The 115,214-nt window shown below is 49.0% G+C and overlaps 2 protein-coding genes across 2 annotated transcripts; one reads left to right on the plus strand and one right to left on the minus strand.

Moving 5' to 3' along the window:
* Positions 1-461: 461 nt before the first annotated feature.
* CIMIP2C (ciliary microtubule inner protein 2C) lies at positions 462-15,471 on the plus strand. The gene is made up of 4 exons (XM_061168563.1): positions 462-575; positions 11,562-11,835; positions 13,085-13,197; positions 15,279-15,471. Exons 1-4 carry the CDS (start codon positions 502-504, stop codon positions 15,421-15,423), a joined length of 606 nt encoding a protein of 201 aa, XP_061024546.1. The 5' UTR covers positions 462-501; the 3' UTR covers positions 15,424-15,471.
* A 1,842-nt stretch (positions 15,472-17,313) lies between these two features.
* Positions 17,314-65,484, minus strand: CIB4 (calcium and integrin binding family member 4). The gene is made up of 7 exons (XM_061211224.1): positions 65,431-65,484; positions 64,967-65,001; positions 57,919-58,015; positions 29,335-29,476; positions 19,708-19,817; positions 18,792-18,880; positions 17,314-17,344 (listed from the first exon to the last, which is right to left on the minus strand). The coding sequence occupies exons 1-7, from the start codon at positions 65,482-65,484 to the stop codon at positions 17,314-17,316; spliced, it is 558 nt and encodes a 185-aa protein (XP_061067207.1).
* Between the last annotated feature and the right edge of the window lie 49,730 nt (positions 65,485-115,214).

Genomic DNA, 115,214 nt, shown 5'->3' on the forward strand with positions numbered 1-115,214 from the left:
TTAAATTACAGTGTCCTGGGCAAACACGCCAAGTGGGACACACGTCTGAAGCCCCCTCCTGGAGGCCCCGCGGAACGGGGGCCCGGTGGAAAACCTTGGGGAGCAATGGCTCTTGAGGTCCCTGTGGCCACTCGGGCCCTGGGGCTGAGCCGAGCTTGGGCTGCTGCTTTGTGCACCGTTTCCACCTCCGACCCGCCTCGGAGCATCACCCATCTGGCCTGGCGGGGAAGCTGAAAGATGCAAGGATGCGAAAACGGAGGTTTGGGTGGGAGCGGCGATTTGCGGGGTCACACAGGAGAGCACGTGGAGATGCGGGAACATTTCGCGGGCGCGCCCCGCCTGGTTGCACCTAGAAGGCGACAGCGAGCGGGGTGCGGGGCCCCGGAACGCGGCGGCGGCGCAGCCCCCCTGGCGTTGCCAGGCGCACGGTTGCCGGGTAACTCGTGCTGTCGACCGTCTGGCCAGAGCGCCCGGGCTCGCTGCGCGCTCGCCTCCCCCATCATGGCCTCCCGCGGCGCGGGCACCCTACTGACCGAGTTCAACGCCGCCTACGTGCCCCCCGGCCTCATGCCCGGGTAAGACCGCCGCACACCAGGCCCCGCCTGAGCCTGGGGGTCAGAGCCCCTGCGGGCGGTCTCTCCCCTCCTCCCTCCACAAAACCCTCCACCGGCCTCGAAACTCCGCCCTTTGGGGGCTGAAGGAACCCGGGGCGCCAAGTTTTCACCTGGCGGGGTGGCCTCCCCAGGGGTTTGCGCTCTCAGAGCAGGCAGTGGCTGGGCGCGGCGGGGGCTCTCCAGGTCCCCTTCGGTAGGAAGTCGGTACCTAGCGAGCGCGGAGCCCGCCGGTCCGGAATAACCGTGGTTGGGGTCCGGGTCAGGGGGAGGAGGGGGAGACGACGTGTGGGGTGGGTGTTTGGAGACGCCGGGCAGGAACAAGAGGGTGAGGAGTCCCCGAGAAGGGGGCGGGCTCTTCGGCCCCCACCACAGTGCGGGCACGCAGGATTCCCGCAACATGAATTACTTGTTGGTTGAAGGAGCGAAGGCGACCGGGTGGGTACCCGGGAGCGGGGCTCGAAGAATCTGACAAGGCAGGACCGGCAGTAATGTTTAGTGGCGTGCGCTACCCACCGGATCGCCTCGTCGGTTCTCCCATTGATCTCACTTAATCCTCACAGAATGCTGCCTTTGAAAGCTTCCCAGCCCCCAGACCTGGCCTGCCTTTAGCATTTTCGGATGCAGGGCAAAACCTACATTTCCTTTCTCTGGATGTTTTCACACTCCAGACAGCTAAGGTGCAAGTCTGACCGCTCCCTTCCATTCTTTGGTCCTTTTCCTCAAAGTGTCTGAGATTTCCACTCCCAACCTCCTCTTCCAGGGTGTGAGATTGTCTTCTCTCTCCTACTAGTCAACATGGGCATTGAGGATGGGGGCTGGATTCTGAGAAGCCGCCTGCACAGCACCTGCACATCTGTATTGAAAGAATGAATGAAATTAATGTCTTGAGAGTTTTGCAGGCAGGATCTCCATGTGGGTGGAAAAACACATGCTCTGTTCTGCAAACTAAACAGACTGCAAAACAAAGAAAAGGTCTCACTGTATATTTTGTGTGACATTTGGGTTGTCTTGAAGCAGAATAAGGCTGACATAGAGGAGCTGTGATATTAAAATAATTTCTGCACGCAGAAGTAGTACAGTAAGTAGGGGCAGGTTCCGTAGCTTTAATCCAGCCCCTTTGTGGACAGGGCCTTTCCTGGGCCTTAGAGGGCTCAAAAGCTGCTTCGGTTCCCATCAGACAAAGCTGATTTACCAGGTCACAGTTGTTTCCTGAAGTCAAGCCAGGTGTGTTAGAGAAGATGACTAAGGATTTTCCTATTAATTCTTTCAATCGTTTAGGCATTCCTTTGATAAAGATGTGTTGAGTGCTTGGGATGGGCCAGGTGTTGGGTTAAGACAAACAAGTGGGGGGATGCCCTGGAGGGGTTCCCAGTCTGGTGTAAATACATAAGGTTGAGCTCAACACCATCTCTGCAGCCTTGGATAGTGGTGTTGACACCACACTCTGGGTGTTTATCATGAAATTTGATTTCATACTTTGCTATATTTTTGTCTTAAGCCCACCGCAGTCTCCTTTGGAACCTAACCCTCCCCCACGGCTCCCCCACTCTGTCCCAGGTTGCGGGGAGGGAAGCTGCATGTTTCAGAAGCAATCCCAGGATACTTCTCTATCCACGCCACTCGTCTGCAGTTCCCTTGAGTGCCCTGTCCTCTGACTGATCTAGAAATTGTGATAACAAGTGAATCATAAATAAGGTTCCAAGCGTGGATGGGCTAGTTTGAGCAGCTGAGCCCTTATGTGTTACTTTCTTGGCTGGATCTTTCTGGGAGGGATGTGCTCTCCCTAAAGATTCTCATCAACAAGGAATGAATTGAGTTGTCTTATGTGTCTAAATGCTACCTTATTGGCAATTTTGTTAACGTAATGAAAGAATCCAAGATTCCCTGCCACGCTTGGGTAATTATTATTTTGTATGTCTTTTCAAAGATGAATCACAGAATTTTAAGTGCAACCAGTCTCTTCTGACACTCAGATCGTCCTCCTTACCAGTTTTATTCATAGAGGCAGAAATACTTGCAGTGGTGAGGACCTCGGAAACTAGGCAGTCCAGCCCCACCACCACCTCCTGTTCCAGACGTGGTCACTGAGGTCTGGGGGATGGGGACTTGCCTGAGCCTCAGGCTGGTGATGGAAGAGCTGGGCTGGAACCAGGTCCCTGATGCCCTGTAGTAGCACTGTGAACCCCCATGTATAAGCACCTATTATATGCCAGGCACTGAGCTGGGCTTTTTACAAACTTAAAAAAAAAAAAACCTTCACAACAACCCAGGTGTCAACCCAGATGCAAAACTGCCCAAGGTTTTTCATCAGGTTGCCCAGCCAGGTCTCTGTGACTTCAACACCCTGCTCTCTCCAACTGCTAGCAATCATCATCAGTTAGATCTCTACAGTGTTCAAGGCCTGATTCTGGGTACTGAGGGGAACAAGATGCTGGTCCTCAGACGAGGATGCTCCACCTGTTCCCTTGCCGCTCTGGGCAGTACCGCCCTCAGACATTTTGCCACTTTCTGGCCCGTGTGCCCTCCCTGCAGTGAGCAGAGAGCTCTCGGGTCAGAGATCCTGGGGTTGTAAGGCTTTTGGAGGGATGAGACTGGCTCAGTGAGACTCTGTGCTTCCTGCCCGCAGGTCAGATCTAGGTGGTACCCATTCCTTTGCTCTCTGCCTCCCACCACACCTCAACAGGCTCCCAGTCCGAGCACTTGACCTGCCCGTGCATCCTGGGGTACAAAACAAAGGCCGTCTGCCCAGGAGGATATAGGAGGCCCAAGTGCCCACACAGCTACCTGATGCCACTCACACAGCCCTGAGGAACTGGGGAGCCTTCCTAAGAACGGGGGATGGGGGGCTCCAGCAACCTGGGCTTTGTAACAGGGACCCTCCTTCTCTGCAGAAGAATCATAAGCCCATAGAGCTGTGCCCCCATTTGTCAGTTCAATTCAGCAAATACTTACAGAGCATCTACTGGGTGCCAGGGATGCAAGTATGAGTAGAACACAGCCCTCTCTCCCCGTGGAGTTGACAGTTCAGAAAGGAAGAATATACTAGGGCCCAGGTAATTACAACACAGCAGAATGTGAACTGAGACATAAGAGAGGCACAAAGATCGAAGACAGTTCAATGGCAGGGACAGGCATGGTCTATGGGTGGGTCGGAAGAGGCTCGATGGAAAGGGTGTGTATGAAATGTACCTTGAAGGATGGAGAAGATCACAATTTGGGGAGAGGAGGAAGCATCTTCTGGACGGAGGGGATGGCATGGGGAAAGGCATGGGGTGGAGGTACCAGCAGAATATGCTTTGAAAACAACAAATGGCCTTTTTGCCTGGAGTGGCAAAGCTGGTGTTACCGAACCAAATTTGGGTCTGCTTGCCTGCACACAGTAAAACCAATCCATTGACCTGGGTTGCTGTGAAGGAAAGTGCCGCGTTTATTGCAGGGCACCAAGAAAGGAGTCCAAGTAGCTAGTGCTCAAAAGCCCCCAACTCCCCAAAGGCTTTCAGGCAAATGTTTTTAAAGATAGGGTGAGGGAGGGGGTTTGTGGGGTGTGTGATCAGCTCGTGGACATTCTTCTGATTGGTTGGTGGTGAGGTAATCAGGAGTTACCATCATCAACCTTCTGGTTCCAACCAGTCTGGGGTCTCTGTCCTTGTGGGCAGCAGGCAATTAACTTCTTCTGCCTGGTGGGGGTGGGGTCAGTATCTGCAAAATGGCTCAAAGGACATGGCTCAGAATATTATCTATAGTCCTTGCGGAGGAACTAGAGGTCCTTGACTTTGTTTAATGGCTGAACTATTACTATTTTGTCTTGCTTGACTGTTTTCCTGTCTTTCTGCATTTCCTCACGTCTCTGATTAAATTTATTCTTTGGAACTCTGGGAAGGCCTAGGAGGCTGAAGTTTTTCTACAGACAAGAGGCAGGCGGAGGACATGGTTGGGGATTCTGTCCCTGGAAAGCCCCATAGGGTCCTGCTCAGTTACACTGGGACACGGAAGTGGATGATAAGACTGGAAAGACCTCTCACGGGGGCCCACATCAAGCAGGACCTTGAGCACCTGGCCCAGTTTGTTCTTAATTTCCCAGGTGCTGGGGAGCTCTTGAAGGTTGTTGCCCAAGGGAGGGACCTGATCAGAACCGTACTGAGCAGGAAGTGTGTGGAGACGAGGGTGCTCTTGGAATTAGAACAGGCTGCACAGTAACAAGTTAATTAGTTAATAAGCTGCTCATGGGATCCCTGATGGCGAACGGTAATTAATCTGAATGTTAGCTGGGGGACCAAGCAGTGCTATTAAGAGGCGGGGAGGGATGGCTCCCTGTGTGCACAGTAACCTCAGGGGACTTTGACGGCGGACCCGGCTGAGCACCTTCTCCAAGCTTGTGTGGTGCGCAGGTGGGTGAGGGGCAGGGATGGATGAAGGGGTCGAGGAGGAGGAGGTGTGAGGGTCCGTAGGGACCATTCGATGCCCCATCGTGAAACATGCCGTTCCCCTCTGTCCTCTCCACCATGGCGTGCCACACGCCCAACAAAAACGGGGCTCTACCATGGAACTGCACTGTCACGCTCACAGCTCGCAAATGCAAGTGCGTGCAGGGACATAGACCTACTAGTCAAGGTGTGCCCGCCGAGGGCTAAATAAATATGACCATGTGCGTGGGCACGCGTGCGCACACACACACACACGCGTGCGCGCACGCACGTGCACGGGCCCCCGCCCACAGCAAGAGGGGCTGAATGGAATCCAGAACCCACGCAGAACCTTAGGAGGATTGCGGAGGAGAGGGCTTCTCTTCTGTTGGGATGCAAATATCTTGGCATTCAGAGAAGGTGGGAAAGCAGGGAGCAGAGGAGTGTGGCAGAGAGCCTGGGGGTGGCAAAGACAAGAATCACGATGACATGTCACTTTTCTACAGCTCCTTTCTTTGAGGTGCGCAGACGCCCCTGTGGGTGGGACGCTCTGGGCCGGTGTGCTCGGCAAACGAGAGCCCAGCGTTCCAGGAAATGGTGCCCCCGGCTTCTGGACTTCGGCCTCCTTCAGTGAACGTTACTGAGCACTTGCCATGTGTCAGGGGCTGTGTAGGTTTTGGGGATAAAAGAGAACACTCATTAGCAGAGGAGCTGAGCTAATGTGGATCTTGGTGTCGATGAAGGATCATAATCCTGCTGTGAGGCAGAGATGCTGGGCCGAGGGTGGGTGGCCAGGGGAGGCGACAGGGAGCCTGGCTCTGTGAGTGAGGGCGAGATGCCCCAGGAGGCAGGAGGAGATGCAGGCGGAGGAAACGTGTGTGAAGGCTTGGAGAGCACGTGGGGCCCGAGGGATGTGAGTAACACTTCTGGGGCATAGGGCGCCCGTGGGGAAGTGAAAAGAGAGGTGAGCCATGGTGATCAGATGATGAAAGGTCACTCTGGCATCAGTGTGGACGACAGGCTGCAGGGGTGACACTTGGTCTAGGGGACTAGCTCGGAGATCTGAGGCTGTCCAGGTGAGCAAGAGGAGGGCTTGTAGCCATGGGATGGAGGGGGGCAGTGGGAAAGTCACTATGGAGGGAGCAAAAGCAGGACTTATGGAGAGGTTGGATGTGACGGTTGGCAGGGTGATGCCCGGTTTCTGGTGGATTCTGGTAGGTGAGGTGGTGTTAGCCAGGACAGGGATGTCCAGGAGGAGCAGCCAGCTGTCTTCAGTCGTGCTGAGTCTGGGGGCCCTGGGCAAGCCCTCGGTGGACAGCCGGGCGTGTGGATCTGTAGCCGGGAGAAGGGTCGGAGCTAGAGACACCGATCTGGGTGTCCTCAGTGTTGGAAGTCTAACGTGGATGAGCTCTCCCAGAGGGAGTGGGTCCCTGAAGAGAGAAGAGGACCCTGGGGCAACACCAGCACCTAGAAGATGAGCAGGGGAAGAGAGCCAGACTCCAGTCCGTCCTCCTCCACGCTGAGGTTTTCCTCAAAGCCTCCCCCGATGGAGACCCCTTCATGGAACTCCACCAGTACTCTCCCCACCCGACCTTCATGGGAATGGGCCTTCCCTCCTCGTGTTTAATAGCATTAGAGCCTTGACTGCTGACACCATTCCTGCACACACACATCAGGACTCAATAAATACTGAATGAGGGGGAGGCGGGAGGAAGGAGGGCTGAGCGATGCAGGCTTTTGTATTCTCGACACCTAGCATCGCACCGGCACACAGTGGGTTCCCAATAAAGTAACTCTTAATGCCATCTGACTCTCTTAAAAAGTATTACCTGTGCAGGTAAAGAAGAACGCAACAAATCACCCCAAATCCAAACACCTAGAATTAACCTAAAAATCATTTAAGATTTCTTTTTATGTGTATATTCAGATAAAAGACTAAATGGATGGGTGGATGGATCGATGGACAGAAAGATAAGAGAGCAATTTTATAAAAATATGATCTTACCATACTTACTATTTTAAAATGAAAAGCATGAAATTTAATGTTACTCAAACTTAACTGAAGAGAAAGATACTGAAGTAAAATGGAAGAACAGATTTTAGATAAGTGCTAATTCATCATAAGAGATCTGCGTTTCTAAAAGTTCCCTCTGACGGAGAGAGGGAGAGAGAATAAGCATCATTAGGGGTTCATTACATTGTGTTATTTTCACCAACATGTTTCAATTTTAGATGCCACAGGTTGACTATGCTTTAGAAATTCTAAGTGCACGCCCATCTCCCCTCCACCCACCCCCCAACTTTTGTTGCTTAAATTATTTTTTCCTTTGACAGGTTTTATAACATTTACATTCTTTTCTGCAGCCAGCCTTCACCTAGTAGCTATTCTTGGTTCTCTGCACTTAAATAGATGTGAAGTAACCACCAGTCATTCTTACAGAGGTTCTACATTCCTGAGTATTTTTTTCTTTTGAATCATCTCTTAGTTGGCAGGATTTCATCATTGAACACTGCTTTCAAGAAGAGCTTTGGGTGCTTTATTTCCTGAGTTCTTTCATGCAGCTGCCTTTATACCTGGATGACTGGCCAGTTCGATATTCTTGGGTCATGCTCTTTTCTCTGCAGAGTGCGGTAGACGGTTGTTTCTTTAGTTTTCATTCTGTTGCTTCATTTTCTCTGTGTTGGAGTTTGGCAACACCTGGTGACCGGCACCTCTTTCATCCCCTGCGTTCTGAACCACTTGAGAAAGAAGATAAAAGAGGGAAAGCTGGCGTTGGAGAATGGGGCTGACGCTGAACCCGGATGAGATGGCCAGGCTGGGCTGGGGCAGACTTTCCTCCTGAAGGGCAGAGTGGGTCCCCCAAAACAGGGCGTGGAGGAGCAGGGTGGGCTTCCTTGCTTCCAAGCAAAAGAGGGAGGGAGAGTGGGCTTCACCCCCACAGGTAGATGTTCCTCCACTTCTAATGTGGAAGAACAAGTGAGGGCTGGAGACGGCTGGTGGACAGTTCCCTCCACACGGAACGACTCATAACGATGAAGGAGGAAGCACCTCCCAACTTCTAGTCTTTGACTTCTTGATGATGGCACTGCTATTTTTATGACGTTTCATACACAGCACAAAGAACTTTCAGGGACTCTGCCTCTTTATCTTAGGTGATGCTTCTTCCAAATGAGTTTCTTCATCAGTGTGAATGTTGCAGAGAGGGAGAGTGGGCCAAGGATGTTGGATTTGGTGACTGGATGATCTTATATGACCGTCATGAAAAAGCACAAGCACACATTCAAGTGACAGGTCAGAAGGAAAGCATAGGAATAGAAGAAATGAAAGCAGAAAGTAGTATAGAGTAATCTGAATAGATTAGTATATAGTATAGTATAGTATAGTATAGTATAGTAATAGTATAGTATAGTATAGTATAGTATAGTTCAGTATAGTATAGTATAGTATAGAGGATTCCTTGGAGAAATTTGGAAATGAAGAGAAAGGTTTGTAGAAAGCAGCAAGGCCAAGTGTGGAATTTTGCAATCTAGGAAAAGCTTTGAATGTTTGTGGGCAGAGAAGACACTAGGGGAGCAGGAGAGATCCCAGATGGGTGGGAGAGGGGACAGAGGCCGAGAGACAGGGAGGGACGGATGGGGGAGTGAGGCCTTGGTGAGGCAGGAGAGGGCGCTGCAGCCCAGGAGGGGGAAGGCCATGGCAAAGAAGAGGATTCCGTCCTGAAAGTGGCCAAGGTGACCCCACAGGCTCACAGGCACTCACCAACCCCACCATCTTTCGAGGACAGGAGACGTGGCCGCCAGCAAGGAACTCAGGAGGGGCCAACAGGAAGGGGCACTGAGGCAGGAGGGAGAGGGTTAGGACCACCAGGGTCATGGCATCCAGGGCAGAAAGAAGCCAAGGGACGAGAGAGGTGAGGCTGGAGAAAGGCCTGAGTCCAGTGGAGGGTCTCTCCCCTCTGCTGCCCACTACGCAGCCCCGTCGCTCACTGCTCTGGCCCCGGGCTAGCCTCGAATGCTGCAGGATCGCAGGAAGGTAGAGCTGCGGAGGGAGGGTAGGCCCAGGAACCGGGGAAGGACTCCTTCTATTCTGCCTACAGTGGAAAGCCATTGGAAGATGCATCAGTAATCACGGTGCTTAACTTTCTCGCCTTTCATCCAAAGATGAAATCATGCATTTCTTTCTAACTCTAGGCCAACACCCATTCTACCTGTGAGGAGCCTGAGGCCCAGGGCAGCCCTCAGAGGTAATACTGAAGCACGACTTCAAAGGCCTCACCGTGCTTTGGCCTCTGGTGCAGGACGAGTTCCTGAAATGGAGAAGCCCTAGACTGGCAGTGGCCTGGCCGGCTCCCTGCACTTTCCGGGGCTTCCCTGGGAATGTTTTCATGTCGGGGAGGGAGCTCAACCGGGGGAGGTAAGACGTCAAGCCTTGCAGTGGGGTGGTCTCAGGAGATGCATTGGAGGGCCCTGGAGCATGGCCACCGGCTTTCAGTGTCTGTGTCTGTAGGTCCCACCGTAACGTCACTGGTACTGTTGGCACACCAGCTACTCACCTTGTCATTTGTTTAATAGACATTTCCTCCCCACAGACCATGTGCCTGACCCGGTTCGGAGAACTGGGGATCAGACATGAGTAAGATGTGATCAAACTCTGCCCTTGAGAAGCTCCCAGTCTAGCAGGGAGACAAGATGTACGCAGACAGTAGCAGGACAGGGTGAGATGCAGCTGGTGGAAGGGGTTTAGGGCACAGAGAGAACAGAGGGCGGGACCCACCTAGACCTAGAAGAGGTGGCAAGGAAAGGTTTCTTCAAAGAAATGACATTTAGGCAAGTCTTAAAGGACCTTTTAGTACTGGGAGGCAAGGGGCAGGGGATGGGGTGGTGGTGGACAGGTTTGTCATTCCTGATGGCAGAAGGCACAGGGCAAGACCCCAGTGGGGAGAGTGAGACGAAAGGCGGGGTGGGGGGCAGGAAGAGCAATTACACACAGGAACTGCAATGGCTGTTTGCAACCGGGCTGTAGGGTAACTGATGAGGCAGAGACAGAGGCAAGGGTCAGGTCACTGACAGCCTTGCCTGCCACGCTAAGGAGCTGACTTCAGAAAGTTCAGTCTGGTTGAAGTGTGGAAAATGGGCTGGAGGTGCGAGTGCAGGCAGGAGAACAGGGAGGAGGCTGCAGCCGCGGTCCAGGTGAAAGGCGACGGAGCTTGAGCTCAGGTGGCGGGGATGCAGCTGCAGGGCTTGGTGGCTGATTGGACGTGAGGGATGAAGCTGGGGGAGATGGATGCCTGTTCTGTCTTGGACATCTCGGAGTGCTCTTCACGGCGGTGGAACTAGACTGTTGGGGAAGGTGGAGGTGGGAGGTGAGGCCTGGGGGACATCCCAGGGAGATGCATAGTGTGCAGCCGTACACAGGAGTCTGAAGCTTGGAGGGAACTTCTGAGCTGGAGCTGGAGACCAGGGGTCCTTCACACACAGGTGAAGGTTAAGGCCACAGCACGGAGGCCATCACCAGGAAGACTGGGTGGGCCCTGGACAGACCCCAGAGGAAGTGGGCAGAGAGGGAACATGATGAGAAGGAGACTGAGAAAGAAAGGACAGAGGTGTTGGTGAAAACCAACAGCGAACAAGAGAGCAGCATAATAGAAACCACGAGTGATATTTCAAGAAGAGAGCGGTCCACAGTGTCCAGCGCTGCAGGAGGGCCACTGGTGACCTCGGCAAGAGTGACCTCAGTGGCAACATGGGGGCAGGGCCAGGTTTCAGAGGGCGGGGAGCCCAGGGGAGGCTGTGCTGACTGGGGAGTTTTGATCTCTTATTTGCCCGAAGTCTGATTCCCATGCTCACTGATGTCACCGACTCGCCCCTCCTCTCCCCTCCCTTTCCCCAAACAAGTCTTGGTTCTCTCTGTGTGAGTCTCACTTAACCAGGGGTCTTGAGCCGTGTCTGCTGTGCTCTCTGTGTCCCCAAGCGTCTCTGCTCGCCCTGCCCTTGTCCCTCCCACTAGCCCCCTTGGTCGCAAAGGGTGATGGAGCTCTGTATAAGGCTCTCAGAGCTCCAGAACCTGGGCGAGCTCTCCAGGCCGGCTGGGTGGCACCCTGTGAGGCTGTGGTGCCGGAAGCGAGGCTACACCAGAGTTGACACTCATCACATGCCCCCTGCCCCTTCATGGGATAACCGCAGAACGTCACAGCTGCAGGAGGCCTCCGCATCTTCAGGCCAACCCCTCCTTCAATGGAGGGCCATCGAGGGAGAGTGATTTGCCTGCAGCCTCGCTGAGGGGGTCAGGACTGGAACCCAGGTGTCCTGGCCCCTGTGTGAGCCTCTGGTCTGGAGAGATGACCTCTGTGGGGAGGCAGAGGGCCAGAGCCTCTTTCACTTGTCCTTCCCCAGAGGCTCGAGCTGGGCCGTGTACCTTAGGAAGCCTCTCAAGGCCCGGAGGTGACCAGCGGGGCCGCTGACCTCGCCCGCAATCTTGCAGGGCCTCTCTCGGAACTGGCCTGCAGCCCTCCACCCATCTCTCCCCCCTCCCCTGCTCTCTCAGGTACCAAGGCCATGTTCCTGGCGTGGCCTTCTCCTTCGGCTCCCCCTACGGCACCACCACGCTCAAGTACTTCCAGGAGCAGTGCAACGCAGCCCTGGAGAAGAGCCACACTCCCTTCCGCAAAGGCGGCCACTTCCCGGCCAGCTTGTCCCCAAACCCCAACCAGGTGCTGAGTGACCGCTCCCGCACCCGGGACCGCTGGCTGCACGCCCCCAGCTGCACCCGCTTCAACCTGGACAGTAGCCGCGCGGCCGAGCTCTCGCGCTTCTACCAGGTGGGCGCCCCGGGCTGGGCTATTGCCACCCCTCTCCCCTCCCCCCGACGTCCCCTCTCCCCACACCGTGGGGAGGGAGTGACTGCTGGGGGCCAGGGGAGACTCTCAGCCTCCAGAGCGCCTCTGTTTGCTTCCTCAGAGCCCCTGAGCCAGCAGGGAACCTGGTGAGTTTGGCCGGGGAGTGGGGAGGGGCTCAGCGCTCTGCTTCCCTGACCTCCCCCTACTCTGGGGGTTCCAGAGTGTTTCTCCCACTGGCGGGAGAGCTGGGAGCCTTTGGGGATGTTCCCGCCCTCACCTCTGCCCAACAGCCTCTCCCACTGGATGCTTGTTTACCTGCTTTCTGAGCAAAAGCCCTAAGATTCACCCCCAGGATGAGTCACACGCACTGAGGGCTGCTGAGCCCCACCCCGGTTCCAGCCCCAAGTCTACTCTCGATTGTACACCCGGATCCGGGTGCCCACCTGACACCACCTCCCTGCTCCACAGGCCCATTGAGGATGAGCTCGAGTCGGCCTCAGCCCCAGAGCAGACCCCAACTGCCCTCAGGGGAACAGAGGCGGATGGAGGGGGCGGCCTGCCCACACCCCCCTCTTGTCCTTATCCTGCTCCTCGGGCTCAGAAAGCCTCCTCTGGATCTGTTCAGACGCATCCCAGCCAGCCACAGGCTCACAGGCGCTCACCCCGCTCAGGGGAGGCCAGGGCTCCCTGTCCGCTGTGGTCCCCCTCAGCTCCCTGGCAAGCATCCCTCCCAGCCTGATTTCAAGGACACAGATGCCTCCAGGCCCCCAGGGTGGAAGACTGCACGAGAAGGCAGCTTCCCGGGAGAGATGACCGGGTCCACGCCGTCGGACTCCGAGTTGCTGTGGAACCGGGCTGTGCGCCTGGGACGTTCTTTACCTCCACCTTGGCTCACAGAGCACACCCTGCCCGGGAGGGAGGGAAAGAGACACACACGCACACACACACACACACACACGCGCGCACACAGCTTACCTGTGCCACCTACTGAGCTGGTCTTCACATCCCCTATCTCTGCTGGTCCCCTGCCTTGTTTACTTGCCCTAGCGAAGCTGGCGTGGCGACAGGAGCTGAGGCTCAGGAGGACACCTAGCTGGGGACTCTTCTCTGAGGGCATTCGGGGAGACGGCCCTCACCCCCCTGCCCAGGTACAGCCAGGCAGGGGCTGCAGGGGCCCGAGGTCACTCCTGCACACGTATGACCTGTCATCTCTTCCTTGGTTGAGCTGTAGATGACACAGCAGCATCGGGAGTACTATCAAGACAAGACGGGCATGGCGCCCCGGGTCCCCTACTTCGTGCTGCCTGTGAGGGAGTGGGAACGGTACCCCACCCCCACCGACCTGTGAGTGCCTGCCCTCCCCTCATCCATACATTCAACACACCGCCATAGGGCACCTGCTTTTGCCAGGCATGCAGGCCCCCAGACTGAGAAATGAGTTAAGACTTTACCCCACAATGCACAGGGTGACAGTTACAGAGCCAGGGGGTCAGGGTTTCAGCAGCCTCAGGAGGGATGCCAGGAACCTGAATGGGCGGAATCAGGAAGAGCATTTTCAGATGCCCTGGGAGTTTGGAAGCAAACCCCATAATCCTTGCTGGCCTGAGTCTGCAGGCTTCTCCCCCTGCAATGGCAGCCTTGCAGCTACACTCGTCCGAACGCCAGCACAGCCCCTCGGTGCAGCGAGGAGCTTCTGCCCTCTGGTGGACCCAGAGGGTACTACACAAAGCAGGGCTGTCTCCCCAGCCCCAGCCCAGACTCAGAAAATGTTCTTTTAGGGACGTGAACATATTTTTCAAAGTCCAACTGTCCCTCTAACAAATGTGAAAGTTCCTCCCTGTCCGCCGTTTGCTGCTTTTATCCGGGAGAGCTTCTTCTGCCCTGTGAGGTAATCGGGGCATGTGGTTTCCTCACTCTCCCTCCTGACACCCAGGCAGGGAGATTAGAAGTCTATGCTGTGAGGTGTCCTGTGGAGTAGGGGGCATTGGGAGGTCAGTGGGCAGATCTTGGGTTTCCAACTCCATGCTGACCCATTGCTTGCCTCAAGAGCCCTGAGCCTTGCCATTGTTGTTATTGATAAAGCAGCAACCCTTTCCATAGAGTTTAATGATTTTTAATTAATTAATTAATTAATTAATTAATTAATTTAATTGGAGTATAGTTGCTTTTTTTTTTTTTTAGTTAATTAATTTATTTTTGGCTGTGTTGGGTCTTCGTTTCTGTGCGAGGGCTTTCTCTAGTTGCGGCGAGCGGGGGCCACTCTTCATCGCGGTGCGCGGGCCTCTCACTGTCGCGGCCTCTCTTGTTGCGGAGCACAGGCTCCAGACGCGCAGGCTCAGTAGTTGTGGCTCACGGGCCTAGTTGCTCCGCGGCATGTGGGATCTTCCCAGACCAGGGCTCGAACCCATGTCCCCTGCATTGGCAGGCAGATTCTCAACCACTGCGCCACCAGGGAAGCCCGAGTTTAATGATTTTTAAAGATACAGTTTAACATCCTCTATAGGTTTTTTTGTGCAGGCAGATGGGCCCATTTCCTAAATACGGAAACTGAGACTCCACAATGGCCTCGGGAACTTGTGCCATGGCGAGTCTGGTTGAAGGCAGAACTGGAGAGAACCCAGATCTCCCAACGCCAACTCTAGGATTCTAGGTTGGCCATCTCCACCCTTGGGGTGGCTCTGAGTCAGTCCATCCCTGGAGACAGTGCAGGGCCTCGTCTGGGGACAAGTCTCCCCTTGAGACCTCTCCAGGCAGGATCTGCATCTCCTACAGCTGTTGGACCCCAGGACGCCCAGCTCTGTCCCTTCTCCAAACTGCCTGGCAACCTGTGCTGTTGCTGACAGCTTCACATCTAACACAGAGGACCAACTAGGTGGTTGGGAGTAAGAGGGTCAGTGTCTGCACTCAGCCTTTACCCTGACCATCTCTGTGGCCCGGGGAAAGTCCCTGTCCTTCCCTGAGGTCCACTGCCATCATTGTCATGATCACCATCACCATCACCATTATCACCATCACCATCAACATCACCATCATCATCAGTAGCAGCAGCACATTTCTTATAACACTTGTTGAGTGTTTGCTTCTTGTTCAGCATTATGTTAAGTGCTTTGTACGCATTACTTCATCTACTCCTCAAAACAGAGCTAGGAGGGAGGTACCGACATTAGTCCATTTTTACATGTGTACACTTCTAGCAGGAATTGGGCCAGAATCCATCCCAGCTTCTTGACACCTATGTCCTTGCTCTTAACCACTGTACTGCTGTGCAAACACAAGTCATTCTGACCTCGAGTGCAGGGTGACTTACCAGATGTCAAGCTGACGAGCAGCCAGCAGGGTCGTCAGCAGCACGGGCTGGGAAATGGGCCTTTTTCACCCTCCCTATCTGGTTCACTGCATAACACTAGCTCCATCCTCACCCCCAGGCCTCCCCTGGGCCCGAAGAAGAAGTGGCACCTTTTAAGAGTATCCCCTGAGAACCTGAGGACCTACCAGACATTCCCATCAGGGAAGAGGGTCTCCGCACAGGAGCGACAGATGCGGGACTGCTACTTTGAGTTCAGAGCCTGATGCCTGAGAGCCGCGGCATCACCAGGTTGGCTTTTTGGAATAAAATCTTTATCCATGACCATCCCACGCTCCTCTCCTCTGAGCCCCAGGAGCACTTGGCCACAACAGGACAGCACTGAGGGTCACACAGCACGGTGTCTGAGGGGCCTGTGGAATGCTCACCCCAGGTGTTAGAGCCAAGAAAAGGCGGTGTCATCACCCTGCTGGGCCCACACACCTCTCCCCTGAGGACTGTAGGGCTCCTGAGTCTTGGTGGCAGGTCACTCAGGCACAGAGATACCTCCCATCTGCTTCCACTGAGATAATCAAGGAAGTCCCATTATGCCATGTCTGAGAATGAGGATGCAGTGGCCCTGGAATGCTTACGCTGGTGTCAGATGCAAAGGGATCCCACTTGAGCCTCGGCTCAGCATCATTTCATTCACACAATAGCCTGTGAGAGAGGGGGTGTTGCCCCCACTTTACTGATAAAGACACCAAGGCTCAGAGGTGGAAAGAATTGTCCAACCTCACGCAGCTGAGGAGTGGCACAGCCAGGATTCGAACCCAGGCCTTTCTGACTCCCAGGCTCTGCTATTTCTACCACACACACTGCTTGTGGCCCATGTGGGGTGGGGATGACGCAGATCCCAGAGGGCCCTGTGGTGCCTGAGAGGTGAAACCACTTTCTGCATTCTGCCCAGACTGGCAGGGACAGTCTGATTTGGGACCTACCCCTGGGACTGTTTCTAGAAGGGGACAGGAGGTAAGGGACCCGAGACTAAGACACTCTTCAAGGCATCGCTGTGCATCAGGGACCTTTACGCCAGAGTGGACACTGGGTTCCTAGGTCACATCTGGAGGTGGCCTGGGAGGGTCAGGGTCTGGAGGCCGCTGCTTCCCACCTCCTGGGAGGCCTCCTGTCTGCGGGACAGGGCACAGGATGTGGGGGACAGCCCCTTTGGAGATGGGATCTAGAATGGGAACCTTGGGTCAGGTGTGTACCCATACCATAGGAATTCTCCAACATTCCAGCACGTCCTGGATTTGATCAAGGGACTCCATCAAGAAAGGGCTCTTATTTCCCCTAAATGGGTGAAATGGGCTCTTATTTCCCCTAAAGGCAAGGCAACCACAGCAGGTTCAAGTACACGGGAGGGTGAAATAGACCTTCTCCTGTGAGCCAGCATTTAGACACCTCCTCCCCTGAGGACAGGGTAAACAAGAAAAAACATGTGCCCATCAGGTAGGCATCTGACAGCTTTCAGAGACCCCCTAATGGGCCTCTCCTGTGTGCCAGACCAGCTGGACCCCAAAGAGCCCCTGTGGTGGCCAAATTCATTCCAGGGCTTGGCTGAGTAGCAAAGCAAATAAACCCTGATCGCTGGTCACACACTGTCGCGTCCCGAGGGTGCAGGGGTGCCGAGTAGGGCCAAGATGTCTTGGGAAGCCAGGCGCCAATTGGAAAGACTGCTCAGCGCGTAGCTCTGTACAGCCTGCACCCGAGAGGCGAGAAGAGAGGCTGGGCAGAGGCTCCAGGGAAGGGAGGGAAGGACGTGTATTTTCCTGGTGAATTTCATCCCATTTGGCCTGGTCCCTGCTGTGACATGTGTTGGCCTCAAAAGGACTGGCCATCCCAGTCTTGGCATCACTGGCGAACTTAAGCCCTGGAATGAGCAGTTCTTAATAAAAAGTACTTCTATATGACCCTGCACTCAAAAAATGATGAACTGATGGAAAAAAGGAAAGGCTTTTCTTTTGCTTTATTGAATAAACAATATTCTAGAAGTGAGGGATGGGTGGGGACAAAGTCATTCTTCTAATCAGATTTCCCCCAGCGCCTGCAGGGGGTTGAATTCCTAGTTCCAGGGGTCCCCCTCAAGGCCACCAGAGCAGGTATTTGGGGCCACATCAGCATCCCCAGGAGTGAATCCGAAAGGAGCTGAAAGAAAGAATTCCATTAGCCACCTCGAGCCTGCAGTTGTAAAGCCTCCTCTAATTTCTGGGTTCACACCTCTTGTGTCCCTTTCTCAGAGTGATGGCCAGTTTGCAGCTCTCCCAAGCCAACTCAAAGCCTCCTTTGAGCAGCTTTAGAATGCAAAGGCTGTCAGAACCTTGTGGTGCTGGAACCAGTGGAAAGAAATGGGAGAGATTCAAAGAAAAAACTCAAGGCAGACAGGATTCCAGCTCCAGTCACGTGCTGGGCTGTTATGGAGGAAGAGGAATTACCTCGGTTGGCGGGGGTGGTCCAAGTGTGGATCCTCTTTTAGAGAGTCTGCCCAGGCTAAGCCCTCTGGCAACCATGTTGGAATGGAGGGCCCTCTGCTCCGGCCAGGTGGTTGGAAGAGGGCTGGACACCTGCCTGGAGCTGGCCAATCAGATTCTCTGAGAATTTGGAGCCAGAGCTGAGAGACATTCACTGAGGGTCATTCAGAGCCAAATAGACATAAACTTGACCGCTGTGGAGGCCACATTTGGCCTCACATCTGACAAAGCAGAGATTGCTGGTGGCACATAAAGCAAAGTCCAGAGTTGCTGAGGACAGAGGCAGAGACTCTGGGCCCCTGACCAGGTGCTCTCTGCGGTCTAGCTGTTTTTGTTCTTTTTTGATTGGTTTGTTAAACCATTTTGAGTGGGCATTCTTCCTTGCTATCAAAATCACCTAGACTGAAGACCAAGGGCAGAATAGGGCCCAGGAGTAGCAGACACAGGCAAACAGATGCAGCTCAGCGCGAGAAGATTGCCCTAAAAGGGCTGTTCCTCATGAAATGGGCTGCCTTCAGCGGTGGTATGTTTCCCACAACTGGGAGGACCCAAATAAGACTGTTAAATACAGCCAGTATGAAGATGGCCAATTGTCTCAAAGGAGTTTGGACAGCTAATGACTATTAAGGCTCCTTTCTGCCTGACGGAAGGTTTGGAAATGCTTGAGCTCTTCTCTGAGCTCCATCACCAGCATCTTCCTCCCCGCCGCTCCCCCCCAAATTTCCATGCCAATCCCCAGCTCCCAGTGACCACTGGAGGTCGTGGCGGGAGGGGAGCAGGACCAACAGGGGCAAGGGCAACTCCCCAGGTCAGTCCTGGAGCCCAGCGGGCTTTGTGTTGGCTGTAGAGGGACGGCACCTGAAGTCTGGACCACCCACATCATTTGCAAAGCCTGGAATGCCATCTCCCCTTTGCCTTTTGAAACCCCACTCCCTGTCTCTTTCCAGGTTACCTCATTTCCCAGAAGCTCCAGTTTTGCTGATTCTGAAAGAATCTGTGATTTGCCCTGGAAACTCAGGACCTCACTGGGAAGACCAAGGTGTCCCATTGGCCGAGGGAGACTGGGGGGGGCCCTCTTGTCCCCCACTATGCTGGGCATCCCCCCCCACTCCAGAACACCTTACTTCAGGAAGTCTGGAGATTTGGCCATCGCGTGTTCAAACTCTGAGAAAGACAGCACGTTGTCATTGTCCAGATCTGACTCATTCAGGACCTGGACGGGGGTGCAGATGGAGCCAGAGAGCAGAGAATCAGAAAGGGAGATGGGGGCGCAGGCGTGGGGGGCAGGCATCACATGCTGAGTGCTACCATAAGCCAAGCTCTCGCTGGGTGCTTAGCATCCCTGGAGTCCCCTGGGAGGCAGGTGCTCTATCCCTGCCCCAGACAAGGACACGGAGGTGCAGAGAGATGAGGTCACGTGCATGGCTGTCTGGGACCTCGTGGGCTGGTCTCATCATGGGAAGAGTCCTCTTGGTGCCTCCAGGACAAACTTGGCAGAGAGAACGGGTGTGGGGTGATGGACAGGGTGACATCTCCCACCCGCTCTTGTCACCCAGTCACAGGCAGGGGCTCTGCACTGCAAGGGGCTCAGTCAGGGTGGGGAGGCAGCGATGAGCCCTCATGGTTTTATCTGCTCCTAGTTCCCATCCAGACCAAAATGCTCTCATGGTCTTAGGACAAATGGGTCCATGGTTGTCTTCATGTCCTGCCATACTTTGGACTGTCACTCTAGGACATCTGGGAGTTGTGCTGGAATAATGTAGGAGAGGGGATGTTGTGACGTGTGCATCTGAGGCTGACCTGCTGTTGGCCCACCTGCCTGCAGTGGCTGCAGTGTTGCTGGGAGGGCCCCTTGGGGTGGGCTACTGATCTGGAGACCCAGGAAGGGAGTCATGATCCTGGAGGAAGGACAGAAAATTGGGAGTCGTTGCTTCCAGTGAGCACCCATCCCTCAGTGCCCCTCACCCTGCCTGCCATCAAGAGGCTTCAGGTGATAGCGGGGCCCACGCCAGCCACCGTCCCGCAGCCCAGGGCACACACGTGGCTGGTGAGGTCGGTCAGGAGGTCCTCTGACACGTCGTCGCTGTTGAGCAGTCGGAGGATGATCCTCTGCAGGTCCTCCTCGTCGATGAAGCCGTTCTCATTAAAATCTGCAAAGAAGAGGCGGGGCCTGAGAGGAAGGGTGAGAGGAAGGGGGCTTCCTCGGCCTCCAAGAGTCCTGGGGCCATGGCACCAGCCAGGACCTACAGACTCCCACCAGCCCCTGGGAGGACCCGCAGAGCCCAACTGTACCAGGTGGGCCTAGAACCTGGGACTCAGAGGGACCTGGGCAGGCCTAAGGGGTGGGGCTCAGCAATGGCAGGGCAGGCTGCAGGCAAAGGTGGTGCTTAATAATAATAATAATAATAATAATAATAATAATAATAATAGGCATTGATTGGGTCTGTACTACCTGCTCAGACTTTTCCTGAGATCTTCACCTGTTTTAACTCACTGAATCTTCCCAATTAACTTTTTATGAGTCTCACTTTACCAAAGGGAAACTGAGGCACAGAGCGTTTTATGGTTTGTCCACACAGCCAGGAATTGGAAGGGCTGGCATTCAGACCTGGCTAGGCTGGTCCCCGGGTCCCACATCTACCATCATGCTGTGGAAATCCCAACCCTGGAACTTACAGGTCAGTATATCTTTTGGTGGCTAGGAGTTGGGCAGCAAGGAGGAGCAGGAAGCAGCTTGGCTTTGGAGCCAGAGGACCTGGGCACAAGTCCCTGCTCCTGTCACCCTGCATCAGGCACAGAGATGCACCAGGCTGGGTCCTGCCGACAAGGAGCTCCCAGGCTGGGTTGGGGTGCAGGGGAGACTGTCAGGTACCCGAGTGGCTTGGCTCCAGGAAGAGAGGAACAGGCATCCCAAGGACCCCAAGCGTTTCCAGATGGGTGTGTTCTTGTCTGGTTGGGGTTGGGGGTGTGAATGAGGAAGACTTCTTGGAAGAAGAGGCATCAGAGAAGGACTAAATGGCTTGGGACTGCAGAGATGGCAATTGGAGGAGGTGTCAGGGTCAGGGTCACTGGGGACAGTGGCAGAGAAGGAGCAATGCCAGGTGATCAGTTAGTTTTGAGGGGAGTGGAGGCTTGGGAGAAGGTCAGGGGTTGTCTGGAAGGTGAGCCAAACTGCAAAGGGCCTTGAATGCCAGGATGAGACAATTGTACTGACATTCTTAACAGCCCTCCCCTGGGACACCCAACACAGTCCCTGAACCACTCATCAGCCGTGTAGTAAATGCAGTCAACTTAGGCAGGTACAATAATTACCACCATGACAAACAGAGGTGCCAGGTTATCGTCTAAGTGCTTTGTATTTCACTGCATTTAATTCTCATAACACAGATGCAGAAACTGAGACACACCGAGATTAAATAACCATGTTTACTTCCTTAATCTCATTTCAGCCTGTCACCTCATCAATATGCTGATGAATCCCAAATTTGTGTCTCCCGCCTGGGCTTCTCCCTGAACTCCAGGCTCATATATCCACCTGCATTCCTGCCCTCTCTACCTGGAGGACTAACAGTTCTCTTAAACTCAACCTGTCCGAACCCAACTCCTGATACGCCCCGCTCTGCCTGCCCCCTAACCTGCAGCACTCAGAGCTGCCCCTTGGCGAATGGGTAACTCTACCTTTCCAGTCTCTTGGCCAATCAGGTTGGAGTCATCCTTGACTGTCTTCTCCCCTCCCAGCTCTAGCTCCAGAGGCAGTAAACCCAGCTTGAGGTCTTCTCCTCACTGCACTGCCTCCACCCTGGTCCAGCCACCGTCACAGCTCTCTAAGACCCCGCAGCAGCCTCCTAACCAGTTTCCCTGTTCTCAGTCTGCCCCCTTCAGTCTCTTCTCCACTCAGCAGCCAGAGTGGTCCTGTTCATCCTTCACAGCCTCCCATCTCAGCCAGAGGACAGCCGGTTCCGACAGTGATCCCCGAGGTCCACCCTGCCCTCACTCTGCCTCTTTGCCACACCTCCATCGGGCAAGGCACGCTCCTGCCTCAGGACCTTTGCACTGTGGTTCCCCCTCCCTGGAACACACTCACTCCAGAGTTCCTTTGGGTCTTTATTCAAATGCCAGCTTCCCCCCAGGGCACTGCTCAGAACCTGTCTAAAATTACACTTCCTGTCCCTTTCCCTGCTTCATTTTCTCCCAACACCGAAGACTACCTAACACACTATATGTTTCACTTGTCAGCTCGTTTATTTCCCTCCACCAGAACATAAATTCCACGAGGGCAGAAAGTTTTATCTTTTGGTCACTACTGTATTCCTGGCTCCTAGAATAGGCCTACAACAGAGCAGGTGCTCAATGAATATTTGTTGAATGAGTGAATGAATGAACCACCCAAGGTCACACATTGGTAAGCGAGGGAAACAAGAGGAAACCCAGGAAGTCTGACTCTATGGTCAGTCTATGCTCTCAATCACTCATAACTCTAAAATATCCAATTTTTAGCTGGGCCTAGAGTAGAGGAGTGCATTTGCTGATGTCGTGGGATACTTCTGTGGTAGAGCCAAGACTTTTGTCTCTGTTTCCCAAGGAAGGGTATGGATGTGGAAGGTACAACTAAGCACCTAACCCCTTAAGCAGGTGGCTCTCCCCTGGCTGAATGTTGATCAGCCACAGGGACCGGAGGCTAAGGCCCAAGATGTTCATCTGAGCTCTCCCTGCACAGTTCTGCTATGACATGCCATGGGTAATGGATCAGATCCGGTGGGGGGCGGTGCAGAGGGGCCAGCACTGGATTGGAGAGAGTGGGTCCCTGCAGTGACATTGCACTGCTGATGAGAAGCTCTGCAGCCTCTCCCTGAGCCCCCGCATTGTCCCCAGGAGTCCTGCTGGCCCAGCTCCCGTATGCAGAGACTGCAGCAAAGCGACATGGCTTTGGTCCCAAGCCATCTGAAAACAGAATAATTTGCTGGAGTAAAATGTAGTCCTGGACAGTTCCCCTTCTTTGGTGGTGCAAGGGCAGAACAGCCTGGGAAAGGGCTGGGGGCAGGGAGCTCTAGGCTACTGGCCAGCCCATGTGGCCTCAGCAGCCTCATGACCTGCGTCCAGCCACTCTGGGGAGAGGGGGGTCTTCTTCTTGCAGTTTCCCAGCAACGAGGGAGGTTAGAGAGCTGGTGGGCTCAGCCTTCATGTCCCCCGAAATGCCTCTGACCATCATCATCCCAATCTCTCTGTCATGTTATTCCTTGCAATTTACAAAGTACTTTCACAAAAATTAGCTCATTTGATTGAGTGAGGCAAGGCAGGCTTTCACCACTATTCCCACGGGAACTGAGGTTGCCTCTTCGCCACTCCCAGCAACTAGCATCCCTGTGTCAGATCCTGGGAAGGTTTGGGAAGATCCGCTGCTGGTGCTCTGGCACCTGCCTGAGAGTAATTCACAACTGGTGGAAGCTGTGCTGACTGGAGCAGGAAAGCAGTGCTGGGATGCTGGTCTCTGACAGGTAGAAAGTCTCCCCAGAGGTGCTGAGAGAGGGGGATCGATCAGTTGGAGGCCAGGAGGGTCCCTCAAAGCAGAAACTGGAGCCCAGTAGGTATGTCCTGGTAGGTGTGCCTGGCCTGCTGGACTTCACTGAGAGCCATTCACCCCTTCCTTCTTCCTAACAGAATTGCAATTCTTGTTCACGATGACACCATGTCCAGCTTAAAATACTCAACCTTCCAGTCTCCTTTGTGGCTATGCGTGACCATGTAACACAGTTCTGGCCAATGAAGTTATGGCCAAAGTTGCTGGGTGGAGCTTCCAAGAAAGTTTGTTAAAGAAGAGTAGACTTCGTCTGTGCCTTTGAACGTCCATTTTGTCCTTATCCCCTTTCGCGTCCCTTTTTCTTCCTGCCTGGAATGATGAGATGCCTGTAGGCATAGAAAATATCTTGTGACTCTGACGACAACAGTCCCATTAAAGATGGGAGATTAGGAGGCTTGAAGGAGCCAGGCCCTTGGTTGCTTCCTGGAGCCATTACCTCAGCTCTGGACTGCCTGAATCCAGGATTTTTTTTTTTTTTTTTTTAATTTTTATTTATTTATTTATTTATTTATTTATGGCTGTGTTGGGTCTTCGTTTCTGTGCAAGGGCTTTCTCTAGTTGCGGCAAGTGGGGGCCACTCTTCATCGCGGTGCGCGGGCCTCTCACTATCGCGGCCTCTCACTATCGCGGCCTCTCTGGCTGCGGAGCACAGGCTCCAGACACGCAGGCTCAGCAATTGTGGCTCACGGGCCCAGCCGCTCCGCGGCATGTGGGATCCTCCCAGACCAGGGCTCGAACCCGTGTCCTCTGCATTGGCAGGCAGACTCTCAACCACTGCGCCACCAGGGAAGCCCTTTTTTTTTTTTTAAAACAGGGATGTTCTTACACAAAACTAAGTGCAATCCTAACTGATACAGTAAGATACAGTCAGAGCAGTAGTTCTCAAACTCTGCTGCACCTTACAATCACCCAGGGAGGACTTCCCTGGTGGTGCAGTGGTTAAGAATCCGCCTGCCAATGCAGGAGACACGGGTTCAAGCCCTGGTCCGGGAAGATCCCACATGCCGCGGACCAATGAAGCCTGTGCGCCACAACTACTGAGCCTGCGCTGTAGAGCCCGCAAGCCACAATTACTGAGCCCATGCGCCTCAACTACTGAAGTCTGTTGCCTAGAGCCCGTGCTCTGCAACAAGAGAAGCCACCACAATGAGAAGCCCGCACACCGCAACGAATAGCAGCCCCCACTCACCGCAACTAGAGAAAGCCTGCATGCAGCAACAAAGACCCAACGCAGCCAGAAGTAAATAAATAAAATAAATAAATTTATATATATAAAAAAAAGAATCACCCAGAGAGTTTTAGAAAAGCCCACCAACCAGGGCATACCCAACACCATTACATCAAATCTCTGCAGCTGGGACCCAAGCAACCATAGGTCTTAAAAACTCCAGGGGTAATCCCAGTGTACAGCCATGTTGGAGAACCAGTGGGTTAGAGCCATGCTTCTGAAACTTTAAGGTGCAGAGGAACCACCTGGGGGTCTTGTTAAAAGGCAGATTCTGATTCAGTAAGTGGAAGGTGAGGCCTGAAATTCTGCATTTCTAACAAGCTCTCTGACAACGTTGATGCTGCTGGTACATAGGCCACACTTGGCATAATGAGGGGTTAGAACACTGAGTTAGGTCTTCAGACTTTGGCTAAGAACGATCATCAAGACCATCACCAACACCATCCTCTCCTTTCTTCCTCCTTCTCCTTACCCTTCTTTTTATTCCTCCTCTTCTTCCTTCACTGCTACCACTACCACCTCAATTTATAGAGCAGCCATCACGGGCCAGGCACCAGGCTCAGAGATTCACACGTCCCATCTCTAATCTTGCTGACGGCTCTGTGAGGTAACAAATCTTCTGAGCCCGAAGAGAATTCAGATTTGCCTGAGTCTAGCTGATGAAACCTTGGAGTTTATGAGTCCCTAGGCAGCTATTTGCACTGCTGATTTGCATGAAGGCTCTGTGCTTTTCGTTTTTGTACTTGAGCTCAAGGAGGAAGGAAACTGCCCGAGGGGGCCCTGGAGAGAGGGCGGGGAGGAAGATGCAAGGACAGTGTGGGGGACAGGGAGTGTCTGCTCCTCTATGTGACCTGAGGACCCTGTCTGACTTCTCAGGAGGAAGGGCATTCTCCCCATCCCTGAGGTGAACCCAACTGAGCTCCTGAGTCTTGAACAGCAAGAGAACCTGCTACTCTTCTAGTTCCCTGAAGGTTTGGGTGTTTTTGTTTGTTTAGCTCTAGAAACCACGGAAAGACAGCTGAGGCAGACATCTTTTGGAACATCTGCCCAGTCTACTCTTTACCATTTCTGAGCAGCATCTCCACCCCCAGTGGTTGGCCTCTGGAGCCATGTTTATTTATGTGACTCTGCTTCTTCTTGGTTGTGGATTATTGGACAAGGTTGGTCCCCTAACCTAGGGGCAGCTGGATCCCTGGTTTGGCTGAGCCAATCAGCATCTCTTGAGAAAACAGAAGTGAGAAACAGAGATGCTTATGGCTGGTCAGTCATAGTGAAGCCCGAAGGCCATGTGGAGGCCAGGGTAGTCATCTTTGGCCCATAGGCACAGAGGCATAAAAATCAGATCGGCAGAAAGAGAAGGCGCACACAGAGAAGCAGAGACGAGAGACCAGGCAGCAATAGAGAGAAAAGGAGAAAGTAGCTACCTCGCTTCTTGACCACTTTCCAGCTGCATCCTAGGCTCTCGGGAGGCCTGCTTCACTTCTACCACGGGTTCCACACTGCTTATAGTGAACAAGCTCTAGTGCCCTCCTCCTCCCATGATCTGCACCTCTTGGCGTTCACGCTTTTGTATAAGCCACATACCCCTCTTGTGTGGGTGGGCACTTACTTCTAAGCAATGGAATTTGGCAACAGAGATGTCATTTCCTGATTACAATATGTTATATTGCCAGCAGACTGGCTCCGGAGACTCCCTAGCTGTCTTTCAAGAAGCAAGTGGCCATGTTGGAAGGCCCATGTGACGAGGAGCACAGGTCACACTCTGGAAACTGAGGGCAGCCTCCAGCCAATAGCCAGAGAGAAGCCAGGGCTCTAAGTTCTGTAGACACAAGGAAATGAATTCTACCAACAACTGGAGTGAGCCTGTAAGTAGATTCATCCCCCGTCAAGCATTCTCTAGGCGAGCATGCAGGCCAGCCAAAGCCTTGACTGCAGCCTTGTGAAACGCTAAGGCGAGGACCCGACTAAGTTGTGTCCAGACTCTTAACCCACAGAAACTGTGAGATTATAAATATGTGTCATCTAAAGCCACTAAGTTTGTGGTAACTTATTACACAGCGATGGAAAACTAATGTACTGCTGCTCTTCATCTGTTGCCTTTAAAAAATTTTATTTTATTTAATTAATTTATTTATTTTTGGCTGTGTTGGGTCTTTGTTGCTGCACACAGGCTTTCTCTAGTTGCGGCGAGCAGGGGCTACTCTTCATTGCGGTGCACGGGCTTCTCATTGCAGTGGCTTCTCTTGTTGCGGAGCACAGGTTCTAGGTGCGTGGGCTTCAGTAGTTGCGGCTTGCAGGTTCTAGAGCGCAGGCTCAGTAGTTGTGGCGCACGGGCTTAGTTGCTCCACAGCATGTGGGATCTTCCCGGACCAGGACTCAAACACGTGTCCCCTGCATTGGCAGGCAGATTCTTATCCACTGTGCCACCAAGGAAGCCCCCATCTGATGCCTTTTACACAGGTAAATTCCTGTTACTTACAACCTGAAGAGAGCACGTAGCCTGGGCCAGCATTTTCCACCCAGAAGAGCTGCTCCATCCAGAAGAGTATGGACAGAAGACAGAAGAGGCTAGAGATAGCGCAGCATGTGCTCTGCGGTGGAAGGCCTGACAGAGGGTAGCACAGCTCGTGAACCAGAACTCCTTGAATACCTTGGAAACTCCCTGGGGACTCCCAGAAATACTTGGGGTAAAGAAGGAGGAAGACTAGTGGATGGGGGTGGGGACTACTAAGCCAACTGAATTTGGGTATGTGATTTCACTTGTACTTACCCTGCTTGATGTTCATTGTAAATGTGTGTCATCAGATTTAGGACATTTGGGGCCATTATTTCTTCAAATATCTTTTCTGCCCTGTTCATTCTCTCCCCTCCTTCTGAGACTCCAGTTAAATATATGTTAGAACTTCCTGTTGTCCAGCATGTCCCTCAGGCTCTGTTCCTTTTTACTCTTCATATTTTTTTCTCTGTGTTCTTCAGATTGGATTATATTTCTATTCATCTCTATCTTCAGGTTTACTGACTCTTTCCTCTGTCATCTTGATTCTCCTGCTAAGCCCATCCAGCGGATTTTTATTTCAGATATTTTATTTTTGAATTCTGTATTTTCCATTTGATTCTTTCTTATAGTTTCTATTTTTCTGCTGAGAATTCCTATCTTTCCATTCATCAGGAGCATATTTTCTCTTACATCATTGGGCATGATTATAATAACTGTTCGAAGATACTTATCAGCTAATTCCAACATCTGGGATGTTGGAATCAGTCCCCATTCTTGAGAATGCATAACTTAAAAAAAATTTAATATATTGAATAATTTTGGATTGTGTCTTAGTCATTATAAATGCTATATGTGGAAACTCTGGATTCTGTTATATTCTTCCAAAGAGTGCTGAATTTTTGATTCTACTGGGTAACTGATTGGACTTAAACTGCAAACCCTGTCACACAGGGACCTTGTTAAAATGCAGTGGCAGCTCAAATCTCCATTCCGTTCTTTTATCCTTACCTGAGTTGCTTTGAGTCTGCCCTGGTATATGTGGTTTAGAGGTCAGAATGAGATTTGTTCATAGCTTTTACACAAAATTTGGCTCTCTTCCTCTGGATTTCTTTCATGGACTCTCCCCTCTTTTCACTTTTGAGGGGAAAAGTGCCCCAAACTCTCTGATTCTTCAAGTCAGAGAGAGATCAGGGTTTCTATCAGTCCATGATGCCACTTACTGAAGCTCACCTTCAGGCTAAAAAAGTAAAAAACTAAAAGGGGGAGAACCATTCAGTACCATTTCCTTTTTTCAAGTGTCAATTCTCTGCTTCTGGTAGCTTTCTAGTGTCATCAGGTAGTTGATATTTATATTTTGTTTAGAGTTTATAGTAGCTATCTGCAGAAGTGACAGTAAGATAGGAGCTTACTCAGCTATTCTCAGCAGGGAAACCTGTGATTTCATTTGAGTTTACTGAATACTAAGCTTGAGAACATATCAGATACAAAAATATCATTAAGCCCTTTTTACAGATGGGAACACTGAGCCCTCATAGGTCCATCTGGTTTAAAAGTCCTCCACCCCATTTTATCCAACTCCACTTGGGTGAGGCAGGAATAAGATGGTGTCCACCATGTGGAGACAGAGGGGGAGCTGACAGAAAAAGAAGGTAGGTGAGATGCCAAGCTATGCAAACCTAAATGTACAAGTCCTTTGGGCCAAGGATTTGTCATGATGAGCTTGAAGCCTTGCATGTGGTCTGTTTGAAGGCTTTGTTTCTTTCCTTTTGGTCCCTTTTGAGAATTGTAGGGATCCCGGATGTGCTAAGTGTTCGTGAGGAAGGGTTCGTGAAACTGCTGAAGAGCAGAACTTTAGCAGAGCCTTGTGGCTCCCAGACAAGATCAGAAACAAAAAATGTCATAGGACCTCAGAGATGATCTCAACCCCCTCATTTTTAAGATGAGGAAACTGAGGCCCTAAAATGTAAAATGATTTGTCCAAGATTTCTTAGCTATTTAGTGGCTGAACTAGTTTCAGTGTTTAAATCTCTTAACTTCTTCAAAATAAACATAACTCCTTCATACCCATATATAGTCCTCTCTTTCTCTCTCTCTCTCTCTGGCCTGCCCACACTACGGTCATGAAATATCAACACCGATGACTCCATTTGCCTCTGATGGCATGGAGGGGAAGTCATCAATCCATGAGAGTAGTACTCCTCAACCATTTAAAAAAATCTACAGCACTTGAGAAGCATAGTACCCATAAATACTCAAGTAAACCCCAACTAACATCATCACACCAATGCATTGACGTCGATGGATTCCAGTTGCGGTATTTATTCTATGGCAATTGTCCCACCACTCAATCCCCACAGCACCCACCGTAAATGCGGAAGGCGTACTCGATCTTCAAGCTGGGGCAGGCCTGCTCGCTAAACACGGATGCCATGCCCAGCACATCCTCGAAGGAGAACACATTGTTGTGGGAGAACACTCTGCAGATTCGGTCTCTGAAAGGGTTGACCTGTGGGTGGGGAGGAGGAGAAAGAGGAAGGAGGCTTATCAATGTCAGGTTCATGCCTCCCTGGGTCTTGTTAATCTATCAGAAGCACAGTGTCCTGGGTTTGAGAAGAAAACAATAACAACAACCTAAATATTGGAGTAGATGTTGGGTCAATAAGCCAGGACCGCGGACACGATGGAGGGTACCTGGGCTGAAGGACCATGCTTAACATCACTCTCCCCACTGTCATCTCCTCCTGCACGTACCTTCCACAGGCTCATTTTTTGGTTGTTATTCTTTTTTATGCTTATTAATTTTGTATGTACAATTTGGGAAATACCCCCCCAAAGTATTAAAAATGGGATAAAAATTGTTTATAATTCACTCTCCAGAGTTACCTACTAGCAACATATTGATGTAGAAGTCAGACAGACCCAGGTTTCAGTCCTGGCTTCACTATTTACTAGTGATTATTTTACATAATCTCCAGAGCCTAAGATTTCTCATCTACACGATAGGGTGGGATAATACTATACCTACTTAATAGGTTTGTTGTGAGGATTAAATAGGATAGGTTTAAAATTGCACAATGACTAATAAATAACACTCAACAGATGGTAGCTGTAAGTTGTTATATAACATCTACAGATATTATAATTTGCACAGCAATTTTCATTTTTAAACCAACTAGTTCTCAAATTCGAGTCCCAAATGAGTAAGGGTCATGTGAGTTTAGAAACTCTAATTCCCCTAAACTGGGCCTGGCCAGGGTCATTCATGAGGGGGCCCTTCTGAGCTGGTACCACAAGGTTCTAAGCAAAAACACCCCAGCCACTTCTCAACCCGTTCAGAGGCAGCTCACTAAGGCCACCTTGCTACTCTCCATCTAGCCCCCAGGAATGGGCAGGTGGGGTGGGCTGTGGGTTAGAAGGGATGGGCAGATCTAATGAGAGTTAAAGTCACAGAACAAGCTTGGAAATATTTAAAAGTAGCAGGTCCGTCTTTGGCATCTTCCTCCTCCTGCTTTCTGTGTCTCTAATCCACCCCCACCTGCTAAGATTCCTTGGCCCACAATTGCTCAGGGGCCCAGCCCGTGCCTGCTCTGAACTCACCCTGCCTGCTGGCAGGCCTTACCAGACCCCAGCTCTGTTCTGGTGTTCCAAAATGACCCCTGATCCCTCCCTTCTCACCAACCAAAATTCCTTTTCCTTAGATGCATCTCAGCTAAGGAAGCTATTTGATTCTACGAATTCACACAGCAGTTCCTCAGAATTCCAAATTTTTAGTTAGTTGAAACAAATCTTTAGTTGATTTTTCTAGTCCCCTTTCACTGACAAGGTATTTCTTCAAGGCTGCAGGCTTCATGCAAAAGGATTAGTTCCACTGCACACACGGCCCTATCATCTCCCTCACTAAACCCCGTCCCCAGCCTCTCTGGGTCCCTGTCCTTGTCTATCACTCCTTAGGGCTGCCCTAGCTTCAGCCAACGCTTCGTTCTCTGGTTTTGATGTCTCCATTTTGGAGTCATGAAAATTTCTCTTTCATTTCTTTTGAACTCAGCTACAATGTTAAAATCTATGGTTTAATTTTATTTGGTATTCCTATATATTTGAGAAGGGAGAGAGGACATTCTGAATCACCTCACGTGGCTGTGTAGTTCTCAAACCTTAGTGAGCATACAAGTTATCTGAGGTCCTTCTTAAAAACATGAATTGTAACTCCCACCCTCAGAGATCCTGATTTAGAAGGTCTGGGGTGTAGCCCAGTTATGGATTGAATTGTGGCTCCCCCCAAATTTATATGTTGAAGTCTTGATCCCCAGTATCTCAGAATGTGACCTCATTTGGAAATAGGGTCGTTGTAGACGTGATTAATTAAGATGAGGGTATATGAAGTAGGGTGGGCCCCGCATCCAATATGAATGGTGTCCTTATAAAAGGGGAAATTTAGATACAGAGACATGCACTCAGGGAGAACACCACGTGAAGATGAAGGCAGAGATCGGGGTGACACCTGTACAAGCCAAGGAATGCCAAAGATTGCCAGAAAACTACCAGAAGCTAGGAGAGAGGCATGGAAAAGATTCTTCCTCACAGCCCTCAGAAAGAACCAACCCTGCAGACACCTTGATCTCAGGCTTCCAGCCTCCAGAACTGTGAGACAGTAAATTTCTGCTGTTTAATCTACATAGCTGTGATACTTTGTTATGGCAGCCTTAGTAAACCAGTACACCTAGGAATCTTCACTGTAGATAAGATTCTCAGGTGACAGGATTAATACCATATATATCTATATCTACACATATATGTTTGAGGAGTGGCCAGGGTCCAGGAGAATCCAGGCTGCCCCGTTAGATCTTCCAGACCATCTCCTATCTCCTCCATCTTTTAACCTCCACCTCCCCTAGAAAAGCTTCATTTGTCTGCTTCAAATGAATCCTGCTAAGGGCAGTCTTCTGTGATGTGTTCCACCTAGCTAAGTGCTTTTACAGATTACTTTGCCAAATTTTAACTAAATTAACGCTCACAAATGGATAGGTGGCTTAACAAGATTCCTGCAAGGAAACCGCAATTGAAGATAACGCTCATAATGCAAATGCAAGTGAACAAGAAAATGTCAGGGCAGATACCTCTCCTACGTAAAGTGTGAGTTCTTCTCTATGAGGTAGAAACAATGAGAATTCAATCAGACATAATGAGAAGTCCCAGCTCCAGTTCTCTTTTCCTGCACTCAGACAGGTGCAAGGCAGGTCAACAAGCTCACTGCCTAAGCATCTATCCAACCACTGAATGAGATACCAATCTTCCCTTCCCTCGGGGCGGCCCCACTACTTGGTTTTGCTGGGAGTGATGGGGGAGGGGAGAATAATTACCAGGAAATCAATTCACTCCCCCTTAGACCCATGTCACGTGACTGTTATCCACCTGCACACACACACACACACACACACACACACACACACACACACACACACACACACACACCCCTTGTTTCCCAGAGATTGGGAAGCCAGCTGTTGGTGTGGAACCTGCTGGTAGCAAGAACAGTACATGAACAGAACATGGTGACCACAGATTCTGTTGGAAAATGCAGAGAAAATCCTGCTGAAGGTGTACAGAAATATGCATTAGAGCAAAATTCACACTGTGGAAAATTTGCTAGATAGTTGAAGAAAAGTACAGCTGTTTCTAACATGGTTTCCCTAGATTCTGTTTCAATAATGAAACACATGAAGAGCCACATTTCTGTGAGTCACTAAAGGAAAGAGGCAATGTGGACTGAACAGTACATTACTTCCTTAATAAAGACACCATTTATGGGAAAATTTGTCTGAGTGTAATCACTGATGGAGTGGCTGCTTCCTGATGAAAATGGATTCTGGGTAAGGGTGCAAGGATGTTGATACATGTGTAACTACTCCCTGCAGCATTTCCTTCAGGCTACTGTAGTCAAGAACTTAGATCCAGAAGTACACGAGTGCTGTAGGATGCATTGATGTGATTGGTTTTTTTTTAAAGAGTTTAAAATATAGTAAAACTTATAAAATGATTTGTAATCAGAAAGAAAGTGACTATGAAAATCTTTCGAACCACACGGAGGTTTGCTGCTTATCTATTGGCAGAGCACTTAAAATAGCCATCAAACATAAAGAGGATTTATTCTTGTACAAAAAGACAAGAGTTCTAAATTTGCTGAGCTTTTTATGATAAGTGACTGTTGACAGTTTGCTACTTCAGAGATATCTACCAAAATATGAATTCAAATTCTTCTGACTCTTCAAGGTAAAGGTGACTTATTTTAACAGTGAATGAGAAAGTATTTGCTTTTCCAAAGAAACTCATGCTTTGGAGAGAATGTTTTGAAAATGAGATTTTTGTTGCTGAAAACATGTGATCTCACCTATAAAGACGCTTCTATCTGCATACCTGAAAAATATTAGAAACAGATTTTTCTAATCTGTTTGAAAATGGTCCAAATGAAGAGTGGATTTTGAGTCCATTTGTTAAAAATATAAAAACGCAATGCTTTCCAATTATCTTGTAAGAGCCGCTGACTAATGTAATGGAAGATGGACATCTGCTAGCTTAACTTCAATCAAAAGCCTTTAATTGGTGGATGGGATTGAAAATAAGTACCATAATTTAATATAGCAAATGATATATCTCTTCTCTCTGGATCAACTACAACAGCCATTGAAAACAAACTCAGCTAGACCAGATCTCTAAACGGCTCTATCTCAAAGCGTTAAAGCAAGATTTCAGAGAAATGAAGCATATCCAATCATATTGCTTTCCCTGACACTGTTGTTATTAATTATAAGCAAACAATAAAATTGTGAAAGGAGGAAATTTTGTTATATAAAATAAAGGAGAATTTATGTAAAAAATTTTTTATGTAATCTTTAATTTTAACTTTTTATTTTGCATGTTTATTTCATAACATATTAGTATTGTAGTAAAGGTATAGAGTTTATAAGTGAATATATGCATATTATGGGTGCATGCTCCATATTTTTTTATTGCTGGGAATGCGTGATCAAAAATGTCTGGAGGTTTCTGATCTAGACTAACCCCCTCATGTCACAGATGTGGAAATGCGGACCTGGGTGGGGGGCTGACTTGCCCAAGGTCATTCAGCAAGCGAGTGGGAGAGCCAGCCCAGGACCCAGGTCTTCTGAACCTGCCTGGTACTGTTCCCACCTCAGTGCCTTGCGCCACGTAACTATCAAAAGGGAAAGGTGGTGATGAGGCCAAGCATATGACCTGAAAAACCTTTTTTGACAAGAAGTGCAAAAATGGAGCCCAGATTGAAGTCAAAGAAGTGGCCCCTGGCCTCTGAGAGCTCTAGGGTGACAGGAACAAATGCGGAAGGAGGGAGAAGCCCAGAGGGGAAGGGGAAGGCAGCATGGGGCCATCAGGCTGCGGAATGGTGGAGGAACCAGAGTGACGAGCAGGGCAGGCATTGGCTGCAGGGCTAGGGCCAGAGCTGTGTCCGGGCCCTGGAGGCTGGGGTGACTGGTATAGTTCTCTGTGAGGCCCGGCGGGCACCTGCCAGGAGAGTGTCCCAAGCCTGTCTCTGGTCCAACAACGGCAAGTTCCCTCCCCCCAGGTTTCCTGCCGCTCGCTTCCCAGAGGGAGATCCCAAGGCGCAGACTGCCCCTGTGACCAGGTGTCCCTGGCACACATGCAGCTCCCTGCAGAGGGCTGCTGATGGTGTTGCAGGGAGAGTTTCTAAGGGCCCAGGGAAGGCTGCCTCTGTGCCTCTCCCATCTCTCCACCCGGAGCCAAGTGCCAGCTCAGCCGGAGTCCTCCGGTCCAGCCCAGCCACCAGCAGACAGAAGAGCAGCTGGAAAGAGGCAGGAACGGGAGCGAGGCTCATTAAAGAGCACAGTTCCAGTTTACAGTGTTCCAGAGTTTTGTTGCTATTACTTTAATCATCTGAAATCTGAACCAATAAAATTTGGGAGCCATCCAGAGAGTTATATAGTCTGCATAAAATTTCACACTCATTTAGAAGTCTTCAATCCTCCAGAGGAGGACGATGACAACTGACAAACGAACGCTTCCATTTCAAGAATAACATATACACCCTAGCGTGAAGGTGTTCTGAACAAGGGAATATAAACATGTCAGTATAGAAATTTATACAGGTAACGGTAGTGCAATCCCCATCTAGGCATGACAAAACTAAAGAAGGCGAAAATAAACCCCGAATGCTGGGGATATTTTTGGAAACACAAACTACAGTTTGTAAATAAAAAGATTTCAGTCCCTGCCAAAAAAACTAAGGTTTTTCAAAAAGGTCTTCTCAAAGTTATTGAACAAGAGATTTGATCTGAAGATGAAAGTCAGAGGGAAAATATTTGGACTTAGCTTAAACACATCTCCTCACCATTTCTCCAGCAAGTGCGTCGTCAGAAAGAGCTCTTTACAGTTGCTGGAAAAAATTCACACAAAAATATGCTAGCGACGTCATTTTTACTTTAATTTTTTAAGTAGTTTAATTTTTAAGATCTCATTTTTTTTTAAAGGGGATCGAACAGTATTTATTATTTCATTTAATATTTCTCACTGCTAATTCAACTTTCTTAATTTTTAGTGTTTGGTGTTTTGAATAATGCTTTACTTTTTGCTCATTTTGTCTGCTACCAACTCTTTTAAAAATATGATTAATGTTCATATTTTTAAAATTTTAAACAGATATAAAGCATCTGTCGAGGAAATGAGTGGACGAAGGTATCTGTACATGAGGCCAGCCCCTCCTAGGTCTTGAGCAGAGCCCTTTAGGTTACTGGAGCAGACTCTCACCGGGAGAAGTCCTGCCTGAAAGAACCCTCATAGTTGTGAAAAATTGGGTGAGCAGACCCCGTGTCCCAGAAGAAGGGTGTAACAAAATCCTTTTAGCGCCTTTAAAAACTTCCCTCAGATACGTCATATTTTTGGATCGGAAGGCTAAACATCATTAAGATGTTGCTTCTTCCCAAATTTACCTGCAGAGTTAATGGGGTTCTAGTTAAAGTCTTCCAGCTGATGTTGTTGTGGAAATTGACAAGCTGATTCTAAACTTTGTATGGAAATACAAAGGGTCGAGAACAGCCAAGACAATCCTAAAGAAGAGGAACAAAGGCTGAAGTACTTATACTACTAGATATCAAGACCTTGCTAAAGCTTTCGTAATCAATACAGTGTGGTACTGGTGCAAAGATAGATAGACCAATGACCTAATAGAAATTCCAGAAACAGACCCATATGTACATGGCTGCCTGATGTATGACAAAGATCACATTGCAGTGGAATAAGGGAAAGGAGAGTTTTTTCAATAAGTGTGGTGTTGGGTTTAGTGTGTATCCATACAGGGAAGAAAGGAATCTTGATTCCTATGTCACACCATACGCAAAAATCAATCCCAAGATTGATCACAGATCCAATGTGGAAAACCAATAATAGAACTTTTAGATGAAAGCATAGGACAATACCTTTATAACCTTGAGGCAAAGATATCTTAACAATACACAAAAAGCCCTAATTATGAGAGAAAAATTTCATAAATTGGAATATATTTAAATTGAGAATTTATGTTGTTCAAAAGACATCATTATGAGAGTCAAAAGGCAAGCCACAACAATCAATATGTACTTCAACAGGTGAAAGGATAACAAACACTGGCACATCCATACAACGGAATACTTCTCAACAGTAAGTAGATTCATGCAACAATGTGGATGATTCTTACATGTATTTTGCCAAGTAAAAGAAGTCAGGTCCAAGACTACCTATTATATGAGCCCATTTGTATCACATTCTGGTAAATGCAAAACTATAAGGATGGAAAGCAGCTGGGTGGTTGCCAACAGCTAGGGGAGGGGGACAGAGTTAATTACAAAGAAGCCTCTCAAGGAAATGTTTAGGGTGATGGAACTGTTCTGTACGGTGGAGCTGTGATGACAGATCAACACCTCTATGAATTTGTTTAAACCCATAGAACCGTACACCACAATGAGTGAAGTTTACTGGATGCAAATTAAAAAATTAAAAATCTAAAAAACCCAGTGAACCCAGGATGAAATGCAGACCATGACAAATAAAAGTAACTATATACAAATATATGACAAAACCTCCCTGAAAGGAATTGGGAAGGAGGAACTGACCAAGTAACACGGTGTTTCGACCGGGTACTGTAAGTCTAAAGACAACAAGAACCATAAACCAACACTGTACTCTAGTTGGCAAATTTGTTTCTCACAGGGGTATGGACTAGCAATTCTGAAGCCACATGGATAGTGAGGTTGAACAAATAGGTAAATAAATAACAGATTATAGGAGCCAAGTTTCTTATTGTCACACTAAAAAAGTTACAAATAAGCAAGAGAGGGAGTGCTAGATTAGTCAGAGACATCAGTAGGAACTCATGGGTATCTAGATAGATGGATAGAAGGATATAGAAATAAATATTGGTGTTTAGCATACATGGGTCACTGTATACACATATATTTTCTAGCTCTGTGCACTAAGTGACTTTACAGTGGTGAAACCTGGAAACATCACCTTAACTAAGTGATGAAAGTTAACGTCACTGGTAATTGATTGTATTGATATTATGTGTCCCCTGATACGATGTGATGAGAAGGGTACTTCACTTCTGTGGTATTGGTTGCATAAATCCATAACCCCAGACTAAGCAAGAGAACACATCTGAAAGACACAAATTGAGGGAGGTTCTACAAAAATACCTGGCCAGTACTCTCCAAAAAATCATGAAAGACAAGATGGAGGAACTGCCACAGATCAGAAGAGACTAAGGAGACAGGAAGACTAAATGTAATGTAGGATGCTGGAGTGGATACTGGAGCAGATAAAAGATAAATGTAAGAAAACTGGTGAAATCCAACTAAAGTTTGTAACTTGGTAGTGTTCCACCAATTTTAATTTATTACGTTTTTTAAAATTAATTAATTTATTTATGTATATATATATATTTTTTTTGGCTGTGTTGGGTCTTCGTTTCTGTGCGAGGGCTTTCTCTAGTTGCGGCAAACGGGGGCCACTCTTCATCGTGGTGTGTGGACCTCTCACTATTGCGGCCTATCTTGTTGCGGAGCACAGGCTCCAGACGCGCAGGCTCAGTAGTTGTGGCTCACAGGCCTAGTTGCTCCGTGGCATGTGGGATCTTCCCAGACCAGGGCTTGAACCCGTGTCCCCTGCATTGGCAGGCAGATTCTCAACCACTACACCACCAGGGAAGCCCCTATTATTAGTTTTGATAGGTGTCCCATGGTTACATAAGAAAGGTATACAGTATTTGCCTTAATAAATCTTGAAAGCAAGCCTTGAAAGAATTAAATTCATTTCAAGTAACAGGACTGCATCCAAGAATAAAACTCGATAACATTTAAATGGATACAACATTAAACACCTAACAATATGAAATTTACAATGTTCAGATTCCAATAAATAATCACCAGTCATGCAAAAAAGTAGAAAAATAAGATCCACAACCTGTAGAAAAATCAATGAATAAAAACAGACCCAGAAATGACACTAATGATAGAATAGGCAGGTGCAAATATTAAAACAACAATCATAAATATGCTACATATATTCCAGAAGGTAGAGGAAAGCATGATGAGGAAAAACGATAAACCCATAGATTCAAGAAGCTCAACAGAACCCAAGCAGAAGAAACTTGAAGAAAACCACACCACAACACAGCGTAATCAAATTGCCAAAAACCGGCAATAAAGAGAAATATATTGGGGGGTGGTGTGGGAGGACACATACATATAGAGGAAGAAAGATAAAAATGACTCGGGCTTCCCTGGTGGCACAGTGGTTAAGAATCCGCCTGTCAATGCAGGGGACACGGGTTCGAGCCCTGGTCCAGGAAGATCCCACATGCCGCGGAGCAACAAAGCCCGTGTACCACAACTACTGGCCTGTGCTCTAGAGCCCACGAGCCACAACTACTGAAGCCCGTTGTGCCACAACTACTGAGCCCACGCGCCTAGAGTCGTGCTCCGCAACAAGAGAAGCCACCACAATGAGAAGCCCGTGCACCACAACAAAGAGTAGCCCCCACTAGCTGCAACTAGAGAAAGCCCCCACGCCGCAACAAAGAGCCAACGCAGCCAAAAAAAAAAAAAAAGACTCTAGATTTGTTGTCAGAAACTAAGCAAGTCAAAAGACATGGAGTGATACTCTCAGAGAGAAAGAAAAAAGGCTCTCATCCAATTATTCTATACCCAGCAAAAATATCTTTCAAACCTAAAGGCAAAGGACTTTCTTCTTCCCCCAGACAAACAAAAGCTTAGAGAATTCATCAGCAGAAGACCAGAGCTACAAAAAATATTAAAAGAAGTCCTTCAGGGAGAAGAAAATACCAGAAGAAACTTGGATCTACACGAAGGAATGAAGAACACCAGAAGTGATAAATATCTAAGTAAATATAAAAGATCTTTTTTCTCATTTTAAACTCTTTTCAAAGAGACAAATCCACTTACATAGCTGGAAGTTTCAACATCCCTCTGTCAGTAATTGATAGAACAATAGACAAAAAAATCATTAAGAATATAAAAGACTAGAAAAGACTATCAACCAACTTGACTTACTTGACATTTGATAGAACACTTCACCCAGCACAGTAGTACACACTTTTTCAAATGCACTTGGAACATTTACCAAGATAGACCATATTCTGGGTCTTACAGCAAGTCTCAATAAAGTTCAGAGGATTTAAATCACACAATATGCTCCGACCTCAACAACATTAAATTAGAAATCAATATCAATAAATTAGAAAATCAATATATCAAAATCAATAAATTAGAAAGATATCTTGGAAACACTCAAAGTCAAAGAGATCACAAGGGAAATTAGAAAATAATTTGAACTAAATAAAAATGAAAACACAACCTATCAAAATTTGTGGTATTCAGTGAAAGCAGTGTGTACAGGAAAATGAACAGCATTAAGTGCTTCTATTAAAAAAGAAAGGACTTAAATGTTTATTTAAAAAAAAAAAAAAGCCCCTTATCCAATGGTGGGAGTTGGTCACTGGAGGAAAAGAGAGAGGGTCAGGAATTCCAGGTCTATCATCTGGTGGATGATGGAGCCCGTTGTAATCCTGGGCTACCTGGGAAGTGGCTGCCCCTTAGGAAATGGATGAGCTTGTCACCTGGAGCAGTGGCTTGGAAGCCACAGGTGGATGGAGCTTCTGGGCTGAACTGGAAGGCTTCTCTTCCTTCAACCCTGTTGCCCAGGAGGAATTCCTAGTTCTGGGTCTGAACCGAGTCACCCTTCAGCACTAGAGTAACTCAACCAGAAGGTGGCAGTATTGAGTTGGAGTCATGCAGTCAGTTCTCAAACCCAACGTGAGTGAGCACCTACTGTGTGCAAGGTGTTGAGTCAGGCTGTGATTATCTCACAGGCAGGTGGCAGGATGGATATTACCATTACGTTTTACAAAGAGAGGACACTAAAGCCCAGAGAAGGAGGACTCACGCTCCTAAGTCAGTGCTTTGTCTACAGTACTACTCTTTTTTTTTTTTTTTTTTAAGTATTTATTATTTTATTTATTTTATGGCTGTGTTGGGTCTTCGTTTCTGTGCGAGGGCTTTCTCTACTTGTGGCAAGTGGGGGTCACTCTTCATCGTGGTGCGCGGGCCTCTCACTATCGCGGCCTCTCTTGTTGCGGAGCACAGGCTCCAGACGCGCAGGCTCAGTAATTGTGGCTCACGGGCCCAGCTGCTCCGCGGCACGTGGGATCTTCCCAGACCAGGGCTCGAACCCGTGTCCCCTGCACTGGCAGGCAGACTCTCAACCACTGTGCCACCAGGGAAGCCCCTACAGTACTACTCTTAACTGCACTGGGTATGCAATTTTTTTCCAAGAAAAGTTCTCAAAATCGCATTCTTGCACATGCAGAGCAGGCAGGGTTTGAGGCATTACCCTGAGTCCCATGCCCATGCCAGTTGGCAGTTGCTCAGAGGACAAACCAGCGGAACTGAAGGATGTGGCTTCTTCAGCTAGGGATGAGACACAGGCTCGTGGCCTGAATTTTAAGCCATTGTAGCAAATGCATAAGTGAGTTACTGTGTGCCAGGTACTGACCCAGGTCCTGGGGCCCCCAAAGTGCTGGAGATGCCACCTCTGTCTTCCACGGGACACAGGCTAGGCACTTAAAGAAGTCTCTGCAGACACAGACAGGGTAGGAGAAAGTCTGAATCAAGTCCAAGCAGAGTGAAAGGACAAGAGCTAGGAGAAGCTAGCGCTGCTGGGCGGTAGGCCCAACAAAGGGCAGGGAGGAGAAACCAGCCAGGAGACAGAGACAGAGCAGGAGCCAAGGCCAGACCAGGTAGGGAGTGATGTGGTGCGACAGTGGGAGATGCTGTGGGCTGGGGGTGGATGGGTGGGTGGGCAGGGAACGAGGCAAGGCAGCAGGGCCTCCCCTTCCTTCTCCACATGCCCCCCCCCCGCTGTCTCTTCCTCTTCCAGGCTGCCCTGGGGTCACCTACTTGGATAAAAATGTTAAGTAGGGGAGGGCAACAGTGGGGCTTAACCTGGACCCTGAATCCTCAAAGACCCAGGTTGGCCTGTGTGATCTTCACCCGGTGGAGAGAAGCCTGGTGTTTTCATTTCAGGGAAGCTGTGGGTAGGGAGCACAGGGCATGAGAAATTCACTTAGGTGAATGTACTCTCTCTGTTGGCCAAGCCCCGGAGGCATCCTTCCCGCTAGTTGTTTATAAGAAAGGGACAGGCTCTATGTTTCAGATGTTCAACCTTCCTGAAGTCTAAAAACAGAGAGGCCTGTAAGGGAGCTGTCTCCTGGTGACAGATGGGTTGGCAGGGACAGGCTGAGGATGTGTCCTGCTGGCAGATGGAGGTGGATCGCTAATGAAACAAATCAGGGGGAAATGCAGTAAAAATGTTAAATATTATTAAACATCCATGGGACCACGTGGCCTGAACTCAGACCCACCACACCTATCTCTCCCCAGATTCTAGGCCCACAGGTACCTGCCACTGCCCCTAGGATCCTTCCAGAAGAGCCACCTGCTAGCTTGGAGGAGCTCAGGGGACTGCAGGCCTGAGTTTTTGGGGGTGGCCCAGGGGCCTGGCATTGTGCTGTAGGAGGCTTGAGGTGGGGAATGGAAGGGGCAGAGGCTCTGGAGTCAGACTGACTCTAAATAAAGTTATAACTTTTTATTTGCCATCTACAAGATTCTGGTATCTTGCAGATTTAGAGGTTAGTATGATCTCAATTTTTCAATAGTGTAACTTGCCCAAGCAAAAACAGAAAAAGGAAAAAGAAGAAAAGAAAAAAAAAAGGGAAACAAAAGACCAATTGTCCCCTCACTTATTTATCAAACCTATTACAGGAGACACAAAACTTACATTACAGAGAAGTGTCTATTCACATTTGTACATTAGCATTTTAACAGCTTGAGATCAACTCTACAGTGTCTTACAACACATTAAACAATATTCAAGTTCCTGGGTAACGAGAATAACAACAAGACAAGCTGTGTGAACTTGGGCAGATCGTTGAGCCTCCCCTTTTCCTCATCTGTAAAATGGGCAGAATCATAACTTTGCTCATGGGGTTTTATGGGGATCAAATGAAATTATATTTGCCAAACACCTTGTGCTGGCAGGCCCCCAATAAACTTTATCATTAGTAATTCTCTCCACCCAACTTCACTGTCCCCCCCTCTGCATCACCAGCATCACCAGCACCCCCAGGGACTGGCAGGGCTATCGATTTAAAGCTCCCAAGTAAAGATGTTACCTGGGCCAGCATGTTGCCAGTTGCTGACCCTGCCTGCCGATGGGCACAGAAATGTTAGTTTTGGCTCCCATGGGTGCCTATAGGGTCAATTGCTGACTACAGCCAGAGGCATCACCTCCAAGTGAAATCTCCAGGGAACTCAAAGAAGAGCAGCTTTGGTGAGAAGAAGGGCAAGAAGGGGGCTAATGTGTTGAGTGCTGACCTCGGCATAACCTCATTTTGCAGTTGACGATAAGGAATCACAGAGAAGCTAACACACCGGCTGTGTGGCTGAGTCCCACAGGGAGCTTTAATCGAAATTCACCTTCCTTAACCCACCAGTGGCTTTGAGTCGGTACCTCTAGGGGCAGGGCCCAAGAATCTGTGCCTTAGTAAGCTACCCACGTACTATACTAAGTGACCTGGTCAAAGTCACAGTGCTAATAGATGGCAGAGACATGACATCAGATGCTGTCTACCCCCCTCCCCTGCCCCGTACTGTCCCTTCCAGGACACAGTTTCCCACCCAGCAAAGACCGGGGTAGGGGTGTACAGCGCGGGCAACCTCTAGCCTCGCTCCAGGGCAAACACCCAGCCTGAAAACATGTGTTTTGCAGAGACACCTCACAAAGCTCCCTTCTGCTCCCTCTAACGTCCCTCCACCGCCCCCCTTCCCCGCGGGCCCTGCAGAGGCAGGCAAGTTACATCACCCCAACCCACGTGGGCCTCCCTCTCCTGCTCTCTCATCGCTCACAGTCAACTCCACCTGTGACAAACTGTCTCTCCTACAAGCACGTCCTTTAACTGTTTTCCCTCTAACTTCCCTCTTCCAGTTTCTGCCAGATTTATTTAGGAAATGTATCCATTTACCACCTTAGCCCTTCTGATGGAAACCACTTCTACCAGAGCACCAAATAAAGTGCTATTGTTGAATGAATGACTCCCTGGTTCAGTCCTCTAGCTTTGCTGTTTTATGGAATTACTAGGATAACAAGAAAAAAATTGCTATTTTTCTGTGGAGAAAGCAAACAAAGTTCCAAACAGCCAATATGAAAACCCGTTAAAACACAATCTGTACCTGTACTTTAAAGGCAGGTTGTGCAAAGCGGGAAACGGTGACTGAGGCGATGATGTCACCCCGGGGCAGACCAGGCAGCAGACCGTTCAGAGAAGAGCCCAGATCGGGAGCCACTCTGCTTCTCATGGGAGCGGGAATGGAGCGGCAGGGCTGCCCTGGCCCCAGCCCTCCTGGTGCCGGCCCGCTGTTTATAAGCTGCCTTCCTGTCTGTAAGCAGGAGGGCTCCTCATATGGTGTCGGGGCTGCTTTGCAGCTGTTTGGGGACACTCACCCCAGGCACCCTGGGCACATGTTCCCCTGTGAACTCTGTAAAATGCGTATCTTTGCGTCAGGACGACAATTTCTCTTTTATTAATACATCTAAGTGACAACAGTTGATCTATTTTGCCCCTCACTTTGAATCAACTGATATAAACTGAAATGGGCTCACACCACAGCCCCTCTTGTCACCCACAGCTGCTACTCTCTCTCCCTGTGATGCCCAGTGACTCTTTAAAAATCCAAACCAAAGCAACTCAAAGGTCCTGTGTTATTTCAGTCCCTGATATTTTGGATTACTGGACTTTTGAAACCCCCAACTTCCTATTCTGCTCTTCCCCCTGTATCCTGGGAACATTGGTCCACCCCCAGCAGCCTGCCTGTGACTGCTAAGGGCCCAGCCAGCCAGCCATGATTCATCATCACCCAGGCATTCATTGAGCACCTACTGTTGGCCAGACCTCTAGGCACTACACCTTATCCATACTTTCCCTTGGGCCCAGGGAGAGAAGCAGGAAGGAGAGAAACTGGTGCTTGCTAGACATTTACTGTATCTCAGGTGCTATGTCAGTCACATGCAGGTAAGTTGTCCCATTTATCCTTTAAATCAACCCGAACAGCAGATATTGTTAAGTTCATTGTATAGTTGAAGAAAACCAAGGAGCAGAAAGCTGATATAACTTCACCAAATGAGAGGAATAAGAGGAATGTGATCTCAGGTCTGTCTGACCCTCTGACCTGAGCTCCTTGCATGGAGTGTGTTCCAGGAAGATGCTGGATCAAAATGAAGACAAACAAACAAAAAGACGTGCACAGATATGTCAAGCCCCTGGGTCACCACAGGGGGCCAGGCTGAGAGCCAAGAGCATGCTTTTGGCTGGTGCTGATGCAGCTCAAGGAGGACCAAGGGGAGGGGTGAAAAGTGTCCTGCGGATCCTGGCATTTGCGGGGCTGTGACAGGATGAGCAGACGCTGGCTCGCAGGAGCCGCTGGGAGTTCTGCAGCCCCGGCGCACGGCACGTCTGGGAAGTGCTCACACAATGCCCTCATGGAGGATGGATGACATATACAAGGGCCTATTGAAAACCCACATACAAAATGACATTTATGCATCTATGTCAACTTGGAGAGTGGTCTCTAGCGATGTGTCACAGGGCTCTATCTTTTATCATTGACTTGGGTTAAGGATATTTAGCAGCCCAGTTTTTATTTTGTGCCCCACCATGAGACATAAATGTTTTATGTCCATGTTGCTACATAGTCAATATAATTATCATTTTAATGGTTGCGTAGCTCAAATTCCCAGAGTGGACGGCCCTATCTATCTCATGCCTCCAAGGAGAACCTGGAAATCTAAATAGGAAAATAATTTTTTAAAAACAAGGAAAAGAATACATGAGGATGTTTATTGAAAAATTATTTATAGCATCAAAAAATACATATCCAAACCTGGAAACAATGTTAATGGCCTGCAATGAGGGGATGGTTTAGTAAATCAGACCTCAATGCAATTATGCAACCATTAAAATGATGCCAACACAGACCACATAGCAACACGAAGAAATATTTATGCCTAATGGAGAAAAAGCACAAAATAAAATCATATCTGTTTGTCTACAGTGATGTAAAATAAAGTGTGCCTGGGGGAAAAGTGGCAAAAGAAAATAGAAAAATGACAACTTCTGTTAGGATGGTTGGGTGCTAAGGAATTCATTTTTAGAAAATGTATTTTAATGCCAACATATGATTTTAACAATAAATAAAAAGCAAATTAAAAAAGAACGTAAGTTCCAGAGACAATTTGCTAAGCAAGCAAACAAACTTTTCTTCCTACGGGGTTGGAAGCAAGAGCTTTGCTTCTCTTTTCTGCTTTGCTCTCTATGGGGCAAGGGCTGGACTCCAGGCAGATCTAGACTCTTGTCTCCCAGACCCAGTGGGCTGCTCTTCTCCTCAAGGCCCGGCAGGGAATGCTCCTGAGAATGGAAGTGCAGTGGAAGGAGGCCCCAGGTCATCTCATGGTCTCTGTCTGTACCTTTCCAGATACATTCCAAAATATGCAGCCATAGGTTGGTAACTAGCAAGTAGTGAGCAATTTTCATTTTTCCTGATAATTCTACCAGGTTTTAAGAGCACTGTCGGCTCTCTCACGCTGCTGTCCTACCCTCTTGGTTGGTATGCCTGGGAAAGCACCGTGGTCCCCGGCCTCTCTTTCTGCCTGCCGGTTCTGAGGCCTCTCTAAGCAGGATGGCATCTGAGGATGGAGGCGGAGCCACCTCAGTCCCCTCTCCCAGGTGAGTCTCCCTATTCTGGGAGGCCCTTTGCCCAGGAGAGCAGGATCAGAAGCCGCTGGCCAGGCAGGGCACCACTTGTGCAGAGCAGGAACCGGGCCCTGACCCAGAGCTGCCCCGCCAGCTGTTCTGGCTGACTACCCTCCTGGAGGGGGGCTGCTTGAGTCCTGGGGGTACTCATGGGGCGGGACAAGGGAGAGGCTCTGGATCCAGAGCAGCCAGGGGGCAGGATGAAGTTGGTGGCTCCAGCCATCTCCGAAGAGAACCTGTTTCTGATGTTCTCCTTTTCTGCTGCCTGAGAAGTGGCATCTGGGTCACGGCATCTGCTTCAGTTCCCCTCAGCACTGGGTCAGCCTGCTGGGAGCACTTCCTCTGGCATTTGGCCTCAGGGAGAAAGAGGGAGGTGGGTGACTCCTCTCACAGAGCCTGGCCGGGGCTCAGGATGCAGAGACTTTCGGCCAATGGAAGGACACTGACTGTCTCTGCTTCAACTTCCTGGGCAAGCGGCCCACCCACAGCTGAAGCCTGGTCCCCCTGCACTTCATCCCAGGAGCTCAGCTGGGAGGCCTCCGGGGACAGAGAGCTTGCTCCAGCCTGAATGAGCCTAGTCTTGTTTCCAAGAGTGCGATCTGTTTAGGAATTTTAGCCCCAGGGTCACTTTTCTCTCGCACCTTAGGGTTACCCTCGGAGCCCATCTAATTCCTCCTTCACCCTCCAGCAAATTCGTAAAGAGGGTTACGTCCTCCCGAGTCTTTCTTCAAGGGAAACACCCCCATTTCTTAGCCACCTTCCCAGTGGTGTGGCTTTGGGTCCCTCCACCAGCCTGGTGGCTATCCAGGGACACTGCTCCCGTCCATCTAAACCCTGGTGTGAGGTTGATGCTCGTGTTTAAAGACTCCCCATGTGGAACCCTCTTGCACTGTTGGTGGGAATGTAAAGTGGTGCAGCCACTATGGAGAACAGTACGGAGGTTCCTCAAAAAACTAAAAATAGAACTACCATATGACCCAGCAATGCCACTCAGCAATCCCACTTGACAATAGCCAAGACATGGAAGCAACCTAAATGTTGACAGATGAATGTATAAAGAAGATGTGGGGGATATATATATATATATATATATATATATATATATATATATATAAAGGAATACTACTCAGCCATAAAAAAGAATGAATTAAAGCCATTTGCAGCAACACAGATGGACCTAGAGATTATCATGCTAAATGAAGTTAAGTCAGAAAGAGAAAGACAAATACCATATAGTATCACTTATATGTGGGATCTAAAATTCAAGACAAATGAACATATCTGTGAAACAGAAACAGACTCACAGACATAGAGAACTGACCTGTGGTTGCCAACGGATGGGGGTGGGGGAGGGAGGGACTGGGAGTTTGGGGTTAGCATATGCAAACTAGTATATATAGGATGGATAAACAACAAGGTCCTCCTATATTGCAGAGGGAACTATATTCACTATCCTGTAATACACCATAATGGAAAAAAATATGAACAAGAATATATATATACACACATATATATGTATAACTGAATCACTTTGCTGCACAGCAGAAACTAACACAACATTGTAAATCAACTATACTTTATTTAAAAATTAAAGGAAGAAAAGACTCAGAGGGGTCCCACCACTCAGAGGGGCACAGACGCTCCCTGCCTCCAGGTGCTATTCCTCTCTGAAGCTGCCTGAAATCCCATCCACCTGCCTGTTGCATTTTAGCATTTTCACAGCCATCTTCTCACGCAGGCTGCATACAAACCCTCCGAGGTAGGCAGGGCTGCTGTCATTAGGTCCATTTTTCATGTGGGGAAAACTGAGGTCACACACAAAATGCAAACTCCAGTCAATGACTTTGAACAACAAGCCTGATGTGCCTGGGAGACTTGAGGGGCTGCATCCTGGGGGCCTCATCTGGTGCCCAGCACACAGAAGGGACCTGTGTTCTGTTAGGGGCTGAGGCCAGGGCTAAGAAGAGGGGAAGCTCCCTCGCAGGGCCTTCTGTGGCTGGGCCTGCAAGGGGCCCGGCCTGGCCTTCTGCCTGGGTGAGTGGGTCCAGCTGTGCGGAGCCGTGCTGGCCTAGAGCTCCAGGCAGGCGGCACCAGCCCTCCCCCACACCCGTGCCGCTGGGAAGCAGAAGCAGCAGGGGCCCGAGGCCTGCAGGGGGTTGAGAATCCTGGGAACAGAGCCCCAGCCAGCCCAGCCAGCACCTCATTAGGAGGCCCGAAGCGGGGAGGGGGCACTTCAGGAACAATGTTGTTTATTTTTCTATTTTTAAACAAGCTGAGGTCTCTGGGGCCACAAATGAAGTTATCAGAAAAGACATGAGTGGAATAAAGCCTCAAGCCAGCAGGCTGAGAAGGGCCCTGGGGACCAGGACTCTTGAAAAGCTGAGATGGGGTTTGTTTATCTTGTACTCTGAGAGCGCAGGACTGGGACCAAGGTGCTGGGCAAGCATGTCCCCAAGCCCACTGCAGCCTGTTCCCTCTGGGCCACTGGGGAATTCGGGTGTGAGCTCTACTTTCAGAATGATCCCCTCAGTGTCACCTGCTGTGGGGAGGGCGGAGGCACCACCTCTGGAAGGAAGCCCGGGTTCACTTCTCACCTCGGCCACGTGAACGCCTTTCCCAGCGGGCAGAGCCCAGCGGAGCCGGTCGGTACACTCGGGGCACCTGGTCCCTGCCCGACCACTGCTGGCTCTGCCACCGACAGGCCCTCCACCTGCCACAGCCTCTGCTTTCTCCTCCAACAACGCGCTGGTCAACCTCGTCTTGACTCCCAGGTAGCGCTCACGGGGAGAGCAATGAGACAGTGTGTGCACCTGGAGAGGGCCGGGGCACGCGTCTTACTGGATCCCGATGCACTAAAAGGGGGCTCGTCCTTCCCATCTCAAAGGTTAGGAAGTCGAGGCTCTGAGGGGTTGAGTGACTTGCCCTGAAGCATTCAGACTCAGGCCTGCCTGGTTCTGGAGTTCACTCTCCCTCCACGGGGCAACTGCCTTGCCAGTGCTCTTAGGAGATTTGAAATTTGAGAGAAACATGGATCATTGACAGAACGAATTAAAGGCCTGGGTGGGTGTGGCTGGATGAGAAATACCTCTCAGAAGTAAGAGATGTGATAAGAAGCAAAGCGAGTAGGACTTGAAGTCAACGGTCCTGGTTTGATTCTGCTTCGAACTGCAGACAGTCACCATAGCTACCGCCCAGCGTCAGCGACAGGGTCCAATAAGATGCGACATGCGAGGCGGTAAGGGAATGGTCAGGCTCTGTACAAATGAGCATCAAACCGCTCTCCAGTTCTGCTCCCCGCCCCTTGCCCCCTGCTACAATGTGAAACATGGGTCGAGCAAATTGCACCCAGGCGAGCAGGGGGAGGGCTACACATTGCCACCTTCTAGAGGTACCAACCAGAGGCCTCTGCAAGTACAGAATCATCCACTGGGGTGCACCGGGGGAAGGGTTGTCCTTGGCCATCCCACAGGCTCCCTCCAGCCCCATCGCCCCCAGCTTAGGGGCACTCCTGTGACTTGCCCTGGAGTCCAGCTAGAAAGTTGAGGCCAAGAAGGAGGGAGTCGGCCCACGGCCAGTCAACCAGAGGAGGGAAAAGCTAAAACCAGAGCACAGAGCTCTCCCCTACCGTCCAGGCTTTCCTAACTACCTGTGTGGGAGGCATTACGCATCCATTTGGAAGGTGAGGAAACTGAGGCCCTGAGAAGAGCAGTGGCGCGCCCAAGGCTGCTGGTGTCCGTGCTGCAGCCAAGGTTGGAGGCCAGATCCCATCGGTCTGCCGCTGGCTGCTCAGGCCAGAGCAGAGACTGCGTCCCACATCACTGGGCTTTTTCTGAAACGAACCACTTCTTAATTCTTTGGCTGAATGTCTAAATAAGGATTTTTGCCAATTCTGAGCCCTGCTAACTGATGAAGTTGTCAGAAAAAGATCTAATGATGCTTGAAAATGCGGGGAGTGAGCCAGCTGCCAGATTGCCCTCCCAGCTCTGACTCCGCATCAGGGAATTAGGACCCTCCCTTCCCGGGGTGGGGCGGGAGGGTTAGTGAGTGCTGGAGGTTGAGACTCCGCTGCCTTTCATCAACTGTGTGACCCCTTTGATCCTCTGCTTGCTGGCTGTAAGTGAGATAACTCTGAGGATGAAATGAGGTGACGTGTGTGCGATGCCACGGCACAGATTTCAGGGCAGGCTGGGATGGCAGGGGTGGGGCAGGGAGGCTGCTGTCTGAACTCTGTTGAATGGACAGAGGTGGCCCTGCCTACAGCCCTGGGTGAGTGATAGCTGCAGTTGCCAGCTCCATGTGGGGAGGCCCCAGGTCACCCCCAGTATTTATCTTGAGGGAGGGCTGGGAGAGCCAGAGGGCTTCTCTCCGATGAGATGAAAGGCTCAGAGTGACCTCAGGCCCTGTGAGGCGGGGGCCCTGGGGTGGGAGCCTGGGAGGCTGGGCTGGGGTGCTTGGCAGGCCAGGCCCGGCCCTTTGTTCTCTCTCCTTTCTCAGTGGAACATTTGTTCACGCGGGAGTCCGGGCACTAGGGGTGGGGCCTGGCTTGGGGACTAGGGAATCCGACAATTCCCAGGCCTGCCTCAGGAGCCTGAGAGGCTGGGCTCTGGGAGGGGCCCTCCCGAAACGAGTTGGACCTAAGTGCAAGCCTCCCTAGTACACGAGATACACATGTGTCATCTGCCACCCAAGGGTGGGCTCGGCGGGTGACCCAGCCAGAGATGGGAAAGCCATTCCCCCTCAATCACCAACTGTCCAGACCGCCAGCTCCTTCCCATTCTCCTTCCTCCCCCTGCTACATGTACACACATGTAGACATACATACACACACCCACACGTGTTGCCTGCTTGGAAACCTTGATTTCATCCTCCCTAGTAGGTGAAGAAGTATGGAGAACAAACAGGTCTTGGATGCAAATGCATTTTTCCAATTGTGGGGCTGTGGATAGAGCTTTTAACTTAGACTCGGCTTCCCCGCCTGTAGAGTAGGGAGGTACGCTGTGCTTCACAGACGTGGTGAGAAGCAAACAAGGCAGAGTATGAACAGGACTTGTAACCAAGAGGCACTCGACTAATGGCAGTGGACATTTGGGGCTGGAAAGCAGAATTGCTATAACCATCCAATCTGCTTCTTTGTTTTTTCAACAAGCCAGGGAGAATATCTAAGGGGGAGGGAGGGGTTCAGGGCAGTGGCCTAAATACAGCATGAGGATTATCACTGGGTCCAGCTGTCCTGGCTTGGGCCGTGGGTGAGCAAGACAGCCCCACCCGCTCCTGGCCTGCTGCCTTCCCTCCTTGCCCAGTTCTCTGCTCTCTGGCTGAATGTGGTGCACTCAGAGGACAGCCCCGAGCTCATGGGAGCCAAGAGGTGAATGTTAGGGGCAGGCAGGCCAGCTCCTCATCAGGGATCAAACCTCAGTCAGAGCTTCCCGAGGATGTGGTGGGAGTTCAGAACGTGGAGCATGGAAATAGCCTGGCTGGAGCGGGAGGCGTGGGTTCCAACCTTGGCTCAGGCTCTGACGGGCCCTTGACCTTGGACAGTCATGTCCCATCTGTGGGCCTTAGATTTTTCATCTGTCAAGGCGGCCGTGAAAAGGCTCTGACAAAGCTGATCCAAAAATGCACTAGGAAGAACCCCAGAGTCAGTCACTGCCGTCCCTCCACCCCAACCTCTTCTCAGATGGACAGGTGGATTCAAATTCTTCCCGGGTGTGCCATCACCCATGGAAGAAGAGAACCCAAAGGCCTTTCGGACCCCTTCCAGCCAGGGACTCCACCAGACGAAGCAGGATGGTCATTTATAATAACAGAGTTTTCACTGGACCAATTGCTTACCCCCTTTGACCCTCTGCTTCCCCAGCTGTCAATGCAGATAATAACTCAGCCAGCCGAGGGCTGCCGGGAGAGTTGAGTGCAGCGCCCAAGTGCTGAGCCCTGACCCTGGCCCAGCCACAGGACAGTACTAGGGAGGTCCTTCCCCGGCCCCTGGGGACGGGTGCTGTGCCCAGACTTGCCTGACTGCCCCAGAAGCCGCTCAGCATCCTAAGAAGTTGGGAGGGGACGCCAACAGCATGACCAAGGTGTCTTGGGCTGGGTCTCTCTGGGAGGGACTGTGCCCACCGTGTAGCCTTTGTGAGCCTCTCTGGGCCCCAGCATTGGGCACTGGAGTCGAGAATCTGAGCCCTGCAAAGCCCCCAAGGTTTGTGATTCTCCTATTTGTTCTTAACCCTGAATTTGCTGAGAAAAGTCCTTCTAAGCCCCCAAGACCTCACTCTGTATACAACATATAGTAAATGCCTAATAATTACTTCTGGGGGTGAATGGATAAGGACCGGGTGTGGGAAGCCCTATTCATCAGACTCCAAAAAATGTCTCTTCTCCGTGGGAATTGCCCTCTGATAATCAACAGGACAAAGAGTGACCTTTCCCAGGGGTCCGTGGGGAAGGAGGGGCTCCCCGAGCAGCCTGGCTGGGCTGGAGGGTGGTGTGGGGACGGGGGTGGGGAGAGCGGGGAGCAAGGCTCTGAGGATACCAGCCAAGCGGAGCATCTGGGAGGTTGGACATGGAGAGCTCTCCAGGAGAAAAGTTTGGGGGCAGCCGCTGTCTGTGTGGAAGATTCTGAGACAGCAACAGTGAGGAGTGGGTGTTCTGGAAACATTTTTGAAACGTATTACTGAACATCAGGAATGCAGGTGTCAATCCTGGATAAAGATAGCAGGTTGAACCCTTGCATCTATTTTCATTCCCTTCCGACACCCACTAAAATTACAGTAAAGCAGTCTTTAGAGGCATGACCCACAGAAACAGAGAGGACACAAGGGAATCGCAGCAATTACCCAGTGACTCTTCCCCAGCTGAGCTCCAGGGTCCTGACAGCCAGAGCTTTACTCCTGTTCTTGACGGTCCTCAAGAAATGGCCCCTTCCCTGGTGGCGCAGTGGTTGAGAATCTGCCTGCCAATGCAGGGGACACGGGTTCGAGCCCTGGTCTGGGAAGATCCCACATGCCGCGGAGCAACTAAGCCTGTGTGCCACAGCTACTGAGCCTGCGCGTCTGGAGCCTGTGCTCCGCAACAAGAGAGGCCACGATGGTGAGAGGCCCGCGCACCGCGATGAAGAGTGGTCCCCGCTCGCCGCAACTAGAGAAAGCCCTCGCACAGAAACGAAGACCCAACACAGCCAAAAATAAATAAATTAATTAATAAGAAATGGCCCCTTCAGCTCACCCTTCAGGGAAGCTCCCAGTCGATGAACCCCACCCAGAGACTGGAACTCTGAAACAGCTTTTTAGCAACCACTTCCCACTCTTAATTACGAGCAGACAGTTACCAAGTACCCAAGGAAGGCTTCTGACATGAAAGATGGTGACCCAAACAAGCTAGTGGAAAAAAGCACCTTGGATTACAAATCGGAGAAGACATTACATCCAGTAAAAATGAGAGCATACTATTAAAAGAAAGAGAAATAAACAGAGAATAAAAATGAGCCCTTGGAAACGAAAATCATGATGGCAGAAGTGAAAAACTAAATTGGACATGAAGATAAAGTTGAGGAAAGCGCCCAGGAGAAAGAGCAAAGGGAGGAAGATGAAATATACGCGAGAAGAGATGGGAGTGAGTTTATTGCAAGCTATTCTAAGCAGCCTATAAGCAGGCCTCCGAAAGGCTCAGAAAAACTGGGGATAGATGGAAACCAAGCTGGAGCTGAAACCTTAGGAGCCATACCTGGAACGTCTCCTGACACCTCGGACAGGTTCCCAAACCTCTCAGTGCTTTTACAGAGTTGATGCTGGGGTAAAACGTAGTAGGCTCCAGGCTGTGCACAAACCATCTGCCTGCAGGAACCCCAGAAAGGGAGGTGGGAAGAGGCCGGAGGTACGCGGTGGCCCCGTTCAGTGTGGGAGCTTCCACCAGACCCCCTGTGAGACCCCAGTATCTTCCCCCCAGGTCTTGCTGCTGGCTGTCCTGGTCCCAGAAACTAGAAACCCAGACGGGTCACACCATGCCACTCCTCATCCGTGTTTACAGAAAGCAAGATCATTATTTACAAGAACAGAAACACTGAGCTAATTCACTTCTAAATACACCAAACAGAGCAGCAGACAAAAAGAAAACAGAAACTTCTGGGTAAAAAGGGCAGTGCGTCCTGGCCCAGCAGGGCCTTCCTGTGGTCAGGCTTTCCCGCTAGCCTCTGCTGCCCAGGCCGCTCTTGCCTTGCCCTCTGCTGACAGACAGACCCTTCCCAATATTAACCAACCTACTTTTTCCACGAGTGAATCCAAGTTAAGAAAACAGAGCTTTCTTCCCAGATCACTCAGGACCCTGAGCCAAGTAATACCAGTACCCAGAGCTCCCTGGGGCCCAGTTCTCAATGCTTTTCCAGAGATGTGTTCTGGGCAGGGTGAGTCACCCAGCTCCCGTCCTTGGGGCCGCAGAGGACACGGGGACACTTGGGGCCCCACCTCCCATCAACCCTCTCCTTGCTCCTTTTGGGAAGTCAGCTTTCTGCTTCGACCAAGATAGGAAAGGCACAGAGGGAAACTTGAGTCCTGGATCTAAATCCCCAAATGCTAGTCTGAGGACCAGGCATGATCAGGGACAAAGTTCCTGACAACCAGTAACAGAGGGAGAAAAATAAGAACAAAAAGGGATGTGTGTGGAAAGAACTGTTATTGCTTCTGGGATTAGATCTTTCTTACGTTTTTGTTCTAAAATGAACATCTTTTAAAAATGAAATGATGATTGTGGAGACACGTTTTAAGTCCTTACTTGGCAAAATTGGAAAGTTGGCATTTCTAGCTAGTCTTTCCTCAAAATAATAATTTTTTGAGTTGCGGGGGGGGTGCGGAATTTACCGGACTATGAAGTCCAAAGTCTGGGACACACTGTGGTAGATGACACAAAGGAGAGTAAGACCAAGCTCTGGGCCAGAATCAGAACCTCAGACTCGGAGGGTGAGGAGGGCATCAGTGCACGCAGTCCAGTCTCTGATACCTAGGTGTGTGCTAGAACACCCCAGCTGAATGCTTGGCCAGCCCCCGGCTTGGTGCCTGTCAGGGACAGGGAGCTCATTCCCTCTGCATGCAGCTCTGATGACTACAAAGTGCTTCCTTCTACTGTGGAGAAACCTACGTCCTTGGATCCATGTCTATGCCTGGGAGCACCTAGAGCCAGGCCTTTCACCTGCAGGAAAACAGCTCCACTCTGCACCCCTCCCTCCTAGTCTTTTGCTGGGGTCTATTTGCTTCCCCTCACCCTCAGTCATTCCTTTTGTGAAGTGACTTGCTTGCGATCACTTGCCTAGCAAGTGAGTTCAAAGCCAGCTCTTCTGGTCCTGGCCCTATGCCCTGTCCCCTAGTTCTCTACATGTGGCAAAGGCTCAGTGTCCTCAATTCATGAGATGGTACTGGTTGTTCAGAACCAGTTGGAAAAGCAACAAAGAAACCAAAATGGGGAAGAAAAAAAAAAGCAACAAGCAAAAAAGTCAGTGTGATCCCAATAAACACTTCTATATCCACATTAAAAAAAAAGTGTGGAAAGAAATAAGGCAAGATGATCATGACAGTCATACCTTGAGGTAGGCTACCTGATGATTTTTACCATATTTTTGCTTTTCTGTTTGTGTTTTCCAGTTTTTCTGCAATGATGTGGTTTTTATTTGTAGGATAGAATAAAATAATGACCGTTTAGAGATGAAATAAGAAATGTAAAATTAATCTCATCCCAAGACCCCATCTCAGTCCCCAGCCAGTGTCCAGTGAACAAGCTCCTGGGGCTCTAGGGCTCCAGAGATGACCCAGATTGTGGCCTTGCCCTGGGATGGTGGTCCGCCCACAGACCCTCACACATCACAGCACTTTACAGCAGCCTGACATTTCTGCTGCATCGGTCCCCAGCCCTTGTCTGCCAAATGATGAGCCCGCGACCAAGCAGACCCCAGACCACCCCGGGTTGTTGCCCAAGTGCTCCTGCCCGTCTGCCCCTCCTCCATTCTTCTCCAGCCTTGGCGGCCCCACCCCAGACCCCAGGTGGAAGAAAAGGGAGAGGATGGCGAGCAAAATGGAGGGTGCAGAGGACCATGGCTCATCCCTGCAAGGTCTGTTACACAGCACAGGGTGTGCATATTGTTTTACAGACCGGAGATTAAACTTAGAGGGGAGATGTGTCATCTGTGGAGTGTGATGGAGCTGGGCCCGGACCCAGCCCTCTGACCTAGTCCAGTGCTTTCTCCTCTGGGGCTCAGATCAGAGCCCCCAGGCGTGACTAGGGTGCGCTGGGTCCATCCAGAGTGCTGGGGCCACTGGTCACGCAGCACCCTCCGTGCCAGCCCTCTAGGGCGGGTCTTTGCCAGCTGCTCCCCAGGGCGCCTGGCAGCCCCAGACACGTGTCAGCACCGAGCCAAGCCCTGATTAGAAGTGCAGGCCCGGCCGAGGGGTCAGAGTCCTGCCTGACTTCCAGGCTCTGCCGTGTCATGTGGCCCTGGGTGAGCTGTCTCCCTCTTGGGGACTCAGTTTTCCGATGGATAAAACCGGAGCGGAGAACATTGGAAAGTGACTAGACTGGTGGTTTCTAAGTTTCTTTCCAAGCTTAGCATTCAGATATTCTGGGACTGAACAGTGACACCACCGCCCGTCCAGGGAGGGGAGGGCAGAAGCTCCCCATTCAGCCTTGCCTTTGGGCTGCCCCTCAGCCTGGCTCCCTGAGTGGAGAGTTTAGGTCTGGGAGAAGTCCCCCACCTTGTGTCTGAGTGTTTGTGGGTGCGGGGCTGTGCAGGGCTGTGTGTGTGAGGAGGGTATCCCCAGAGGACAGGCTCCCCAACTTGTATCTGGGACAGACACATTCTCCAATGATGTCACCTTTCTGAGCTCCCAGCTACCCCCGATCCCACGCCCCTTCTGGTTCCCTTGTCTTCTCAGTTCCAGCCTCTATTGCAAGTCCCGGGCTCTGTGTTCCTTCTCGGTCTCTGCCCTAGAACAGGTCTGTCACTTCGGAGGGGCCGCCCCTCCCCCCCACCATCTCTCCCTCAGAACCCCTCCTGCCACCCCACCCCTGGCCCTCTTTAAAGAGGCGCCCACAGCTCTCTGAGCCTGTCTTGTTCCAGACAGAAATGAAGATGGACTCTCATTGCACAATGACACCTTCAAACCATTATTCTGCCAAGATCCGAATGAAAAATCGGGAAGCCTGACACTGCTGTGATTTGTTAACCTGGCATTGCCTCTCTATGCTTTGCACAAAGTTTAATTAAAATCTCAGGAGTGATTGGGGAGCCCTTTTATCGTGCACCTCTGGGCTCTTCCAGGGACCCTGGGGGAAGGGCAGGGTCTTTTCACAACAGGGACAAAAGCTCAAGGACGGTCCCTAAAAGATTGGCAGCTCGTGCAAAGCACAGCCTGTTGGAGTGCACAGGGCCTCAGGGAGCACATGGAATCTGAGCTGCCCCATCACTCCACCCATTTCACAGGTGAGGACACTGAGACCAGCGCTTTCCGCGCCTCAGCAGATCCCAGTGAGGCCGCCCCCACCCCCTCCACCCCACCCCCTGGACTCACCCTCAGAGCCGGCAGGGAGCTGACCTGGTCCATGGTCAAGGTGGCCTCCTTGTAGTACTTCCCAGGGGGACAGAGCTTCAGGAAGGAGTCGTGGATGCTAAGAAGAGAGGCGTGGTGGGCTGGGAGTGGGGACCACCAGGCCCCCTCTCCTGCGGGCTCTCTTTGGAGGAAGGGGACTCAGAATTAACTGACACAGAGAAAGCAGTAATAGATCATTCCACACTTCCAGAAACATCCCTGGTGCTCCAGTGTGCCCAGCGCACCGTGGTGGATGCAAAGATACGCCAGGCTCGAGGAAAGGTATGTGAATGTGCTCTGTAGCCTGAACACAAGCTACAAGTGCACCGGAAGGGACTTCTGTCCTCTCTCGCTCCAGTCCCTCATTTACGATGGAGAAACCATCAGGGCCTTGGGGACCGCCAGCGTGCCACCCCAGGCCATCTGTCCAGCCCCACCCTCAACTCAGCTCAGAGAAAAGAGGTCACTCGGTGGGTGTGGCTGAGTCAGGATTAGAACCCAGCTGCCTGCAGCCAGCAAATCACACAGCCACCCGAGGCCAGCAAGCTGATTCCAGACTGTGGGACTGAACAACTGTCCCCATCGATCCAATAATCAATGTCTATCTGCAGGCCTCCTCACCACTCCGAGGGATTGTGTTTACAAGGCACAGGCAGGTAGAGGGGGAAATGGCTGTGTGAGCACTAAGAGGAAGCAGGCAGGAGAGAACTCTGCCCCAGGCCAGGAGAGGAAGCCCTCATCCTGTGGCCCTCCCGGTCCACATTCTGGAGAATGAACTCTGTTAGCCTTGTATGGGGCCCCAACTGTCGCCAGAGACTTTACACCGACAAGTTGGGGAGGGAGCCAAGAAGTGGGGTGTGAAATGGGGGAGGAGAGACAGTCTCCAGGAAAGTATGGGTGGGAGGAGGGACACTGAAGGACAGCAAGGAGGAGAGGAAAGCCATCGCACCTGGAGGGTCCAGTGGCCTACAAGGGGAAGGGGCGCTGGCAGTGGTCTGCCTCAGTCCAAAGGAGCATTTGATCACTGTCATTGTTAGAATTGCTGTTGTGGGGTGATAAAAAGCAGACTGACTTTCAGTACATTTTATTAATTTTTAAGACTTCTCTGAGGCCGGGCACCTGTATGGCCGTTGCCCAGGGTGAGCTACTCCCGCCGTCCCCCACCCTGGTCCCCCACTGGGAGTGACTGCTGCACGCTGCCAGCTCGCATGGACATTCTTCATAGAACCTGCAGAACAATCTCGAAAGGTAGGGACCATTATCTCACTTTTACAAACGAGGAAACTGAGGCTCAAGGAGGTAAACTAACTTGCCTTGTCTAAGGTCACACAGGGGTAAGCGTGAAGCCAGAGCTGCAGACGCCAAAGCTCCTTCCCCAGGAGCCCAGAGAGGGAGGTCTCAGAAGGACTGCAGGGGGAAAAGAAGGAACCTCCACTGCCGTTACCACCCCCCTTCTTGTTTCCCAAGCTCTGTGTGCTGAGTGCATTCAAGCATATTAGCTCATTGAATCTTCCCAGCAACCCTGCGTGAGAGGTATAGGGGTGATCATTTCCATAGATGGGTAAACCGGGGCTCAGAGAGTTGAAGGGGTCTGCCCAAGGTCATGCAGCTTGGAAGAGGTAGAGTGGGGTCTGAACCCTAAGCCAGGCTCTTTGGACTGTACTGCCCACCTCTAAAGGGTCCACCTCCCACCCAGGTGAAAGACTCTCAGGCCCAACCCCCCACCCTGAAGAGCCTTCTGGGTTAGGGGGTGCTGTGAGAGGGCCCTGCCCGGACTTCATGCCTTCCCAGGCTACCGAGTGGGTGGGCTGCCCGCATATGAATCGTGGCTGCGTCTCGGCTGCCACAAAATGTTCTGCTCCTCCAAATATGGATCAGCTAGCTCTAAATGGAGCTCTGAATTAATCACTAATAGACTCAAAAGTCAAAGCCATTTGAAAAACTCACACATCCCGCCTGCCAGAAAGCAAGCAGCCCAAGCTGCATCTCCCTGCCACACCTAGCCAGACAAGGGGAGGGGCTGTCTGCGGGCTCGGAGGCTGAGACAGGGAGGAGAACAGCTCCGCTGCTCTCGCTCTGTGGGACTTGGACCTGCCATGTCCCCTCTGGGCCTCCGTTTGCCCTCTGTACAATGAGTCTCAGTCACCCCCCTCCATCCTCCAGTTCAGGCATTCTGGACCACTCTCTGGCATCCTGTCCAAATCCTTGCCTCTGAGGCCCTCCAATTTAGCCTTTTTCTACTGGGTCCCACATTAGAATCATGTGAGGAGCTTGTGAAAGTATCCGTACTCAGCTCTAGAGATTCTCATTCAAGGCTAGCATGGGGCCCAGGCACCTATAGGTTCTACATGCTTCTGTGTTTGTATTATACAGGCAGGACTGAGAACCCGGCTCCAGTGAAAGCCTCCAATTCCACACCTTCCATCCCAGCCTGGGCTCCCCGACCTGGGCTTCACTCCCATCCCATGGGGTCAATTGTTCTTTGCCCCATGGAATGGCCTACAGGTATTTTATAAATGGCCCTATCTTTAGCTTGAAAAATATGGCTTTTAGTCCTGTGATCTGCTACTTCCAAGCTGTGTGACTTTGGGCAAATCACTTCATTTCTCTGAGCCAGTTTCCTCATTTGCAAAAAGGAGGTGATAATACCATGAAAATAACAGCTACCACAGTCTCAGCACTGATCCCTGTGCCAGGCACTGCTCTAACTCCTGACACAGATTTGATCATCTAATTGTCCTAATAACAATCATGTGAGGTTGATACATATGATACTTTTTGTAAGTGTGGAAACTGAGGCTCACTGAGGGTAAGAAACTCACTCAAGATCACACAGCAAGTAAATGGCAAAGCTGAGCCTCGAACTCCAGCCTTTGGCTTCCAGGAAGCAAACGTGTAACCACTCTGTCTGCTGACCTTCTGGTGCTCCAGGAGGACCAGGAGCTAACGGCCAGGACAGGGCCTGGAGACTGAAAATTTTGGGGACCTCAAGGTTGCTAAGAGGATAGAGGGGCCTTATGGCCAGGTCAGCCTGAGCAGGAGCTAGGGGCAAGGCTTCAGGCTCCCACATCAGATCTACCCCGAACCCTAGATCATGTCAGGAGCCATCCCTGAGTGATACCGCATAATCCAAATTGCTCAAACAGAGTTGGGCTGACCCAGGCCCAGCCACAGAGGTCTAAAGGAAGCCACACGTGCCCTTTTTGAGTTAGGTCCCAGACCCAGGGTCTAGAGCCACAGCTGAAGATGAGGGCCCAGGAGGGCCAGTGCACTGAGCCCAAAGAGACATCTGGAAGGCAGGAGTTTCTAGGGCAGCAAATTTAACCAGAAGTCATAGAAGGCTGACCTGAAAGCTGAGGATGAAAGGGACCCTGCTCTTTTCAGAGACCAACGGGATGTGAAAGAAGATTCCCACAGGCTAGAAATTTAGGGTGGACAGACCCCTTCTTGGAGAGCTGAGCCAAGGCAGCCCTGGACGGGGAAGAAGCTGTCACATGTGGTCTGCTCCTCCCGTTATGTGTCATTTGCAGATCCAGTGACCAGGCCTTTATGCCCTATGCAAGTCACAGGTGGGAAAGCATTTAGACAAGGGCAGAGGCACTCTTCTGCAAAGATTACCTCTGTTTATCAGTCTCTTGGTTACCTTTTTTCAACTGGCTAACTCCATCCAAGTGTACTGTCAACCAAGCCACATTTCTTTGTCACATTTGTAGGAAAATCACAACACATTGTCAGAGGTGACGTCGGAAAATTTTTCAAAAGTGATCAGAGCTTAGTCTGGCTCAACTTGGCCGTGGCAGCCCACGAGGGCTGCTTTCTCCCCTGAGCATCACGTACCATCTGCTCCCTGAGCCACGGCAAGTGCTGCTGGGCACCCATATCAAAGCTGCCCCTTCACGTTACAGACAGTGCATCCACACTAACCCTAATGTAGTCAGTGCCCAGGTCCCCTCCAAGGAGCTGACCTAAGATCAGCGCGTTTGCACGCGCGCATGTGTGTGTGTCCCCTTCCTAAGATATTTTCTGTGTGTGTGTGCATATGCATGTATGCATAACACTTTAGTTTACAAAAACTATAGCATCCTATATATACCAGTCTAGTTTACCAAAGTAAGACAGATAAATAGGTTAAAAAAGCCAATAGCTCTATAAGGCTCACAATTAATATCACTAATACCCAGTACCCTATACCACCTCTTTACCCCTGCTCTCCAGAGGCAGCATTTAAAACAAAAATTTGCTATTTCTCTTGGTTTTTCCTTAATGTTTGCATAGTATTTCTAAAGACAGTGCTGATACTGCCATTTATTGGTATTTTTTTTCATTATAGACTTTATTTTGTGCCCTCTTACTATTAAAAAAAAGAGAGAGAATTTATCTCTATCTGTATACTACTTCTCCTTCCCCTAACCTCCCAATATAAGATGATTTGCCTGAATCAAAATTCAGTGTTTATGTTATTATTATATACATATTATTTTTATTTATATATATTATTACATATTATGTATGTATTATTCAAACATTGCTCACAGCTGAGTTCCCTAGTGCAACGTGATTACATTTTTCTTTCTTGCAAGACTCTTTGTTTTCCCCAGAGTTAATAATCACTTTGTCTTCCTTTTGCTTAGGTTTCAGTGTTTCTATCATTATTTCATCCCCAAACTTTCTGCAGAACTGTAAAGTTCCTCCTAATTTGGTTATATACATTACACCACCTACAGGTTCATTTTGTTTTCTTGGGAGCATCACTCTTGGAACCCCTAACTCTTTAATTCTAATCTGGACTCATTGCTTTTCAGGCCTGCTGCATGCACCATTATCATGGGCTTCTCTTCACTGTCATCTTTGTAATTCCATTGTGTTGACATCCTCTGTTTCCTGGTTCCCTTGTCTTCCTTTTTTTTTAGTTTACTTACTAGTTTTAATGGAGAACTTAGTTTACTTATTAATTTTAATGGAGGCTCCAGAAGCTCCCTGAGACAAGGCGCATGAGGCACATGTGAGGAGCCCTAGCGATCCAGAGAAGACCATGTGAGAGTCTTTGAACTTTCTGGATGGAGAGAGGAGCAGGCACGCTCGTGCTCAAGTGGTGAGAAAATAAATTGGTACAGGACAATCCTGTCATCCCTGTCAACATTTTAAACATACCCACCCTTTGCCCAGCATTTCTATAGCTAGAAATCTCTCCTATGGATTTAATCTGACCTGTTGGATAAGCTCTTCATACATAAATGGTTGTTTACTATAGCATTCTTTTTTTTTTTTTTTTAAATTTTTATTTATTTATTTATTTATTTTTGGCTGTGTTGGGTCTTAGTTTCTGTGCGAGGGCTCCCTCCAGTTGCGGCAAGCGGGGGCCACGCTTCATCGCGGTGCGCGGGCCTCTCACTATCGTGGCCTCTCCTATTGCGGAGCACAGGCTCCAGACGCGCAGGCTCAGCAGTTGTGGCTCACGGGCCTAGTTGCTCCGCGGCATGTGGGATCCTCCCAGACCAGGGCTCGAACCCGTGTCCCCTGCATCGGCAGGCAGACTCCCAACCACTGCGCCACCAAGGAAGCCCACTATAGCATTCTTGGTAGAACTAAAACCCATAAACAACTTAAGTGTACATTATGGGGGGGATAGTAAAATAAATGATATATCTTTTATAGGAAAGAATGCTCCTTAGCCATTAAAAAGAATGAGGCAGATCTCTATGTGCTGTATGTAAAACTAGCCAAAATAAAAACTTAAAAAAAAAAAAAAAGGTCAAGGACAGTATGATGCTTCACTATAAATGGGTAAGTGCTACAGTATGAATGGGATAAAATTTTTGAAGGATACTTATGTAGATCTATCTATGAAAATTTTTTCTGGAAGCCTCGATGTGAAAGTAACTGTGAACAGTGGCTATCTTCAGGGAGAAGGCCTGGGAAGGGGAGGGAGACATTTACTTTTCACTTAGAAGTTTCTAGGCTACTTAAATTTTCTAGCCATGCTCACATATTACTTTTAAATTTTCATTTCATTTTTATTCAAGTGTTCCTTTTTAGAAAATATCAATAAGGGATGTACAGGTAGTAGGATATTGGTTATTTGGAGTTTTGTCATATTTTTCTATATTTCAAAAAGTGAGCAAATATTCATTTTAAAATGAAAGTGATATAACCTCATGACTGCCCCTGGTCTCTGTCAATCCCTGTGCCCCCGCCATCTCTCAGCCCCCATCTGTGCCTGGGGAGGCTCATGCTTGTGGCAGAATCATTGCCCCGCCTGGCACCCTGAGTGGGAAGTGTGGCTTCCAGGCTGGGCGTGATGCTGGGGAGGATGAGTCCAGGCTGAGACAATGAGGGTAGAGGGCCCTGTGGGTCTAAGGATGGTCTCCTCACTCCAACCTCACCCCACCCCACCCCACCCCAATGCCTTAGTGAGCTCCTTTATTCCTCTAACAAGTTTTTGTTGAGCTCTTGGCCGGGGCCGAGCGCTCACACATCTCCATGCCATCTACTCCCTCCGCAGTCCCATGAGGGATCCTCGTGATGGTTGTCTTGGCCTGGAGCCTTCCCCACTGGCCATCACCTGCATGAGAACAGGGGCTGTGGACTGCTCACCCACACTCCCAGTGCTGGGAGGCACTGAAGCAAAGCTTGGGAGGGAAGGGAGGGCTACGAGAGATTCAACAGCGCATCAACGTTACCCAGCTAGTGGATTATGCAGCCAAATGGGCTTCAGACCTGTTTCCTAAGTCCTTTCCTCCTTTAGCTCATCATCCCAGGGAGGCCCTGTCCACCTCTGTGATTCTATGAAGAAACCTTGCCTTGGATCCCATAGCAACCTAAGGCCTGACTTTTCACTCAACTGTAGTTAGGCCCTGGGAATCATGACCTTGGACCCTCAGGGCTGGGGTCCATCTCTGCCTGGTCACTGCCAGCCTCGTCTCCAGGACTCTGCGGCTCTGAGCAGGGACCATACTCAGGGACCAGAGTGAGGCTGTACCAGGGCAAGACTTCAGCTCAAGGGGAGGGAAAGGGGGCCCCCTCTACTCACCACAGGATTTCATCTCTGGTCAAGAAGGTCAAGGCCTGCAACAAACCACAGAGAGGTGACCTGCCCACTCTGTCCAGCCCTGCCCTGGCCCCCTGGGGAGAGGGGAGCTTCAGGGGTTGATGAGAAAAAGCTCATGCTCTCATTGCACAGCCAGGGAACGGAGGCTCCCAGCCCTCGGCAGTGGATACCTGGGGTGGTGCAGAGGAGGTAGCGGTACCCCACCCTCCTCCCCCATCCCTGATGGCCTTGGGAGGGAGCACGTTGGCACAGACCTGCAGAAAGGATCGGAGACAAGGCTAAAACCCTGGGCTCTGGAGCAAGAGACAAATGGGGGAGGGGCCCTCGGAAGGCTGGTCCGGGTCAGATGGATGTAGGTTTAGCAAAGGCAAGGGCCACCGCAAGTTTTCCCACCTGCTTCAGGAAGCTTCCACGTCTGCCCAGAATCTCCTGCCTGATCTACCCACCTGGTATTCTTCCAAGTCCTCCCAGTGCATCTGGTACCTCAAACATTGCCCCATGCCAACCCCACCCTTTTCTCTGCCAGCAGTGGAACCTCAGCCCCAAAGGCTCACCAGCTGTGCACCAAGTGATCGGTTGCCATGGTGACCTACATTCCGCCTTCTGCCCATTCTACCTGAGCTCCTGAGTGGGCAAAGAAACAGATTCTTTTGGTTCCCGAGGCTAACAGACATCACTCCCGAAACAGCAAACAGAAAGGCAGCCCAATAGCAGGTTTGAGAGTCACACTGTTGGCATGTGCCACATGCTGACAAGGCATGTGATCTTGGGCAAGTTAATCAACCTCTCTGTGTCTTAGTTTCCTCATCTATAAAATGGGGATGATGATCACGGGATTGTTGTGAGGATTATTTGAGTCAATACAGGTAACAATGCCTTGTACATAATAAATGCTTGACAAGTATTAGCTATTAGAACCACGCCCCAAGCACTATGCCAGGTGTGGGGACACAGAGATGAGTAAGCATAGACTTTGACATCAAGAAGTGGCCCAAAGAGCACAGAAAACGGCATTCTACCCATCCGTCAGGTCCCTGAAGGAGCAGAGGGCACAGACAAATCAGGATAATATGAAGAGGGTCTAATAAAGGGACTCTTCAAAGGCAAGGTCAGGGAGTGTGGAAATCACCCAGGATAGCATGGCATCCGGGTTAGAAACCACAGAGCTGCTACCAGTCCTGGACCAATGCATATGGAATCAATACCCGCACGCCACGCCCTCCTCTTCCTCTGGTCTCCTGTGGGGACTGAGAGCAGAGTAGAGAGTGAATCTGGAAAGACGGAGAAGCCCAGCACAGACGTCGATGTTGCCCGCCAGGAGGGTCCTCCCGAAGCCCCCCCCTCCCCTAGTCTCAGTGCCAGTGTCGGTTTCCTGGTTCGTGTACCCATGTCCTTCCACATGCTCTCCTAGGTAAACATCCCAGGGGCTTCCTGATGGAGCTAGTTTATATCTCTGGAAATGCAACTGCTCATTTTTCTTCATCTGCCCTCCACAGAGATGGAGACTGGCAGAAGAAACCCAGGAGCGCTTAGTCCTTATTTACGGGACAGACACAGGTAGAGTATCCACAGTATGTCAGGTGCTTGGCTTGACCCTGAGGAGAGATAGGTGAATGTGGTCTCAGCCCTCGAGGGATGGATACTTGCCACACACACACACACACACACACACACACACCCCATGGGAGATGGCGTAGATGTCATCAGAGAGGTAATACGAGTTATGAGTATTTAGAAGAGGAGACCACTGGATGGGAAGTCTTCATGTAGGAGGTGGCATTTAAGTGGTTGTTATAATGTCATGGTTAAGAATGTGGGCTGCCTGCATCACTTCTTGCTGCATCCCCTTGGACAAGTCATAAAACTACTCTGGCCCTCAGTTCCCTCAGCTGTAAAATGGGAATAATAAATCCCCACTTTATAGGATTATTGCAAGGCTAAAATTAAATGATAGATATATAAACCTCTTATATAGCAAGGTACCTGGCACATGATGAGTTCTCCGTAAAGGGCAAACAATATTATTACTTTTTTTTTTTTTTTTTTTTTTTTTATTTATTTATGGCTGTGTTGGGTCTTCGTTTCTGTGCGAGGGCTTTCTCCAGCTGTGGCAAGCGGGGGCCACTCTTCATCGCAGTGCGCGGGCCTCTCACCATCGTGGCCTCTCCTGTTGCGGAGCACAGGCTCCAGACGCGCAGGCTCAGCAACTGTGGCTCACGGGCCCAGCCACTCCGCGGCATGTGGGATCTTCCGGGACCAGGGCTCGAACCCATGTCCCCTGCATTGGCAGGCGGATTCCTAACCACTGCGCCACCAGGGAAGCCCAATATTATTACTTTTTAAAGTTGGGGCTGGAAGAAAGTGTAGGATGTTAGCAGGCAAAGTCAGTAATTACATCCCATCTTCTGGCAGACCATCTGAGCTTCTGTTCTCATTTATTGAGCGGCTTCTCTCATCAGGTGTGTCCATAGGAGCTGTCTCCTGTGCTCACAGAGCCCTGGGGAAGGCCGAAGCTGGCGAGGTTCAGTAATGCTGTGGGGTCACTCAGCTGGCCAGGGCCAAGGGAGGATCCGAAGCCTGGATTGCCGTTGCAAGCCTGGGGATCCCCACAGTGCGGGGTGGGAGCCAGGGGAGCTGCAGGGCCGCACCCCAGAAGGCTGTTTCCTCCTCAAGTCTCGCTCAGCCCTCCTGTCCCATGAGGTGCAAGTGGCAGCGCTGCTGGCATGTGCCTTTAACACCTCGTTGACACTTGCTAAAAGGAGAACAAAAGCAAACTAGAGGGAATTCCCTGGCGGTCCAGTGGTTAGGACTCCTCACTTCCACTGCAGGGGGCACGGGTTCGATCCCTGGTGGTCAGGGAACTAAGATCCCGTAAGCTGTGCGGCTTACTTAATCAACTCTTTATTTATTTTAAAATTAATTAATTAATTAATTTTTGGCTGCGTTGGGTCTTCGTTGCTGCGCGCGGGCTTTCTCTAGTTGCGGTGAGTGGGGGGCTACTCTTTGTTGCGGTGCGCGGGCTTCTCATTCCGGTGGCTTCTCTTGCTGGGGAGCACGGGCTCTAGGCATGCGGGTTTCAGTAGTTGTGGCTCGTGGGCTCTAGAGCGCAGGCTCAGTAGTTGTGGCGCACGGGCTTAGTTGCCCCGCAGCATGTGGGATCTTCCCGGACCAGGGCTTGAACCCGTGTTGCCTGCATTGGCAGGCGGATTCTTAACCACTGTGCCACCAGGGAAGCCCCTCAACTCTTTATTGAGCCCGGCTGTGAAGACAGAGTGATTAAGCAAAACAAGGCCCTGCCCTCATGGAGCCAGATGCCCATAGGAAAACCAACATCCCTTCGATTGTGATAAGGGCTATGAAAGAAATAAAGCAAGGATGGAGAGGCGGTGGGGCTGGGGAGGTTTCCTGAGGAGCGGCCATTTGAGTAGAGACCTGAGCGACAAGGAGAGTGAGCCAGGCTAAGTCTGGAGAGTTTTCCAGACCCAGAAAGCAACAGCATCCAGCTAGAATTTAACGACACTGTTTGGTTTTCCTTATATTTGTTTATATTTTGAAACTGATGCAGGTTTGCCATTTCTACCTGTGATATGTTTCCTTTATAAATATATCTGTTTGATGAAAAGAAATAGGAGTCCATCTAAAGAAAAATATTAAGTAAGTAATTAGACAGGTGGTAAAGGAATATGCCAGAAATCACAGAGGTGTTTCTCTCTCATCTCACACACAGGTAACCAAGGTTTGCAAACTCTGCTACCCTCCTCTCTCCTTTAGTTTTTATCCCCTCACAACTCCCACTCCCCAATCCCTGCCCACTCCACCCCTACACACAGGCTCTCATCCTAGAGAGGGTTTTCATCGGTTCCTACAAATAACAATAGTAACAATAAGAATATCACCTTACATTTGCATCGCTTTGTAATTCCAAAATGCTTTTCTATGTGCTCAAGAAATAAAAGCCTATGCTCCCTTAAAAAAAAAAAAAGAAAAGAAAGAAAAGAAAGAAAAATTCCCCATACAATTCTGCCTTCGATGCGCTAACCAACAAGCATCCCTACCCTCCTCCAGCCTGTCAAATCTCTCAAACTCCTCTTTGGCAGGGGTTCTGAAAGGGGTGTAATTGAACAGAGAGCAGGCCCAGGCATGCCCCGACAGTTCTGCACACTTCCCCTCCAGGGTCCGTCCCTGCAGGAATCCTCTGCGTGGGACAAAATGCATTCTTTGCAAGGTTTCTGTCACCTGCCAATGAACTCCACCAACTGTTAAAATTGTAACCCCTGCTCTGACCTTGATTTAGATGTCTCTTCAAATTCAAAAAGAGCTGAGAAGGAACTTGTATCCAGAATACACAAAGAATGCTAAGAATTCAACAATAAAGACAAATAGCCCAACTAAAAAAATGGGCAAAGGATTTGAATAGACACTTCTCCAAAGAAGATATATATGAACGAGCACATGAAAAGAGGCTCACCATCATTAGCCATGACGGAGATGCAAATCAAAACCACACTGAGATATCATTGCACACCCACTAGGATGGTGAGGACGAAGAGAAATTGGAGCCCTCCTACACTGCTAGTGGGAATGTTAAATGGTGCAGACACTTTAGAAGAGAGTTTGGCAGTTCCTCAAAATATTAAGCAAAATTACCATATGTTAAAAACAAGACAACAGGCCCAAAATGGAGTCACTCATGCTAAGCCCCACATCACCAAACTGAAACTTAATTACAGTTTCAGCTCTCCCAGAAATGGAATCTTAAACCTGTCACTAGTGAAGCCTGATAGACCCCTGCCATCCGTTAAAGGAAGTGACCTTGCGACTCCATCTACTTTTTGCCACTGTACCTTCCTTGTTCCCCCTTCCTTCTGCCTATAAAAATCTTTCCTTTCGTACAGCTCATCCGAGCTCCTTTCTGTCTGCTAGATTGGATGCCACCTGATTCATGAATCCTTGAATAAAGCCAATAAGAACTTTAAAATTTACTGAGATGAATTTTGTTTTTTTAACACATATGACCCAACAATTCCACTCCTGGGTATATATCCAAAAGAAATGAAAACATTTGTCCACATCAAAAACTTGTACATGAATGTTCATAGCAGCATTATTTATAACAGCCAAAAAGTGGAGACAGCCCGAGTGTCCATCAACTGATGAACATATAGATAAAATGTGACATATCCATACAATGGATCATTATGCGACAATAAAAATAACTGAAGTATTGATACATGGTACAATATGGATGAAGCTTGAAAATGTTATACTAAATGAAGGAAGCTATTCGCAAAAGGCCACAGATTGTATGATTTTGTTTATATGAAATGTCCAGAATAGACAAATCCATAGAGACAGAAAGTTAGATTAGTGGTTGCCAGGAGCTAGGGGGAGGGTAGTATGGGTGGGAGGGGTTACTGCTAATGAATATGGGATTTCTTTTTGGGGTGATGAAAATATTCTAAAATTAGATGGTGGTGATAGTTGCAAAACTGTGTAAATACACTGAAAAATACCGAGTTGTACACTTGGAGTGAATTGTATAGTATGTCAATTATATCTTAATAACGTTTTTACTACAAACAATTTCAAGGAGTGTTTATGTCCTAACTTAGTGCCTGGCACATAGTAGGCCCACCATAAATTTTATTAAAGGAATGTGTAAATGATATTGGGTTTTGAAATAGTTTCTGATCTATTTCCTCAGCCTGTGGTTCTTGTAGCCCAGGGGGGCTCCACTCACTATAGTTATTCAGTGCTGGGAGCAAGGGGAGATCTTGCTCAAGCAAGTCACTGCCCAGCTCTGAATATCAGCTAGGCTTTTTTTTTTAATTCCCTGCAACTGAGCAGACTGGAAAGCCATCCTCTGTCTGGAGAAAGGATTTTCTAAATTCCTTTGGTGTGGCAAGAGGCAGGTCTGGGGGTTGCAGATCCTGGTCTCTGTAGGGGCATCCTGGCAGGCAGGAAGATAAATGGTGGAAGTCCTGCCCTTCTCGTCTTGGGGGCAGAGGGGATGAGGAAGGTAGTGAGGACCCCTGGGTGCTGAAAATCTTGGTGCTCGAATCACCCTACTGCGAGGCCACTGGGGGCTGGGGGAGGGGTCAGGGGGGCTGCACACCTGTAGAGGTCTGCCTGATGGTCTCAGCCATTTCCAGCACAGTGCAGAGCGAAGGTGCCCCAGTGGCAGGGGAGGCGTGACCGCGGTGGGGCTCCTGGCCTCCCTGGCCATGCAGGGGACCCTGGGGCACAGGGAGAACATCAGAGGAGCTGAGAGCTCAAGCGAAGACCTGGCCAGGATGCAGAGCCCAGTGAGGCACTTTTCCAGAGGCAAATGGGACACCATGGACCCCTCACAGTGCAGGTCAGCACATTACCCTGAAGGCCAGGCGTGACTGTCATGCCTCACTGGACCCAGGCAAAAATGCACAGAACAAGGACGGATCCAAGGAGGCCTCCCCATGGCCAGGTGAGCCTGCTTCGTGCACTCAGATACCGACTTAGAGGAAAGAAGGAGTGACAAAAACCTGAAACACTGAGTATTTACACAGAGAGACTGGTTCATCCAAAGAGATTGTCTAAACCAGTTCTTTAGTTTCCCATTTATACTGTCTGGGGGAGAGTAGGATTGTTATAGCAATGCGGGTGGGGAGCAGGGGGTTTGAAACAGAGTAACTCTTCAAATAGGTAGGATATTTATATGGGAAATAGTCATTCAACTTGGAAGACACTGAAATATTATTAATGGTAAGTCTAGGGAGTGGAAGCTTGAGAGGAAAATCCGGGTAGTTTTAGATAATAAACTCTCTTTTCCTTGCACACACCAAGGAAAGGCTCCACGGCCAGGCCAGGAGGAGAACGCTGAATTAAGAGCAGCTGGAGGGGGCCTGGGAAGCCAGGGGGAGCTCAGGCCTGGACGGGCTGGTCCACAGGCCCTGGTGACCTTCACCAGCCCGACGAGCTAGGCTGGAGCCTGGACACTGACAGTGGGGGAAGGAGGGAAGGGTAGGGAATTCCAGCCGGGCACACCCCACACTGCCCAGTGCCTTCAAGCGAGACGGCCTCTCACCCCGCCACACGTCACCTTCCCGGTCATGCTCATCTCAAGGGCAGTTCTCCTGCCTCTGTGTCTGGCTTCTGGGATGAGGGTGGGACATGGGCCTATGCTTGGAGAAGACAGAGCCTCCTTACAGATGAGTAGGGCTCCCCAGGTGAGGTAGGAAGCAGGTAGGTACTCCTGGGCACAGTGCAAGTCTGACACTAACTGTCTGGTGTTAGTGCAGCCTTCACCGGCGAAAGACACAGTCCTCCACAGGACTCCCCTCACTTCAGACACCAGCTGCAAGTTCTGGGGTTCCCAGGCCACCTGCACTTCTGCTAAGTGGCCACTATTCCCTCAGGTCTGATAATTCGCTAGAACAAATCACAGAACTTAGGAAAGCGCCATACTGATGACTACAGTTTTATTATAAAGGGTACACATCGGGACCAGCCAAATAAAGAGACACATAGTGTGAAGTCTCAGAGAGTCTCAAATGTGAAGCTTCTGTGTCCTCAAGATGCATCACCTTCCTGGACCACTGATATGTAACATGAACCAGGAAGTGCTCACCCAAGCCTGAGGTCAGAGTTTTTATTGGGGTTTCATCATGCAGGCATGGTTGACTGAATCATCAGTCACGTGACTGAGCTTAATCTCCAGCCCTCCACTCCTCCACAGCAGTCGGGCTGACATCAGCTGGCTCAAAACCCAACCCTCTAATTGCATGTTTGGTCTTTCTGGCACAGCCAGCCCCCGTGCTGAGTCATCTCATTAGCATGAGCTCAGACATGGTCTGAATAGCCCACCAGGAAGATTGAAGACACACATTCCTATCACTTGGGAAATCCTGAGGGTATAATGGTTACCTCCCATGAGCCAGGGACATAAGCTATCTGAATTCTTTATTATACAACACTAGGAAATATGGAGTGGGGTTGGGGTACACTCAGAGAAATGGAGAACTAGATCCAATCTTTTGAAAAGAAAGAGACCCCTTCTTCCCCAAAGGAAGAGTGAAATTTATTTGGGAGTTAAACAGATTTACCCAGAGGAAGAATGTGGACAGAGAATATCTTGAAATTTAAATTTTCGTGTTCTTTTCTACCTTCTCATAAGAGACTTTTTTTTTTTTTTTTAGTCTCCCATTCACATTGCCTGGGGAAAAAGTAAAATTGTTATGGTATAGGAAAAGAGCTAGAAGCAGCCAATGTTCCTTTTTTTATGAACAAATCAGACTTCTGAAAATCCAAAAGGAAGACTGAGGGAAGCAGAGTCCAGAGTTTATAAAAGAAGGACAGAGAAGAAGTATTATGCCACCAGAGAGGCAGGGCAAGGGTCTCCCAACTGGGGCCACTGCCACTGCCAGGCCTGGGGAGCTCAGAGCCTGCAGACAAACCATTTGCTAACTGTTGAGGGAGCACCACTCACTGCCCAAAGAGAAGAGGCACACGAGCGACCCGCGTCCTCACTGTGGGCCAGGAGCTCCATCACGGGTCCAGCCAGCTGTCACTCAAGGAGGGTCCAGCAGAACATTTTGTTTCCCAAGGCTCTGCTGAACCCCATCTGAATTGCCCAGGTGGACAGATGCCCCCACCTGCATTTTCAATGTCCCAGGACACCACAAAGCTCCGCAGAAAAGAGGGTGGGGGGCCTGGCCACTCAGAGGGTGGAGGACTGTTGGGGGGATGGGAGCCCCAGCTCCCGTTCTTGCGTGGGGCTGGACAGTGGTGGACCTGCCCCTTTGCGACTTGTATCAGATGCCCTGGTGACCCAGGTCCCACTCTGACTTCTGGGGCTGCTGCAGGGACAGGTCTAAGAGAGCTTGGTCCATCCCAGAGTGTTGCCTGAAGGATTCTCCTTGCGTTTTCTGTCCCAGGACTGCTCTATCAAGAAGATTCCTCAGCCTGTGGGTAAGCACAGCCCAGAAGTTCAGGGTGACACTCCCTGGGGTGACTGTCCACCGGTCAGGCTGGGAACTGGTGGAGAAAGGCTCCCACGCCTGTGCTTCTGAGCGACAGCTCTGGGAGGTGCTCTGTGGCTTTTCAGCAGGGCCTGATGAGGTTATAGCCCTTGAGACAGAGTGATCTGGACACACACACCCCAGCTGGGCTTTTCCTCTTTCTCCACCTCTCTCCCTAGCCCCTCACTCCTGCTCCCTGGGATGGGTTCTCAAGTAACCCACCTGCACAAAAGTCCTGGTTTCATTCCTCCTTTCAGGGACACCTCGGTGGGGCACCCATGGCATTGTTGGGAGCCTCTGGGGGGCGCTGCCTTGCTACGTGAGAGAAAAAGGACACTCCAAAGACTTTGCATTCTGATTGGAGCAGTCCTGAATTTTTAGTTCTAAATTCCAATAGACTAACCTCAAAGATCCCCTAGTTGGACCCCTTCATTTTACAGTAGACTCAGGGCCCAGAGGAAAGTCTCCTGAGATCCCGTGCGGAGCGGGGCAGAGCAGGGTCTGGAACCCAGCTCATTCCCTGGTCTCTTCCCTCCCAACAGGCCTCTAAAAGCTGCTTGCTGGAGGTCATTGAACTGGTTGAATGAGATCCTATCTGTGGAAATGTCTTGTAAACTGCGAAGCATTATAAAAATGCTATTTGTCATGATTTGTGCCAGACCTAGGACTGGAACCCAGATCTGCTGGCTCCCCGGCCAGCACGTTAAGCCCAGCAATAAGAAGTTGCATTAGACAGCAATTTAGAATTCCTTATTTTTAGAGTCACGCTCTCAGAGACACTTGCTAACTAGAACCCCCAGCCCAGCCTCCCTCTGTCTGCTGGGCACTCCCTGCACTGTGTTCTGGTGGGTGGCTGGCTGGGTGCGCAGTGCCAGCTGACCTCCATCTTTTATTCTCTGATTCAAAAAACTATTTACAAATCCTCTAAGATGTCTCAGGGACTTTGCTGGTGCTGAGGACATGGTGGTGACCAAGACAAACATAGCCCTGGCCTTAAGGAGATTGGCATCTAATAGGGGAGAAACGTAGGCAGTAATCACTTGGTTAACTATACAATTGTTTCTGTGCTGGTGCTGTGAACAGAGTGCAGGACACAATGACAACACCACCAATTCTAAGGGTCAGAGAGGCTCCTTGGAGGAGGGGACATCTCTCCTGTCCTGAAGGATGGACAGGAGAGAAGCAGACAGGAGAGGAGAAGAGTGTCTCCTGGCAGAGGAGCCCCCAGGGAGAAAGGAGCGCAAGATGCTGGCAGAGTTGAGAAGGGCCTAAGGGTGGAATGTGTGTCAAGGGCAAGAGTCAGGCAAAGCGAGACTGGAAGTTGGGTTGGGGTAGAACTTGTGGGCCCGGTGGCTCCTTGAGGGTTTATCTTCAAAGCTTTCCTAAAAGCAATGGACGTCATTGAAGGTGTTATGCTGAGAAATGACATAGTCATATTTTTGTTTTCAAGGGGTCATTCTGCTCATAGGGTGGCTGGCAAACATGCTGGAAGGAGGCCAGCCTGGCTTTGGGGAGGAATGTGAGGAGACTCCTGAGAAATGAGGGAGGGGAGCAGTGCCGGAACAGGGCTGCGGTGGCGAGAAGGACAGAACTAGGTGAGTTCGTGTGACATTTTAAGGTGGAATCAACAGCACTGGGGATTGGAAGTGGGAGGGGAGGGAGTGGGGGTTGCTAATGGTGACCCTTGGATTTCTGACGTAAGCAGCAGGGTAGATGGAGGACATGCCCCTTCCTGAGCTGGGAGCCTGGGGGAGGGAGAGACTTGGGGGAAGAACATGATTTTGGACGTGTTGAGTTTCTGTGCAACAGCCTCCTGGAGATGACAAGTGGCAGTCAGATACGTGGGGCTAAGAGCTTAGCGCAGAGCTCTGGGCTGGAGACAGACATTTGGAAATGTCCAGGCATAGGTCATAGTCAGATGTCATGAATGAGATCTGCCTGGGACCACAGTGGGGATGGAGACAAGTTCCCTGACCTCAGGGAGCTTACCTTCTAATGGAGCGGGTAGAGGATTCCACTTCCTGTAATATCAGAGTGGCTCTTTCGAGACCAGTTCTCTCACCAAAAATAAGCTGGACAAAATCCAAAAGCCGTTTTTTTGCAGCCATTTGTTTGAAAGGTCAGGATCCCAGGGAGATGGGAGCATATGGAGGTGACATTTGGTGCTACTTTTCCCCTTAAGGTATCCCTGGCTCGTGAGCAGCATGGGGCCAAGAGGCTAAAAACCAAGCAGAAAGCAGTGGAGAAGAAGATGAGAACTTGAGTTAGAGATTTTGGCGATCTCATAGAGTAAGGAAACAAATTTGGAGTTCAAAATAGCCAGACAAGTAGGACCTGAGGGCCAAGATGTCTGGGAAAAGAGAGGAGAAGAGAAGCACAGTAGGTTAGTTCACAATTCCCAGGTCCTCTTCCCCGAAGGCATTTGCTGATTCACAAGCAGCATCCGCCCAAGTAGTGAAAGGCTGAGCGGAAAGCACGGACGAGAGACTAGAAAGTTGAGCGGAGTTTTGGCCGTAAGATGGGGCTGGGGAAGCAAACTGGGAATCAAAGGCCCACCCAAGAGGAAGGACCCTAGAAAACAACCCAGGCTCCCAGGGAGAACCCCAGAAGGGTGAGGCGCTAGGAGCCTGGGTGAGCCAGAAACAGAGCAGCCTTCAAAGTCTGACCTCCAGCTTCAAGCCAGCTCAACCCCAGGCTGGATTAAGATGGCCTTCCGACGCTTGAACTGCCTTCCAGAAAACCAAATAAATCCTCTCTGATGAAATGTAACATCAGTCAGAGCCAAAAACGTATCTCCATAATAGAAACAGACCCACAGGTGATCCAAATAGTGGCGTTATCTGATGCAGTACAGATTTTTAAATCACTGTGATTAAAATGGTCAAGAAAATCGACGACAAGATGGAGACTTTCACCAGAGAACTAGAATCTATGTATGCAAAAGAATCAAATGGGAATTACAGTGGCGTGGATAGAATTTGGCAATTAATATCCTTGAAGAACGGCTAACAACCTTCCATTGAGCCAGGAGGAAGGGCACCCCAGGGGCAGGTAAGTGCCCTGTGAAACCCCACAGGTAGCGGCCTGCAAACAGGGTGGAGGGTGGGGTGTTTGGCTGGCAGAGCCAGAGGCAGCATTCCATGCAGGAAATTCAGGGAAGGCCAGTTGGAACTGCATTATGCTCGAATTTGAATGTTGGATGAAGAAATTAGAATTCCGTTCTGCAGAGAGTGAACAGTAGTTCTGTTTGTCTGTGTCTCTAGGTTTACTTTGCCTCAGGGTCAATGTAGAAAAAGTTAAAAAAAAAAATGACATAGTTTGCATTTTTTTAAATTACTTTTTTCAAACATTAAGAAATTCAATATCTGCACCAGTACTTAAAGCACTTTTAATTGTTTCTCCATCCAGGAAGAGTTTCATCTTCTGGGCTATTTTTGTAACACTCCATAACAAGCCTATATTACAGTTTCGGACTGTAGCATTGAACTTTTAAACAAATTTTGGCATTGAGCAAGACCTTTTTTGGCTAGTTTATTTTGTCCTTCCTTTGCTGACCTTGTAAACTACTTAATTGCGAAATGTGGTTTGTCTCAGAGTGCCTCTTAAACATTGTATTCTTTAAAATAGAGATTTTCCCATTGCTTGGGAGACCAACAGCCATATCCTCAACACACTCATACAACAAAGCAGGGGTCCTCACTTCCACTTACTTAGAGACATATGGTTTTCATCAGCCACTTCTCTCTTCTTGGCAGAAAACCCGGCAAAGGTTTAAGTTTTATTTAACAAATAGCCCACCCCTCTCACATCAAGCCCCTACTTGCTGTTCTGTCTCTTCCGCCATCCCAAGTGACCCTGCCTCCTTCTCCATACCCAAAGTGTGCCCTCAGTCCACTGCCAGGCAAACCCAATTGATTGAGTCGCCCACCTGCCAGATCTGGTCAGTGGAGCTCTGAAGCAGGAAGTCAGCCCGAAGGCCTCTGGAAGTTGGAGCTGACCAAGCTGAGTGTGAACTGTCTTTCAGAAGAGAGGGTTCCTGAAATTAGATCGGCTGGCCAGCTGGGAGCTCTTCCTCACTGCTACAGAGAATGGGCAGCTGATGAGACTGAAGTTCAGGGGTTGAAGACCACTGCCATTTGGGTTGTCCTGCCCCCATTCTGATCCAGTGGGGAAGCCCAGTGCCACTCCCTTGCCAGGCTCCCCCACCTTCTGTTCCCACCAGCTCTTACCCTTCCTGGTGTCATTGTGAGGGAGCTTTCTAAGCTGGCAGCAAAGTCTGTTGAGCCCTCAGTCCCCCTGACCATCCTTCCCCTGGAGGCTGGCTGAGCCTCACTGACATAAAGATGGCCAGAAAGAAGTACCTGAGTGCTGGTAAGGATGGCCCTAGACTAGGTGCTGAGGGACCCAGGCGGTCCAGCATGCTCACCACCACCATACTTACTGCAACAACTGACCATTTCTGCCTCCAGACATACCCTGAATCCATGCTCGTTTCTCCACCTGTGGAGGCAAAGGCTGTTCCTGGCTCCTGGCCTTGGTGGTCCAGGATGCTGGGGTTCTGAGGGGCTGGAGGGAGGCCAATGTGGCTGGGGCACAGTGATAGAGGGAGAGTCACTCAGGATGAGGCTGCAACATTGGGGAGACCAAGTTCCATTCGGACTGCTTCCCTTCAGGGCCCAGATGGCACTGGAGCTCTGATTTAGACAGATGAACATTTCCTGAGGCTTTGCATCAGCTGGGTGCCCCAGTGGGTGCTGGGGGCTTGCCAGGGTTCACCATTCTTTGACCATGTCACACACTGTGAGACCCTCAGCCTCATAGAGACAGAGTGACCCCAGGCAAGCAGCAAGGCTCCTAGGACCTTGCTGGAGGAGGGAGAAGAGGCACTTCCTATGGTCCCCGTGGCTGGTTCTCCAGCTTGGGGACAGCAAGCACTGGGAAATAAGGGCTTGGGTTATTTTGAGAAGGTTTGTGTATTGGGGTCATAGGATAGGGCTCTGGAGGTGCTGACAAGGGAGGGGTGCAGCCAGAGGGGGAAGGATATATCAAACTAGGCGGGTGGGGTCAATGGAAACATCTCTGGGCTATAGTTAAACTTGAGCAGCAGGAAGGAAAAAGCTGTGATTTAAACCACCAACGAAATTATTCTAGCACTTCTGCCTTCCAAGGGGGTGGCCTAATTCATATCAAAGGGATGATGAATCTTTCCATGCCTACAGAGACGGGTAGGAGAAGGAGTTAAGACCAATAATTTGATTGTGTTAAGGGCAAAAGTAATTTTAAAACTGGTCCTTAACGTTTTCTGGGCAGGCAGAGATTGGCCCGGAGGCCATCTGGGCAGAGGGTGGGGATGAGCTGCTCCACAGGGGAAATGATGCTGTGGGAGGCGGGCTCTGGTCGGCCGCAGGGGGGGGGGGGAGGGGGAGTGAGGCTGGAAACGTACTGGGTGCGGTGGGGGTGGGGAAGAGCAAGGGAATAACTGATATGCACCTTTAAGGTGTTCTCCATGCAAAGATGCAACACGGCTCTCCCAATTATATGTAGGAAAATGTGTCACACATGCCCTATGCTAGGGTTACTTTGGGGAAAATCAAGGGAAAGGATCTATGTTTTACATGTGTCTTGACACGGGACAGAGAGAAGAAAACAGCTTCAGGGGACAAAAGCATAAAAAAGAAGAAAGAAAGAGGGGGAGAGAAAGGAAGAAAGAAAGAAAGGGAGGGAGGGAGAGAAGGAAGGAAGCAAGGAAGGAAGGGAATTAATTCAGTAGAAACAGGTAAGAGGGGGTTGGGAACATATTCCCCAAAAGTCTTGCAGGAAACCCTGGATTTCCCTCTACTGTGGGTTGAAGGTTTGATCCATTTTCCCTTGGATATTCAAAGGCAAGGTGGCCCTCATAAGGCCATAGGACTTGGAAACAACCAACATGGTAGACATAGGGTTTTAATTTTGTGTGTAACTTACTAAGTAATGAGGAAGAAGAAACTGAGCAGGACCTGGTGAGGGTTTGAGCAGCCTCTAAAGGGCATTGAGGAGATCCATCAACTAGGAGTTTAAATCCAAGCCTGTTCTGTTGAAGGCAGGTCCTTGGCTCACTGTAACCAAGGGGGTTATGGAAACCCTTGTAGTATCTGGAAGGAAGTGGGCTCACTATTCCCTTCTACACACACACACACACACACTCTCACACCCCCTCAGATAACGATAAGGACAGGTTTGGCCTGAGTGTCTCCCTACCGCCTTCCCCTTGATGTTTCTTGAAGCCTCTTTTAAATTATGGATCAGCTCATTAATGGCCAGTTAAGATGACTGAGTGGTTCCATCTATATTTCAGGGAAACCCTGGGATCCTTTTGGCCAATCTTGAGGGCACAGTCCTTTCTACCTTCCCTTCCACTTAGAAACTGAAGTTATTCAAGGTGCTGGCCTCTGAGAACTCCCTGAGGTAGGACCAAGTTGCTTCATTCTTTACAGAAGTATAGATACCTCAAATCATACATTGCTATGACCAGGCTCACCCAAAAGTCCTCCCCAGCACTTGATCCACAGGTATCAACCTTTTATCTCAATTTCTCCAGAGAAGACCCCATCATGTCCTTGACTGAAATACAACCCTGAGAGAGAAGGTCCCCCAGGGACACTGGTGTGCACAGCTCTGTCTAGAGGAGGATGATTTTGCAGGGAGGGTCTAGAAACCGTCTCAAATGTCAAATGAATTGAGGATGTTGAGTCTAGGGAAGAGAAAGTTAGGGAGAACACACAACTGTCAGTGAGCATTCTCTCTTATGAGCAAGAGAAATGTGACAAATAAGGTTAAATAAGAAAAAAAAATTATTGGCTCATGTATTGAATAAAAGGGAGGATTGTGTAGGCTTCAGGAATGGCACACTCTCTGTTTTCGAGAAGGTTGCAATCAGCTCTACCCGACTCAGGTGGAATAGGTTCCCCACAGGAAAGAAGGGATCTGTTACCACAGGAAGGTAGGAGAGGTATTGGCCAGACAAAGACAACAGATGTCCAATCCAGCTGTCTACAAATTTATGAGATATTCATTTGGGTTTTCTTTCTATAGCTTAATATCCTTCAGTGGCTCACGGGGGCCTACAAGATAAAGTCCAGTTCCTTCAAATGACTTACAAAGCCCTCCAGGGAGCTCTGCCCCTGGCTCCCTGCTCAGCTGCCCCTCCTACCACTCTCTGCCCAGATCTCTCCCCAAGGTACCCTTACACCCAGAGCCAGGCAGACCTCAGTCCCTCTGCCCAACGCATGGGCCAAGCTCTCTCCTAATTCTCTACACCACGGCAAAAGACAAGTTAACAACATTGCCTGAAATCTTAGGGAGGAAAAGGGAAGTACACACCAGAAAGTATCCTATCATTGTTCTCAGAAGTGGCTCTGCTGAGAGCCCACAGCCCCGAGCTAACTTCAAAGTTCTTTTCAAGCCCACTCCCCACCTCACCCACAACTGCCTCCAGGTGGCCAGGAATAAACCTCCTCCCACCATCAGGCGCCTTCCAAGTATCCCTCTTCCTTGGAGTTCAGGTCTAAGCAATGACCCCACCCCAACCCAGCTCCTGGAAGTAGTTTTTCCCTCTTACTCCCAGCTGAGATCTGCCTCCCAAGCCCTCTTGTCCTGCCGCAGAATTTGCCTCTTCTATGCATTACTGACAATAGGCATATCAAAACAAAATACCTGCCAGAACATTTTCCAAAAGTTAGAATGGTCAGGTTAAAACAGCACTTTGGGAGGGACACCAACTCCCAAGTCTAGATTGGGCTGTGCCAGGCCCAGTCGGGTTTATTTGCACAGTTGTTTTCTCCAGTCTAAGCTGAAGAAGTGAGCACTTCTCTCCCACATTCTTCTCCATCTCAGCTTCTTATCTTGTACAAACAACTGATCCCAGAGTAACGCACACCACTTTGCAAGAACACACCAGTTTCAGGCATAGGGTAGTCTGATTCCAAATTAGGAGATGGTGGTGCTCTAAATAAAACAATGTTCAGAGGCAGACTTCTACAAATCATTCAATGTATATTACTAAAGGGTATTAACATTTTAGACTAAGAAATCTCCTTTAGGACCCCATCAGTGCTTTCCCATTCTCACCAAGAATGATGGGTCGTTGCTTTATATTAGCATAGCTAAAAGGGCCAACTCAAGTGGGACATTCAAAAACAAAGGAACATCTTCCATAAAGCAAATTTTAGTCTCCATCCTAAAAGGCAGACAGCTTGTAATTCTGAAATGTCATTTTTTTCCAGCTTAAAAAAAACCAACTTATTATAAACTCATTATAAAGTAATTTTATAATTCCAGGACAAAGGATAACAAAGAGAGAGATTGGGTGAAGGCTGATTTCGAAGTTTTGTCATGGGAGCCCTACTGAGACATCCAATCAAAACAAAAAAATTATCAGATATGGGAATTTCCCAAACCTGTTCCAAACAGTGAAACATTGCATATTTGTTTTAAATTTTATTTTAAAACATAGCTAAGCTCAAAAGCAAAAAAAGAAAATTTCTAGACACCAGAAATGAAACAGAAACCTATAGCCATAGAGGGTCAGAAAGGACAAACCCCAAAAAGTGTAAGAGAAGGCAATAGTGAAATCACCCCAAAAGAAGCCTTAATAATGCAGAGCACTTACAGGACACTTGTGGAAAATAACTCCTATTGAAGATGAGCTCACAGACGAAAATTATAAAATATATGGGGAGGTCCAATGCCAAGATAGATATTCCACTGGCCCAACAAATGGGATAATTCACACCAGAGGAACTACAGACTAACAAATGATTTGACAAGGGCCTTAAGAGTTTAAAGAGATAAAGAAAGGCCTATATAACAAGAGTAGAAAATTATGAAAGACAAGAGGATTTGCAATCTTTCACTAAAATTGTGGGTTGTATATTTCTCTTTGTAGTTCTATTTCATTTCATACATTTTGAAGATTTATGAGGTGCATATACACTTAGAATTACTATGTTCTGTAGGCGAATTAATCCCTTTATCACTATGAAATAACCTTCTTTATCCTTGGAAATAGTCTTTGCTCTGAAATCTGCTTTGTAAGATATTAATATAGCCACTCCAGCTTTTTTTTGATTAGTATTAGCATGGTATATCTTTATCTAACCTTTCACTTTTAACCTATTTATGGCTATATTTAAAGTGGGTTTCTTATAAACAGTATATAGTGGGATCATACTTTAAGAAAAACCCAATCTCATAATCTATGCTTTTAATTGGGGTATTTAGACGATTTACATTTAATGTGATTGTTGATATTGTTGAGCTTAAATCTACCATTTTGCTATTTGCATTCTATGTGTCCCATCTGTTCTTTGTTCTTGATTTCCTCTTTATTGAGTTACCTTATGTGTTTTATGATTCCATTTTATCATAGGTCTACTTTATTCATAGGATATTATATGATATTTATTTTATCATAAGTCTACCTCATTCTTTTTAACCCCAATATAGCATTCCATAGTATGGATGTACCACAGCTTATTTAACTACTGATAGAAATTTAAATATTTTTTCAGTTTTTAAATATTACAAAAAATACTGCAATGAACATTTTTATGCATGTCTCTTTGTGCCTTGAGTATTTCTGTAGAATCAAGTCTCAGAAGTGAAATTTCTAAGTCAAAGGATATGTACTTTTTCATTTTGATGGATTCTGCCAAGTTTCCCTCCAAAAAAGCTGTATCAATTTGTTCTACCAACAAATAGCAATTCCCTACCTCCTTGCCAACCCTAGGTAGAATTTTCTATTATTATTTTTTGTCATTCTACTGGGGGGGGGGTTGTCAGTTATTATTGTTTTAAATTTTCATGTCTCTGGTTTTTTATAATATTAAACATTGACATATATTTATTGGCCATTTGTACTTCTTGTGTGAATTATCTATTGTTATGGGCTGAGTTGTGTCCCCTGCCCACCCCCCACCCCCCACAAATTCATATGTTGAAGTCCAAACCCCTAGCATCTCAGATGTGACTATATTTGGAGATAGGCCCTTAAAGCAATAATTAAGGTAAAATGAGGTCATGTGGTGGGCCGTAAATCCAATGTGACCTGTGTCCTTATAAGAAGAGGAAATTAAGACGCAGACGTGTGTGCACAGAAGAAAGACTGCGTGAGGACACAGTGAGAAGGCAGCCATCTGCAAGCAAAGGAAGGAGGTCTCAGAAGAAATCAAACCCGCCAACACCTTGATCTTGGACTTCTAGCCTCTTGAACTATGAGAAAATAAATTTCTGCTGTTTAAGCCACCCAATATGTAGTGTTTTCTTATGGCAGCACTAGCAGACTATACACATATTCATATATATCACCCATTATTCTCTTGGGCAATATATCTTTCTTAATGCTTTATAGGAGTTCATTATATATATAATAACATTTTAATTATATATATATATATATATATATATATATACACACACATACTTATATACATAATAACCTTTTGTCTAGGGTGACAACATAATTTATCATTCAAACCAAAACATCTTTGAGAATGAAAATGGGACACCAGGACAGCAGATATAAACCAAACCTGTTCTGAGAAAACTAGGGTATATGGCTACCATACTAACATCTGTTATATTTGCTGCCAATTTTTCTCTCCAACTATATTATTTACTTTAAAATTTTTAATAGACTTTATTTTTAGAAAAGTTTTAGGTTTACAGAAAATTTGAGCAGAAAGTTCCCCTATTATTAACATCTTGCAATAGTGTGGTAATTTGTGACAATTTATGAATCAATATTGATACATTTAATGACTAAAGGTCATAGTTTACATTAGGGTTGATGCTCTATGTTGTACAGTTCTATGGGTTTTGACAAATACATAATGTCATGTATCCAACATTACAGTATCATACAGAAGAGTTTCACTGCCCTAAAAATGCTCTGTGCCCCATCTATTAATCCTTCCCTTCCTCCCCCAGAACTTCTGGCAATCAGATTTTTTACTGTCTCTGTAATTTTGCCCTTTTCAGAATATCATATAACTGGAGTCATATAGTATGTAGCTTCTTTCAGTTAACAATATGCATTTAAGATTCCTCCATGTCCTTTTATGGCTTGATAGCTTCTTTCTTTTTATCACTGAATAATATTCCACTGTAAGGATGTACCACAGTTTGTTTATCCACTCACCTATTGAAAGATAACATGGTTGTTTCCAGTTATTGAGTTATGAACAAAGCTGCTATAAATATTTGTGTGCAGGTTTTTGCACAAAGTCTTCAACTCATTTGGGTAAATACCTAGGATTGGGATAGATGAATTGTACAGTAACCTATGTTTAGCTTCGCAAGAGACTACCAAACTCTTCCAAAATGGCTGCACCACATTGCATTCCCACCAGCAATGAATGAGAGTGTTCTGTGTCTCCACATTCTCGCTAGCATTTGATGTTGTCAGTGTTTTGGATTTTAGCCATTCTAATAGATGTGTACTGGTATCTCATTGTTGTTTTAATCTGAAATTCCCTGATGACATATGATGTTAAAAATCTTCTCATAAGCTTATTTTCCATCTGTATGTCTTCTCCGTTGAGGTATCTGTTCAGATTTTTTGCCCAATTTTTAATTGGGTTGGTTGTTTTCTTATTATTGAGTTTTAAGAGTTCTTGTATATTTTGGCTACAAGTCTTTTATGAAATATGTCCTTTGGAAAGATTTTCTCCTAGCCTGTGGCTTGTCTTTTCATTCTCTTAACAATGTCCTTCACGGAGCAGAAGTTTTTAATTTTAATGAAGTCTAACTTAGCAATTTTTTCCTTCAGAGATTGGTGTTGTATCTAAAAAATCATGGCCAAACCCAGGGTCACCTAGATTTTCTCCTATGTTATGTTCCAGAAAATTTATAATTTTTGTTTTACATTTAGATCTATGATCCATTTTTGGTTAATTTTGTGAAGAGTGTAAGGTCTGTCTCTAGATGCACTGTTTTTGCATGAATATGTCCAATTGTTTCAGTACCATTTGTTGAAAAGACTACTCCATTGCATTGCCTTTGTTCCTTTGTCAAAGTCTATTTGACTACATTTGTATGGGTCTATTTATGGTCTCTTTAATCTGTTCCATTGATCTATTTATTCTTTCATCAGCATCATACTGTCTTGATCACTATAGCTTTACAGTAAATCTTGAAGTCATGTAGTATCAGTCCTCCAACTTTGTCCTCCTGCAGTATTATGTTGGCTATTCTGGGTTTTTACCTTCCCATATAAACTTTTTTCTTTTAAAGATTTTTTTTTTTTAACGTGGACCATTTTTAAAGTCTTTATTGAATTGTTACAACATTGCTTCTAAGTTCTGTTTCGGCTCTTTGGCCTTGAGGCATGTGGAATCCCAGCTCCCCAACCAGGGATCAAACCTGCAGTCCCCGCATTGGAAGGCGAAATCCCAACCACTGGACCACCAGGGAAGTCACTCATTCTAATATAAACTTTAGAATGATTTTGTTGATATCCACAAAATAACTTGCTGGGATTTTGATTGTGTTTGCATTGAATCTAGAGATCAAATTGGGAAGAACCAATATGTTAACAATTTTGAGTTTTCCTATTTATGAACATGAAATATTTCTTCATTTATTTAGATATTCTTTGATTTTTTCATTAAAGTTTTGTAGCTTTCTTCATATATATCCTACACATACTTTGGTAGATTTCTACCTAAGTCTTTCTTCTTTCTTCCTTCCTTTCTTTTTTTCTTTCTTTCTTTCTTTCTCTCTCTCTTTCTTTCTTTCTTTCTTTCTTGTGCTAATGTAAATTGTGTTGTCTTTTTAATGTCAAATTCTAATTATTCACTGCTGGTATATAGGAAAGTAACTAATTTTTGTATATTAACCATGTATCCTGAACCTTGCTATAATCACAATATTATTTCCAGTTTTCATTAATTCTTTGTGACCCTCTACATAGACAATCATGTTATTTGCAAACAAAGACAGTTTTATTTCTTCCTTTGCATTCCGTATATCTTATTTCCTTTTCTTGTCCTCTTGCATTAGCTAGGTCTTTCAGCACAATATTGAATAAGACTGGTGAGAGGGACATCCTTGTCTTGTTCCCAATCTTAGAGGAAAAGCATCTAATTTGTCACCGTTAAGTATGTTAATGTTTATTACTTTTTAAAACATGGAAATAAATTTTAAAAACTAATTTAAAATACGTCCCTATGTTTTCTAGATTTTGTGTTTTGCTTTAAAAGACCTTCTCTATTCCAAGGTTACAGAAATATGTCCCTATATTTTCTTTATGTTCTTCCAGTAATTGTATAGGTTTGTTTTTTACCTGCACCTCTTTAATCCATCTGAAATTTAGTTTGCATATGGTGTGAGGTAAGGGTCTGTTATAGATAGATACTATAGATTAGCTGGATCAACATTCATATCAATGCCCTTCTGGTATGTCTTCCTATATTGCAGACTATCTTGAAGATAGGATTCCAGATGTAATGGAGATTCCCCCAGTTGGATGCCTTCAGAGTCTGCCACAGCTCCAAGCCAATGACTGAGCATGAAGAGGAAACTAGAGTGTGGCCATTTCTCCCCACATAGAATAACTCTTCCATGGGCAATGTTGTAGTAGCCAAGACTTTCTCAAAGCTGCATCACAGTCTGAAGCTCTTTCTACCCAATCTTCTTTCCTTCTCCCTTTCCTTTCACAGATGTCACACCTAAATTACACTCTGAAGGTTTTCCCTGCTGCTCCTGCTCCTCCTTCCCTTTATCTTTTTAAAAAAATTTTATTTTTTATTTATTTATTTTTGGCTGCCTTGGGTCTTCGCTGTTGCGCATGGGTTTTCTCTAGTTGCGGAGAGCGGGGACTACTCTTTGTTGCAGTTCGCAGGCTTCTTATTGCGGTGGCTTCTCTTGTTGAGGAGCACGGGCTCTAGGCGCGTGGGCTTCAGTAGTTGTGGCACATGGGCTCAATAGTTGTGGCTCGTGGGCTCTAGAGCGCAGGCTCAGTAGTTGTGGCGCACGTGCTTAGTTGCTCTGCGGCATGTGGGATCTTCCTGGGCCAGGGATCAAACCCATGTCCCCTGCGTTGGCAGGTGGATTCCCAACCACTGTGCCACCAGGGAAGTCCCCCCTTTATCTTTTACATGCAGTGTCCCAACAAATCTCTTGTCCTTCTAACTCCATTTTGGTGTCTACTTTTTAAAAGACCTAAGCAGATACAACTCACATGAAGCTTTGAGTTACCTGGAGAAAAAGGCAGCACAGCTTCCATTTTACTAGGGCAGATCCTGGCAGAGGTGCTGTAGTTTTGGAATAGCACCCATGGCAAAAACTTCCTACTATCTGGAAGCTTCCAGACTGTAGCAACAGCATCTCCTTCAGTGGTTGAATTCTGCACTGTGGCTTTGGAAGTCATTCTGGTAAGCTCAATCTAAATCCTTTTCCTCTAACTCTCTTCACAGTTCTGGCAGCTATACATAAGTTCCACAAATTTCTTTCTGATTAAAATAGTAGAATGAATTCTCTTTTCAGAAATTAAAACCATCACCAATGTAGTATCTAATTTAATTTCTTCCAAAGTGGGTAATCTATTGTGTCAAAACCATTCTTGACTAGTCAGTCTTTTCCTAATGATTTAAAATGCCCTTCTCACATACGCTAGATTTCCATGGATCTATTTCTTTACTCTGTTCCATTGTTTGGATTATCTGTTCATACATCAATATCACTCTGTATTGACCACTTTATAGTAAATGTTTATATGTTGTTCTTACTGTGTCAAAATTCACCTGGCTCTTCTTGTTCATTTTTTTCTTCTAGATGACTTTTAGAATTTGCTTTTAAAATTCTATTTTTTAAAACTCTTACTAAATTTTTATTGGGATTTCACTTAATTTATAGATTAATTAGGGGAAAATTTACTACTCTACAATATTGGATCTTCACCAGGACTCATTTGTACTAGGGACTGGCTAAATGGTTTGGGAGTGGGCTTGAAGCTTGAAGGCACAGGGCTGTACCTGCTAATTAACTTGGTCAAGAGTAGCTCATAGGTGTCTTAGAGAGAGCAAGAAAAGTTTTGCAGAATGGTGGGAAAGCAAGCCAGGCCACCTGGAGTTAAGGAGTGGTTTGACGATGATACACTGAAGGATAAATAACCATCTTATATGTAAGGGGGGGGGTACTTTAGGCCATGTACTGTGGCTGAGGGAGGGACTCTGGAATCATAAGCTCTTCCATGAGGAGGCCATCTCCATGTGCTGATGTAACTAAGAAGGCCCCCAAATCCTGGGTGGAATCAAGATGGGACCAAAGAGGAAACAACACTGAGGACTCCAGAGAACTTGGAGCCAGGGGAGAATGGAGGAAAAGATCCTGTTTCTGGTTCCTTGGAGACCAGGATAATGGAGGGAGAGCTTGGCAGATGATATGGAAGAACAGAACAGACTAGTAAGGGAAGACAGTCTTCTCGGAGAGTCAGGAAAAGAAGAACAGCCTTGGAAGAGACTGGATGTGGGCTGGAACAAAGTTTACAGAGTTGAGGCATCCCTATACAAGATTTACCTGCAACGGTGACCACAGATGAGTCCTGTGTCCAATTAGCAAGATTCCCTTCATCAGTTCTTCACCTGCAGGAAGAAGTTTCCATTCCTCTCGATACCAATGGCTTGGATGTGTATTGTTATTGCTGAGTTATTGCAAGTGGAGAGTGAGGGTCCGTGGGGGTTATAATCTCCTATCTAGAACCAGAGCTTCAAGCCCTGGCTGGTGGCAGAGGAAATGTCAGAGAAGGCAGGGTGCAAACCCGGCACCTGCTCAGAGCTCTCCTACTGAAATGTTCTCCACAGGTCTTCTGGACTGACCCAAGGTCTTCTGTAGCCATTTGGGTCCCTTTAGCCACTGCTGAGCTCCAGAATGGATCTTTTCTCTTCTACCTTTTTATTTAAAAAAAAAAAAAACACATCTGGATATTACTTCAGAGTTTATATTCATTATCACACTTGGCCTTCTAAAAACACTATGATTTAGGTGTAGCTATAATTACTGATGGGAAAACTGAGGCTCACAGAGATTATCTGACTCACCAAAAGGCACAAAGCTACTCAGTGACAGAGTCATTCATTTATTCAGCAAATGTTTCCTGAGGCCCTACTGTGTGTCCAAAACTCTGGAGACCCAGCACTGAAAAAAACCTGTCCAAGTCATCAAGGAGCTCCCAGCCTAGTGGGCAGACAGGCTCATGAACAGGCAATTTTAAAGCAATATTATTACCTTGCTGGTGGTCCAGACCAATCCAGAGGTTATGCAGAAGAAAGTCCCCAGGAAGGCCTGGCAGAGTCTTCCCAGACATAGAGGCAGCATTTGAGCTGAGACTTGAAGAATGACTAAGAATTTTCCAGGGAGAACAGTGGAGACGTTGTATTCCAGGAAGGAACAGCAGGGGCAGAGGTACCCAGCAGTGAGAGGACACAGAGAGTTCTGGAAAAATGCAGGTTGTTCTGGATCACGGAATCACACGGTGGCAAAGGGTGGGCGAGGTGGTCCAGAGACAGAGACTGACTAGGCTTCAGGGACATTCATTCCATGGCTAAGGAGTGCACCAGACGCTACCCTAAGCACATACTAACTCACAGCATCTTCCCCTTGTCTAGGCTGGGACCCTTCCCAGCATAGCTTACACTCCAGAGCCCCAGAGAGATCAGGCTGGGGCTGCCCGTGTGGGACTTTGTCTGTGTCCTCCCTTCCCCCACTGTTCTCCCTGAGACCACACCATTAACAAATCCTCATCTTGGGGACTGCACCCCAGGAACCACCCCCAAACACCTTCTTTATTAGTTTCAGTCACTTACAGGAACTTGACACCATGCTATGTTTGTATTTGTTCACTGTTCGTCCCCTTGCACTAGAATATAGGCTCCATGAGGGCAGGGACCTGACCTATTTTATTCCCTGTGCCCTCTCATGCCTGGAAAGGTGCCTGGCACGTGGTAGGCACCCAGAATATATCTTGCAGAATAAATGATCTCAGTGAATCCTCACAATGACCCTGTGAGGTAAAAATTATCATCCCATTTTACAAATGACAGAGTGACACAGCCTAGGTGACACAGCACACAGCACAGCCAGGCTTCCAAACTCTGCCTGTGTGACTCCAGACCAAAGCTTATACTGTAAACCCAAGCCCATGTTTACCATTTCCAGAAACTTCCAGGCTATTTCACACCTCCTCAGTGCTTCTTTTGCAAAGAAGTGTCCTTTCTCCCTACCAACCCCTCCCACATACACACACACAATTGACCAACGCAATGCCCCTTGAGCCCCTCTGGCCCCTGGACAGATTCCTGGTGGCTCTTTCTCATGTTTGTTTCCTTTTTCTCTTCTGTGAGATGCTTTAGGGTAAGACTTTGCCTTATTCATCTTTGCTTCCCTAGCACCAAGTGGGGCCCTGGCAGAAGGCTAGCAATCTGTGAATATTTATTAAATGAAAAGAAAGAAGAGAGGGAGGGAGGAAGGAAAGAAGAGAGAGAGGAAGGGAGGAAGGAAGGAAGGAAGGGAGGGAGGGAGAGAGGGAGGGAGCAAGGGAGGACATGAGCAGGGCCATGGGGATTACAGAGCTGGGTCCAGCCCTGGCCCATCAATGCCAGTGCTCTATTGCCCACAGAGGCCCAAAGTCTGCCTGTGGGAGCCTCTGGCTCATAAATGTTTGCTGATTGACAAAATGTCACTAACTTATATTTGTAAGTCCTTCGGCATGTACAGGACAGTTTCACATAACTTGGTGGTGTAGGCAGAACAAATAACATTATTTTTACATCCCCTCTCCCGGAATGGAAATATGGCAGTCTCCCTAATAGCCATCCTGTTCCCTTCATACTGGGCATCAGCCGTGCTGTCTGGGTAGGATAATCCCACCCCAGTTCAGGGGTCTCAAGGCAGCTTGGTCCAGTGGAGAGAGATCTAGATGGGGAATCCAGAGATCTGGGATCCTAATTCCAACTGGTCCATAACTGGTGGAGTGACCTTGGGTAGGTCCTTCCTTCTCCAGGCCTCCGTTTCCTCATCTGTGACATGAGGGACCTGAACTGTCAAAAGATGATCTCCAACATTCTTTCTGGCTCTAGGATCCCCATATTTCTGAGATTTTAAATTGTCTCGTGCGGGAAGGCAGCCAAGGGTAGTGGCCAGGGCCCAGCATAAATATCTGGGTTCAAATCCAGGCTTACCTCTTACCCCCTCTGTGCTCAATCACCTGGTCCCTCGGGGCCTCAATGTCTTCACTGATATGATGGAAGAAAATTCCTCTTGCCCAGATTACTCTCCTGGTGAATAAAGGGATAAAACATGATAAGGATGAAGAAAAGATAAAACATTTACCTTTGCCGATCATTTGTGAGTATTTGCTCCAATCCAGACATGGTGGTAAGAACTTGCCAGACTAGCTGATTCACTCTTTAGTCCTGTAGGGTGAGAATTGTCCCCAGGGATGATCTGGGAAATGCTAACAACTGGCCCTCTGGGGAGCAAAGGCCTGACCTGCAGGTTTGCTCATTTCTTTGGTGTTAATACTCTGCTGTGGCCCTTTTCAAGCCAACCAGCTTCATATGACTGAATGAGGAATTGAAAAGAAATACACACAATTGGCTTTTGGGAGCTAGAACGAGCCAGCTCCGTGCATCCCTGATTACATCCGCTTTATTTATGAGAAAACTGAGCTTTGGCAACATGCCCCAATTCACACAGTCAATACTAGCAGGGGGTGGGATTGGAACCTGGGCTTGACTGCCTGCAGACTCACTGCCCCTTCCCCTGTGCCGCACCAGTGCTCTGAGTAGCTACGGGATCTGTCTGTGCTCATGGAAAGAGACTGGATGTAGAATTAGAAGGTGTCAGTTTGGAGCCTGGCTCAACCACTTCCTAGCTGTGAGACCTGGCAGTACTTAGCGTCTCTTAAGCTAAGGCCTCAGTCTCCTCGTTTGTTAAATGGAAGCAAATGCACAGTGCACACCTTTCCTCTGTGGCTCGGACGAACACTGCTGTGCTTTGTGACAGGACAGCTCAGTCTCAGAACAGAAGCAACCAGCCCCGCGAGGGGGCCGACAGGGAGTTGCTGCTCATCCAGGGACCCTATCTGCTCAGAGGACACTGCTTCCCGCAGACTTGGGGCTCACATCCTCCTCCTTTGGCTTGAGGGTCTGTAGCCAAAGGCAGGTGGAAGCATCCTCCATCCTCGGTGGGCTCCTGCTTGAGTCCTACCAGGCTCTGCTCCCTCAGCCTCCTAACTCCTAACATTCCAGTGCCAGCCCCTCCCTTCTGCCTCTCCTCAGAGCTTAGACCGGGCAGAAACCAGAACCCTTCCCAGAGCTGCTGGAATCCTGCGCCTCATAAATCAGGATGCATCCTGAGCTGTGGGACCGAAGGAACACTCTGGAAAAGTGAGTGACTCCCCTGGTGATCGTTTCCAAACATCATCCCACACCCCACTGAGCCCAAACCCCTCCCCAGGGTCAAGCTGCCTTCCAATACCACCCCTCACTAACGATATCTGGGCTCACACCTCCCTCTCTTAGTACCCAAGCAGCACGGGGTGGAAAGAGATCTGAGGCGAGGCTCAGGCTCCTGGAAACCATGCCCTGCTCTGTGGCATGACCCAGAAGGGAGGTCAGCTGACCTCTCAGAACCTGCCCTCACCTGGCCTGGCTGACTTGGAAGGAGGGAGCAGTCTATGATCACCTTTGTAAGAGGGAGACATTGTACTCTGTGCAGACCGAGATGATGCCCAAATCATGTGCATTCACACACACACACACACACAGTGTGTACGCACTCCCATCTATCCCCACCCTGAAGCATCCTTGAATTTCAGAGATGCACGTTGTGATGTAGACTCTGGTCCCGCGAGAGGCAAGAAAGAGATTTCTGGGTGACCCGAATCGCTGGGAGCACGTATAAGGAATCAGAGGGAAAAAACACAGGCTGGGGGAAACAAAACATAGGAGAAGGGATTTCCTGAGTGGAAGGGGTCCTGAAACTGACCTGGGGTAGGGCGGGGTGGGCGGTGCAGGCAGCTTCCCTGGAGTAAGTCACTGGCAGCGCTGGCAGCTGGGGCTTCAGAGAGGGCAGGTGTGCCCTGGCGCTGAGGGGCTGACTTAGGATCTGAGAAAGAGACCATTCCTTCTGAGTGACTAGGGGAGCTCAGCTCTGGCCTTAGACAGAAGGATGGAGGGAAGGAGGGGAATGGTAGGCCAGGATGAGGACTGGAAACCCTCTCCAATGGGCTGGTACCAGCAGCCAGGCAGAGTGACTCATTGTCTGGGCCAGGGCTGTCCTTGCTCTGGCTTGTCTGTGGTGTCATTCCAGTACTTTCCTTCAAGTAATTGCCTGAAGGGTGGTCTGGGCAGAGATAGGCTAGGGATGGGCAGAGTTCAGAAGCAGTGGTGTCCTTGGGTGGAAATTTGTCACATTTTCTTGGCATCCAGGGGAGAGGTAAAAGGCACTGAGAGGGATTTTCTCTCTGTGGGAACCTGAGCTAAGAAGAGGTAATTCAAGGGAGGGTGTCCAGTAGACCAAGTTGCATTGACCAAGGGACCTCCCAGGTGGCATGACCCTGGTGAATTAACCATTATCCCAGACCAGGCCTTGTCAGGCTCTCAGAACTAATCCAACCCATAGACCCAACCTGCCAACCAAAATCCCAAGAGTCAGGAACCTGCAGGTCAGCCTTGGCCAATGTGTTCAACCGTAATGTGGGCTCTGAATCCCCCCACCCACACTCGGCTGCCCCAGCTTGGCCCTGGACCCCTAGACATCTGAGGCTATGAGCGTGGGATGTGTGCAAAGTCTGAGGGCCACTACATCCTGGCCATGGTGCAGCCCAACGACCTTCCCAGGCCACACTAGAGCATGGGGCCTGGTCCCCGGAGCGTTTGCAGATTCAGGGCCTCTCCCCCAAATGGTGTTGGACAAGCGCTGCCCCCCTGGCTCAGGGCTCCTCTTGGCCTCTCCCGGGTCCATCACCCCCACCCCTTTGGCCCCCATCTTTGAGTGGAGTGAGTCCATTTCATTACACTCACCCAGAGCCTGCCCCCCAGGGATCACCTGCAAGCCTCGGTGGGCACTGAGAGTGCTGGCAAAGTTGGCGATCCCACAGTTCCCGACAATGGCTTGGCTGACTTCCTCAGACGGTGAGCTTAAGGCTGAGGGAAGCTTCCGAGAGTTGCCCCCAGATCCTGCCCCTGAAAGGGGCCTTGGCCTCTCCCAAGGCAGATGTGGCATCTCTGAGAGAATGTAGGTCTCCGCCAGCGGAATGTCAGGGCTGATGAGGACTCTGCAGACCTCCCTGCCCACCCCACACACCACACAGACGAGGACCCTGAGTCCTGGACTAGGTCACAGAGATGGGTTCAGGGCAGACTGGGGCCAAAGCTGGGCTTCCTGCTCCTCATCCTTCCTATTACAGCTCACGCTACCACTCCCCAGCCCCTGCTCAGATATTAACACACAGGAAGCTTTCCTGGGCCTGGGTGAGGACCCCCGCCCCTCCCCACTCCCCAGGATGAGCATTGGTGGGGGGCAGGGTGAACTCTGGCCAGGGCAGGAAAAGTGCTGTCTAAACACGCAGTGGGGCCTGTGTGTCTGGCTCGCTGGCTGTCACCCGGGCCAGGTGGGCCTCTGACACACAGCAGGAATTTTCCATTCGCGCATCCTCTGGCTGGTTGGGATCCAAGGCATTTTTAAGCCTTTGTTTTTTCATTCCCGTTGTCTCCCCTGCCCCATGAAGATGCACCCTGTGGTCCAGAACACGATTCCCTAAACTCTCAGGAAGGCTTCAGTGAGACTCACCCAGGAGCCACCTTTTAGTGCCTAAAATCTAGAATTATCAAATGTAGGAGCAGGAAAAGTGCTTTTTAAAAATCTACATGGATGATGAAATTAAAGTTCCGAAATAAGGGTGACCTGGCCAAGATCACTCCACCATTAAGTGGTGCGACCAAGGTCAAACACAGGTTTGTTTAACCCTGACACTATTATATTTCCAAAGTCCCAGTTTCCCAAGGTTAAGAGCCAAGGTCAGCGAGAGACACTCTAAGCCATGTGAGTGAGCTCCAAATGTGAAGCTGCAGGCAGGAGCAGAGCCATCTGTATGGGAAAACTGCGGGATCACAGAAGCCTCCAGAATGGACAGCTGAGTTGCCAAGGACACTTGCTTCCCCACGCTCCTTTCCCCAGCCTGCTGCAGCAGCTCCAAAAGCTCCTTCCTAAAGGTAAGGCCAGTGGGCAGCGGCCCCACCCTTCTAGGGTCTGTGACCCCATCCAGCATCGCGGTGATGAGGATATTTCCTGGGTTGGGGCAGACTTGGCCTTGTGTCCAGGGCATTCCTTGGGCCTTGACGTAGTGGACGTGTGGGGAATACAGACTGGGAGGCTGGGCCCACATATTGGAGACCAGCCGTGCTTGAGCCTGAATCTTTTTTTTTTTTAATATTTATTTATTTATTTGGCTGTACCAGGTCTTAGCTGCGGCATGCAGGATCTAGTTTCCTGACCAGGGATGGAACCTAGCCCCCCTGCTTTGGGAGCACGGAGTCTTAACCACTGGACCACCAGGGAAGTCCCGAGCCTGAATCTTGTGGGATCTTTGTCAAACAGTGCAGGGGCTCCAGTGGGCCGCCACAGGCAGAGGTGTATCCCCAGGACAGTGTGCCTGGTGGTTAGAGCAATACCTTTGCCTGCAGGGCAGGTTCACAGCCAAGGGGAAAAGACTGACTCTCCATGTTGAATGGCATTCTGCAGACCCCTCCCTGGGACCCTGGGAATGTTTCCTAAAGTCACAACTAACTCCCCAGAGAGTGGGTCCTCACAAAGCTGGACCTCAAGGAGCCTCAGCCTTGTCCAGGGAGGTTGACAGATGGGAAGGTGGTGACAGGGAGACCTGGAGTGCCATTTGGCCTGTGCACCCTCCTACCTCCATGAAACATGAAGAAAGAGGGCCCCAGTTACAAACTCAGCATTTCCCGAAGAAGTTCTGTGAAATAAAGCCAAAGAGAGTTAGAGAAAAGAAAATGTCTCCATGGTCAAATAAGCTTGGGGAACCGGGTTAAATCAGTCTTGCTTCCTCAGACATATTACACATTTCCTACACATCTCCTAGAGCAGTTGTTCTCAGCCAGGGGCAAATTCACCCCCAGCGCACATGTGGCAATCTACTGAGACATTTTTAGCTTTCACAACTGGAGGGGTGCTACTGGCACCTGGTGGATAGAGGCCTGGATGCTAAACATCCCACAATGCCCAGGATAGCCCACCACAAAGAAGTGCCTGGTCCAAACGTCAATAGTACTAAGACTGGCAGACCCTGTGCTAGAGCACGGCACACACCCAGGGCAGGTGTCCAGGGTCCACAGTGTAGAGAACAGTTGTCGTATTGGGCCAATCAGCACCTGCCCCCCTTTCCTATGTTTAAGGGTTTCCCCTGTCTGCTGAAGCAGAGGCTGCCTCCCAGTACAGAAGCTGAAAGTGAAATGTGAAATTCATATTGTCCCCGCCTCTCTTGAGCTAGGGCGCGGGCACATGACCTCACTCCACCCCTAGACCGTGATGCAAGGAAGGCCAGAATATGCAGGTTCTACTCTGATGAGAGTGGTGGCAGCAGCCACAATCTGTTTTCAGAGGCTCCAGTGGTGGCAGTTCTAGAAGCGGTTTCCAGTGCTGGTGGAGCCAGTGGCACAAGTATAAAGCACAAATTCAGTGGCAGCAGCAGTGGGGCTTCCTGGGGCCAGTCATACAATATGACTTTGGGCATTGTCCCTGGCTGCTCTGCCCTTGGTTTTCTGACCCTGCAGGAGATTCTGTAAGCTACCCAAGATCCTTAGAATAAATCCCTTTTGAGCTTAAATTAGCAGAGTTGGCTTCTGATGCTTGCAAACAAGAGCTAACGCTGAGTGATGCTTAGAATTTCCCAAACGCGTTGGAGCATGGGACTTTTTCTTTTGCAAAACATCTCAAGACACCATTGTTCTATGAGCATCCTTTGAGGAACACTGGCCAAAATGACAGTCGAATAGGGATTCACATAACCTCTGCTCTAGCCGGAGCCAGACCACTGCTGTGGTCCACCCCTACCCAAGGCTATTGAGGACGCTCAGCGCCTCTCTCCCGGTCCTCGATGAGTCAGGGCTAGCGCACATCTACCCTCCTCCCCCGTGACAACGAGAGTTGAGAATAACCACAGCTGGCTGCAGCCTCAAGAACCAGAACATAATCAAGGTTTGGAAATGATTGGGCTTGTCAGAAGGTGGAAGGCACTGAAATATGGATACGAAAAGTGTTGCTTGATTGGGCTGGTGGTATGTTTAAAAAGAAACTTGAGGTTTTGGGAATATGTGGCATCAGGAGGGAAAAGAGGGGACCTTTAGGGGAGGTCAGAGTGAGTGAAGAGGAGAGTGAAGCTATTTTAGGGAATGTTCTGCCTGGACTTTATGGAAGGTGCTGAGCAGGGTTTCAGGTGTGTTTAAAGAGAGCAATTTTAGACTCATTTAGACTCATTCATTTACTATGGAATTCAGACACTGAGCAGGTGCTGGGGAGACAGTGTTGAACCAAACAGACACACCAACCTGCCCCTGCCCTCCTGGAGTTTACGGTCCAGTGGGGGAGACAGACATCAAATGCTTGAGGTACAGCTGGTCTTTTCATTATGATGGTGTTTTGTCATCGAGGAGGAGAGGACCACAGCATGAGGGACCTAACCTCCCTGGGGTCAAGGAGGACTTCCTGGGGAAGGGACTGTCAGAGGAGCAGGTGTGCGCCAGGTAGACACAGGGGTGAGCCCGGGCAGAGGTGGGGTTCATGAGGAGGCCAAGATGGAAGGAGCATGACAATTGGGGACCTGAAAGAAGGATCCAAAAGCCCAGAGGGGCAGGGTAAGTGGACTGCCAGGCCAGGCTGGAGAAGTAGGGGGTGCGGATCCGCAAGAGCCCCCTGCAGGCCACACCGAGGGGCCAGGTGTTCATCCTAAAAGTGATGGGAAACTTTCAAGAGTTCATACTGGAGCCATGTGACACAGGCTGAGGGGAACCTGAAACTAGAAAAAAAAAAATAACATGGCTTCTCCAACGGCTGAGGTTGATGAAGGGAACCGGGCCTCAGATAGGGATGAGCCTCCAGGTGAACTAAAAAAAGGAGGTGAAAGGGGAAAGAACAGACTTTGGGAAGCACCTATCGTGTGCTCAGATCATGTTCTGGGTGTTTTACATGTGACTTTACATTTACAGCAGAGCTGAAATAACCATAAAAGCAGCCCTGGTCCCACACAGAACTGGAATGCATGCTTTCCCTCCCCCCTCCCTCCCCCTGCATGCTGTTCAGGCCTGAAGACTGTCAGAGAAGTTCTGGGAGAAACAGGCAGGGCCCTTGAGAAGCAAGGCGGCCAACCTACACTGCTGGGCAGTGCCAGAAATTTGGGGGGGGGTGAAGGAGTCTTAGAAACCTGGCTGGTCCAGCCACCCCTTTTATAGATGAGAAAACTGAGGTCCAGGGTTCAGCAGCAGAGCTGAAAATAAAGCCCAGATCTTCGGCTCCTCGACCAATGCTCTCTCTGCTGTTCCAGGTGTGTGTATGTGCGTGAGTGCACACACACGTCACACACATATGCCTGTGTGCATGTGTGGCTGAGACGAGGACATCCGTCTCTCCATCCATCCATAATCCAGGCTGGCCGCGATGTCGGCATGAATTAAGATGTTTATAGAAATGAAAAAAAAATGCTAAGAAAAGAAGTTAATCTCTACATGGAGGGGGGTGTCCAATTTCAGAAGGTTAATATCTTGATTTTTTTAAAATCCCTTTTCTGTTTTTTCAAAGAGGATTTGGTGTTCTCAGACCCAGCTGGGAGCTTAAGAAAACAGAGCAGTGTTTCTCTGCCTTTCCCTGCAGCTCTGGGCCTCTCTTACTGGACCTGCGGACAGGGAAGCTTGGATCCGGACCTTGGCTCAGGCCAGCCCCATGCCTCATTTCCCTCTCTGTACAGGGGCATCAGGCTTCCCTTTCTGCATCCCTCCCCGATCTGGTGGAGAAGGTTGGTCCAGCCTGAGAGTGAAAGGGCTCAGACACAGGAGGTGAGAAACAGGACTTACAGCTGAAGGTGTTTAGGGGAACTGACCTGGCAGCTGAGGAGAATCACAGGCCCTGAGGGAGACTGGAGGTGTGTGCAGAGAGAAGAGGCAGATGCAGAGTCCGTAGTGTGTCCGACAAGCCAGGAGTCCCACCTCCCCCACTTACCATCTGGGTGGACCTTGGAGCCATCCTTCCTCCTTGGAAAAAGAGATGACAGTGGGACCACACATGCACTGGATGTGCTCTTAAAGCTGAGTTTTGGGGCAAAGAGGACAACATATTTCTGGGTTCACCATTGGCGGGTGGACAGAAGCCTTGGTGTGGCCATCTGTATGCCCCAGTCAAACCCTTGGAGATCAGCCACCTCCAGGAATCCTAGCCCATCAGACCCCGAAGCTCCCTGGCCCCAAACTTCCAGGAGAGAACACCCCTCTGCAGACAGCTGGGCCTCACAGGGTAGCAGGTGAGCTGGAGCCCCACCCAGGGCTAATTGGGGTCTCAACAATTTTGACTACAATAAAAAACAAGTTCCAGTTCCTCCAGATTCCCAAGGTCAACACAAATACCTCTGCTCAAGTCTGGTGCCCTGGCCATTGCCTGGAACCCCATTATTTCTTTGCTAGTCAGAGATCTTTCTTACTAGGAAACTCAGCAATGGGATTAGAACTCAATCAAGATCCAAGTACCATCATCATGTTGCATGCCCTTGACCCTTCCCTTCCCTCGGCCTCTGTTTCCTCTCTTATAGAGTGGGAATTTAGACCAGATGACTTCCACCACAACTCCACACAATACACACACACACCCCCCACAAATTTCCTGTGACACTCATTTCAAGATTCTAAATTTCCCTGAATCTCTGCTGAGTGTCTTGCCTGCCTCTAATCAGCTCAGTCCATCCACAGCCCACGCAACCCATGCTAGACCAGGAAGCCCCTTTTCCTGACCAGATCACCTAAGCCTCAGGGCTGGCTTCTTCCCTAAGCTATGGTGCAGGGTTGGTTTTCCCCAGCTCTTACCCGGGAAGTAGGGAACAAAGGGAAAGGAAAGAAGCACTGTGACATGCCAGTCCTGACTTAAGGACTGGTACTTCCCCTATCTCACCTAATCCTGCCAACGCATTTTAAGAAGGTGGGTTACACAGCTGGGCAGAGCAGGACCCACCCAGGGATGCTGACCCCAGAACCTGTGCTCTTTCCTCTGCCTCACGACTGCATCCTTAGGTCCGCTCCATTGAAACAGGGTAGAATTCTCTGGCCAGGAGTTCTGTCCTGACTCAATTCATCAATCCTTATTAAGAGACCATAGGGTTTGTTTGACAAGGTATTAGGGGGGCAGAAAAGGTCCACGGAGCCTATGGGGTGACTCCCTTCTGGCCTCTGGAATGGGGCTCAGTCCCTCCCCCAGGGCCGTGTCAGGCCATCATCAGACACCTCTGGGCCTCTGGCAGCAGTTTTCCCGTTTGTCCTTTTGGATCCAGCAAGTTACAGCTCATTCCTTTGGCCACATTGTTCCTTAACGACATCACTTTTTCCATCTCCCTGACGGCTCAGTGCCCTTCTGCCTGAGCACTGCCTTCCAGCTGATCTCCACCTCCCCGATGTGCTGTGGATTCCGCGGATCACTGGACTGCACCCTCTCTGGGTCATCTGACATCCACGCAGCACAGAGCCCAGGTACCCACCTGTGTCTTCCCATGGTGACCCAGCACCAGGACCAACCCCTGTCCACGTGGTTGGATGGTCCATTCCCCTTCAGATTGCTCGGTGTGCTAGAGACACTGCCGTTCTCCCAGACACCTAGCTCAAAGATTCAAAGGTATCCTGCAATCTATGCACAGCTGTAGAGACCCTTCTGAGTCCCTGCCTGGGCTGGATGCTGGGGCACCATGCTAGGGCAGGCCATGGACAACTTGGCCTCCTCTTTCCTCTCCACCTCGGATCAGTCACCGAGTCCAGCTTGTTCATGACAGTCCTGTCTCCCAGCCCCTTTGCAAGCTGGAGTCACTTGGCCTCACCCACAGTTCTGCCCTGTTTCCTAGTCAAAGTCAAGCATCTGTCCCTTCTGGGACAAGCCCAGGTGCTGCGTCCTAGCCCTTCCTACAGCCTTCCTCTCTGAGCTGCTCATTCATTCACACAACCAGTATTTTTTAAGCTCTAGCTATGTGCCAGGCTCTGTGTGGATAGCACCTTTTGTTCTATTCCCCTATTGCAGCTTGGCTCTGCCCTCAATCATTTTCTAGTGAGGGAGTGTGGCAGAAAAGTGAAAGCACAGACTTTGGAGTCAAACTGATCTGGGTTGAATATTGGAACTGTCATCTATTTACCTGTAAGAGCTTAGCCCATTTGCTTCACTGTGAGCCTCAGTTTTCTCACCTGTAAAGTGGGAATGCTGCCATTCCAAAGGCAGCACTAAGTGTAATCATATTTGTACCTGGCACAATGTGCGTTTCTGGCAGAAAAGCAAGAAGGAGCCTGGAACATTTGGAGGGACTGCGAAGATTACAGAATGGCTGGTGCAAAGAGCCCTAAGCGGAACAAGGGGGATGAGGCCAGAGGGGCAGACTGGGCAGATCACACAAGACAGGAGCCCAGGCTGAGGGATGCGGGCTTGGCCCTGAGGGCCGTGGTCTCTTTGTGGAATAGCCCTGCCCGAGCACCTTTCATGTTCTCCCACTGCCTCCATCCAGCCGTGCAGATTTCTTCTGCTGGCACTCCAGGCTTTCCAATAACCTCCCAGTACAGCCCTCCCTCCCACCACTCTCAGAATAGTATGGGGAATAAAGTGGCTTCTTCCTCATACCCTCTCTTCTGGCAAGTGACTAATGTGGGGTGCTGATGAGCAGGGCAATCCGGGCCTGCTTGGTGTCCCCTCCCCCTGTATCCCACCTCCTTCCTCTTTCCTGTCAGTATGATCCAGGGGGAATCGGCTCTCCTCAAGCCTAGCATCTGAATCAAGGTTGCTTCTCCTCCCCACAATGAATGCCCAAAGGCTATGCATGGCCCAGCAAGGCCACTGGTTACCAATCAGCGCCAGGGCTCCTCTTTGAGGACAGACCAAGGCTTTGGTCTGATTACATGGGCACCAGCCATCTGAGATCACCAAGGCCAAGCTGGCAGTCAGGTGGCCCCCACGCTCTGCTCCAGCAAGGCCACCCTGCTCTCAAAGCTACAGTCATGAAAATCAAAAGAGAGAAGGGCTGGATTAGAGAGGGAGACCTGGGTCCCAGCTGTTGTTAATAAGAACACTCTTTTTTCTTTTTTTAAAAATTGAGATATAATTGACATGTAATAACGTATTACATATAATGATTTTATATGTGTATATATTATTAAATAAGTTTTGTTGATACTCATCACCATACATAGTTATAATTTTTTTTCTTGTTATGAGAACTTTTAATATCTACTCTCTTAACAACTTTCAAATATACAGTAGAGTGTTGTTAACTATAGTCACCATGATGTACATTAGACCCCCAGGACTCATAACGGGAAGTTTGTACCCTCTGACCACTTCACCCATTTCACCCACCTCCCACCCCCTGCCTTGGACAACCACCAATCTGTTCTCTGTATCTATGAGTTCAGTTTTTGTAAGATTCTACATATAAGTGAGGTCATACGGTATTTGTCTTTCACTGTCTGGCTTATTTCACTTAGCATAATGCTCTCAAGGTCCGTCCACGTTGCCACAAATGGCAGGATTTCCTTCTTTTTTATATCTGAATAATATTCCACTGTATATATACCACATTTTTTTTATCCCTTTATCCATCGATGGACGCTTAGGTTGTTTCCAAATCTTGGCTATTGTAAATAATGCTGCAATGAATATGGGTGTGCAGTTACTCTTTTGAGATAGTGATTCTATTTCCTCCAGATTAGTACCCAGAAGTGGAATTGCTGGATCATATGGCAGTTCTATTTTAATGTTTTTGAGGAGGCTCCATACAGCTTTTCCATAGTGGCTACACCAATTTACATTCCTGCCAACAGTGCACAAGAGTTCCCTTTTCTCTACATCCTCACCAACACTTATTATCTCTTGTCTTTTTGATAATAGTCGTTCTAACAGGTGTGAGGTGATAGGTCATTGTGGGTTTGATTTGCATTTCCCTGGTGATTAGTGATGTTGAGCATCTTTTCATGTACCTGTTGACCCTTTGTATGTCTTCTTTGGAATAATGTTTATTCAGATACTCTGCCTATATTTTAATTAAATGGTATGGTCTTTTTTATTGAGTTGTATGAGTTCTTTATCTATTTTGAGCATTGACCCCTTACCAGATATATGATTTGCAAATATCTTCTCTTGTTTTGTAGGTTGCCTTTTCATTTTATTGATGGTTTCCTTTGCTGTACAGAAGCTTTTTAATAGTTTACATTCTCACCTTTTAATAGAATTAATTAATTAGTCTTCGTTTCACATTCATCATCTCACTTGGAATCCCTCAACCACTGTGTGAGGGATGCTACGTGGAGATGGCTCTCATCCTTCTATGCTGTACAGGAGGAAGCTGAGGCTCACAGAGGGGCCGTGGCTTGCCCAGCTCTCACAGCTGGTTGCTGCTGAGGTCTGCTGGCTTCTGGTCTCCTCCACTAGGCTGCCCACATGGTGAGTTTGGGTCACGTCATTTGCTTAGTACCAACCCAGAATCTTAGAATTTCAGTGCTGGGAGGGACTGATGTTTAAATTCCTCTTCAGTGGTCTTGGAGAGGGTGTGAAGAAAGGGAACCCTCCTACACTGTTGGTGGAAATGTAAATTGGTACATCCAGTATGGAGGCTCCTTTATAAACTAAAAATAGAGCTACTATATGATCCAGTAATCCCACTCCTGGGCATATATCCAGGGAAAACCATGGTTTGAAAAGATACATGCACCCCTATGTTCATAGCAGCACTATTGACAATAGCCAAGACATGGAAGCAACCTAAATGTCCATTGACAGATGAATGGATAAAGAGGATGTGGTCGTATATACAATGGAATATTACTTAGCCATTAAAAAGAATGAAATAAGGCCATTTGCAGCAACATGGATGGACCTGGAGATTATCATACTAAGTGAAATAAGTCAGACAAAGACAAATATCATATGATATCACTTTTATGCAGAATCTAAAAAAAAATGCTACAAATGAACTTATTTACAAAACAGAAACAGATTCACAGATTTAGAAAACAAACTTATGGTTACCAAAGGGGAAAGATGGTGGGGGAGGGATAAACTGGGAGTTTGGGATTGACATGTACACACTACTATATTTAAAATAGAAAACCAACAAGGACCTAGCGTACAGCACAGGGAACTCTGCTAGATATTCTGTAATAACCTAAATGGGAAAACAATTTGAAAAAGAATAGATACATGTATATGTATAACTGAATCACTTTGCTGTACACCTGAAACTAACACAACATTGTTAATCAACTACACTTTAATATAAAATAAAAATTTTTTTAAATAAATGAATAAATAATAAATTCCTCCTCAGCGTTCTGACAGCATCCAGGAATCTTTCAGGGAGTTCTTCCTCTGGGAAAGGAACCAGCACAGGTAGAACAGACACTGCCATGGCCCAGTGACTCTCCTGTCTCCATCTTGTTCATTACCCCCTCACTTCCAGGGACCTCCTCTCCCGTTCCTTCCCCCGCTAACATGACCCAACTTCCTCAAAGAATCACGGTCAAAAAAATCTTGTCTGTTTTTTAGGGAACACACATTTCATTAAATTTCTACAGGAAAAAAATTCCAGGAGGGCATTCGTAATTTTTAAAAATACATTATTTCAGTTTTTTTTAATAGCCTGAATAATTAGATCCTGCAGCATGTATTTCCATGTTTGAGGACTTCAAAAGTTCTTCTCTAGCTGGTCAGGTCATTTTAGCCTGGAATAGAGCCCAAACCAGATGGACTAGATAGACTAACATCTCTGTTTTGTTTTTTTTTTTAAATTAAAACCATTTCATTGAGAGATGATTGACATACAAAAAGCTGTACATATTTAATGTATAAAACTTGTTGCATTTGGAGATAAGTATACATACACCTACGAAACCATCAAGACAATTTATGTTGTAAGCATATCCATCGCCTCCAAAAGTTTCCTCCTACCTCTTTATTTATTATTGTTGTTTTTATTATTATTTTTAACAGATTTTATTTATTTATTTATTCTTATTTTTGGCTGTGTCGGGTCTTAGTTGAGGCATGTGGGATCTTTCATTGTGGCGTGCAGGTTTTTCTCTCTCTAGTTGTGGCAGGCGGGCTCCAGAGGGCGTGCGATCTGTAGTTTGCAGCACGCAGGCTCTCTAGCTGAGGCGCACGAGCTCAGTAGTTGCAGTGCGTGGGCTTAGTTGCCCCGCAGCATGTGGGATCTTAGTTCCCCGACCAGGGATCAAACCCGAGTCCCCTGCATTGGAAGGTGGATTCTTTACCACTGGACCACCAGGGAAGTCCCCTGTTGTTGTTATTATTTTTTATAAGAACATAATGTTAGATCTTCCCTCTTAGACATTTCTAAGTATACAGTACAATATCAAGATGGACTCCAGTTTCAAGCTTGGACTAGATTCTTCCCTAGTCCATCCTACTCATTTGACAGACAGGGAAACTGAGGCTCAGGTCAGAGAGGCACTCTCCCCAATGAAATTCAGCTCCTTGGTGGCAGAGCCAAGTCTCAACACAGGTCTTTGAGTTTCCATTCAGTGCTGCTTCCATGGAGCTGCAGCACCACAGTGGCCTGAGGTCTGGGCAGCCCAGGGAAGGGGCCGGGGTACCACTTTCTGAGCAGCCCTTGGCCTGAGACAAACCTGCCCAGGCCTGAGCCTCAGACTGCTTTGATGCTCGAACTCACGCATGTGTCTGGCTCAAACGGCTGTCCCTTTGGACTGCTGCAAGGGGCTGATTAGATGTAATTGCTTTGCCTAGAGCGAGCTATCCGCTTAATAGAATCAGCTCTCAGTAATTAGCCTGCCGGAGGCTCATTTCCCTTGCTGGAGCCCTAGGGCCTCTAGGCCCTTAGTCCAACCTGTGAGTGTTGGGCTTTTGCAAGCAGTGAGGTGTAGGGTATATGTGTGGGGACCTTGGGTGTGTGGGGACAGGGGAGCTGGGAGAAAGCAGTGCTGTGAGGGCTCAACAAGGACTCCAGGTGCAGCCCTTCCTGGGGCCGGAGAATTGTAGCATTTCCAGGAGGGTCAAAGGGCCTGGAACACAGGAAATGCTCCATGAATGAACCACAGAGCGCATCTGGTCCAGCCCCCAAACTCAGTACTTCTAGCAATCATGTCAGAAGGCATCTCTTGCAGATACTATGTGCCAGGCACTGTACTAGCTCTTTGGATCCTTCTAAAATAGCCTCAACCCCAAATAGGCGAGGGAGATTAAGAGGTACAAACTTCCAGTTACAAAATAAGTGAGTCATGGGTATGAAATGTACAGTGTGTGGAACATAGTCAATAATAATGTAATATCTTTGTATGGTGACAGATGGTAACTAGACTTATCGTGGTGATCATTTTGTAATGCACAGAAATATCAAATCACTATGCTGTGCACCAGGAACTAACATAGTGTTGCAGGTCAATTGTACTTCACAAACAAACAAACAAAAAAACCTGTAGAAAAAGAAATCAGATTTGTGGTTACCAGAGGTTGGGGGTAGGGGAGGGGGTATCGGATGAAAGCAGTCAAAGGTACAAACTCCCAGTTGGGTCTAAGATAAATAAGTACTAGGGATGCAGTGTGCAACATGATGAACATAATAAACACTGCTGTATGTTGTATAGGAAAATCGTTAAGAGAATAAATCCTAAGAGTTCTCATCACAAGGAAAAAGATCTTTTTTTCTTGAATTTTGTATCTATACGAGATGATGAATGTTGACCAAACTTGATGTGGTAATCATTTCATGATATATGTAAGTCAAATCATTACGGTGTACACCTTAAACTTATATAGGGCTGTATGTCAATTATATCTCAATAAAACTGGAAGGAAAAAAAGATTTAAAAAAAAAACAAGACAGCTTGAACCCAAGAGATCAATCAGGCTGTGCTTGCATAACTTCATTGACCAGGAGCTCATTACATCCGGGCAAGCCATTGCTTCTGCAGAGGCAGAGAGAATGCTCCATCTATTTTAAGCTGAAAGCTCTTTCACTGGAGCATTTCCACACAGATCACTGGCCCCTCCTAGGCCACCCAGAACAAAGCTAATCCCTCCTCCGTGTGACAGCTCACATGTCCTCTGCATCTTTTTTCCAGGCTGAACATGCCAAGTTCCTTGGTTTTGCCATGTACATCACGCTGGTGAAGTCCCACGTTAATCTGGTTGACAGGCCTAGAACTTGCTTCTGTTTGTCAGTTCCTCTCTCCCAGTATATGGTCAGGACCCCAACATCCAGGATGACAGGTAATAGGACTCCTCTCCCGGCAGAAACAGCTGCAGCTCTACCAGATCACAACTCTACCCAAGGAGTGCCACGGTTGTGACCCAGCCCCTCAACTGAGGGAAGGACACCTAAAACCTGCTCACTGAGAATAAAGTCACCCCACCTTGCCCTCTCCCCCACCCGGATGGACACACACACACACACACACACACGCTGCCATGCATGCTCACAGGCGCCACTCAATACTCACTGGCTGATTAATCATTGCAAGTGCTATTATAATTATTGTGTTTGTTGCTGAGAACTGGCTGCCTCTGCTTGCTTCTCAGAAGCCATAAACCTGCAAAGAAGGATTTCAAGATTTGTGAGGCTGTTGACTAGATCTCCAGGCTCATTTTTTTCCATAGCAGCAACACGTTTGTCAGAGAATACAGGTCATGGCGGCTCCAGAATCTCTACTGAGGACAGGCTTAAGGGACTTAATTCTAGTGATGTGAAGGGGGAAAGTCTAGGGCACTTACCTTGCCCCAGAGGTCAGGATAGCTGGGCTCAAGTCCCAGCTCTGGCCCAGCAAGCCATGAGACCTGAAGATGCGACTCCCCTTGCCAAGCCTCAGCTTCCTCACCGGCACTGTCTGGTCTAAGCTTTCCTCTAGTTTTAATTATTCTGTGAGCTTGGCCAAACACAGAGGAGAATGTGAGTGGAGGGGAAACTGACAAGGGTTGGCGGATAGAGAGGGGGAAAAAAAGGAGATCAGGCCTGAAACTGAAAGTCTCAGGCTCACAGCCTCCTTTAGACACACACACACACACACACACACACACACACACACACACACCAGGCTGGAGAACAGCGGCTGGTTTTCTCCCAGATCTCGCTTTGTCATCACCTGCTGGCCTGCCTAAGACCCCAGTAATGTAGGGGAGGGGAAAGGGAGCGAAAGGGGGAAATTAGTAGAAAATAGTGAAACATACAAGTGGCAAAAATAGAAAAGTGGATCATACCAGTGTCAGTGAGGAGCAAGCAGACCAACCCATGCACTGCCAGGGAGAGTGAAGACCAAGACAGCCACGCTGAGGACAGCCCGGCGGTGTTTAGTGCCATGCAGTGGGCATAAGCGCTGTGACACCTCTGGGTATGCGTCCCAGTGGAAATTCCCTGCAGGTCCTTAAGGACACACACAAGGATGCTCATCTCCACGCAGTATTCAGAGTCAGAGAGGGAGGCCACCAAGGCGATCGTCTCTATGGGAAGGGATCCGTCCAATGTGGTAGGTGCAGACTTTGGACTAAGGCTTTCTGCTAACGAAGGGAGCAAGCCCGTTCCCCATGGCAACTCCATGAAGACCGGTTGGTTCTCACCCTCACTAGCAGGACACCCAAGCCTGTGTTCTGAGCTTGTCACCCAGCCCATCGGGGCAGGACTGAGAACAGAGCCAGGTGTCCACCTCCAGGGGTAGCGCTCTTCCCCCAACAGCTCCCAGAGCCTCTCCTTTGTGAACAGCTGCCTTTTGTGTTTGGTTTGGGCTTGAGATGTTAAATAAATAGTGTCTCTTGACAAACGCAAGCCGGCTGCACTGGGCTGGTTATGCTCTGTAAACCCAGACTAATCCTCCATGCCTCTCCCTACAGAAGCACACCAAGAAACACCTCAGTCATACCCTAAGTGCCCTGAATCCCATCAACCTGCCCTCGGAGGCCAGGATCCCTGGGGCAACTCTCTGTGTCAGCCACTTCCCTCTCTGCTGCAGCTCCTGGGCCCACGGGGCCCCTCCCCCTTCTCAGGCCTTCCCCTGGCTTGATGTTGAGAAGGCCCTGGACACTCCTTCTTACAGCAAACCAGGGGCTCCAGGCCCTGCCAACCCACCTAGCTCAGCCAGGGCTACTGGAACGAACGGAGGAGTGTTTCCAGAGCACCTTCTATGCCAGGTGCTGTACCAAGCGCTGTGGAGCACGGAGATGACTAAGGCCCTATCCCTGCCCTCCAGGAGCTTATGGCTTCGTCCAGCCAGGATGGACCAGAATTTCACGGCAGGCTCCGGTCCAACTAGTAATTGATAGAATCAGGATTTGAACCCCAGCTTGTCTGACTAGGAGTCAGCCCTTTCTCCCCCTACCTCACCACCTCCTGCCCCCATCTTCCAGCCAAACTGGCCAATAAAGGGGGGCTAGAAAGTGATGGACAGAGAGGCCTCTGTGCCCCTCATCTGTCAGACCACATTCTTGGCTGTTGTAGAATGAGCATTGCTAATCACAGGGCTAGGCCTGTCATTAACATCACGGAATGTCAGAGTGAGAAGAGACTTTTCAAGATAGTCAACCCTTTCATGCTATAGAAAAGGAAACCGAGGCACAGAAACACAAAGTGACTCCTCGAGTCCACCAGCTAGTTGGTAGTTGGCAACAGCACTGGGACCAAGCTCCTGGACCTGGACTCCCAGTTCAGTGCTCTCCCCACTGACTTTCTCAGGCCTTCAGACTCTCAAATTTATCTTTATCCTCTTCTTCTAAACGAGGCAGGGCTTGCTCCAGCCTTTGAAGTATCTGCAAAGTGTCACAGAAAAAGATTGCCCGGGTTTTTCTGCCCACAGGCTCTGCTGTCTGGGTCCCTGGCCTCACTGACACTGCTGGTCTCTATCCCAGCAGGTGAGGATGCTTTAAGGTCTTCACTGTGTACTGAGTACCCAAGGAAACATGTGGGGCGACTCTGATGTGCAAAGCACGGTGCTCCCACTGCGGGAGGTGTACCATGAGTAAGAAGGGTCTCTGCCCGGAGAAGATAATGAGCCAGGGAGGAAGACAAATATTAAAGAGTCAACGAGGCAGGGGGAATGTCTACTGAGTTGAAGCTTAGACAGGGTGCTGTGGAAGCCCAAAGGAGCCAGTGATTCTGATTGGAGGCAACTGGGGAATGCTTCATTGAGGGTGTGGCCTTTGAGTTGGGTCTTGAAGCCTGAATAGGAGTTCGATAGATAGAAAATGGAGAGGTTGAGGAGGTACCAGCATCCCAGCTGATGGGAGCCATGTGACCCAGGAGTGAAGCACAAAAGTACTTGGATGTGTCTAGAGCTTAGAGAGGAATGGAGTGGAATATAAAACTGGAAAATAAGCACAGGGAACTCTACTCAATACTCCGTAATGGCCTACATGGGAAAAAAATGTAAAAAAGAGTGGATATATGTGTATGTATAACTGATTCACTTTGCTGTACACCTGAAACTAATACAACATCGTAAATCAACTATACTCCAATTAAAAAAAACCTGTAAAATCGTATGTGTATGATGCTTAGTACATAATAATATGCAGCAACTAATGATAATTAAATTCTGCACCATTTATCCTAACTCTGACTGTGTCCTTTTCCTCACAAACTAAAGTCTTAAAAGCAGAGACTATACTCTCTTTTCACCTGATTCTTGGAAGAACGAGGGAAGCAGAAGCAGGCCAGGAAGGTCATGGGATGTTATAAATGAAGGGAACAGACATGCCCTGATCCAAACCCCTCCATTTATGGCTGTGCAAACCGAGGCCCCGGGAGGAGTGACTGGCCCACAGCAAGCAGGTGGCAGAGCCAGGACCCCAGCCCAGGCCTCCCAACTCTCCACCCTGTGTTCTCTATACCGGACAAGATTTCAGAAAATCCTCACACAGAAGGCTGACCAGTATAAAGATTTGAAGGATGTAAAAAAATCTCTCTCTTACTGGCCCGAAGCTTCCTCCCCTGGAGTCACCAATGGACTAAAAAAAATACAAGAATTTGGAGAAGCCACAGCTGAGCAGTTTTTATCATTTATAACAGACAGGATTGACAGAGGTGCTTTCTGACACTTGGCCTTGGGCAGAGGGTGGGACATCCCCATGGTGGGGGGGGGTGGTGAGGTACAGGCGGGTCCTGGAAGTCCTGGACAGAAGGGAGCAGGATAGGCTTCCAGGCCTTTGGCACCATCCCACCCAGGTCGAGGGCTGGCCAATGCGATTCCTGCTTGTAGGTCCTGGGGGTTACTCAGAAAACTTGACTGGCACCTGTGCAATTACACCCACTGGTCCCCCCTCCTTAAAAGAAGGGAAGGAGGAGGGGCAGGAGGAGGAGACCCTGGCTGCCCTCCTGGGCTCCAAGGGCACTGTGCTCCCCTGCTGGTGGGTGTCCTGATCTCAGACATAATGGGAGATAATAGGAAAGACCCCTGCCATGGCACGTGAGTCCTGGACTTCCCACTCGCTTTGTGACCTTGGGCAACACCCTTCTTACTCTTTGGGCCTCAGTTTCCTCATCTGTAACGTGAGAAGTTTGGGCTAGATGATCTCTAAAGGTCTTTCCAGTTCTGAAGTGCTGTAAGAACAAGCATCATCATTATTAATAATAAATGCCCTGCCCCTAAAGAGAGCTTTTTCCCTTTTCCAAAGCTCTTTCACTCATAATATCACCTTTCATCTGCACAGCAGTCTGGCCTGGTAGCCAGAGGTGAACAGACCTTGGACACATACATAGCCTTTCACACTGGAAACCAGGCTAGTGAGCCACTTGCTCCCCTAGACTGGCTTCGGGGGAACTGGCTTCTGGGGTGATTGTGGCCAGGAACACAGAACCTAACTTGAACCTGCACCCCTGGGAAGCTAGGAAAGGCAGTGCTTTTCTTCCAAAGAGCCGCAGGATGCCAAGAGGGAAAGCCTGCAATAGGCTGAGTTCCTGGCCAAAGGGGCAGGACCAAAAGTTTGTGGCGGATCAAAGAATCTGACACAACCCAAAGACCTTTGAGGGGAGGGGGAGGGGACAAAGTGCCACCAATCAAGGCCTTCCCAGCAGGCTCTGGTCAAAGACCTGAGTCTTAGGGGAGAAGACGTTGTTATAGAACCTCATATTGTCTGATTTACATGTATGTCATCCCCTTTGATCCCTTACAACAATCTGTTCAAGAGCTAGCGTGATTAGCTATCCCATTTACAGTGAAAATAAATGAAGGCTCGAGGAGTCATTATGGAGAAGAGGACGGGCTTGGAAGGCAGATGGAAGTCTCTTCCCAGCAGAATGCCCTTGGGGGATTCTCTGCACTGCCTTTAGCCTCAGTTTCTACATCTATAAAATGGACATAACCATCCCTTCCTTTCAGGATCGTGGTAAAGACTAGAGGTAATGAATGTAACGTGCCTCGCCGGATACAAGGCAGATGCTTGAAACATACTTGTTGAATGAATGGTGGAAGAAAGGGATGAATTGGGGGCACTCCTGGGAGAAGCAGTGTAGTGACTGGCAGTGACAGGTCAGCCCAGGATGTGGGCAGATGGTGCTCCTGCTTCTGGCTGGCTGCCTCCCGAGCCCACCCTCAGAGGTCTTGGGGCCTCTCCCATGTCTCTCCTCATGGCCCATGCCAGGGTCCTGTGAAGCACTCTTTGACCCTCCTTGGCAGTGGAATTTGCATTCCAGTCATTCTGCTCACTCAGCCCATCCAAGTCTGGAGTTGTTTGGAGCTAAGCAGGGCCTGTGGGATCATCTGCCGTGTCACCTCATCGAGGAGATAAGGAAGCAAGACTCTGAAGTCCCACAGCCTGCCGTCCTCGCCACCACTGCACCATGTTGACAAATGAAGAAACTGAGGCGTAGGAGGAGGTCTGCTGGCTGCTCCAGTTTGTCAGCGAGGCGCCTGAGCTGGGCCCCTCCCCCACCCACCCTATTTCAGTTAGATCCCAGTTCTGTTGGGATGCCCCGTGGTGGTGTCCAGTACTATCCCTGGCAGCCCAGCACAAGCCCAGCCTGGCCAGCTGGTGCAGGACAGGGGCCATAGATGTCAGGCCTGTCCTCGAAGGCCCCTGGGGAGCAGAGCAGCAGACCCTAGGACTGGGTGCTAGTGGCCTAGGCTACCAGCCTGTGCTTCCTCAGCCAGTTCCAGGAGCTGTGCTGACCTAGGAAGGGACACATTTCACGAGAGCAGGGCTTTCCCTTGGGTGTTGGCCCATGTGTGCCCGGTCCACAGCTGTGCCCTCCTATTTCTGAGACAGCCAGCAGCCTGGCACAGGGGAGGGCCTATGGCCTGGGAGGAGGGAAAGCTTGGCTGAGTCCAAGTGCTGACACTAACTCACTGTGTGCCCTTGCACGGCACTGGACCTCTCTGTGCCTCAGGTTCCTCAGCCACATAGTAAAGGGCAGGACAGCAAGGCCCGAGGTCCCGTCCAGCTATAGCCTGTTGTGATTTTGGTGGAGGGATGAGGGTGGGGGGGGGCGTAGAAGCTTGATTGGCCCAGTTCCTTTCCCCTTCCTTGCTTTTCTTTTTCTGTGTCGTGTCGGTTTATCTCCTGCTATCCAGGTCTCTCTGTCTCTCGCCTGCGGCTCTTTCTGTTTCCATCTTTCGCTCTGTGCCTCTCTCGCTCTGTATTTTTCTGCCTGCCTCTTCTTTTTTCTGTGTCTATGAGTCTACCTCTGGTTTTATCTCCTTGTCTGTCACACCCCCTTCTGACTCTTTTTCTCTCTCTCTTCCTCTGTAGTTATATGCGTTTCTCTGCCTACTTATCTTTCTCTGGGTCTCTCCCTCTCTCTCGCTCTCTGTCCTGCCCGGTCTCTCCGCTGCTCTCCCGTCGCTCCCCCTCCCCTCCCCCTCCGGCAGCCCCCCCCCTCCTCCCTCCCTCGGCGCGTCTCCCCAGTCCTTATTTGGCTGGGCGGGAGGGCTGGCGGGAGGAGGCGGCCTGCGGGCGGGGGGCGGGGGGCGGGAGCGGGGCCGGGCGGAGGAGGGCGGTGGGTG

This window comes from Eubalaena glacialis, chromosome 14, assembly GCF_028564815.1.
Source record: "Eubalaena glacialis isolate mEubGla1 chromosome 14, mEubGla1.1.hap2.+ XY, whole genome shotgun sequence".
NCBI classification, from domain to species: domain Eukaryota; kingdom Metazoa; phylum Chordata; class Mammalia; order Artiodactyla; family Balaenidae; genus Eubalaena; species Eubalaena glacialis.

Coding starts and splice junctions, on each gene's coding strand:
- CIMIP2C (XM_061168563.1), top strand. CDS start 502: ATGGCCTCCCGCGGCGCGGGCACCCTACTGACCGAGTTCAACGCCGCC. Junction 11,836..13,084: donor AGCTCTCGCGCTTCTACCAG/GTGGGCGCCCCG, acceptor GTTGAGCTGTAG/ATGACACAGCAGCATCGGGA. Junction 13,198..15,278: donor TACCCCACCCCCACCGACCT/GTGAGTGCCTGC, acceptor CCTCACCCCCAG/GCCTCCCCTGGGCCCGAAGA.
- CIB4 (XM_061211224.1), bottom strand. CDS start 65,484: ATGGGGCAATGTTTGAGGTACCAGATGCACTGGGAGGACTTGGAAGAA. Junction 29,477..57,918: donor GCTCCCTGCCGGCTCTGAGG/GTGAGTCCAGGG, acceptor CCCCACCCACAG/GTCAACCCTTTCAGAGACCG. Junction 17,345..18,791: donor AAATCTCCAGACTTCCTGAA/GTAAGGTGTTCT, acceptor TCTTTCTTTCAG/CTCCTTTCGGATTCACTCCT.